At 45.6% G+C, this 114,659-nt stretch overlaps 1 protein-coding gene across 1 annotated transcript; it reads left to right on the top strand.

Annotated features, from left to right (window-relative positions):
• The first annotated feature begins 22,196 nt into the window (after positions 1-22,196).
• Positions 22,197-70,180, top strand: UBTF (upstream binding transcription factor). Its single transcript, XM_082271880.1, has 20 exons — positions 22,197-22,346; positions 34,266-34,362; positions 35,093-35,268; positions 38,156-38,239; positions 38,357-38,512; positions 38,684-38,748; positions 38,829-38,949; positions 39,143-39,253; positions 42,776-42,909; positions 44,767-44,908; positions 46,887-46,928; positions 47,036-47,149; positions 47,239-47,370; positions 55,197-55,307; positions 55,388-55,476; positions 61,609-61,798; positions 61,890-61,937; positions 62,027-62,095; positions 68,705-68,848; positions 68,930-70,180. The coding sequence occupies exons 2-20, from the start codon at positions 34,305-34,307 to the stop codon at positions 69,038-69,040; spliced, it is 2,097 nt and encodes a 698-aa protein (XP_082128006.1). The 5' UTR covers positions 22,197-22,346; positions 34,266-34,304; the 3' UTR covers positions 69,041-70,180.
• Positions 70,181-114,659: the final 44,479 nt, after the last annotated feature.

Raw genomic sequence — 114,659 nt, 5'->3', positions numbered from 1 at the left:
CATCCTAGCTGCAGTAAGGATATGAGTAACTATGGTGCGGTGGTGAGAGGGGAGTTTATAGATGCCTAGGTACCAAAAGAGCCAGAGCCGGGGACATAGGTATTTGCTCTCCGGTCACTGACCGGAGCAAGGCAAACACCGCTGCCCAGTAGCCCTTGAGGTTCCTACATTGCCACAGAAGATGAAACAGCGTTCCCTGGTCTCCGCAACCCCTCCAGCAGGTAGGGGCTGCATCTTTGAACATCCTCCTCAGACGCACCGGAGTCAGGTAGCTACGGTGGTGGATTTTAAGAGCCACCTCCCAATGATTAGTACAATGGGTCTGCGAATATCCGGATCGAACGGCTAACCGCCATTCACGCTCCGTATATTCTTCCTCTAGGTCCCTTTCCCATGCTAACTCGTTGGCTGACTTACTATACCTATAATGGTGTTGCAATGTCTGATAAAACCATGAAAGCCCTTTCGGTTTGCCATAGTGATTGAGCAGATAGTCCCACACATCAGAAGGTACCTCCACTGATGGATTAGGGTGTTTGATGTGGTAATGATACAGTTGGGCCCTGAAAAATGAGGGTTTAGCATTAGAGTGAGAGTGTAATTCCCGATATGTGGACGATCTATCCCAATCCCCAGACGGTATCCTCAATGAGGGTATGAGAAATTCATAAGATGCTAATTTCAGTTCCATCTTAGTTTTAAGGATCCCCGTTAAGTATTGCGCCACTCCCCAGGCACGCAAGGTTGCCTGCAGAGAGGATAGGTTGGGAGTATAAACCTCATTTTTAGTCAGGGAAGCCAGGAGCAAGGCCGGGAGTTCCTTTTGTGCCACTGCTGCCCTTTCCAGAAGCACCCACAGTTTGTCTGAAGCAGGATCAAACCACGCCTTTGCCTGGTCTAACAGGGCTGACCGAGTAGTAGGTTTTGAGGCGCGGGAAACCAGCGCCCCCTGCTGACCTAGATTTAATCAATGTAGAGTACGGGATTTTCGGCACTTTACCCCCCCATAAGAATTTCCGAAATACTTTGTCCATATTACGAAAGAAGGATTCTGGTATCACCACCGGGAGTGTCCTAAAATAATATAAGATCTTTGGGAGCACCAACATCTTGAGAGCAGCTATGCGTCCCAACCACGATAGTTCGTAGGAGGCAATGTGCGCCAAGTCCTCCTGAACGGTGGACTGTAACTTAGTAAAATTGGTATGATATGTCTGAGACGTCGGCGCCACCAAAGATATTCCTAGATATGGGACAGATTTGGTAGTCCACTGAAAGGGATACTTAGCCCTAAGGTGCTGCAGCTCTCTGGTGGACAGAAATATCGGCAGGCACAGGGATTTAGTCACATTAAGTTTATAATAGGAGATGGCTCCAAATGCATCTAGTTGGCGCTGCAAGTTTTGAAGGGACCTTGTTGGGGAAGTCAGGGTAAGGATCACATCATCCGCGAATAGCCCGATTTTGTGGTCTCTACCCCCCACCCTAATAAAATTGATTAAATTCATAATGTTCCTCAAAATTCCACAAACAATGCCCCATAATGACAACGTGAAAGAAGTTTGTTTGAAATCTTTTCAAATTTATTAAAAAGAAAAAAACTCAAAAAATCACATGTTCATAGGTATTCACAGCCTTTGCTCAATACTTTGTTGAAGCACCTTTGGCACCAATTACAGCCTCAAGTCTTTTTGAGTATGATGCTACAAGCTTGGCACACCTATTTTTAGGCAGTTTCTCCCATTCATTTTAGCAGGAACTCTCAAGCTCCATCAGGCTAGATGGGGAACGTCGGTGCACAGCCATTTTCACATCTCTCAGGAGATGTTCAATCGGGTTCAAGTCTGGGCTCTGGCTGGGCCACTCAAGGACACGCAGAGTTGTCCCACACCCACTGCTTTGTTTTCTTGGCTGTGTGCTTAGGGTCTTCGTCCTTTTGGAAGATGTCTCTGTACATTACTGCATTCATCTTTCCCTCAATCCTAAATAGTGTCTCAGTTCCTGCCACTGAAAAACATCTCCACAGTATTATGCTTCACTGTAGGGTTGGTATTGGCCAGGTGATGAGCGGTGCCTGGTTTCCTCCAGACATGACACTTGCCATTCAGGCTAAAGAGTTCAATCTTTGTTTCATCAGACCAGAGAATTTTGTTTTTCATGGTCTGAGAGTCCTTCAGGTGCCTTTTGGCATACATCAGGCAGGCTGTTATGTGCCTTTTACTGAGGAGTGGCTTTCGTCTGGCCTGATACAGGCCTGATTAGTGGAGTGCTGCAGAGATGGTTATTCTCATGGAAGGTTCTCTTCTGTCCACAGAGAAACATTGGAACTCTGTCAGAGTGACAATCGGGTTCTTGGTCACCTCCCTGACTAAGGCCCTGCTCAGTTTGGCCAGGCGGCCTGCTCTAGGAAGAGTCCTGGTGGTGCCAAACTTCTTCCATTTACGGATGATGAAGGCCACTGTACTCATTGAGACCTTCAATGCTGCAGAAATTTTTCTGTACTCTTATCCAGATCTGTGCCTTGATAAAATTGTGTCTCTGAGGTCTACAGATTCCTTGGACTTCATTGCTTGGTTTGTGCTCTGACATGCACTGTTACCTGTGGGACCTTATATAGACAGGTGTATGCCTTTCCAAATCATATCCAATCAACTGAATTTACCACATGTGGACTCCAATCAAGTTGTAGAAACATCTAAAGGATGATCAGTGGAAACAGGATACACCTGAGCTCAGTTTTGGGTGTCATTGCAAAGGCCACAGCCTTTATGTACAGTATCTCACAAAAGTGAGTACACCCCTCACATTTTTGTAAATATTTTATTGTATCTTTTCATGTGACAACACTGAAGAAATTACCCTTTGCTACAATGTAAAGTAGTGAGTGTACAGCTTGTATAACAATGTACATTGCTATCCCCTCAAAACAACTCAACACACAGTCATTAATGTCTAAACCGCTGGCAACAAAAGGGAGTACAACCCTAAGTGAAAATGTCCAAATTCGGTCCAAAGTGTCAATAGTTTGTGTGGCCACCATTATTTTCCAGCACTGCCTTAACCCTCTTGGGCATGGAGTTCACCAGAGCTTCACAGGTTGCCACTGGAGTCCTCTTCCACTCCTCCATGACGACATTATGGAGCTGGTGGATGTTAGAGAACTTGCATTCCTCCACCTTCCATTTGAGGTTGCTCAATAGAGTTTAGGTCTGGAGACATGCTTAGCCAGTCCATCACCTCTACCCTCAGCTTCTTTAGCAAGGCAGTAGTCGTCTTGGAGATGTGTTTGGGGTCGTTATCATGTTGGAATACTGCCCTGCGGCCCAGTTTACGCAGGGAGGGGGATCATGCTCTGCTTCAGTATGTCACAGTACATGTTGGCATTCATGGTTCCCTCAATGAAGTGTAGCTCCCCAGTGCTGGCAGCACTCATGCAGCCCCAGATCATGAAACTCCCACCACCGTGCTTGACTGAAGCAAGACACACTTGTCTTTGCACTCCTCACCTGGTTGCCGCCACACACTCTTGACACCATCTGAACCAAATAAGTTTATCTTGGTCTCATCAGACCACAGGACATGGTTCCAGTAATCCATGTCCTTAGTCTGCTTGTCTTCAGCAAACTGTTTGCGGCCTTTCTTGTGCATCATCTTTAGAAGAGGCTTCCTTCTGGGATGACAGCCATGCAGACCAATTTGATGCAACCTCTGGATATGACGGCGTATAGTCCAAGCACTGACAAGCTGACCCCCCCACCCCCACCTCTTCAACCTCTGCAGCAATGCTGGCAGCACTTATACGTCTATTTCCCAAATACAACCTCTGGATATGTCGGTGAGCACGTGCACTAAACTTCTTTGGTCGACCATGGCGAGGCCTGTTCTGGAGTGGAACCTGTCCTGTTAAATCGCTGTATAGTCTTGGCCACCATGCTGCAGCTCAGTTTCAGGGTCTTGGCAAACTTCTTATAGTCTAGGCCATCTTTATGTATAGCAACAATTATTTTTTTCAGATTCTCAGAGAATTCTTTGCCATGAGGTGCCATGTTGAACTTCCAGTAACCAGTATGAGAGAGTGAGAGTGATAACACCAAATTTAACATACCTGCTCCCCATTCACACCTGAGACCTTGTAACACTAACGAGTCACATGACATCGGGGAGGGAAAATGGCTAATTGGGCCCAATTTGGACATTTTCACTTAGGGGTGTACTCACTTTTGTTGCCAGCGGTTTTGACATTAATGGCTGTGTTGAGTTACTTTGAGGGGACAGCAAGTTTACACTGTTATACAAGCTGTACACTCGCTACTTTGATCTGTTGTTATTCCTGACCTCCCCTATGACTACAACACCTAAGGTGTTCAAGTTGCTGCAAGACTTTGGCAGGGTATCAGTGCTGGAAGTTAATATGGTTAAGTCGGTTGCGCTGAATGTTTTCATACCTGCAGATGTGGTCGATCGCCTTAGGGGCCACTTTCCTTTTATTTGGAACCCTACTCATAGCCCGTATTTTGTGATACAGTTGACAGCTTCTACAGGCTTGTTATACAAACACAATTATTTTCCCCTGGTCCATAAATTGGAAGCGGATCTCCAATGGTGGTCTCTTCAGAATTTTTCCTGGCTAGGTAGACCCCATACAGTTAAAATTACGCTTTTACCAAGAATTCTCTATTTTTTTAGGTCCAACCCCTTCACTCTTCACTCCATAGCTATCTGGGTCTGTCAGGACCTGGATCACCTGCTGATGGCCATGTGGTTCCCTGGGGTGAGATTTGTAATTCCAGTGTCCCCCAGTCGGCATCTCCCATCAGCCAGCAGACCCCAGTAATAAGTATCCACCTAATACTGGCTGCTGGGAGGGTATTTGGGTCCTGCCCTACTAAGTGCTTCTCAATCCAGTGTTTTGCTACTGCCAAATATCTCTAGCCATGATCCTGTCCCTGTACCCTCCTGCCGCATACCTGCTCTCCCTTGTTCCTGATCCCAGTGTTTGTTCCCCCTACCCATCTGCTCCCTGAACCTGTTTTCCCCTGCTTTTCTGTGTTTACCATTTTGTATATACGGTAGTTAGTTTGTTAGTGCTTAGTCAGGTGTTCTGTCACTGTTTTTTTGGTTCACCTATATTCTCATGTTTGCTGTGATGCTGTGGTGTTTGGAAGTATTTTGTTTCACTGTAAATAAATCTCACTTAAAGTGATTGTAAAGGCTCAAGGTTTTTTTTACCTTCATGAATTGTATACATGAAGGTAAAAAACCTTCTGTGTGCAGCAGCCCCCCTAATGCTTACCTGAGCTCCATCTCAATCCAGCAATGTGCACAAGTGCCTCGACTCTTCTGAGACTCTCACTCCTCATTGGCTGAGGCAGCAGCCAGTGAGCCAATGAGTGGAGAGAGGGGGCAGGGCTGAGTCATGGCTCTGTGTGTGTATGGACATGCAAAGCCATGAATCTGGACCGAGCCTGCTTTGCTTCCCCCATTGCAAGCTGCTTGCTCTGGGGGCATGTGGCAGTAGGAAGGGGCCAAGAGCGCCAGCGGGGAACCCGAGAAGAGGAGGATCTTGGTTGCTCTGTGTAAAACCAATGCATAGAGCAGATGAGTATGACATGTTGGTTATTTTTTTTCAAAAAAAAAAAGCTATAATATCACTTTGAGCCCTGGTTCACACTGATGCAATGTGGGAAATGCACCAAATTTGCTGCGTTTCCCCGCATTGCAAGGCAATTGCACAGCGTCCATGCAATCTGCTGCACGGGTGAATATTAGATTAATGACACTCCGAAACAGATTGCAAAATGCAGTGCAATTGCCAGAATCCGTATGGCTCAAATTGCACCACACAGACATCGTATGTGATGTGCATAGGAATGCAGTGCAATTCCTGTGCAAATCACATTGTAAGATTCTGGTACCTCTAGTACCCTTATCTACTACTTTCTTTTCAATGCGTCCCACCTTTCCCTTTAGGTGGTACGCATATACCTTTAAGAGCGATGAGGTCACTGCTGAGCGCCGCAGAGCGGCTATTTCAACCGCCGGCGGTCTCACTCACATCGTTCGTTCAACCGCATGGTTGGTTCGATCCTGCCATCAGTGAAGCAGCATACTAGATGTCACACGCTCCTGTATCTCGCTACCTGAACCTGTGTCATATATGATCTTGTATCTCGCTACCCGATCACTCTCGGCTTGCTGCTTCTACCCTTCACTCAACCTGCTTGGCTGTCCACATGCTTGCTAGTGTGTCTCGCTGTCGGAACCTCCAGTTGCTTTCCTTTGCCTTGAACAGACCGGAACCTCGCTCCTGATCCCTGTATCTCGCTACCGGATCACTCCTCATTACCGGACCCCGCTACTAACCTACTCTCTAGTGATAAGTACCCCGCAGGGGAAACCTCCGTAAAACCTACTTACACTATATCTATTGCTCACTAAAGACTGTCACTCTCTATGCAATACTAAACCTATCATCTGCACTGTTATTTAGATTGCTAGCTCTTGAGCCTACTAACATCTATCCTTGCACTGGGTTAGTCTCTCCTGTATGTCATCTGCTATCCTACCACCTACTACCATACATGATTGCTAACCTATCTGCATCCTACCTGTTACCATCTATACTCTCCTGAACATTTCTCTCAAGTGCTTGCCATCTACTGTCACTGTTCATACCTGTCCCTCCAGCACATCACCACTATATTGCTATATACATCTATCACTCCAGGAACATCTTATTGAGTGTGTATATTTGTATGCTGAATCAGGCAGGCCACAGTGATGAGTCTTGGGAGTTGGAATTGGTATTTCAACACATCTCTACATGACTGCTGAGTGGAGATTTCTGCAGCTGCAAATCCATCTTGTTACAAAAACGCAGGAGCATTACAGATTGAACGAACCATAAAAATGGATTCAGCAGAAATACCCACTCAAGTGACACAATTAAAACAACAAGTAAATGCATTAATACATGCTCTTACTGAATTAAAAGAAGACAATCAGGCTCTGAAGCAGCAGGTAACCCGTCTATCACAACTTGCCACTGCTCAGCCCCCTGAACCCAAAATAAATCCTCCCCTAGTGTTTACAGGTGATCGCAAAAAATTTTGTGAATTCAAAAACGCATGTCAGTTACTTTTTTTTGCTAAAACCGCGTACTTACCTTACTGATCATATTAAAGTCTGTACTATTATTTCATATCTGACGGGTGATCCACGGGCCTGGGCAGACTCTCTCTTTGAGAAAGATGACCAGCTTCTCAACTCCTATGCTTTATTCCTAGCGGAACTCGCTAGTTTATATGATGACCCCAATAGGCAGAGTACTGCTGATATTCAATTGAGGTCCTTGAAACAAGGTAGGAGACCTGTAGAAGACTTTGTAGCAGAGTTCAAAAGATGGACCCTTGATTCAGTGTGGAATGATACATCTCTGAGAACTCAATTCAGACTCGGCCTATCAGAAGCCGTTAAAGACGAGCTCGCCCGAGCGGATTTACCTGGCACTCTGGATGCCTTGATACAACTCAGTATCAACATAGACAGGCGGCTGCGAGAAAGAAAGGTTGAAAAAATGGGAATGCCATTGTCCAGTCCTTCTCGGATTGCCGCTGTTGACCCTACTCCTATGGAGGTAGGAACCATACGCCCACCTTTATCAACTACTGAACGAGCCAGGAGACGATCCAGTAATCTCTGCATGTACTGCGCATCCCCGGATCATATGATAAGCGTCTGTCCCCTTGCCCGCAAAAAAGAGGTGTTCACATGTCCTCCTGGGGGGATTAACAACTTCAATTACTAACCCTTATCTTTTTGTTCGTTTGACATTGCAGTGGGACCAGACTAGGATTACCACTAAAGCCATGATCGACACAGGATCTTGCGGAAATTATATTGATATATACGTTTTGCTACTTTAAATAAAGTACCTATTATTTCAAAACCTAAGCCTGTCTCTGTTAGTCTTATTAACGGTATCCCGTTAGCTTCTGGCCCAATCACTAATCAGACACAAGCACTTCTCGTCACTACTAACGAGTCCCATACGGAGACCACCACCTTCGATCTATTATCTTCACCCCACTTTCCCATTGTTTTGGGACTTCCCTGGTTACACACACATCAACCAACCATAGATTGGAAGAAACGGACCTTAAACTTCCTTTCTTATTATTGCGAGACTACGTGTAACCTCCCGTCTTATGGAAAGATCCTGTCTGTGGTGTCAGACGAGATTGCACCACTATGCTATCAGGATCTGTCCGAAGTTTTTCTTGAGAAAAACGCTCAAATATTGCCTCCCCATAGGGATTACGATTGCACTATCGATCTACTCCCAAATAGCAAATTGCCTTTTGGTCATGTTTATCCTCTTTCCCAGGATGAACTTTCTCATCTCAAAGAATACTTGGATGAGAATTTGGCAAAAGGGTTTATTAGACCCTCTACTTCTTCCACAGCTGCAGGACTTTTCTTTGTCCGCAATAAGGACTCAAGTCTTAGGCCTATTATCGACTATAGGCAATTGAATGCCATCACAGTAAAGGATCGCTATCCTTTACCGCTCATCCCTGAACTCATTATACAAGTGCGTGGAGCTACCTACTTCTCAAAATTGAACCTGAAAGGGGCATACAATCTAATCCGAATCCGTGATGGAGATGAGTGGAAGACAGCATTCAGAACCAGATACGGATTATTTGAATATCTTGTAATGCCATTCGGGCTATGTAACGCTCCCGCAGCCTTCCAACGATTCATAAACGACATCTTTAGAGACTTACTTGATGTCTGTGTGGTGGTATATCTGAACGATATACTTATCTATTCACGATCCTTGTCTGAACATATAAAACATGTAAGACTTGTGTTATCCAGACTACTCACACACAATCTATACGTGAAATTAAAAAAATGCCTATTCCATAAAGAAGAAGTATTATTCCTAGGATACATCATATCCAAAACCGGAATCAAGATGGATATGAGTAAGATATCCTGCATTCAGGATTGGCCTATACCAACCACCCGCAAGGTTCTACAGCGATTCCTTGGATTTTCAAACTTCTATAGGAAGTTCATCAAGAACTTCTCTGCCATTGTGAGACCTCTCACACAGCTCACAAGTATAAAAAAACAATTTAAATGGTCAGATGAAGCAAGTGGCGCTTTTTGCTTGTTAAAATCAAGCTTTATCTCTGCTCCCATACTACGCCATCCAGACCCATCCCTCCAATATATTCTGGAAGTAGATGCATCAAATATGGCAGTAGGAGCAGTTCTCTCCCAACGACCAACAAATACTTCACCACTCCATCCAGTAGCCTTCTTCTCCAAATCATTAAGCAGCCCAGAGGTAAATTACCCAGTGGGTGAAAAGGAGTTGCTTGCCATAAAACTGGCTCTGGAAAACTGGCGACATCTACTTGAAGGTACCCGATTACCAATAATCATATATACAGATCATAAAAATCTTCAATATCTTCAGACTAACAAAACTCTCTCCCACCGGCAGGTACGATGGTCACTATTCTTCCTAAGATTCAATTTCCTAGTGACCTACACGCCTGCAGACAAGAATAAAAAAGCGTATGCGCTATCACGATTAACTGAAAATAATTACGCCGAAATCCCTTCTGTTCCTATAATACCCTACAAGCGTATTATTGGGGTTGTCCGTTCCTTGAAGGAAGAGATTTTGCACAGTATAGGATTGGATTCACCTCCACCACACCTAAGTACTGATGCAGAAGGCTTCCTCTACTACAACGACAAACTCTACATACCCCCTACTATGCGTACCAAGATCCTGGAATTGTCACATGATGTGCCTATGGCAGGACATATGGGTATGACGAAAACTCTTAATTTGCTTACCAGACAGTTTTGGTGGCCTGAGATGAAGACATCTGTACAGAAATTTGTTTCTTCATGCAACATCTGTGCCAGGTCCAAAATTGACACTACAAAACCATCCGGTCTACTATGCAGTCTACCAATACCCCAGGCTCCATGGGAAGTTGTGTCCTTGGACTTTATAGTAGAACTACCACCTTCCAAAGGATTTAATACCATTCTAGTGTCAGTGGACCATCTAACAAAGATGGCACATTTCGTTGCTATTCGCAGATTTCCTTCATCCAAACAAACAGCGGAACTACTAGTGAAACATGTCTTTAAGTTACATGGAATTCCAAAGACTCTCTTATCTGACCGTGGTTCACAGTTCATCTCCAAGTTTTGGCAAGAACTATGTCACATACTACGGATTGAGCGAAAGCTCACTTCTCCCTACCATCCTCAGACCAACGGACAGACTGAAAGAGTCAACCAGTGCATTGAGCAATATCTACGTTGCTACACATCATACCTACAGGATGATTGGGTGGATCTCCTTCCCCTAGCAGAATTTTCTTACAACGCAACCCACAGTACTACCAAACAAAGTCCGTTCTACTTGAACTATGGGTTTCATCCCTCTCTTCTTCCACCACGCATCCTTCCCTCAAGTAACCCAGTAGCCTCAGACTATCTTACCCAAATAAAAGACTCTCTGGGTTTACTTAATACTACCATCTCACACGCTCATAGTCAACAAAAAAAGTACTACGACCTTCGTAGAAGACCTCAGTATGCTATTAGGGACCTCGTTTGGCTATCAACAAAAAATTTAAGATTAAAGATCCCTAGCAAAAAGCTTGGACCTTTATTCTTGGGACCCTTCCCAATCAGGAAACTTATTGGAAAAGCTGCAGTACAGCTCACCTTACCGGCGGATCTCAAGATCCATCCCATCTTCCATGTGTCGCTATTGAAGCCACACGTTCCTAACCAAGGAATAAGGCCTACCATCTTGCCTCCACCTCCTATACAAGTTGAAGGCGGAGAAGAATATGAGATCAAAGAGATTTTGGATTCTCGCATCCATAGAGGAAGACTCCAGCATCTCATAAGATGGAAGAACTATGGACCCCAAGACGACACCTGGTTAGATACCTCTGATGTACATGCGCCTAGGCTTATACGAAGATTTCAGTCGAAATACCCAGAGAAACCAGTACTATAGGCCTTCCGGAGCCGGCCTTAAGGGGGGGGTACTGTAAGATTCTGGTACCTCTAGTACCCTTATTTACTACTTTCTTTTCAATGCGTCCCACCTTTCCCTTTAGGTGGTACGCATATACCTTTAAGAGCGATGAGGTCACTGCTGAGCGCCGCAGAGCGGCTATTTCAACCGCCGGCGGTCTCACTCACATCGTTCGTTCAACCGCATGGTTGGTTCGATCCTGCCATCAGTGAAGCAGCATACTAGATGTCACACGCTCCTGTATCTCGCTACCTGAACCTGTGTCATATCTGATCTTGTATCTCGCTACCCGATCACTCTTGGCTTGCTGCTTCTACCCTTCACTCAACCTGCTTGGCTGTCCACATGCTTGCTAGTGTGTCTCGCTGTCGGAACCTCCAGTTGCTTTCCTTTGCCTTGAACAGACCGGAACCTCGCTCCTGATCCCTGTATCTCGCTACCGGATCACTCCTCATTACCGGACCACGCTACTAACCTACTCTCTAGTGATAAGTACCCCGCAGGGGAAACCTCCATAAAACCTACTTACACTATATCTATTGCTCACTAAAGACTGTCACTCTCTATGCAATACTAAACCTATCATCTGCCCTGTTATTTAGATTGCTAGCTCTTGAGCCTACTAACATCTATCCTTGCACTGGGTTAGTCTCTCCTGTATGTCATCTGCTATCCTACCACCTACTACCATACATGATTGCTAACCTATCTGCATCCTACCTGTTACCATCTATACTCTCCTGAACATTTCTCTCAAGTGCTTGCCATCTACTGTCACTGTTCATACCTGTCCCTTCAGCACATCACCACTATACTGCTATATACATCTATCACTCCAGGAACATCTTATTGAGTGTGTATATTTGTATGCTGAATCAGGCAGGCCACCGTGATGAGTCTTGGGAGTTGGAATTGGTATTTCAACACATCTCTACATGACTGCTGAGTGGAGATTTCTGCAGCTGCAAATCCATCTTGTTACAAAAACGCAGGAGCGTTACACACATGCAGTGTTTTGCATGCACCAGTGTGAACCTAGGCTAAAGCATGCACAGTCTGGTCCCAGTTATCTAAGTGAAGCCACGCAGATCTGGCCATCTCTGCTGCTGATTCCTAACAGGGACAGGTTAAAGCGGGCATCAGGATTTATATCTCCTTACAATCCTGATTTCTTTTCTTCCTAACCCGGTTTTTCTAACATTATGCATTTCATCATTGGACTCTTCTATGCATGAAGACATTGCATCACCTAGTTTCTTCTATAGGTTTTAAGCTGCTATCAGTTTTGCAGGAGCAGAATAAATCACTGAGCTCTAAGGTATTCTGATATCTCCAGGTTAGCCATTTTTTAAGCTACAAATATTGGTTCAAAAGCTGCCCTTGACGAGACAACAATGTTCAAACATTTACTGAAATGTCCTGCAGGCCCCCATGCAAAAGGCATGCTTTCCATACTACTGCATACCTACACTTAGTATATAACCTTGGAATCTCTCCACCTCCCTGTGGGGAGGGAGGGGACTACAGATTTGGCGCTTGGGTTGAAAGACTGGACAGAAATGTAGCAAACTACCCACAAGAAGTCCAGGAACATCTTGGCGCCTTCCTGGCTGTCCTACCTCCATTTTGGAGGACTTGTCCCCTGGTGCAGTCCATGTGGTCCGAAATCTTTCAAATCCTCTCCCATTTGTTTGATGCTCCTAGTCAACCAGACCCTTAGGTTGCCTTATTAAACATTTGCCTCCGGAGTTGAACAAAGCTCAATTTAAACTCCTAATTCAAGTCACCACAGCATACAAGCAAAAAATCCTTAGAGCTCACAAAACGCCTGCGCTTGGCCTCCTCACAACCAAACGTAGGGTTATGTGGCACCTGTGGGTGGATTCATTCTTCCCCCTTGACTTCATTCAATAACTTCTGGAGCCTTGACTCTTAGATGGCTCCCCACAGGGCACGTTCTTTGGTTAACACAGTGGTCTTCATGGTCCCTGGGACCCCCTCCCCCCCTTATTTCTTCTAATTCTTCTCTCCCCCTTTGTTCTTTCCCAGTCTTTACTTTGAGCCCCGATTAGGGTGTCTTTTTTGTTTCTTCTCTGATCAGCTCTTCTACAATTACTTTAGTGCAATGTCTCCAATATTCTCTGTTGTTCATAGCAGGGAGCGCCTTTTATGTCATGGATACTGTTGATTTTGCGGTTTTGCTCCTAGTCGAATTGCTCTCCTACCCATCTGCCTTCCCTGTGGGGTGACTACACATTTTCTTGCCTTGACATTGCTCATTTCCTAGTCATTGTATGCAAAACCTTCAATAAAACCTTTTGAGCAAAAAAGTTCCATCTGCCCGTAGAAGTCAGTGAAGGTAGTGCAATGCTTTTCCTAACATACAGCTGTCAATCAAGTTTGATCAATGCATGTCCTAGCAGTGATGTTTCGGAATGGTCCATTTCCATGCAGCTTATAATGAAGACTTTACCATGCATTTCCTAGCGGTCATGTACCTGAATGAACTTGTTGCTTGCAGCTGTCAGTCAAGACTCTTCAATGTATGTTCTAGCAGCCATTTATCGGAATGGTCCATCTGCATGGAGATGTCAATCAAAACTGATCATTGCATGTCCTTGCATGCAGCTGTCATTTAAGACCAATCAATGCATTTCCTAATAGTCATGTATCTGAATGGACCCTTTGCATGCAGCTGTCAATCAAGACTGATCAATGCATGTCCTAGCAGTCCTGTATATGAATAGTACAGTTCATATTCCTATCGCACATCTTCCTGGTTTGTAGGCACTTGTGTATTGGGTGCTGAAGCGATTACCAGCTGGCCACTGGATTAGTTACCAAGTAGATACATATTCGCCAGCACACCAAGGATCTTGCAAAAGCAGTCCAAAAACGTTATTCCAGAGACGATCACATCAACAATAAAAAGTGCAACGTTTCGGAGCCACGCAGGACCCCTTCGTCAGGCATGTGATACAGTGCAAAATGTGAGCAAAGAATATATAAGAACATACCACCAATCAAGAACAGTGCAGTTAGGTGACACCCCCCTCAAATGACATCATTTTCCAGCTTTATTAACACATAATAAAAGCTATTATCATAAAGTCAAACTCTTACATTAACCGCTTGCCGACTGCTCACAGTATATTTACTGCGGCAGTCAGCCCCTCTCAGGCAGAGCGACGTAGGTCTACGTCGCTAGCCTGTGAGGGCTCTAGGGTGCGAGCACGCGCCGCCGGATGCGCGCTCCCGCTCGGTCACGGACCCCCCGTTGACCCGATCGTCCTCCGGTCACTGGCGATAGTCGGTGGAGAGGGAGAAAGGCAGGCGGCTAGTGTAAACAAGCCGCCTGTCATTCTCCCCTGTGTAGGAATAGTGATCATACGGTTCTACTATGTAGGACCGTTGATCACTGTTCCTACACCTAAAGCCACAGCCAATCACAGTTAGAATCACGCCCCTAGGGACACACATAACCCCTCCCTCTCAAAAAAAGTTAACCCCTTCACTACCAGTGTAATTTTACAGTAACAGTGCATATGTATAGCACTGATTACTGTAGAAATGTCACTGGTAACCCCAAAAGTGTCAAAAATGTCAGTCAAGGGTCCGATCTGTCCGCCGCAATGTCGCAGTACCGCAAAAAAATCGCAGATCGCCGCCATTACGCGTTAAAAAAAAACAACAAACATGACAAAAATCTTTCCCTTTATTAGTAAACGCAATAACTTTTGCGCAAACCAATCAAAATACGCTTTTTGCGATTTTTTTTACCAAACATATGTAGCATAAAACAAATTGGCCGAAAGTGTTAAAAAAATTTTGATTTTTACATATTTTTTTGGGGGAATTTCATATAAAAAAATGTGAAAAATATTGTTATTTTTGCAAAATTGACGCTCTTTTTTTGCTTATAGCACATGATCAAAAAATCGCACAGGTGATCAAATACCACCAAAAGAAAGCTCTGTTTGTGGGAAAAAAAGGACGTCAAATTAGTTTAGGTACAGAGTCGCACGACCGCGCAATTGTCCGTTAAAATCACACAGTGCCGAAACGCAAAATAGGCCCTGGTCAGGAAGGGGGTAAAATCTTCCGGGGCTTAAGTGGTTAAATACTGGGATTAAAGTGATACTGGGGACTTACCAGTGGAGATGGAGGCTGATATGTTTACAATGATCGGGCACATCGATACGAGCTTGTTACGATACAAGCTTACGATACGATACAATTACGATACAATTACAGCTTACGTTACGATACGATACAAGCTTGTTCTTGCACTGTTCTTGATTGGTGGTATGTACTTATATATTCTTTGCTCACAATTTGCACTGGATCACATGCCTGACGAAGGGGTCCTGCGTGGCTTCCAAAACATTCAACTTTTTATTGTTGATGTGATCGTCTCTGGAATAACGTTTTTGGACTGCTTTTGCAAGATCCTTGGTGTGCTGGCGAATATGTATCTACCTGTATATGAATAGGCCATCTACATGCAGATGTCAATCAAGGCAGTACAATGCATTTCCTAGCATACAGCGGTCAATCAAGGCTTGTCCTAGTAATCATTTATCCGAATGGTCCAGCTGTGGGCAGATGTCAATCAAGTCTATACTATGCATTTCCTAACAGCTAATGAGCATGCAGTTGTCAGTCAAGGCTGATTCCTATAGCAGGTGTTCCGTGAAAAAACCCTACCCGTGAAAATTCCCTACCCTCATCACTTCCTGTGCACATACGTCATTGAACAGCTGAGCAGCTTACCACTGCGCATGCTCCCAGCTCCGGAGGGTAGGGGATTTTCACGGTCGGCTCTATAGTGTTTTTTAACGTTACACCGCATCAGCTGTTGCCGCGGGTACATTAAATCATCTCCGCTCCAACCCCTCTGACTTCCCTGATCTCGGCTCCAAAATATAAAAGTGGCGGCGGGTCTATGAAAATATAACTCACGGAGCAGAGATCGCCGCGATTTATATTTTCATACAACCGCCGTCGCTTTTACATCTTGGAGCCGAGATCAGGGAAGTCAGTGGGGTTGGAGCGGAGATGATTTAATGTACCCGCGGCAACAGCTGATGAAGTGTAACGTTAAAGCGGAGTTCCACCCAAAAGTGGAACTTCCGCTTTAGGTATTCTACCCCCCTGACATGCCACATTTGGCATGTCATTTGTTTGGGGGGGGGAGCGGGTACCTAGTTTTGACAGGTACCCGCTCCCACTTCCGCTCGGAGCGCCGCGGCGCCCTGAACGGAAGTTCTCCTCTCCCCCTCCCTCCCTGCAATCTTCTGGGACATGTCAAAGGTCCCAGAAGATTGCCGGCCAATCAAGACTCGCGCATGCGCAGTGGGTACCCGGCTGTGAAGCCGCAAACTGTCACAGCCGGGTGCCCACAGTAGTGATGCCGACGCCGAGGGAGAGGATCGAGGCTTCGGGCGGCCGCATCGCTGGACCGTTGGACAGGTGAGTGAAATGGCTGGAACTCCGCTTTAACAAACACTAACCCGTGAAAATTCCCTACCCTCCGGAGCTGTGAGCATGCGCAGTGGGAAGCTGCTCAGCCGTGCCATGACGTATGTGCACAGTAAGTGAAGAGGGTAGGGAATTTTCACGAGGTAGGGTTTTTTAACGTTACACGGGCATGTATATGAATAATCCATCTGCTATTTTAGACCATGTTGTATAATCCAATTATGTATCTGAGTTGTTGGTGTGCAGTTGTCATTCATCACGGCTCAATGCATGTCCTAGCAGTTATAGCTCTGAGGGGCCACTTGGCGTACGGCTATTGATTAAGGCTGATCAATGTCTGTCCTAGCACCCATGTACAGGGCTGCTGATAGAAACCACAGGACCCCACACAGACAATGCTTCAGCTATGAATATACACAGTAAGTTATTGGTACCGATCGCTCACTGTGTTCATTCAGGATAGGAAGGGGCTGGTAAATCTGACATATTTACTGGGCTCTTCCCCTACTTTCCATCTTAAAGGATCCTATTCTGGGCTTTCAGATGCCAGCATGGAGAGGAGGGAAGGAAGCAGCACTGCAGAGGTCAGGGGGACCTGGGAAACGGGGGGGGGGGGGAATTGGATGTGGGCAGGGAGGGTGATCAGTGTGGCAGGGGGCAATTACTGGAACCAATTCTCTGTATGGCACTCTCTACAGCAACTGAAATCCAATGGGAGGGAGAGGAGAATAAGCCAGCTTTCAGCTGCGCAGAGAGAGCCATACAGGGGATTGGTTGCAGTAATTGCCCCCCACCACACTGATCACCCTCCCTACCCACATCCAATTCACCCTGCTGCCTGGGCCCCGTACAGGAGGACCAGTAGTACCCCTTATCCAGGGCCCAGCTTATGTATATACAGTAAACAATCCATCTGCATGCAGCTGTCATTCAAGACTAATCCATTTCCTAACATTTATGTATCTGATTGTCTATCTGCGTACAGCATGTCCCAGCAGCTATAGATCTGAGTGTTCCATCTGCAGGAAACTATCAGTATACCAGTGCAATGTATTCCTTAGCACACAGCTGTTAATATACCAGTGCAATGTATATCCGAGCACACAGCTGTCAGTATATCAGTGCAATGTATTCCTTAGCACACAGCTGTCAGTATACCAGTGTAATGTATTTCCCAGCACACAGCTGTCAGTATACCAGTGCAATGTATTCCCTAGCACACAGCTGTTAGTATACCAGTGCTATGTATTTCCCAGCACACAGCTGTCAGTATACCAGTGCAATGTATTCCCTAGCACACAGCTGTCAGTATACCAGTGCAATGTATTCCCCCAGCACACAGCTGTCAGTATACCAGTGCTATGTATTCCCAGCACACAGCTGTCAGTATACCAGTGCAATGCATATCCCAGCACACTATACCAGTGCAATGTATTCCTAGCACACAGCTATCAGTATACCAGTGCTATGTATTCCCTAGCACACAGCTGTCAGTATACCAGTGCTATGTATTCCCAGCACACAGCTGTCAGTATACCAGTGCAATGTATTCCCTAGCACACAGCTGTCAGTATACCAGTGCTATGTATTCCTAGCACACAGCTGTAAATATACCAGTGCAATGTATTCCTAGCACACAGCTGTAAATATACCAGTGCAATGTATTCCCAGCACACAGCTGTCAGTATACCAGTGCAATGTATTCCCTAGCACACAGCTATCAGTATACCAGTGCAATGTATTCCCTAGCACACAGCTGTCAGTATACCAGTGCTATGTATTCCTAGCACGCAGCTGTAAATATACCAGTGCAATGTATTCCCTAGCACACAGCTGTCAGTATACCAGTGCTATGTATTCCTAGCACACAGCTGTAAAAATACCAGTGCAATGTATTCCCTAGCACACAGCTGTCAGTATACCAGTGCAATGTATTCCTAGCATACAGCTGTAAATATACCAGTGAAATGTATTCCTAGCATACAGCTGTAAATATACCAGTGCAATGTATTCCCTAGCACACAGCTATCAGTATACCAGTGCAATGTATATCCCAGCACACAGCTATCAGTATACCAGTGCTATGTATATCCCAGCACACAGCTGTCATTGCAGGTTGTGGCAGTGCAGGTTGAGCCAGTGCAGGTAGTAGCAGTACAGGTAGTAGGAGTGAAGGCTGATCAGTGCAGGTAGTAGCAATGCAGACTGATCAGTGCAGGTAGTAGCAGTGCAGACTGATCAGTGCAGGTAGTAGGAGAGAAGGTTGATCAGTGCAGGTAGTAGGAGTGAAGGCTGATCAGTGCAGGTAGTAGGAGTGAAGGCTGATCAGTGCAGGTAGTAGCAGTGCAGACTGATCAGTGCAGGTAGTAGGACTGAAGGCTGATCAGTGCAGGTAGTAGGAGTGAAGGCTGATCAGTGCAGGTAGTAGCAATGCAGACTGATCAGTGCAGGTAGTAGCAGTGCAGACTGATCAGTGCAGGTAGTAGGAGTGAAGGCTGATCAGTGCAGGTAGTAGGAGTGAAGGCTGATCAGTGCAGGTAGTAGCAATGCAGACTGATCAGTGCAGGTAGTAGCAGTGCAGACTGATCAGTGCAGGTAGTAGGAGAGAAGGTTGATCAGTGCAGGTAGTAGGAGTGAAGGCTGATCAGTGCAGGTAGTAGCAGTGCAGACTGATCAGTGCAGGTAGTAGGAGTGCAGGCTGATCAGTGCAGGTAGTAGGAGTGAAGGCTGATCAGTGCAGGTAGTAGGAGTGAAGACTGATCAGTGCAGGTAGTAGCAGTGAAGGTTGATCAGTGCAGGTAGTAGGAGTGAAGGCTGATCAGTGCAGGTAGTAGGAGTGCAGGCTGATCAGTGCAGGTAGTAGGAGTGAAGGCTGATCAGTGCAGGTAGTAGGAGTGAAGACTGATCAGTGCAGGTAGTAGCAGTGAAGGTTGATCAGTGCAGGTAGTAGGAGTGAAGGCTGATCAGTGCAGGTAGTAGGAGTGAAGGCTGATCAGTGCAGGTAGTAGCAGTGCAGACTGATCAGTGCAGGTAGTAGGAGTGCAGGCTGATCAGTGCAGGTAGTAGGAGTGAAGGCTGATCAGTGCAGGTAGTAGGAGTGAAGGCTGATCAGTGCAGGTAGTAGCAATGCAGACTGATCAGTGCAGGTAGTAGCAGTGCAGACTGATCAGTGCAGGTAGTAGGAGAGAAGGTTGATCAGTGCAGGTAGTAGGAGTGAAGGCTGATCAGTGCAGGTAGTAGCAGTGCAGACTGATCAGTGCAGGTAGTAGGAGTGCAGGCTGATCAGTGCAGGTAGTAGGAGTGAAGGCTGATCAGTGCAGGTAGTAGGAGTGAAGACTGATCAGTGCAGGTAGTAGGACTGAAGGCTGATCAGTGCAGGTAGTAGGAGTGCAGGCTGATCAGTGCAGGTAGGAGCAGTGCAGACTGATCAGTGCAGGTAGTAAGAGTGCAGGCTGATCAGTGCAGATAGTAGGAGTGAAGGCTGATCAGTGCAGGTAGTAGGACTGAAGGCTGATCAGTGCAGGTAGTAGGAGTGCAGGCTGATCAGTGCAGGTAGTAGGAGTGAAGGCTGATCAGTGCAGGTAGTAGGAGTGCAGGCTGATCAGTGCAGGTAGTAGGAGTGAAGGCTGATCAGTGCAGGTAGTAGGAGTGAAGGCTGATCAGTGCAGGTAGTAGGACTGAAGGCTGATCAGTGCAGGTAGTAGGAGTGCAGGCTGATCAGTGCAGGTAGGAGCAGTGCAGACTGATCAGTGCAGGTAGTAAGAGTGCAGGCTGATCAGTGCAGATAGTAGGAGTGAAGGCTGATCAGTGCAGGTAGTAGGACTGAAGGCTGATCAGTGCAGATTGTAGCAATGAAGGCTGATCAGTGCAGGTAGTAGGAGTGCAGGCTGATCAGTGCAGGTAGTAGGAGTGAAGGCTGATCAGTGCAGGTAGTAGGAGTGAAGGCTGATCAGTGCAGGTAGTAGGAGTGAAGGCTGATCAGTGCAGGTAGTAGGAGTGAAGGCTGATCAGTGCAGGTAGTAGGAGTGAAGGCTGATCAGTGCAGGTAGTAGGAGTGAAGGCTGATCAGTGCAGGTAGTAGGAGTGAAGGCTGATCAGTGCAGGTTGTAGCAGTGCAGGTTATAGCAGTGATGTATATGGAGGTGTTAGTGGCAGCCCTTTATGCACAGAGCTGTCATTATAGAGCCCGCCCCCTTCCCGCCCATCACAGTTTATTGTCAGCGTTCATCCCACACCGATCTCCTCCCGGATTGGCTGCCTGTCTTATGACGGTGTGAAGGGAGGCGGAGCCCGGAGGAGAAGAATGAGATGATATAGAGAGAGTAGAGAATATATATAGAGAGATCTCCGGTATTGGGGAGAGTGCTGGGGTTCCTCTGTGTGATCCCCCCAATCCTACAAGCTGACATCCTTTATTAAAGACTGATGATCTGTGTGTACCGGGGGTGGGTGGGGGATGGAAGTCCGGCTGGAAGGGCTGATGTGAGCCCGGCTGGAAGGGAGGGAGTGTTGGGTGGTTGGAAGGGAGGAGGGCCGCTGTGTCTGGCTGGAAGGAGAGCCCTGTGGTTGGACGGGGTGGATGGAAGGGTGGGCTGGGTTGGTTGGTTGGAAGGTTGGAGAGTGTTGCAGGGAGAGGAGGACGGAGGGGGTCCGGCTGATTGGAAGGCGGCTCAGGCACGGCGGAGGCGGGGAAGAGAAGATCTCTGCGGGGACGGGGAAAGTCCACACCCGGGACCATACCGAGCCGAACCGGGACCGAGCAGAGGTGGGCAGATCGGAGGACGGTGGATCGGGAGGCGGTAGATCGGTGTTTCCCCGGAGAAGGACAGACCGGGGGTGGGCACATCGGAGTGTCCCCCGTAGATCGGTTCTTCCCGGTGAAGAGTAGATCGGTGGGTAGATCGATGTTTACCCTCGAAAGAGGATCGCTCGGTTCTCCCGGTGTAGGGTCGCCCCTGCCGGCGGGAGGGGGAGATCGGTCCCCCCCCCCCGAAGGAGGACATATTGAGGTCCCCCGTCAGGCAGTAGCGGGAGAATATATCTGTACCCCCCCCCCCCCGGTGGTCGGTCGTTTGTTCGGCTCCCCCCTGTCGTGCGGTGCAGTGATATCGGGGGGGGGGAGTAGATCGCCCCCCCAGGATCAGTCCATTCCCCCGGTAGAGAACAGATCGGCCCCCCCCTCCCCGGTGGTGGAACGGTTCCCCCCTACCGGGCGGTATAGTTATATTAGGAGGGTAGATCGGTTTCCTCGGCGGACGGATCGGGGTACCCCCCCCCCTCGTGGAGGATTGCTCGGTCAGTCGAGCCCCCTGCCAGGCGGTGGTAGCAGTAGATCTGCCCCCCCCCCCCCGGAGGATCGGTCGGTTCCCCGGTAGAAAACAGATCGGGGTCCCCCCGGGAGGATCGGTCATTTGGGGTCCCACCGGGGGGTGGAGGTTCGGTCAGTCGGGGTCCCCCCTGCCAGGCGGTGGTAGCGGGGGAAGAGTAGATCGGTCTGTTCTCCCGGTAAGAGAGAGATCGGGGTCCCCCCTGGGGGAGAATTGGTCGGTGTCCCCCCCGGCGGGCGGTGGCCGGCGCGGTGCGGAGTGTAGCGGGAGGAGGAGGGAGGCGGCTCCCGCGGCTCCGTCTGGCCGGCTGCTGGTGCAGAGTCGCTGGGCGGGGAGAAGGAGCAGGCAGCGCCCCCCCTCCCCCGGAGCTCGCCATTACCCAGGGGCTGCCGCAGCGGCTTTGTCTCGGAGATCGGAGCCTTTTGTCTTTGGGAAGGCGGATCGGGGTGAGTCAGTCCGGCTAGCCGGGTATGTGGGGGGGAATCCCGGGAACACTACCGATCTCATCCCCGTCTGCTCCAGTCCGGGGTCACCTCCAGGGAAGCGGGGAGAGTCCCAGCACCGATCCCCGGCCACCTTGGAGGATTTCTCGAAGGGGTGATCGGAGACGGATCGGGGTGACCGGGGACAGATCGGGGGGGTTCCCGGCTCTCCCCTCCTCCCTACCCCGGCGGCCGCTCTTGTTTTTCTCGGGCAGCCTGCTAGTTCCGCGCTGGGTCTGGTGAGGTCGCTCTCCCCCGACTCTCCGGCTCCTCCTCCTCCCTACGGCCGGAAGGTGAGGCCGGGTAGCCGCCTGTGTGCCCATCGGAGAGGAGAACAAGGAGATCGGGCTGGAGGACGGAGGAGTGCGGCCACCAAATACGGGTAATCATCGGGGCCGGGGATGGCCGGGATTGGGTACAGGGGAGCCGGGGAGGATTGGAGATGGAGCCCGGACACGTGGAGGAGGGAGGGGGGTGATCGGCCATGAGCGGGGTGCCTGGATCGGATCGGTGATCATACACAGCCGGGCTCCGATCACTCCCTGCCAGGCACTAGGAGCCCGGTGTTAGGCATCGGGCGGGAGGATCGGGTGTGTGAAGTGCCCGCCGATCTCTCTCCCGGGATCGGGTGTGATGGCCGCCGCCGCTGCCATTTGTCGGCCCAGCGATCGGTGCCCGGTGAGGCTGCAGATCCTCCCCGCACTGCTGCCTTCCGGATCCCGTCCCCCTCCCGGTACTGGGCGGCTCCTGTGCTGGGAGGCGGCGGCGGCGGGGGCCCCCTGCAGGCTAATCCACGGAGATCACCGACCTCCGCCTGCCCTTCCATGGGGGAGGGGGGGTGATGTCACCGCCCGGAGCCACCCCTCCCCATTCCAATGCCACCCGCACCGGGCGCTGCCAATCACTGCCCGCTGCCAGCGATTCCACCCATCGCCATAGAGATTACCCCAAATCCCCCACCGACCAATCCCGGCATTGCACACCCCCCTCCTCCCCCGTCATCTCTAACATGGCTTCCCCTGCCAATCATAAACTGAACGATCGATGGCACCGATCCTAAAATCACATCATCGGCATCAGAATGATCGATGGGAATCGCTAAGATCCTCATTGTGCTGCTGGAGGGCGCAGGCCGCCCTTTACCATCGATCACATGTGCACACACGTGTTCACAGAATTATCCGATTATCCAGAACCTTCCTTCAATGTCATTTCTGAAAAAAAGCTGTGACTGAAAGCTGAACTGTTTGTGTTGCACGGAATGATTGTGCTTGCTGTAGATCAGTGCGGGGTGCCAATGATTATTATTTCTATCTTATATTAGTGATCTGATATATTAATAGTCATTAAACATGATAAAAGACAATAAGGGCTTTATATACCTGTATACGATTTATATATACCTGTATAAGATTTATATATACCTGTATAAGATTTATGTCTGATAAAGATATATGACTGTACTGCGTCTGAACGCACACAAATGTAAACGCATTTCTGTCTGGAGTGTACTGCTGGTGAATATATATTGTTGGGGTTTATATCTCTCCCCTGAATGCGGGCGCAGGATGACCCCTGACCTTCATGTGATGTAGTATGACCCAAACCTTCAGTTATTCTGAATGAGTAAAACCAGGGGCCATTGTATGCCGTGCCACTAAATGACTTCATGTGTGCCCCGTGCCACTAAACGACTTCATGTGTGCCCGTGCCACTAATGACAATCTGAACCTGCATCCTCATTCAGTGGGAGATATAAATAGTAAACAAAGTGTAACCAGGTGCAGAATGACCCCCGGCCTTCAGCCTATTGTGTGGTGGTGGTGCTGACATACGACTCAGCCTTCAGCCATTCGTGTGGTGGCGGTGCAGGCATTTAATGACCCCGGCCTTCAGCCATTTGTGTGGCGGTGGTGCTGACATACAATGACTCGGTCTTCAGCCATTTCTGTGGTGATGGTGCAGGCATACAATGGCTCAGCCCTCAGCCATTTGTGTGGTGATGGTGCAGGCATACAATGGCTCGGCCCTCAGCCATTTGTGTGGGGATGGTGCAGGCATACAATGACTCGGCCCTCAGCCATTTGTGTGGTAGTGGTTCAGGCATACAATGAATCCTTCTTCAGGCCATTTGTGTGGTGGTGGGGGTGCAGACATATAATGACTTGGCCTTCAGCCATTTGTGTGGAGGTGGTGCAGGCATACAAAGACCTGGTCTGAAGCCATTTGTGTGGTGGTGGTGCAGGCATATAATGATCCCTGCCTTTAGCTATTTGTGTGGTGGTTGTGCAGGCGTACAATGACCCCTGCCTTCAGTCATTATGCGCCTGCACCTAATTTAGAGAGAAAGTGGTGCAGAATGACCTCGGCTTTCAGCCATTTGTGTGGAGGTGGTGCAGGCATACAAAGACCTGGTCTTCAGCCAAGGTGGTGCAGACATATAATGAGTCGGCCTTCAGCCATTTGTGTGGAGGCGGCGCAGGCATTCAATGACCCCAGCCTTCAGCCATTTGTGTGGTGGTGGTGCAGACATACAATGACTCGGCCTTCAGCCATTTGTGTGGTGATTGTGCAGACATACAATGACTCGGCCTTCAGCCATTTGTGTGGTGATGGTGCAGACATACAATGACTCGGCCTTCAGCCATTTGTGTGGTGATTGTGCAGACATACAATGACTCGGCCTTCAGCCATTTGTATGGTGGTGGTGCAGGCATATAATGACCCTTGCCTTTAGCTATTTTTGTGGTGGTTGTGCAGGCATACAATGACCCTTGCCTTCAGTCATATATACAATTATACCTAATTTAGAGAGAAAGTGGTGCAGAATGACCTCGGCCTTTAGCCATTTGTGTGGGGGTGGTGCAGGCATACAATGACCCCGGCCTTCAGCCATTTGTGTTGTGGTGGCGCAGGCGTACAATGACCCCGGCCTTCAGCCATTCTGCGCCTAAACCTCATTTAGAGAGAGAATGGTGCAGAATGACCCCGGCCTTCAGTCATTCGTGTGGTGGTCGCTCAGTCATTCTGCGTCTGCACCTCATTTAGGGAGAGATAAAGAACATTGATAATGTATAATCCGCTGAGGTGGCACATAATAGCCACGGCCTTCAGTCATTTGTGTGGTGGAGATGTGCAGGCATGGAATGACCCTGGCCTTCAGTCAATCTATGCCTGCACCTCATTTGGTAGGGGGGGGGGGTTGTACAATGTATAATTTAGATGAGACCACAGTGATGGAGAACGGCCCCGGCCTTCAGTTATTCCTGTGGTGGAGTTGCAGGCATAGAATAACCTTGACCTTCAGTCATTCCGTGCCTGCACCTCATTCCAGGTGATACATATACTGTAGAATCAGCTGAGGTGGCAGTGATGCAGAATGGCCCCAGGCCATCAGTTATTTGTGTGGTGGTGGCTTAGCAAAGAATGGCTCAGGCTTTCAGTCAACCGTGTGGTGGTGGCATAGTAAAGAATGTCCCCAGGCTTTCAGTCATCCGTGTGGTGGTGGCATAGCAAAGAATGGCCCCAGGCTTTAAGTCATCTGTGTGGTGGTGGCATAGCAAAGAATGGCCCCAGGCTTTCAGTCATCCGTGTGGTGGTGGCAGCATAGCAAAGAATGGCTCCAGGCTTTCAGTCATCTGTGTGGTGGTGGCATAGCAAAGAATGGCCCCAGGCTTTCAGTCATCTGTGTGGTGGTGGCATAGCAAAGAATGGTCCCAGGCTTTCAGTCATCCGTGTGGTGGTGGCATAGCAAAGAATGGCTCCAGGCTTTCAGTCATCCGTGTGGTGGTGGCATAGCAAAGAATGGCCCCAGGCTTTAAGTCATTTGTGTGGTGGTGGCATAGCAAAGAATGGCTCCAGGCTTTCAGTCATCCATGTGGTGGTGGCTTAGCAAAGAATGGCCCCAGGCTTTTAGTCATCCGTGTGGTGGTGGCATAGCAAAGAATGGCCCCAGGCTTTAAGTCATTTGTGTGGTGGTGGCATAGCAAAGAATGGCCCCAGGCTTTCAGTCATCCGTGTGGTGGTGGCATAGCAAAGAATGGCCCCAGGCTTTCAGTCATCTGTGTGGTGGTGGCATAGCAAAGAATGGTCCCAGGCTTTCAGTCATTCGTGTGGTGGTGGCATAGCAAAGAATGGCTCCAGGCTTTCAGTCATTCGTGTGGTGGTGGCATAGCAAAGAATGGCCCCAGGCTTTAAGTCATTTGTGTGGTGGTGGCATAGCAAAGAATGGCCCCAGGCTTTCAGTCATCCGTGTGGTGGTGGCAGCATAGCAAAGAATGGCCCCAGGCTTTCAGTCATCTGTGTGGTGGTGGCATAGCAAAGAATGGCCCCAGGCTTTAAGTCATTTGTGTGGTGGTGGCATAGCGAAGAATGGCCCCAGGCTTTCAGTCATTCGTGTGGTGGTGGCATAGCAAAGAATGGCTCCAGGCTTTTAGTCATTCGTGTGGCGGCAGCACAAACATGGAATAACCTCGGCCTTCAGTCATTCTGTGCCTGCACCCCATTCAGGGGGAGATGTATAAAGTATATTCAGCTGAGTCCCTGGTCTTCAGTCATTCAGAATAAGTCTTTTATGTGGCAGCGCATGCACAGTGTGACCTCGGCTTTCAACTATTCAGAATAACTAAATGCCGGGGGGCATTCTGCACCTTCGCCACTGTCAAATGAAAGACTCATTCTGAAGGCAGAAGTCATTCTGTGCATTCCCCTTATTTAAAGAGAGATGTAAACATCAACAATGTGTGGTCAGCTGAGGCAGCGGTGGCACACAATGGCCCTGGCCTTGAGTTATCCGTGTGGTGGAGGCGTAGGCATGAAATGACCATGGCCTTCAGTCATTCTGCACCTCATTCCGGGTGATACGTATACTGTAGAATCAGCTGAGGTGGCGCAGAATGGCCCCAGGCCTTCAGTTATTCATGTGGTGGTGACCCAGACATATAATTATTTCAGCCTTCAGTCATTCAGGGGGAGATGTACAGTGTACAGGCCTTCGGTCATTTGTGTGGCGGCGGCACAGGCATTGAATACCCTCGTCCTTAAGTCATTCTGCGCTTGCACCTCATTCATGGGGAGATGTATAATCAGCTGAGGTGGCGGTGGTGCAGCATAGTCTCAGGTCTTTATTAGTCATTCAGAATTAGTCCTTTACAGTGGGTATAGAAAATAATCACCCCCCCTTAAAATCATATTTTGTTCCCTTGCAGCCTGAAATGAAGACACAATGGGGTTGATTTACTAAAAGTGGAGAAATCTGGTCCAGCTGTGCATGGTAGCCAGTCAGCTTTCTCTATTTAGCTATGACAACAAAACCTGGAAGCTGATTGGTTTCTGTGCAGATCTGCATCAGATTTTGCACTCCCCAGTTTTAATAAATCAACCCCACAGTTTTTGTTTTATCCAGCTGTATTTCCCAGTGCAACATTTAACATCCAAGTGAAAGATATAAAACCAACATGTCAGAAAAAAATTCAAAAACACAATCACTGAGTTGGAAAAAGGATCACCCCCCTTATGTCAGTATTTCGTTGAACCACTTCTTGCTTTAATTACAGCCTTTAGTCTGTTGGGATGTCTCTACTAACTTTGCACATCTAGACTTTGCAATATTTGCCCACTCTTCTTTGCAGAACCGTTCAGTTAAATTTGATGGTGACCATTTGTAGACTGCAGTCTTCAAGTCATTCCACAGATTTTCCATGTGGTTTAAGTCTGGGCTCTGACTAGGCCATGCAAGGAAATTCACCTTTTTCTCCTTCAACCACTGTGTGGTAATTTTTGCTGTGTGCTTAGGATCATTGTTGAAATGTAAACCTTCTTTCCATTGACATCTTTCTGGCAGAGGGCAGCAGATCTTCCTCAAGAATGTGATGGAATTTTTCCCCATCCATTTTTCCATTCTATCCTGACAAATGCTCCAGTCCCTGCTGTAGAGAACCCCCCTTCCTCATAACAGGATATTACCACCTCCATGCTCTATTGTAGGAATGATGGTGAGCTGTATTGGATTTCCGCCAGACATTTTGTTTGTTGAGGCCAGATAATTACATTTTAGTCTCATCTGGCCACCTTAAGAGTCGGTTCACATTAGCGCGACTTGTCAGCCTGACAAGTCGCGCTCCCTCGCTCCGAAGTCATGGTGCAGGGGACTGACAAGTCGCCTCCCGAAGTAGTAAGGAGTCGTGTCGCCCCAGTGTGAACCGACTCTAAGTGCACCTTGAAAATTCTGAGGACACATGGAAAAAAGGTGTTATGGTCAGATGAGACTAAAATTCAAAATACGGATAGATTCTTGAGGAAAATCTGCTGCCCCCTGCCAGAAAATTGGCATTGGGAAGAAGGTTTACCTTCCAAAATGACAATGACCCAAAGCACACAGTATAATGACCACACAGAAAAAGGTAAATGAAAGAGAAAACACATAATGCGCTAGTATGCATCGCATACTAGCTCATTATGAAATACTTACCTTAGAACGAGCCCCCGCCGCGCCGCCCGCTTACCTGTATGACGGGCAACATGTTCAGTCGCCCGTCTTCCTGGATCGCAGCATCCGGCTATCTGATTGGCCGGAGCCGCGTATGACGTCAATCCCGCGCTGGAGCTGACGGTCACGGCACGGGGCTCTGAAGGAACGGCACCAGCGGCCGTTCCTTCAGAGCGCATGCACCAGTGATGTCACTGGCTGCATGTAAGGTAAATATCTCCTAAACGGTACATGTTTAGGAGATATTTACAGTACCTATAGGTAAGCCTTAATATAGGCTTACCTATAGGTAAAAGTGTCAGAGGAGGGTTTACTTCCTCTTTAAAGCGGTTGTATACTGAAAAACAAAAAAAAACCCTGCAAGACAAAGGCATAATGAGCTAGTATGCCAATCCTGTTTAATTTATTCATAAATGATCTAGAGGAGGGGATATCGAGTAAAATCTCAGTATTTGCGCATGATACTAAACTAAGCATGCCAATGTCTTCTGGGCAGGATGTGGAAACCTTACAAGCGGACCTGAACAAAATAATGGGGTGGGCAACTACATGGCACATGAGGTTTAATGTTGAAAAATGTAAAGTAATGCACTTGGGTACCAGAAAGCAAGCTACTCACTAGGGGGGAACCTCTGGGGGAGTCTAGGATGGAAAAAGGACTTGGGGGTACTGGTAGACAACAGGCTTGGCAGTGGCATGCAATGCCAAGCCGCTGCAAGCAAAGCCAACAGAATACTGGGATGTATAAAAAAGGGGATTCACTCCAGAAATAAAGATTATTCTTCCACTCTACAAGACTCTGGTCCGGCCACATCTGGAGTATGCTGTCCAGTTCTGGGCACCGGTCCTCAGGAAGGATGTGCTGGAACTGGAGAAAGTCCGGAGAAGGGCAACAAAAATAATTAGGGGAATGGAGGACATCAGCTATGAGGAAAGACTACAAGCACTGAACCTATTCTCTCTCGAGAAGAGACGACTGAGGGGGGATATGATATCAATGTACAAATACTGTACTGGTGACCCTAGCATATGGAAAAACTTATTCAGAGAAAGGGAATACAATAAGACACGTGGCCACTCGCTAAAACTAGAGGAAAGGCGGTTTAACCTTAAAATACGCAGGGGGTTCTTCACTGTAAGAGCGGTAAGGATGTGGAATTCTCTTCCGCAAGCAGTCGTATCAGCAGGGAGCATTGATAGTTTCAAAAAACGATTAGATGGGCACCTTTAAAGACCACAACATACAGGGGTATACAATGTACGGTTAACAGCAAACACACACACACACACACACATCATAGGTTGAACTGGATGGACTGATGTCTTTTTTCAACCTCACTAACTATGTAGTCATGTCTGGGAATGTCAGATTTACAATGCCTCATGGGGTGTGTAGTTCCACAACAGTTGGAGGGCCGTAGTTTGGAGATCCCAGATATATAGGTATAGGCAGGGGTGGACTGGGCCGGGGGGCGAGGTGGCAATTTTCCCCCAGGCCAGTCTGATTTCCCTATAAAAAGGTCGCATTACTCTGCATCAGCGTGGTCTGATCCATGGTTCTCCCTGTCCTGCACAAGCCGGGTATAATGTCCGCACTGCAGGCAGCATCCCAACCTAATGTAGACCCAGGACCTGTTGATTAGATTGGCATCAGGTAAGGATATTATACCACTAGGTGAGAAGATAAAAACTCCAGCATAATTCCCTCAGCTACCCGCAATCCACTCAAGCAAGCGTATTCTAATTGTCGCGTCCCTAGAGGTCTTGAGCAACTGTTGTAGGGCTATCAAGCCAGATCTGCCACACTTTCTCAAATTTATTGGGATAACCCCTGCTCAGGTACGTAGCTCTATGGCTCCATTCACACCTGACCGTATCATTTTCAGGCGCTTGGGAGTTTTGCAGGCGTAGACAGGGGCCATTGAAATGAATGGGATTTTGCTTGTTGGGCATTTTGAGACCTCAGAGATGAGCGTTTTACAAGCTGAAAAAACGCTCAGGTGTGAACAGGGCCTATAGAGTGGTAACATTTTAATAAACCAAGCCTTTCCAGTAGGAGATAGGTGTGTTCGGCTTTATCCAAAATAAGATTAATGCCTTACAGGCATAATATAGCAACAAATTCAGCAATGTAGGTTGAGCCCTAGTTTACACCAAACCCTCCACCAATCCAAGCAGGCAGACTGCCACCATCATGTGAACAGGCAAAGAGGTTATACAAAGAGGTTATATACAAAACAGGTTTCAGCCTTTACAATCCGGTACATGCTATAATTACTGGACATTGTTAGTCCGCCTGCTAGTTGTCGCCGCCTTGGAGGCAGCCATGTTGTTGGTTACTAGCGGGTGGACTAAACATTTCCACCTTTTATAGCGTGTACTGGAGTGTAAAGGCTGCCGCCTGTTCTGTGAAAACACCAAGTGGTCGACATCTCCAAGTATTTCTGGTGTAGAGTCACCGGAAGTGACGTGGTTGGCGTTCTCGGCAAGTTGGAGTTTTCAGCAGAACACCTGCCGTGACCGTCCTGGAAATACAGACTCGCTATGCAAAGTGTTATGTGTGAGCCGATGTTCTGCTGAATTCCATTTGCGGAGAACTCCAACCACTTCACTTCCGTTGACTCTACACCAGGAATAATTGGAGATTTCGACCACTTGGTGTTTTCACAGAACACTGGTAGTCTTTACACTCCGGTACTCGCTATAATTAGTGGACATTGTTAGTCCGACCGCTAGTTGTCGCCACCTTGAAGGCGGCCATGTTGTTGGTTACTAGTGGGTGGACTAAAAATGTCCACCTTTTATAGCGTGTACGGGAGTGTAAAGGCTGCCGCCTGTTCTGTGAAAACACCAAGTGGGCAAAATCTCCAATTATTTCTGCTGTACAGTCATCTGAAGTGACGTGGTTGGAAGTCTCGGCAAGTTGGAGTTTTTGGCAGAACACCGGCTGTTGTCCCAGAAATACAAGCTCACTTCACTAAGTGTTATGTGTGAGCCGATGTTCTCCAATTTGCCGAGAACTCCAACTACTTCACTTCCGGTGACTCTACACCGGGAATAATTGGAAATTTCAACCACTTGGTGTTTTCACAGCCTATACACTCTACACGATACTAAAGCGGGCGGACTAAAAATGTCCATTTATTATAGCGTGTACCGGAGTGTAAAGGCTGCGGGTGTTCTGTAAAAACACCAAGTGGTCAAAATCTCCAATTATTTCTGGTGTAGAGTCACCGGAAGTGACATGGTGGGAGTTTTCGTCAGAACACCGATCCCATCCGCGCACACAGCCGCTCAACCTGACAGTCTATTGATACAGGCTTGCAGTACTTCTCTCTATTAGTAGCCACTGTTCAGGAGGGGGAGTGGGCGGGACGTTTCTCCTAAGCAGGCATTGGCTTCTGAATAGAAGCATTGCATGTACACGTGGGCGGCAGAAGAACTCCAGGTTTTCCTTTAGCATGTGCTCCTGCCAGAATAGGAGAATGGGGAAGAAGATGGTGGGAAGGTAACTGCACAAACAATGAGGATGAGGTGTTTGGCCACAGAGTTGGGGTGAGGGAGGTGGGGCACATTTCATGCAGTGTTTTGCTGGGGGGGCATTCAAGGCAGAGCTGTGCCCATCCTATCCTATCAATCTTGGCAACTATGGTGGAGGCATTCCAGATGTAGAATGACCTTCAGTCATTCATGTGGTGGCATTGCAGGCGTAGAGTAGCCTCGGCCTTCAGTCATTCATGTGGTGGCATTGAAGGCATAGAATGGCCTCGGCCTTCAGTCATTCATGTGGTGGCATTGCAGGCGTAGAGTAGCCTCGGCGTTCAGTCATTCATGTGGAGGAATTGCAGGCGTAGAGTAGCCTCGGCCTTCAGTCATTCATGTGGTGGCATTGAAGGCGTAGAATGGCCTCGGCCTTCAGTCATTCATGTGGTGGCATTGCAGGCGTAGAGTAGCCTCGGCGTTCAGTCATTCATGTGGAGGCATTGCAGGCGTAGATTAGCCTCGGCATTCAGTCATTCATGTGGAGGCATTGCAGGCGTAGATTAGCCTCGGCGTTCAGTCATTCATGTGGTGGCATTGCAGGCGTAGATTAGCCTCGGCCTTCAGTCATTCATGTGGTGGCATTGCAGGCGTAGAGTAGCCTCGGCGTTCAGTCATTCATGTGGTGTCATTGCAGGCGTAGAGTAGCCTCGGCCTTCAGTCATTCATGTGGTGGCATTGAAGGCGTAGAATGGCCTCGGTCTTCAGTCATCCATGTGGTGGCATGGCAGGTGTAGAATGAACTCACGCTTTAGTCATTCATGTGGCAGCATGGCAGTTTTAGAATGACCTCGGCCTTTAGTCATTCATGTGGCGACATTGCAGGTGTAGAATGACCTCGACCTTTAGTTATTCTGAATAATTAATTCTGATTCGGAGGACTGTAAACATTAACAATAAAAATCAGCTAAGGTGGTGGCAGTGCAGAATGACCCCCGACTTTCTTTCAGAATGAGCCATTTACATGGTAGCACAGGCAAAGAATGACCTCAGCCATAATTTATTCAGAATACCTGAAGGCTGGGGTCATTCTACGCCAGTGTGACTGCACCTGAACCACCTATTCAGAATAACTGAAGAACATGGACCTTCTGCACCACCACTACAACATAAATTACGGATTTCGAAAACAAGAAGGCCATGATCATTCTCCACCATCGCTGCATGAATGACTTCAGTAGGAGATGTAAACATTAACAACGGGTAATCAGTGGTACAGAATGACCTCGGCTTTCAGACATTCCGAATGACTAAAGACTGGGGTCATTCTGCTTCTGCAGGCACTGCTGCCATGTTTATATCTCGCCCCTGAATTCACTAGGCAGCAGTGATATGGACCAACAGGATGACCCAGGGGCCACCGTCTGCTTCTTAAAGCAGGATGATCAACCCCCCCCCACCCAGGATGGCATATCAGCCATTAAATCCTTTGCTGCATAGTCCAGATGACTTGTATAGGGCTTGTGTTTCTTGGAAATGGTGTCAGGGACTACAAATTGTTAGTGGTTAAACAGAACTGGACTTGAGTACATAGTAAGTCATTCAGTGCCACTTGTTGGCCATCATACTGCAAAATTCTTTGATTTTAACTGACTTGAAGCAAACTGTCCTACCCCATCCTTGTAAGGTGCAACCAAAAGAGCAGAGCACCTCTTCTTCAATATTGATGACCAGAAAGTAGTTCTGGGGTGCTGCATAAGAATTTTAAAGTAGCATCCCAGCTCACCCAGTTCAAACAAACCTAACAGGCAGTCACATTTCTGCATTTGCTGCGGATTGGTCTATATTGTGTGAGTTTGTTCCTTGGATTCGTATTAGCGACCAGTCATATTGACTTTTCTTATCTTATTTTACAGACTAGCCTAAATTGGTGCTAAGGTTCCGCCCGGTAAAGGATGAACGGAGCAGCTGGTGGGCAAACCAACACCACCATGACCGCCCCAAACGATCAGGGTAAGGAGACCAGGGGTTTCTTGGTACTGCTTGATGTTGGCAGCCAGTTCTGGAAATTGTACACTTCTGTAGGGCAGTCAGTGGATTACAAGGAATCTGGCTCACTCTAGTGGTAGGATTCTGAAGTTCCGAGTACTAATTAAAGCAAAACAATTTTAGTTGAGAAAGAATAAACTATCATCTCCAGGATAAGTATACCAAGATATTTCAAACTGCCTTGAGGATTCCCATCCTTTTCTATCCTGTAGATCAGGGGTCTTCAAACTATGGCCCTCCAGTTGTTCAGGAAATACAATTCCCATCATGGCTTGTCATATCTATGAATGTCAGAGTTTTACAATGCCTCATGGGATGTGTAGTTCTGCAACAGCTGGAGGGCCGTAGTTTGAGGATCCCTGCTGTAGATAATACCATACCAGTGAACTGTCTGAAAGGGAGTGTTAAGCTGTAAGGCTGACCTGCTATAAGCCAGAAGTGGCAGTGTTTTAAAAAAAATTTCAATGCCTACGTACCTTAGTCCATAGGGACACATTGTTCCATCTGTTTAGCAATCAACCGCAACTCCTAGGGGTAAAACCCTTTTTGCCCAACTTGCCTATTCTGCAACCATTTTGCATGGGCTTACTTGTAAAATCAAAATACATCACAGATCTACACACATCTGTGAGTACAATATTACCTCTATAGATGTTGATTCACATGTTCCTTTTTTATTCCTTCTTTCTTACAGACCACTGGTCCCAAGAGGACATGCTCACTCTCCTGGAGACAATGAAGTCTCTCCTACCAGGCCAGGACAACTCGAAGTTCAAGACCACTGAGTCCCATCTGGATTGGAACAAGCTATCCTTCAAGCATTACAACGGGTCCATGTGTCGCCAGAAGTGGACTGAGATTTCAAATGAGGTAGGGTGGGGGACTGAGAGTGTTCCTGCCAGTGCCACATAAGTGTCAAGATTAATGTTTAGGATGATCTAGAACAGCCTTTCTCAGCCTGGGTTCCTTCAGAGGTTAAAAGTGGTTCCTTGAACAATAAGCGGTTTCTTACTCTCTATATAATCACTGCCACCAATGATCTTTGTAGCTATCTGTAAGTGGGGGTTTCTTCCCACTGATCACCAATATAAGGAGTATTCTTATTGCCAATGTAAGGAGCATTCTTCCCAATGACCACCAATGTAAGGAGCATTCTGACTGCCAATGTAAGAAGCATTCTTCCCAATGACCACCGATGTAAGGAGTATTCTTCCCAATGACCACCAATGTAAAGGGGCATTCTTCCCAACGACCACCAATATAAGGAGCATTCTGACTGCCAATGTAAGAAGCATTCTTCCCAATGACCACCGATGTAAGGAGTATTCTTCCCAATGACCACCAATGTAAGGAGCATTCTTTCCAATGACTGCTAATGTAAGGAACATTCTTCCCAATGACCACCAATATAAGGAGCATTCTGACTGCCAATGTAAGGAGCATTCTTCCTATCAACCACTAATGGGAGGAGCATTCTTCCCCATTGACCACCAGTGTAAGGAGCATTCTTCCCATTGCCAGTCTGGATGCTCCTTACATTAGTGGTCAATGTAAAGAGTATTCTTTTTATTGACCAGTAGTGTAAGGAGAATTCTTCCCACTAACCTTAAATGTAAGGGATATTCTTTCCATTGACTACCAATGTTACATAGTTAGTCTATTTGAAAAAAGACACAAGTCTAGTTCAACCAATATAAGGGAAAGAAAATGCAATCCTATAGCCACAGTTGATCCAGAGGAAAACAAAAACCCCAATAAAGCATGATCCAATTTTTTCCAGCAGGCGAAAAAATTCCTTCCTGATCCTCCCAAGAGGCAATAGAATGTTCCCTGGATCAGCTTTACTGATAAATATTAGTATCTAGTTATATTTTGTGTATCTATATAATAATCCAGGCCTTTCCTAAAACAATCTACTAAGCTGGATAGAACCAGCTCTTGAGGGAGTCTATTCCACATTTTCACAGCTCTTACTGTGAAGAAACTTTTTCATATTTGGAGAATAAATCTGTTTTCTTCCAGACATAAAACGTGCCCCCTTGTCCTCTGTGATGACCTTAAAGCGAATACTTTAACACCCAAATTCACTATATGGACCCCTTATGTATTTATACATATTGATCATACCCCCCCCCCTTAATCTCCCCTTCTCAAGCTCCTCCATGCCTCTTATTAGTTTGGTTGCCCTTCTCTGGCAATGTAAGGAGCCTTCTTTCCACTTCCCACTGACCACCATGCTATCGTACTGTGAGCTATAGATAGTGTACATATTGGCTGGGGTTGCCTGACCATACATGTAAGGGTCATTCTTCCCACTGACCACCCATGTAAGGGTCATTCTTCCCACTGACCGCCCATGTAAGGGTCATTCTTCCCACTGACCGCCCATGTAAGGGTCATTCTTCCCACTGACCGCCCATGTAAGGGTCATTCTTCCCACTGACAACCAATGTAAGGAGCAATCTTCCAACTGACCATTACACTAATGTACTGTGAGCTATAAATAGGGTAAATATTGGCTAGGGTTGTCTGACCACCCATGTAAGGGCAATTCTTCCCACTGACCACCAGTGTAATGCCCAGTACACACGATCCGAAAATGGGACGACTCTCCGTCCGTTTTTGTTTGGTTGCTAGGAACTCTCAATTATATTCGCAAATGGGAGAGGTTACTTACGATACGAATTTTCTCGGACGATGATTCAAAAGCTTCCGGTATGCGTAACCACGCTGCAGCGTGTGAGGGGAAAATGATGTCTACTGCTCACCATTTTTTTCGGACGAACAACATACTGATAATACGATTATCGTACGATGTGTTATAATACGATCAAAATGTTTATGCTTGCACGACCGGATAATATCCGGCGAACTGTCGTGATCTCGTAAGCTGTGTGCTAACGATCAGATTATCGTCCGATCTTTTCACAAGCGTTATTTTTCGTACGATTTTTGGATCATGTGTACGATCATGTGCCATAAGAAGCATTCTTCCAACTGACCACTGCACTAATGTACTGTTAGCTATAGATAGGGCAAATATTAACAGGGGTTGCTTGAGACCTGAAACTTATTTCAAGGGTTCCTCCAGGTTTAAAAAATTTAAGAAAGGCTGATGTAGAATAACAAGTGTCCAATCTAGCTAAGGTTGTTCCCCAGAACCTGGATTAGTGTTGCGTGACAGATATGGAGGGCTCCAGGCACTTTGCTGTAAAGCAGATTTTGGATGCCTGCATCCTCTGGTGCCTACATTGTTGTAGCTGAACTTGAAATCCACTAAGTACATTTCCGATGCAGGAAAACAAAAGGTATGTAAAGTCCTACAGTTCAGTGTTTTTTTAGGAAAGCAGCCACAGCCTAAGTAGAAAAGCCTGTCCCCTGTCAATCAATCTTAATCAAAGTCAGAGGGAAGAGTACTTGCAAGACAGATCAGTCCAAAGTTTGACAGGGTCTGCTATTCTGTCTCTTTGGATAACCTATAGTGCTCTGGGATTCCATTTAATTTGTATTTATAAAACAATGGTTGTGTGTGTTTTTATGTAAGAGTTTGTTTATTTCAGGTATTTATACAATACAGTTTACCCAAACCTCCTATAGTTTTACTTATAAGATGCCTATAGGTACCGTGCCTCACACCAATCATACAGAAGGGTGGGACCTACCATCAAGTGCCTGCCCCATCGCAGCATTTTATTTGATCTAAGACTACAGGGGCTCCTAAATATAATGATATGGACTTATGCAATATCACTTGCAGGTCAGGAAGTTTCGGACACTGTCAGAATTGATTCTGGATGCAGAAGAACATGTGAAGAACCCATACAAGGGAAAGAAGCTGAAGGTGAGCAAATAGTTGACAATAAGCTCCATCGTTGACCTTTGGGACTTTCTTTTAAATATTGCTTCAGCTAAGAATGCACTAAGCAGCTCAATCTTTGTCTTCCATGTCGTCTTCTAGAAACATCCCGAGTTTCCCAAGAAGCCCCTGACCCCCTACTTCCGCTTCTTTATGGAGAAGAGAGCAAAATACGCCAAGCTGCATCCAGAGATGAGCAACTTGGACCTCACCAAGATCCTATCTAAAAAATATAAAGAGTTACCAGATAAGAAAAAGGTAATGTAGCACAGCATCCAGTAAAGTCCCGCTTTAAGCATCTGACAGATGGAGATTTTTGTCTTTCAAGGAGTCATTTAAGCTGTGTGTCAACTAGTATTCCAACCTTTAGCTTTGGATGAAGCTGGTTTTTAAATTTGCATGACCCTGGATCTCGTTTTATCTTTGCAGATGAAATACATCCAAGATTTCCAGAGAGAGAAGCAAGACTTTGAAAGGAACCTGGCAAGATTCAGGTTACTAGGCTTAATTTATGATTTAGCAGCTAGGACTACGGCGTTGGTTTGTTTTGCCTAATTTTCATTTTTGTGTACAGGGAGGAGCATCCAGACCTCATGCAGAACACGAAAAAATCGGACGTCCCTGAAAAGCCGAAGACCCCTCAGCAGCTGTGGTACAACCACGAGAGGAAGGTCTATCTTAAGCTGAAACCTGATGTAAGTGTGAAATATTGTCCATAGTCTGTAGACTCGAGCTGAATCCCTTTCTAAGCCAAGCCAAGACCTTCTTAGATTCACAACATTAGACCCCAGACCCCCCCACCATCATATTTCTCATTTTCCCCAGTCATATTGCCCAAATCTTTGTTGAATCGTGTGTTGAAGAGTAAAGCTTTGTCTTTGATTTCAGGCCAGCACTAAAGATGTGAAGGATGCTTTAGGAAAACAGTGGTCACAACTTTCAGATAAGAAGCGTCTAAAGTGGATTCACAAAGCACTTGAACAGCGCAAGCTATATGAGGTAATGGTGCTGACTCCAGCTAAAACCTGCCGTATAGTGTGAGAAAGAGTTAGGACCTTTGCAGATTTCATTGCTGGCTTTATCCTCATTGGGGAGATTGAACCTAAATTTCAGTGATGGGCTACCACCAGGACAGGGGGAGAAGGCATCTCTCTGATGGGGATAGACATCAGTCTTAGTAGAGTAGGGCAGAGTTAGAAAACTCAGTTTTGTATTCCTATCTCTGTCTTCCTGTCCGAGTAACATCTGCAATCTGATTTGTTGTCCTAGTGCAGGGGTGTCAAACTCCAATTTCATTGCAGGCCACATCAGCATCCTAATTGCCCTTAAAGGGCCGGTTGTATTTGTAAGACTAGATGTCCAGAGCACCCCCCCTTACATCAGATATCAAGAGCATCACCACCTTCAGAAGTCAAGAGTCGTGCACCCCTCTTATCTTGTGTTGCTATGGGGAAGAAGCTAGTGGTGGAGCTGGGAAGCAGAAAGTGCAGGGTCTGAAGGAGGACCAGGGGAGGAATGTAGTCAGCTGCCAGAGTCTGCTGAATGCTGAGACCAGGGAAGATGGAGCCGAGGGGGTGCTGCGGCTGCACAGAGAGGTGGAGGATCTGTAGGAGGAGTTCTATCCTCCTCTCTGCTGCTGAGATGGGGAGGAGGGGGCAGAGACAAGCCTCTTCACACCTGCATGGAGAAGCACAGGACCTGAAGAGGAGGAATTTTGTCCTTCTTTTCTGCTGCTGACTGCTGAGACAAGGTGAGGGCAGGAACAAGGTGAATGCCGCAAGAGAGGGCCAAGTTCGGGCCCGCGGGCCTGGTGTTTGACACGTGTCCTAGTGTCACTGGGACAGGAAGTTAGGTGACACCTTTCCAATGAGGACACGGACAGCAGACAACTTGGGTGCGGCTCTCTAATTTTTACTCTATGAAAATAAATAAAGTGGATCTCTGGGGTTACCCCACCCTACAAGGGTTAAATGTTGTTTTTTTTTTATCATAAAAAGATATGTTTTTTTGTGTAAACCAATAAATACATATAGATAATTGTACAAACATCAAGTAAGGTATGATATATTGGTACAAGGCAAAGGCATGCAAAGAAATCACTCAACAAGCAGCGACCTTCAACATAGTGATATATACTAAGAGGCAAACATACCCAAAGTGTCTTAACAAACCTAAAACAAAACCCTGAACTCTGGGAACTAAGAAAAAAGAAAAATGACATATCTGACCTTCAATACAGAAATACTTATGGAACTCCAACAAAAGAATGATTCAAGCATAAAAGCCACACAATCCTTAATAGGGGCCTATCCCTGAAGAAGTCTGTCCGTCACCAGCTTCTGTGATGCTAGTCCTGGGATTTGTCTAGCCACGGTTGGCACATAGAATAAAGTTTGCGAGGGGCATTTCTCTGTTGATACGTCAATTTTTCTTTAATGCGCATGTATTTTCCTTATTCCACCCACTGCTCCCTGGTAGGCACATAAGGAACAATCCAATAACCGGCAATCAATGTATGAGCGGAATACAGTAAATGTAAAACTGCAACATGTGCATGTGGGGTAAGGGATTCTTCAAGAGCGCCCAACAGACAAGCAATCGGATTCCTCAAGAGCTTTAACATAAACACTTGTGATATTGTATCTAAGACCTCATTGCAGTAATGAAAAAGCTTGGGGCATCTCTAAAGCATGTGAATGAGATCCCCGGGATCTCGTTTACATTTCAGGCACATGGGGTACTCCTACTCTCCTATCTATGTAATCTGTACTGGTGTTCTAAATGCCCTGTGTAATATAATTGAGAGCATTTTTAAGAAGCTGACACCGAAACAAGGGCAGAGGACAAAGTTCCCAGGTCTCACAATCCATAGCATCCCACCCCTTTCTACTTGGCAGCACAGTAGCATCCTGAAGGGCATTAAGGGAGTGGAGTAACTTCTTGAAATCGTTCCTTTTTTATCTCTCACCAGGAAAATAGTGCAGTCTAGAAAAACGAGATTGCAAATGGAGAGCATGCCTCAATTGCAAATATCTGTAAAACTGACTTCAGGGAACAGCAAGCTCCTCCTGTAGGTCTGAGAAGGATTTAAGAATCGTGCTATGCTATAGCTGAGACATGTACTGAATCCCCGCTCCCTCCCAGTCCTGAAAGCCCTCTAGTTTAAGCACTTCTTTATAATTCTAATTTCGTGTTCAGGACTCTGTGCAGACCAGTCAAGTTCCTCCACCCCAAACTCGCTCATCCATGTCTTTATGGACCTTGCTTTGTGCATTGGTCCAAATCATTTGGGGGAGGGGGGATTATGGTGTGGGGTTGTTTTTCAGGGGTTGGACTTGGGCCCTTAGTTCCAGTGAAGGGAACTCTTAAGGTGTCAGCATACTATGACATTTTGGACAATTTCATGCTCCCATCTTTTTGTGAACAGTTTGGGGATGGCCCCTTTCTGTTCCAACATGACTGCACACCAATGCACAAAGCAAAATCCATAAAGACATGGATGAGCGAGTTTGGGGTGAAGGAACTTGTCTGGCCTGCACAGAGTCCTGACCCCAACCCAATAGAAAACTGCGAGCCAGGCTTCCTCGTCCAACATCAGTGCCTGACCTCGCAAATGCGCTTCTGAAAGAATGGTCAAATATTCCCCATAGACACACTCCTAAACCTTGTGGACAGCCTTCCCAGAAGAGCTGAAGCTGTCGGGCTCTGTTCACACATGTCCAGCTGCGGGTTTGTGCCTGGGGTCCGTCCAGTGTGTCCCTGTCCACCAGTTCAGGTGCGAATCTGGTCATAATTTTTAGCCTGAATTGGCACCTCAATCGGCCAGAAGACGCACAGGACCCTTTTTCAACCCGGACCGCCACCACTCCGGTCATGTGTGAACCGGCTCCATCGAGAGCCAGTCACACTTGCCTGTCATGTGAATTGGATGCAGGGAAACCCACATCCAATTCACATATGTGTGAACCCAACCTGATAGCTACAAAGGGTGGGCCAACTACATATTAAACCCTATGGACTAAGACTGGAATGCCATTAAAGTTCATGTGCGTGTAACGGCAGGCGTCCCAATACTTTTGGTAATATAGTGTAGGATCAAAGGGATCTAGCCACAACCTCCCATCTGCTGTAATTGGGAGGCGAGATAATAAGCCCTAGAATGAGGAACAGTTAGGCCTCCCTGTTGTTTACCAAATTTTAGGGTCAAAAAGCTGGTGCAGGCATAAATTGGCAATCTATGCAAATAAACCACTGCGGGGCATCCAAACTGGGGAATTATTAAAAACATACCGCAGCCGAGGAAGGGTTAAATATTTGTCTAGGGGGCCGCAAATTTTTTTTACTTGCATCCACACACCCGTTATGGGCAGCACTCTCTATTGTTCCCCTACGGTCCGGCAGTGGACTGTCCCTCGGCGGGGCAAGGCAGATAGTTCAAATTTCAGAGCGATATGGTTGTGATTCTAGAAGTATTTTCTCAACTGATTGCTTTGTATTTCATTTGTTATCCTTCTGTTACAGAACACGATGAGAGAGTACATTCAGAAGCACCCAGAGATGAATATTTCTGAAGAGGGCATCACCCGCTCTACGCTGACCAAGGCAGAGCGCCAGCTTAAAGACAAGTTTGACGGACGGCCAACTAAACCCCCTCCGTAAGTCATGAGCATTGAGTTGGGGTTTTCCTGCAGAGAAGATTGATGATTTAAAACCGAATTCAAGCCTAACACTATTTTTAAAAATTTTCCATCCCCCCCTGCTCCTACCTATCCTGCCTACGCTGTGTAAAATCTATATTCTTACCCCCCCCCCCCTTTTTTTTTTTTTAATTTGTTTCGGGCAAGTCATGTGATCCTGCAGCTCCCCTGTGTTAGTGAGCGGCTGCTGCAGGGGAGAGGAGGGAGCACAGATGTCACAGCTCCCGGAATTCCCAGCTGTTGGTTGCTTCATGACACATGGGAGCCAGAGCTGCAGGATCATGTGACCGAATTAAAATAAAAAAAGTGAGTTCGCAGATTTTTTTTAACACAGTGTAGGCAGGATAGGTAGAAGGAAGGGGGAGGGAACATTTGTAAAAATAGTGTTCGGCTTGAAATCCACTTTTAAAGTGGTTTAAAGGTCTAACCTTCTTGCAAAGGGTCCCCCCAGCCCTCCTTTATACTTACCTGAGCCCGATCTCGATCCAGTGATGTGCAAGATAGCAGCGGCCCTCCCAGCTTTGTCACTCCACACTGGGCAGATTGATAGCTGTGAGAGCCATTGGCTCCCACTCCTGTCATTTAAATCTTATGACGAAGGGGTGGGGGGCATGCCCTGGTATCTGTGTCAATAGATGCAGACAGGACAGCTCAGGAAAGATCCCCCACAGGTACTCCTGTAGAAAGTGGCTTTCTATGGGGACACTCAGGGAGCCAGAAGAGCTGACGGGAAACACAAGAACAGGAGCATCGGGGGTGCTCTGTGCAAAACCATTACACAGAGCAATTAGGTATAACATTTGTTAATTTTAAGAAAATATTGGAGGGGAGTTTATGTCTCAGTTGGACCCTGTAGTAGGTTTTTGCCACCGTCCCAGAAGATTCTAAAATTGTGGTGGATGTGGGTGCCTCAAACCCAGGTAAGGGGACTTTAAGGGCAAGAGTAGGTTAGAAAATAATGTTGAAAAAGAAGAAAATGTATTGATAATAATAATAACAGATTACATATTAAAGATGGGATGACCCATAGACAATTGGTGTATGGGTAAAGCCCATAGTGTGCAGTCAGATAAAGTATGGAAAAATTGTGACTTGAAAACGGTGATAGAGATCCACCTATATTGCTGTTTCTATTTTCCAGGTTGGAGATAAACAGAATCCAAAGCAAAATAAGGGAAAAGGATCTTGGGTATGATCCTAGTAAGTCCTACGCGTTTCGGCCCGATGAGGGCCTTTCTCAAGGATAAATCACCAATTTTTCCATACTTTATCTGACTGCACACTATGGGCTTTACCCATACACCAATTGTCTATGGGTCATCCCATCTTTAATATGTAATCTGTTATTATTATTATCAATAAATTTTCTTCTTTTTCAACATTATTTTCTAACCTACTCTTGCCCTTAAAGTTCCCTTACCTGGGTTTGAGGCACCCACATCCACCACAATTTTAGAATTTTAAGAAAATGACCTCCACTCTTAAATCACTTTAGGATATAAAAATATGGTATGTGAATTCTGCCAGGAATCTGGTATTTTCAGAAAAGGTAGTTATTTTTAGAGCTGAAATAAATACTGAAAGGTTCATTCACTGGGATGAATCGGATACTTTTCAGATGATTGGTGGTGTTCCTGGGCATACTTCTACCGAATGACGCAATTTATGATTTGCTCCATTTGAGACTGGTGAATTGCACAGTTCCCAGTGGTGTCGCTGTTTGTAGTGAGTGTCAAGCGTCCGGAAGCGACGGGCTCTTAATACATGAGTTGTGACCGGTTATGTTTAATGCTATGGCCTTTTTTCCCCTTACAGAAATAGCTATTCCATGTACTGTGCAGAGCTGATGGCCAACATGAAGGATGTGCCCAGTACAGAGCGTATGGTGCTGTGCAGTCAGCAGTGGAAGCTACTCAACCAGAGGGAAAAAGATGCTTATCACAAGAAGTGTGAGCAGGTAATCTCATCATGATTTACCAGCATTTGTGGTCTGGCCTCATTGTGATTGGAGGCCCCAGCTAATGCAGTGTGAGAAGTCTGCTGAATCTATCAGGGCATTTATATATAATGTGTAGTAACAGTAAATGAAGTGGACTTTATTGATATTAACGCTAAGTTTCATACAGGCCATTAAATACACAAATTAAATACATAAATGGAGCGGTTTTTACCTGCCACGAACTGCCATGTACTCAATTAAAGTCCAAGGGATTTTGCAAACATGTTTGACATGCATTTCAAACACACATAAATAACACCCACTGACATGAGCCCTAGCACTTTACGGGTCTTGTCCCTCCCCCAACCTGTTGAAGGAGAAGCAGAAGACCAATGAGCTCATCTCTCTGTTACTCTGCTTTCTTGTGCTATCAGCATGCTCCTAGCACTGCAGTACTGGCTTTGTGCTGCTTCTCTCTCCTCCAGTCTGAGCTTTGCTGTACAGGGGACTGAAATGACCTGACGTCGCCAAATTTAGGTACTTAACTGCTTCCTGCCCTAGTTTTTTAAAATGACGATCGGGTGGGATCGCTCTCATTCTGGGTAGGACGTCATATGACGTCCTCCCATTCTTGCCCAGCGGGCCTGCATGCAGCACGACGATCAGTGGTGCACTGGGTCCCTCAAACACAGCACATCACTGATCGCAGTAAAGAGCCAATGACGTAGGCTGGTTGCCATGTGATCAGCTGTATCCAATCACAGCTATTCACATGTAAAACAAATGCCGGGTATTTGCATTTCCTTTCCTCAGTGCAGTTAGTGTCTGAGGAAAGGAAAGTCGATAACTGGCATTTGTCACTGTCACAGCCATCAGTGCTGCATATCAGTGCCCATCAATGTCGTCCCATCAGTGCAGCCTCATCCGTGCCCATCAATCCAGCCCATCAGCGCAGCCTCATCAGTGCACATTATTCCAGCTCATCAGTGCAGCCTCATCAGTGCCCATTAATCCAGCCCATCAGTGCAGGTTCATCAGTGCACATTATTCCAGCTCATCAGTGCAGCCTCATCAGTGCCCATTAATCCAGCCCATCAGTGCAGGTTCATCAGTGCACATTATTCCAGCTCATCAGTGCCCATCAATCCAGCCCATCATTGCAGGTTCATCAGTGCCCATTATTCCAGCTCATCAGTGCAGCCTCATCAGTGCCCATTATTCCAGCTCATCAGTGCAGCCTCATCAGTGCACATTATTCCAGCTCATCAGTGCAGCCTCATCAGTGCCCATCAATCCAGCCCATCAGGGCACCCTCATCAGTACACATTATTCCAGCTCATCAGTGCAGCCTCATCAGTGCCCATCCATCCAGCCCATCAGTGCACATTATTCCAGGTCATCGGTGCAGCCTCATCAGCGCACATCAGTAAAGAAGAAAAATTGCTTATATGCAAGATTTTAAAACAGAAATGAAGAAAAAGTTTCCGTTGTTTGTTTTTGTTCAAATTTTTCAGTCTTTTTTCGTTTGTTTTAAAAAAATAAATAAATAAAAAGCCCATCAGTGCCACCTAATAGTGGTGCCCATCAGTGCTGCATATTAGTGCCTCCTCATCAGTGCAGACTCATCAATGCACATCAGTGAAGGAGAAAAACGACTTATTTACAAAATTTTCAGACAGAAACTAAGAAGAACTTGTATAACATATATTTAAAGATTTAATGCTAAATACAGACTATATTAGTCTGAGTTTAGAATCAGGGGATGACTTGCACCTGTTATTAGAATATCTGCACTAGAAGCAAATTGACCAGAAATGTGATTCCCACGTGATCATGTGTTGCTGGGTAGGAGGGGCTAGACCAACATGTAGTCAGAGTAAAGCACTGCTGTACATATTATGAGAATTTTCCTAAAGGGGAGCAGAAGGATCTGTGTGGATTGTACCATTACATCAAAGCAAATTTGTTAATCTATTGACGTTTCTCCTCTGTGCAGAAAAAGAAAGAATATGAAGGGGAATTAATGCGTTTTCTTGAGGTGAGTCTTGTTTTGGTCTAAAATGTACTCTTATTCTACAATCCATCCTTTATACAGAGCAGTGCTGCGACTGTTTTGGTTTACCAATACGCCTTTTTCTAATCTAGACTCTTCCAGAGGAGGAACAACAGAGGATCCTGGCAGAGGAAAAGATGGTCAGCATGAACAAGAAGGTAATGACAAATCCCGCCGCAAAGGCGGCTGCCCAGGAAGCGGCAAAGGTGAGAGGCCAATGTAAAGGCTAACTCCTTTACGGCATTTTTATTTCAAGTTCTTGGCGTAGACAAAATTGTATTCTCCCCCGGTTCAGGCAAAGAACAAATCTGGACAGCCAGAGAAAAAGAAAGCCGGAGATGAGAGGGGGAAACTTCCAGAACCACCAAAGACGGCTGAAGAAATTTGGCAACAGAGTGTGATTGGGGACTACCTTGCCCGGTTTAAGGTAAATTGGAAATGTTTCTAAATCAGTGTTGTATTCAGCAAGACACACGTTATATGTCCTAAAATCTGCTTTCTGTATTTTTCTTTTCTCAATAACTGTTACAACATAGTAGGGTGATCATTGTCTTTCTCTGGACCAAAATCGTCTTCCTCCTCCGGAAGGAGTAGGAGCGACTTCCCCCTACTGTTGGAAACAAAAGAACATCACCCACTGCCGTCTCCCCACCATTCAGGAACCACCTTGTATTTTTGTAAAGTGTCAAAGTGCAGGATGTTCCTCTTCAAAGTGGGGCTGTGTTCTAGAAGTGTTCTCAAATAAAAAAAAAAGTGACATAAACTGTCCATAATGAATAAGTCCACCAAATAATAGTTCTGACAAAAAGACGGTGATTCAATCTTCCACCCCTGAAACTCATTTGTCCACACACCACCTCGCATGCACAGGTGACCCCTCTCCCCAATAGAAAGACACTCGCCAGATTCTCATGCATGAATGACCATTAACATGTGAGATAAGAAAAAATGCTTCCAATAGTACAGTAACCAAACTAATAAAATGTATTTAAAAATGGAAAGCCACTCACACATTAAATATGCGCATAGCAAAGACGTGGCGTCGGGTATCATCCAACATTGTGATAGACTGAAAGAGTCTCACCACCTCCAGATACCACGGACGGGATTCCGCTTCACTTCCGGTTCAAGTCCTGACGTCACCGCATAACCAGGCACGAAAGCTTTTTGTCACTTCCGACTATTTCATAGGGGATGGTTACACGATGTGGCAAACTGGTACTACAACCACGATACTCAGTGTAGGCTGAGTAGCAGAATGGCAGTTTAAGTGTTAACCTTGAAATGGGGGAGGATATTGAAGCCAGGTTGCCACGCTGTGTAACTACCACCTGTTTCATTTGGAAGTGATGAATCGCGTCGGACGTGGTTACGCAGTGATTGGAGGTGATGTCAAGACCGAAACCTGAGGTGACGCAGAGTCCTGTCCAAGTGACCTGGAGGTGGTGAGACTCTTCAGTCTATCATATTGTTGGATGATACCTGACGCCATGTCCTTGCTATGCGCATGCTTGAATTTAAATGTGAGTGGCTTTCTATTCCTAAATAAATTTTATTAGTTTGTTTACTGTACCATTGGAGGCATTTTTTCTTTCTCACATGGTAATGGCCATTTATGAACTACATGAGCTTATATGGTAATGCTCATATGATTTGACAGCTGATATATTTCATGTTCAAAAAAATACTTTATTGAACAAATTTGGTTATTTGCAATGTACAGAGGTAATAAACAAGTCCATATCATATTGTCACTGAGCCAAATACAACATGTATACGAGCCGAAAAAGACTTCCATAAGGAAATCTTTTACAGGTCAAAATTACATAAGGCCATTGTCTTTTGGTGGTATAACAATCGAGTATCCCTTTAAGTCTTGCGGAATCTACACTTACACCCCTAAGCAGACAACAATAGGTCATTTAGGTACACATGTCTGGTAAATATAGCCATCTGTCCCATATTTTGTTATATTTAGTGGGACACCCTCTATGTTTGTATATGAGCTTCTTGTATGGAAGAGTGAGAGATTCACCTCTCATGTCCAAGTGTAAGGGGGATTATCTGCATCTAATGTTTCGCAATCGGCTTACGAGCTATGAACAATGTTTCATGTAGGAAGAAAGTTTCAAATTTCTCAGTGTCTCGGTCTTGGAGGAGCCCCAGTAGACACACATTAGGGTTCAGTGAAAGGGAAGATCCCATGTGATCATGCAGAAATTAAAAAATGTGTTCCCAGTTATTTTGTACAGGACAAGACCTAATTAGGTGGTAAAATGTACCTGCAGGTGCATCGCGTCAGGGACATGATGGGTTATGTGTAGCTTTAAATCTAGATAACAGAATCGGGGTTAGATATGCCTTGTGCATTATGTATAGTTGAGTCAATCAGTCTAACAATTTGGGGGACACCTGCTTGTAATTATTCAGTATTTCCTCCCATTCCTGGTCCTCAATGTTTCCCAAGTCATGTTCGCACTTAGTTTTGACATGATATGCCAGTTTAGTGGCATTTGGGGTCAGTAGTGTGTTGTAAAGTGTCAAAATACATTTTTGGTTTGGTCCGAACCACAAATATCTATTGGTGATAGTGACGGTATAAAAAAGGGATATACACCAGAGATAAAACTATAAACCTGCCACTTCACAAAACTCTGGTCCAGCCACATATAGATTATTCTGTCCAGTTCTGGTCACCAATCCTCAGAAGAGATGTGCTGGAGAGAGTCCAAAGAAGGGCAACAAAACTAATTAGGGGATTGGAGGACCTCAATTACGAGGAGCGACTACAAGCTGGAGAAGAGACACTTGAGAGGGGACATGATAGCGATTTACAAATACCTCAATGATGATCCCAGAGTAGGAAAAAAGCGATTCAGTCTCAGGAAGTGTAAGAGGAGACGGGCCACACAATGAGATTGGAGGTGAAGCGGTTTAATCTTAGGCTGCGTAGGGTTTTTTCTGAGAAGTGGGGGGGTAAGGATGTGGAATTCTCTTACACAATTGGTGCTATCAGCGGGGAGTATTGATACTTTTAAAAGACTCTTGGACGATCATCTCAAAGAACACAATATACGGGGATATGGGACATGATTATCATCACTGACACGCACACCTACACAGTTTGAACTGGATGGACTATTGTCTTTATTCAACATTAACTACTATGATACGGTAGGGGTGGACAGGACTGAGTTTTTGTGGCGTGTCTAAGCTGTAGATACCGGAACAATTATAGTAAGGAAGAGCGAACTCAGACTGCAATTCAGAAAAGGTCTTAACCGCTTGCCGACTGCTCACAGTATATTTACTGCGGCAGTCAGCCCCTCACAGGCAGAGTGACGTAGGTCTACGTCGCTCGCCTGTGAGGCTCTGGGGGAGCGCGCGCGCGCCCGCGCGGTCACGGACCCCCCCCCCCCCCCCCCCCCGCGCGTGTGACCAGCGGACCCGATGTCCGCCGATCACTCGGCGATCGGCGGGGGAGAGGGAGAATGTCAGGCAGCTTGTGTAAACAAGCCACCTGTCATTCTCCTCGCTGTAAAAACACTGATCACATGGATCTACTATGTAGATCCGTTGATCAGTGTCCTTACAGCTCAAGCCACAGCCAATCACAGTAGAAAGCACGCCCCTAGGGACACACACAGCCCCTCCCTCCCAAATAAAGTTAACCCCTTCACTACCAGTGTATTTTTACAGTAACAGTGCATATATATATAGCACTGATTACTGTAGAAATGTCACTGGTAACCCCAAAAGTGTCAAAAATGTCAGTCAAGGGTCCGATCTGTCCGCCCCAATGTCGCAGTACCGCAGAAAAAATCGCAGATCGCCGCCATTACACGTTAAAAAAAAAAACACCAAAAATGACAAATCTTTCCCTTTGTTAGTAAACGCGATAACTTTTGCGCAAACCAATCAAAATACGCTTTTTGCTATTTTTTTTTTACCAAACATAGGTAGCATAAAACAAATTGGCCGAAATTTTAAAAAATTTTGATTTTTACATTTTTTTTTTTGGGGAATTTCATATAAAAAAATGTGAAAAATATTGTTATTTTTGCAAAATGTACGCTCTTTTTTTGTTTATAGCGCAAAAAGTAAAAATTGCACGGGTGATCAAATACCACCAAAAGAAAGCTCTGTTTGTGGGAAAAAAAGGACGCCAAATTCGTTTAGATACAGCGTCGCACGACCGCGCAATTGTCTGTTAAAGTCACGCAGTGCCGAATCGCAAAATACCCCCTGGTCGTTTAGCAGGAAAATCCTCCGGGGCTTAAGTGGTTAAGCCTGTTGCCAGAGAGCAACCGGTGTAGGTAAATGACTACATATGTTGGCCATATAACAGGGTCAGGGATCTGGAGTAGCTCAGGTAGGGAGTGATTAAACCACAGGGGGGGTGTGGGTATTAAATGGAGGTTTGCCAAGCCTCCCAATTGCTAATTCCCAAATGCGTTGATGGTAGAAAAGGATGCTAGATCAGATCAGCTGTATGCCAAGAGCACAAGCTCCTCAGAATATTGATTGCAGAGGTGTATGTGCAAGGTGTAGATATTGGCCGCATACCAATGTTTGGTATCTTGCCTGGTATATTTTGTCAAGGTAATAGAAGTGGGATAATTGAGCTTAAATATAAAATAAATTGTAGTCTGGTAGAGCTTTTCCCCTGAGGGTGACAGGATTTTTGAGGATAATGCCATGGGAGTTTTAGGTCTGATGGATCCCCAAACAAAGGTGTTCAATATTGAAGCAATGGTCCAAAAAATTTTAAGGGGCAAATATACAGGGGAGTGCCAGCAGATCTCTAACACTTTTAGGTAGCATGACCATTTTGGTCAAGTTGATTCTACCCATAAGACCCAGTGGCAGTTTTGCCCAAACTTGGGTTTTTTGTTTAATTAGAACAAACAGAGGTTCAATGTTCAAGGGAATGTAGTCCTGTATAGAGCAGGTACCCTGTACCCTAGATACCCAATAGAAGCCACTGTAGCTAGAGGTAGATCAGCCTTGGCAAGAGTAGGTGGGAAGTGATCCAAAAGGGAGGATTTGGGACTTATTCCAGTTAATACGTAAGCCTGAATCGGCTCCTACTTGATCAATAGTGTGTAGAGCAGAAACAAGGGAAGTCCCTGAGTTGTTCAGATAAAGTACTGTGACGTCTGCAGACATACCCACAGTTTCCACCAAATGGTCAGTGTGGATACTAGTGCGGGACCTTAAGAAAATAGTCAGAGGCTCCGCTGCTAGGGCATATAGTAATGGAGAAAAGGGACACCCTTGCTTGATACCTCTATTTAAAGGGAAAGGATCAGACACCCAACCATTAAACCAGACCCTGTCCCTTGGGGATTGGTATAAAAGTTGCATCCATTTAATAAATTTGGAACCAAACCTTTAAGATCCCCCCCCCCCCCCAAAAGGTAACCCCATTTGACAGCGTCAAAAGCTTTGGCAGCATCTAAAGCCACCACCACCCTTGTGCCCACTAGAGCATGTGAGGCCTGGATATTCATCAACAGTCTTCTAATGTTAATGGCCATATTTGTTCAGGCATAAAGCCAGTCTGATCGGGGTGTATTAAAGATAAGATGACTTGGTTCACCTGGGATGCCAAAATCTTCACCAGAATCTTAACATCCACTTTTAGTAAAGAGATACGACGGTAGGATTCTTGGAGAGTTGGGTCTTTGCCAGGTTTCGGAAGAACCTTCGCGTATAGTAGAAGGCAGGTTAAGGCATGTAAGGAATGGCAACTCACCAGACCAAAAAACAATAGCAATTGCTATGTGAAGAGATAAAATTTGTTGCTGACATATTGCACTAGTGGAGGCTCTATTTTGTCCTTGCATGCTCTGGAGTTCCAGGGAAGTTTTTATGATGAACTAGGAGGCGATTCCTTTCAATTGGTCCATATACCTTATATGACTCCTGCTGGTCCACTTATGTGAATGCGATTCCTGCTCATTTATGAGAATAGATGAGCATGGTGGTCTGGTGAGTTGCCATTCCTTACATTATCCCCGGCACTTGGTGGTGGAAACAGAGGTGATCCTTGTAGATTTCATGATCAATCTGATGTCTATTGGATTATACATTATTATCTTTTACCTGTGGCTGGAAGGACTATGGGACATTTATAGTGTTTTTATATGCTTTGCATGATTCACTGGTGCTCTCTACCTTTTTTATGCCTGGTGTCTGACCATTTTAGATTGTCATTTGCGCTACTATTATTTGTTATCATTTCTTTTACATCAAATATTACCGTATATTTGTCTGTTAAGTAGCAGCACCCAATTTTACTATATCCAGCAGTCGGCTGGTTCCTCCTTAACCACTTTACCACTAGAGGATTTTGCTGTCTTACGTCTGGGCCACTTTTTGCTATTCGGCGCTGTGCGACTTTAACTGACAATTGCGCGGTCGTGCGACGCCATACCCAAACGAAATTTACGTCCTTTTTTTTCCCCACAAACAGAGCTTTCTTTTGGTGGTATTTGATCACCTGTGCGATTTTTACTTTTTGCGCTATAAACAAAAAAAGAGCGTAAATTTTGAAAAAACAACAATATTTTTCACATTTTTTTATATGAAATTCCCCCCAAAAAAATGTAAAAATCAAAATTTTTTTTTAATTTTTGGCCAATTTGTTTTCTGCTACCTATGTTTGGTAAAAAAATTCACAATAAGCGTATTTTGATTGGTTTGCGCAAAAGTTATTGCGTTTACTAACAAAGGGAAAGATTTCTGTCATTTTTGGTGTTTTTTTTTTTTTTAACGCGTAATGGCGGCGATCTGCGATTTTTTTTTTTTTTTTTTTTTTTTTTTTTTTTTTTTGCGGGACTGCGACATTGTGGCGGACAGATCGGACCCTTGACTGACATTTTTTACACTTTTGGGGGTACCAGTGACATTACTGCAGTAATCCGTGCTATATATATGCACTGTTACTGTAAAAATGACACTGGCAGGGAAGGGGTTAATTTTATTGGAGAGGGAGGGGTAAATGTATGCCTGGTGCTTACTGACGTGTGGGGGGGAGGTGACTGAGTGACACAGGGACAGATCCAGGGTTCAGCTATGCTTAACACAAGCAGGCGGATCTCCACACTAGATCCCCGACGATCGGGGAAGAGCAGATCGCCGCTGCTCCTCCCCTGGCCCGACTCCCGCTGTGACTGAATACAGCGGGAGCGAGCCTCCGGCGGCGCGCGCGCGCGCGCCGCCCACAAGGGGAGTGTCTGACGACGTAGTACTACGTCGTCAGACGATAACGAGCCACTTTGCCGCAGTAGTACTACGGTACTCAGCGGTAAAGTGGTTAAGCGCAGAGATTTCTCTATAGGCAGTGTGTGTATTTGGAGATTTATTATTTTATTTGATTCATGCTGATAGCAGAGGAACAAAGCAGCAGAAAGAAATGACACTTAGTGCTCTGGATAGAGACAAGCACACACTATAGAGGGATATGCTTTGTTAAAATTTCATATCCGAGGTTTACAACCACTTTGATCAACATGCATCCAACTCAGTATGTTCGGTAATGTTTTCTAAAGTTTAAATTTGCTTCAGTTTATTTTTATTGAACCAAAATGTAGAAAATCGTTTCTGGCAATCAGAAATGTTCTTACTTTAAGCTGTTTAAATTGTATCTCTTGCTACATCTCACTGCACATCAACGATTCTGCACTCTGTTCTTAAATACACTGGAGTGAAAAAAATCTATATTAAAGTCTTACTAAACCGCATGCTTGTTATACTCGCTGTGATACCTAAGGGGTTAATCCTCTGCATTGTGTAAAAAGGCTGTCTGATCCTGTCTTCTGTGATCCTCCCCTTCTTTTACTGTCCCCAATCCATCTGCTGATAAAACAGAGCCCTAGGGGGCACTCTGCACATGCACAGTTTGGTGTGTATTGCTATAGAGTTTTTTTTGTTTGGGAGGCTCTATGTGATTAGCACAGGGCCAATCAGCACTGTCCAGACAGAGGGTCAGGAGTCATATAGCCTCATAGGACAGTCAGAGGAGAATGAAAACTCCTTCTACAAGCACTGATAAAAGTCACAAGACTGCTATATACGGCTAATGAGAAAAGGTATTTAGCACTTTATATTTCCTAAAATAATAGCATTTCCATGTTCTTTGTACTGTGGGAGATCAGATATAGTAAATGCAGGCTCCTGGTTATAGTAATGGCTAGAACTAGAGTGAAAATCCTTCTAAAGAAATTCTTCCTTATTATTTAATTCTAGAATGACCGAGCCAAAGCCCTGAAGAGTATGGAGGGCACCTGGATAAACATGGAGAAGAAAGAAAAGATCATGTGGATTAAAAAGGCAGCTGAAGACCAGAAACGATATGAGGTATTAAGAGATGACATGGCATGCTGTATAAAAATCTATGAGTTGAAAAGGGCTCCATCATTGGCTCTTCTTCCTTTCAGAGAGAATTAAGCGACATGAGGTCACCTCCAGCAACAACAGCTGCTGGCAAGAAGATGAAATTCCAGGGAGAACCTAAGAAAGCCCCAATGTAAGTTTGTGCAGTACTCCTAACCCGTTTTATTATTCTTCTTGTTGGCTGAACCAAAGATCCTAGGCATGAGCCAATGGGAGATATACCATGTGTACTGCTGCACAGGGGCCCTGAGGTCAATAGGCTAAAAGGGTGGTGCAATGGGCAGGTAGATTGTCAGGATGGAAAGGGGCCTTGACTAAAAGTGGATCATGTGGGCTTGTCTATAGAAGGGCCATATCCCTATAAATGGCCTTCACTCTTTAGAGTTGAGGTCGGGTATATTGATGCCAGTTATTATTGGAAATGATTAAAGTTCTAGAACAGCTGGATAGAATAAGCACCCCATCACAGAGATCCTGTCCTCTGTCATGCATTGGCAGAGCCATCATGTTGGCAGATAAAACACTTACCGTCATCACTAATCCCCAGCTATTATTTCTCTTGACTTCACAATAATGCCACAGCTTTACCCCAGAGGCGTAACTAGAACCTTCAGGGCCCCCGGTGCAAGAAACCATGAAGGGCCCCCCCGGATCCCTGGCCGGGGCCCTTCCCTTCAAGCCTGGGGCCCTTTACTCTCGGTGTGGGGCCCTTTATTACGGTCCCGCAATGGGACCCTTTCCCAAGTTCTGCAGTGGGCCCCCTTCCTGCCATCTTGGGGCCTCCCCACGGTGGTGGACTGCCAGGGCCCAGTCACAAGTGTGACCTTTGCGATCCTGGAAGTTCACCCACTGCTGTCAGTAGTTTTTATTTTTTGGTATTTTAATTGTATTTTTTATCATTTTATTTTATTTTTTTTACAATGTCACTGACTATGACTCTGTCCATTCAGAAAAGGAAGGAGCTGGTAAATTACATATTTACCGACCCCTTCCTGGTTCTCTATTGTGACACATCCCCTGCAGCAGCCGGCAGGAGAGGGGAGGGAGCACAGTGTGGGGGGGGGGGGGGACCAGGGGAGCACACAGGGGCCCAGAGACAGCACAACACAAGTGAGCTGGATAGGAGGAGTGGCGGGGGCAGCATACAGAGGAACCAATCTCCTCCATTTTCCTCCAGCAGCTACAGGAGGAAAAAGGAGGACAGTGATTTCTCTACATGCTGCCCCCGCCACCCCTCCTATCCAGGTGTACAGAGGAGCCGCACAGGCCCCCTGGAGCATGGGGCCCGGTTGAAATTGCAACCCCTGTAGTTACGCCCCTGCTTTACCCTAATCTGTACTTCTATTAACCTTTACTTTGTGACATGATGGTAGACCACTGGGGCTAATTCCTTACCAACCTCCCTCTCCTATGAGGCCTTCTCCTCACCTGTACTTCCATTACAACTGATCACAGGATCCCAATACTATATGAATACAGCTCCAAGTAACACGTCACCGTGATGACTGAACCCAGGACCCAAGTACTGTAAAGATATACACTAATTAGCCATACCATTATGACCACCCGCCTAATCGCCTAATATTGAGTAGGTCCCCCTTTACTACCAAAACAGCCCTAACCAGTCGAGGCATGGACTCCACTAGACATCTGGAGATATGCTTTTATATCTGCATCTGCCAGCTTGCCTTGTTCTCCCATAGTGCATCCTGCCAGGGCTGCTGTTAGAGATAATGGGGCACAATACAGCTTACCTGACAGGGCCCCCTTCCCCTGTCCGAAAGTGACTCCTATAGATTTATCGGTCCCTTTCTCTGTTGTCTCAGCTGCACAGGTGAATGAATAGGAAGTGCTCCAAGGCTTCCTGCTCATTCCTAAACTGAAGCATAGTGAACCCAGTTTACTATGCTTCTGTGATGAGTTGATACAGGGGTGATTGATACAGATCGCTCACTGTGATCATTTAGGAAAGGAAGGGGCTAGTAAATGACTGGTAAATTTACCAGCCCCTTCCCCCACTCTCCATCTTGAAACATCCCCCTGCGTGCCCGCAGAAACTTCCGGCGGGTGAGGAGAGCAGGCAAGCTGGCAGCGCTGTGGGGGAAAGGGACACACAGGCTGTCCAGACAGCAGATGGAAGGGGGCGCATGCGCTAAACCAATCCCCTGCAGTGTAGCCGGAGGGGGAAAGAAGAGAAGTTGGCAGCGCTGCAGGGGGGAGAATCGGGGCCTGGGCCCAGTACAAGAGGGCTGGCTGTACTGCCTTGCCCTGCATCCTGCCATTGATTCCCCAGATAAGTGACAAACATACACCCTGCCATCTACATGATGTAAGAAGAAAAAGGGATTCACCAGGCCAGGTCACCTTCTTCCATTGCAACCCTGGTCCAGTTCTAATGCTCAGGTGCCCATTGTAGGCGTTTTTGGCTGTGGACACGGGTCACTATGGGCACCCTGATCCATCCATGCCAGTGCAGCCCCATACACAACCAACTGTGATGCACTGTGTTTTCTAACCTTTCTATCTAAACCAGCATTAACTTTTTCAGCAGTTTGAGCTACAGTAGCTCTTCTATTGGATCGGACTGTACAAGCATTAGTGAGCCTTGGCCACCCATGACACTGTAAGTGGGTCACCAGTTTTCCTTCTTTGGTCCTCTTTTGTTAGATCCTGACCACTGCAGACTGGGAAAATCCCACAAGAGCTGCAGTTTTTTTTTTTTTTCTGAGTTTTTTGCTCTGTTTTAGAGTTGCTCTGACCCAGTCATTTAGCCATTACAATTTTGCCCTTGTCAAAATTACTCAAATCTTTAAGCTTGCCCATTTTTTTCTGCTTTCAACTTTAGGAACACTTGCTGCCTAATATTTCCCACCTACTTTCAGGTGCCATTGTAATGAGCGCTGTAGTTCACTTTCTGTCAGTGGTCATAATGTTATGGTGGATTTGTATATTATCCAATCGAATTTTAGGAAAGTTTTACCTAAACTAGTGTTTACTAGACTTATGATGGCTCGCCGTCATGACCTTTATCGGAATACAAGTTTCAGATCACTGCTCTGTCCAAATTGGCAACTGGAAGCCTTGGAAACACTTCTGATCCACCTTTTAGTACTTTTAATCTTTAACCACTTTACCACCGGAGGATTTTGCTGTCTTACGTCCAGGCCACTTTTTGCGATTCGGCACTGTGCGACTTTAACTGACAATTGCGCGGTCATGCGACGCTGTACCCAAACAAAATTTACGTCCTTTTTTTCCCACAAACAGAGCTTTCTTGGTGGTATTTGTTTTTTTTTTAAATTTTATTTATTTATTATAATAAATGGAACAAAGGAGAAACTTCACAACATTATTCATATTTTCCGGTTATACAGTACAAACGTATACTTTCCATAAATACATAAACAAACTAAGAAAAACGTTTTTCATATTTAACTTGAACTTATTTATACTCTCCATCAGTATTCTCCGATGTCTCAAATAAGAAAATTTTTCTTTTTTTATATTCCTAATAAGTTCTAAAGAAGAGAAAGAGAAAAAAAAGAAAGAAAAGAAAGAAAGAAAAAAAAAAAAAAAAAAAAAAAAAAAAAAAAAAAAAAAAGCAGGGGGGACAAGATAATTTTCCACAACTGTTTACACATTTATATTTTCGTTCATCACTCATTTATCCTTCCAAGATGAGAACACCACCACCCAGAAAATCTCTGACTCCATCTCACCTAACACAGACATCACCCCGTTCTTCCGAGCCTCTCTCTCTTCCCTCCTTTATCCAATGCCCGCCCACTCGACCCCTCTTCAAGATGCTCAGACATCAAGCAGGAGCAAGAAGTAGGACCCCCATCCCTCCTCCGTCCACTCCCATGTACCTTGATACTAAAGGGCCTCTAAAGCATTCCATCAGCGGTATTCTCCTTCTCCCCTCCCTTCCCCCAAAAGGAAAAAAAAAAAAAAAAAAAAAAAAAGGGGGGAAAGGGGGGGCGAAGGGGGATTTCTCCCCCTCCCCCTCTCCCCACCCCTATATCCATGTGTATGTATGTGTTCCCTTTTTCCCCTTCCTAACATCTCTCCCCTATAATCTCAGTGCCCTTAAGTGTCGTGCCTTCTAGTGATTAACTTAGTTGTGTTTAAATGATACCATCCCTTTCAGTGTCGTGATCTGAAAAGAGAAAAAAAAAATAAAAAAAGAGGGGGGGGGGGGTGGTTTCCCTTCCTTCCCTCCCTTTCCCTTGTGTGTTCTCTTCGTGCTTTTGTCGTGATAGTCCTATTCCCCTTTCTTTCTTTCTCCTCCCTCTTTTATATATATTATTCTGTGTATCCTAAGTCTATTTATGTGTGCCCTTTTACTTTACTGACGTCTTCCCCCTATTGTCTTAGTGCTCTACTAGTGACTTTCTCGGATTGTTTTATTACTACAATCCCTTTCAGTGTCATGTTCGTCCCCACGAAATCTTATTTGTGAACCTGTGCGTAAAATCCATCAATACCTCCTTCCCTTCTCTCCTAGGTAAAGGAGAGAAAAAAAAAAAAAAAAAAAAAAAAAAAAAAAAAAAAAAAAAAAAAAAAAAACGACCCCATCTTGGTGGTATTTGATCACCTGTGCGATTTTTACTTTTTGCGCTATAAACAAAAAAAAAACGTAAATTTTGAAAAAAAAAAATAACAATATTTTTCACATTTTTTATATGAAATTCCCCCCCCCCCCCCAAAAAAAATGTAAAAATCTAAATTTTTTTACATTTTTGGCCAATTTGTTTTCTGCTACCTATGTTTGGTAAAAAAAAAAAAAATCACAATAAGCGTATTTTGATTGGTTTGCGCAAAAGTTATTGTGTTTACTAACTAAGGGAAAGATTTCTGTCATTTTTGGTGTTTTTTTTTTTTTTTTTTTTTTTTTTTTTATCAATAATTTTTATTAAAGGTTTTCATGAGAAATTGACAAACAGAAATTTCAAAGGTACAGAAAAGAGTACCGTCAACATAAGCATAACAGCTTCAAGTATCCTACTACAATTACAATGCATAAATGTTGAAGAAGAAAGTTCTGGTAGCACAGGCAGTCTTTGCAGAACATATGCCATACATCGTGAAAAATTGACATATGGATACATAGTGTAACCGGGTACCTGACAACACCCAAGCAGGACCGGCATCGGGATCACGATCCCCCCCCAATGCGGCAGTTAAAATTTTTTTATAAAAAACACACAAAAAACAATACAGGTCATTCAGCCCTCTGCCACAATCTGACCCCAGTGCCGCCCATATAACTGCCCATAGGGTGAAAACATCGGAAGGTGTAACTGAGCTAACGGTACATGCCCGTAAGGCTAAAGAGATAGGAATAAGAAAGAAGGAATAGCAAGAGAGAAGAAAGAAGGCAATAGAAAGAAAATTTAGCAGGACCCCGCCCAGCACCACCCCCCCCGTCCCCGGACCCCCGATGCCCCAGACCCCATTAACTGCTTCCGGTAAGAGGTGTTTTTTTTTTTTTTAACGAGTAATGGCGGCGATCTGCGATTTTTTTTTTTTTTTTTTTTTTTTTTTTTTTTTTTTTTTTTTGCGGGACTGCGACATTGCGGCGGACAGATCGGACCCTTGACTGACATTTTTGACACTTTTGGGGGTACCAGTGACATTACTGCAGTAATCAGTGCTATAAATATGCACTGTTACTGTAAAAATGACACTGGCAGGGAAAGGGTTAATTTTATTGGAGAGGGAGGGGTTAATGTATGCCTGGTGCTTACTAACGTGTGTGGGGGGAGGTGACTGAGTGACACAGGGACAGATCGCAGGTTCAGCTATGCTGAACCCTGCAATCTGTCACTGTTTGTCACTTAGGAGATCCGCCCGCTTTGTTTACACAAGCGGGCGGATCTCCAAACTCGATTCCCCGACGATCAGGGAAGAGCAGCGGTGATCACTGCCTCTCCTCCCCTGGCCCAACTCCAGCTGTGACTGAATACAGCGGGAGCGAGCCTCCGGCGGCGCGCGTGCGCCGCCCACAAGGGGAGGAGTCCAGCGACGTAGGTCTACGTTGCTGGACGGGAACGAGCCACTTTGCCACAGTAGAGCTCCAGTGAGCGGTCGGCAAGTGGTTAACTAGAGTCCGCATATTCTTTTTAGCCCTCAAAACATGGACAAAGGACTACCCAGGGCCTAAAAAGGTCTTCTTGTTATCCATATCCCTTTTGTGTGGACATTTTCCATGACCTCTATTTTCCTCCATATCACATTATCTTTTTTTTTTTTTTTCTACTAGGAATGGCTACCAGAAGTTCTCCCAGGAGCTGTTGTCAAATGGAGAGCTAAATCACCTTCCCTTGAAGGAGAGGATGGTGGAAATTGGAAGTCGCTGGCAACGGATCTCCCCCAGCCAGAAAGATTATTACAAAAAGCAGGCAGAAGATCAACAGAGAATCTACCGCATGCAGCTCGAAAACTGGATGAAGGTGAGCCTCCTTCCTTGACTTTCTCTAGGCCAGCTATGCTTTTTCTTACTTTTCCTCCAACCTTAAGATAACTTTTCCACTTTTCTTGCAGAGTCTGTCATCTCAAGATCGTGCCGCCTACAAAGAGTCGATTTCTAGTGTGAGTATGCCAACTTGGCAAGAAACAGACTTTGGTCTGTTAGGGAAGATAATTTAGGCTTATCTCCCATGTTTATTTTGTCTTTGCAGAAACGTAAAAGTACTACGAAGTTGAAGGGACCTGTCCCCAAATCCCAGCCAACCGCTCAGATCAAATCAGTAAGTGAGGCATAACTAGAACCTTCAGGGCCCCGGTACAAAAAAACATAAAGGACCCCTGGACGACTCCCCCACGCGGTGGCGCGGTTGCAAGTGCGACATTTGCAACCCTGGTAGTTCCGCCACTGGTGTCAGCAGTTTTTTCATTTTCTTTTCTCTTTTTTACCATTTTTTATTTATTTTACAATTTTATTTTTTACTATTTGCTTTTTACAAATTCTTAGGAGCCCCCTTGGGGGACTTTGGGGAAATATCAGGGGTCTAAACAAACGGCAGATGTTTCACCTTTGAGACAGAGAAAGGAGATTAAGGACGCAGCCCTCAATCTCCTTATCTGCAGCCTCAGTAGCACAGAATGAATGGACAGGAATAGCTCTGTACAGTTTACTATGCTTCAGTTATGAATAGACAAAGTCCGATTGGTAATGATCTCCATTCTGACACATCCCCTGCGGCAGAGTGTAGGGGTAATGAGTGGGGCCAGAGGATCACACAGCAGCCCAATCACAGCAGGGGGTGGATAAGAGGGAGCTGCGGGGCAGCATGTAGAGGATTCGATCCCCTCCATTTTCCTCCTGGAGCTGCTGAAAGACTGCAGGAGAAAAATGAAGGGGATCGGTTTCTCCACATACCTCCCCACCGCCCCTCCTATCCAGGTGTACGGGGGGGGGGGCCTTGGAGCAAAAAAACGGATCACAATTGCAACACTGTACTTATTTATTTATTTTTTTGTAAAAGGACCAGTGGCGGCCGGCAGATAGGGGGCGCAGGGGCGCGCCGCGCCCCCCCCCCCCCCCCCCAAAAAGAAAAAAAAAGATTAAAAAAAAAAAAAAATTTCTACCCACCTGGGGCGCCAGACTCATTGGTGTCTATGGGGGGGGGGGGGGTTTTACACCCGGCAGAGGCTCCGATTGACGGCCTTCTGGGGTGTAACCGGGTCGCAGAGCACTGCGATACAACACCCCCCTTTTGTGATGTTCTGGATCATGATTGGTCCAGACTCCAGCCTGGACCAATCATGATTCAGGACATCATTGCTGGGGGCGGTGCGGTCACCTTCCCGCCGTCAGACGGTCAGAGCGGGCTCCGGGATGGCACGGAGGAAGAAGAGAAGAGGACATCTCGTCTCCACTCTCCAGAGAGTCCCGACTGGCCGACTCCCGAGAGGAGCAGCAGCATGCCAGGCAGCAGTGACAGGTAAGTGCCTCAGTCAGGCTCAGTGTGGTGCCTCTCTGTCCTGTCAGTGTGTGTGTCCATCTTAGTGAGTGAGCAGAGTGAGAGGAAACACACAGGCAGCGACAGTGCAGAGAAGTGCAGTGTCCGGGGGAGGTCTCACTCTGTGGGCTTTGCAAGTTTGGATAGCACATACCTGCTCTGTGTCAGTCCTGCCTGATGGCCACTTCCTCCTTCGGCTCCCTGCTGACAAAGATCATCACCCCAGAGTCTGGCAGGACTGACAGAGCAGGTCTGTGCTATTGCAAAACACACAGAGTGACAGAAGGATAACGGGGGTGGGGGGGACATCGGCACGATCTGCAAGACTTCCACACACCAATCCCCTCCCCCCACTCTATCAGCTGTCATAGAGAGATCCATGTGCGAGATGTCTTGGTTCCCGCACATCAGGAAAAAACTTTGCATTGAGTATAGCATTCTGTCAGAACACCGGATCTGTCTCTGAAGTCAGTGTGTTACTGAGCACACAGAAGCTGCCTCTCCTCCTCCTCCTACTGCCGTGATGTTTTCTTGTACATGGAGGGGGGGGGGGGGGGGGTACATCACTGCCTAAGCGGGGATCATCTGCTAGAAGATAGGAGAAAGTACATTGCAGGTAACCCTTACACTGCTGGCACATATGTACTGTCTGTCCTGTCTCCAATCTCTCACATACTACTGAAGCATGTCCATTGTCTCCAACAACCCCTGTCCGCAGTCTGACAGTCTCTTGTATCCATGCCCGCAGTCTGACAGTCTCTTGTATCCATGCCCGCAGTCTGACAGTCTCTTGTATCCATGCCCGCAGTCTGACAGTCTCTTGTATCCATGCCCGCAGTCTGACAGTCTCTTGTATTCATGCCCGCAGTCTGACAGTCTCTTGTATCCATGCCCGCAGTCTGACAGTCTCTTGTATCCATGCCCGCAGTCTGACAGTCTCTTGTATCAATGCCCGCAGTCTGACGGTCTCCTGTATCATGCCTGCAGTCTGACAGTCTCCTGTATCATGCCTACAGTCTCTTGTATCATGCCTGCAGTCTGACAGTCTCCTGTATCATGCCTGCAGTCTGACAGTCTCCTGTATCATGCCCGCAGTCTGACAGTCTCCTGTATCATGCCCGCAGTCTGACAGTCTCCTGTATCATGCCCGCAGTCTGACAGTCTCCTGTATCATGCCCGCAGTCTGACAGTCTCCTGTATCATGCCCGCAGTCTGACAGTCTCCTGTATCATGCCTGCAGTCTGACAGTCTCCTGTATCATGCCTACAGTCTCTTGTATCATGCCTGCAGTCTGACAGTCTCTTTTTTTTTTTTTTTTTTTTTACTTTATTATAGAGTTGAGCCACTCCTTACATGTTAGGGATGTCTCACAGCTGCTGGTGGCTTTTGATAGTTTGGGAAGGGTCTGCCTGGGAAGATCTGTCACTTGGCACTGGACATGAGGCAGGCAGTGGTGTGACTTGTCTACTTTGGATGTGCAGGGGCTACCAGTCCCTTTAACACACTATTGTACAGTATAGAGTTTGTAACGATTGTACAGTATAGAGTTTGTGACGATTGTACAGTATAGAGTTTGTGACGATTGTACAGTATAGAGTTTATGTGATGTCCCCTGAGCATAGTGAGATATGTCACTCACACCAGGTTTCCTATTTCTCTCTCTGTCTCTCTCTGTGTCTGTCTCTCTCTGTCTGCATGAGCATTGCTCTGTCCCACCTAACATATATGTTCTGCAGCCTATACCATAACTGACCCATTTTTTTAAATCTGCAGAACATTGCTCAGACCAATCTATATCTCTGTTCTGCTGATTACCCATCAAATTACTCCTCTAGAGATCTTCAGAATATAATCTTCCATTTATATTTTTGGCAGAATATCCCCTCTACAGATCTGCAGAACATTGCTCTGTCCCATCTAGATTTATGGTCTGCAGATTATCTAATCACACAGACCCTTCTACAGATAGGCACAATATAGTTCTCTTCTATCTGTAGAAGGGTCTGTGTGATTAGATAAGTGATGGGGATAATTTGCCGAACATATAAATAGATAGGCACAATATAGTTCTCTTCTATCTATTTATATGTTTGGCAAATTATACCCATCACTTACCCCTCTAATCACTGACCTCCTCTAGAGATCTGCATTGTCATTTTCCTTCCACTTCACAATGTTGTGCCGGTCTATCACATAAAATAAATTTAAGTTTTTGGTTGTAAATAACATGACAAAATGTGGATTATTTCAAGGGGTGACTGAATTCTTATTCCAGGCTCTGTTCCTTTATTACTGAAGGCCCCTTTCACACTTGTGTGACCTCAGTCACGCATTTTTTACCGCGTTTTTTGCCGCGAAGCAATACCTATTACATTTTTCTTTTTGCGCCCCCCCAAAAATTTTGAGCACCAGCCGCCACTGAAAAGGACTTCTTTTCACTTCTTGTCCCTAAGACATAACAGGAAGTAGGAGGAAATCTCCTTTGACACAATTATTGCCAGAACAGGTGTCCCTATTGGAAGATGTCCCCTTTCACCATTTTTTGTGACGGCAACCTCCCATCACTTTCTGTCCCAGTGACAATGGTCAGCAGAACAAAAATGGTCAGAAGGACAACAGGGGACCCAAATAGTAATAAAAACCTAACCGGGTTCTAATTCTTCCCCATCCATTCCAAAATTCTGCATGAATGTTTTGGCCAGAGATCCTTTTTAAAGGTCAACTCTGCACAAGATAGAATAAGGACATAGGGAGTTTCTTACACAAGCATTCTTGTAACCTCGTAACATACAGTGCCTTGAAAAAGTATTCATACTCCTTGAAACATTCCACATATTGTCATGTTACAACTAAAAAATATAAATGGATTTTATTGGGATTTTATGTGATAGACCAACACATAGTGGCACATAATTGTGAAGTGGAAGGAAAATGATCAATACTTTGTAGAAGCACCTTTCCTTGCAATTACAGCTGCAGGTCTTTTGGGGATGTCTCTACCAGCTTTGCACATCTAGAGTGAAATTTTTGCCCATTCTTCTTTGCAAAAAAGCTCAAGCTTTGTCAGATTGGAAGGCGAGCGTCTGTGAACAGCAATTTTCAGGTCTTGGCACGGGTTTTCAATTGGATTTAGGTCTTGACTTTGACTGGACCATTCTAACACATGAATATGCGCTTTTATCTAACCCAATGTTTGATCAATGTAGCTCTGGCTGTATGTTTAGGGCCGTTGTCCTGCTAGAAGGGGAACCTTTGCCCCAGTCTCAAATCTTTTGCAGACTCTACCAGGTTTTCTTCTAAGATTGCCCTGTATTTGGCTCCATCCATCTTCCCATCGACTCTGACCAGCTTCCCTGTCCCTGCTGAAGAAAAGCATCCCCACAACATGATGCTGCCACCACCATGTTTCATGTTGGGGATGGTGTGTTCAGGGTGATATGCAGTGTTAGTTTTCCGCCACACATAGCGTTTTGCTTTTAGGCCAAAAAGTTAAATTTTGGTCTCATCTGACCAGAGCACCTTCTTCCACATGTTTGCTGTGTCCTCCACATGGCTTCTCGCAAACTGGACTTCTTATGACTTTCTTTCAACAATGGCTTTCTTCTTGCCACTCTTCCATAGAGGCCAGATTTGTGGAGTGCATGACTAATAGTTGTCCTGTGGACAAATTCTCCCACCTGAGCTGTGAATCTCTGCAGCTCCTCCAGAGTTACCATGGGCCTCATGGCTGCTTCTCTGATTAATGCTCTCCTTGCCCAGCCCGTCAGTTTAGGACAGCCATGTCTTGGTAGGTTTGCAGTTGTGCCATTTTCGGATGATGGATTGAACATTGCTCTGTGAGTTGTTCAAAGCTTGGGATATTTTTTTATTACCTAACCCTACTTTAAACTTCTCCACAACTTTATCCCTGACCTGTCTGGTGTTCCATCTTCCTTGGCCTTCATGATTCTGTTTGTTCACTAAGGTTCCCTAACAAACCTCTGAGGGTTTCACAGAACAGCTGTATTTATAACGAGATTAAATTACACACAGGTGGACTCTATTTACTAATTAGGTGACTTCTGAAGGCAATTGGTTTCACTAGATTTTAGTTAGGGGTATCAGAGTAAAGGGGGATGAATACAAATGCACGCCACACTTTTCAGATATTTATTTGTAAAACATTTTGAAAACTATTTTATCATTTTCCTTCCACTTCACAATTATGTGCCACTTTTTGTTGGTCTATCACATAAAATCCCAATTAAATACATTTACATTTTTGGTTGTAACATGACAAAATGTGGAAAATGTCAAGGGGTATGAATACTTTTTCAAGCCACTGTAAGAGGATCACTGCATGTCTGAGAGGACCAGGTTCTTACCTTTAACTTCCTCACTAGGTAATCTGCTTAGTGAGTTTTTTTAACTCTAGTAAAAGGAAACCCTGTACTAAAAGGTTCTCATGTGAGCTAGCCCTTGAAGCCCTAAACTCCGTGAGACATTTTGGCTCTCTCCTTCCGCACCTAATAGGGCTTGAATTCTACCCAAGGCTGACTCCCTTCCCTTCAGCACAATTTCTGGTTGCCCCCAGTAAAGTGAACGAGCATGGCAAATCGGCACATTTACCTATGCCCAGCAGCACATTCTCAACTTCTATTTCCTTCCTTGCTGCCATGTTCAGCTGCTGGAAAGAGGAGAAGCCACCTTGTGTAAGCTATGAGCCATTCAAGTCATAGTTTACACAAAACTCTAGACCAGGGGTCTTCAAACTATGGCCCTCCAGTTGTTCAGGAACTAAAATTCCCATCATGCCTAGTCATGTCTGTGAATGTCAGAGTTTTACAATGCCTCATGGGACGTGTAGTTCTGCAACAGCTAGAGGGCCGTCGTTTGAGGATCCCTGCTCTATGCTCTAGACTCTCCCCCTGTGACAGCACTGGTGATTGGCCTAGCCCAGTGATGACCTTGGCACCCCAGATGTTTTGGAACTACATTTCCCATGATGCTCAACATCACTGCAGAGTGCATTAGCATCATGGGAAATTTAGTTCGAAAACATCTGGGGTGCCAAGGTTTGCCATCACTGGCCTAGCCCAATCACATGGCAAGTCACATGCTCCTTCATACTCCAAAGTACCAGTTGTATTCTTCACTCCCACCAGCTGAACAGATCTTTATGGGGGTGAAGGAAAGGTTGTGCCCTTCTCTGCACAATAGTGAGTCACCCCACTTGGTTGTCCCAGTTTTATTACATAGGTTCATAGATTGTTACATAGTAAGGCAAAGTCTCATGAGCACCTGGGGGGTTGTCGCAACTGGTTGAGCACCTTTACCTTGGCAGGCCATGGATTTGATTTAAGAGTCTTTCCCTGGAGACTGTTTGGTATGACTGACATACCACCTTCATTTCAGGAGGACGACGACGATGATGACGACGATGATGATGACGACGATGACGATGATGATGACGACGACGATGATGATGAGGAGGATAAGGACTCCTCAGGAGACTCTTCTGAGTCTAGCAGTACAGAAGACAGTGAGGATGGAGAGGAGGTGAGCTGATGGGGTCAAACTTAATTTTCCAAAGGTATCTGAAAAGTATGTCATACTAACCATTGTGTTTCTTCACAACAGAATGAAGATGAAGAGGAGGATGATGATGAAGAGGAGGATGATGACAATGAATCTGGTTCCAGTTCCTCGTCTTCGTCCTCAGGAGATTCTTCAGACTCCGACTCCAACTGAGGGGAAACTGACATTTTTTTTTAAGAAGCGATTGAGCGGGACTGATGTGTTTAAAGTGTACCTGTCTCCGCTACACTGGAAGCAGCCATTTTTTTTTCTACTAACCCAATTTTGATCAGAGCGCAGCCTGTTTGCCATCTAGGAGAGAGGAATATCACCTAATCAACAATTTGGATGCAACCAGTGATGTCATCAGTACTCAGTGATCCAATAAGCTGCTTTATACTGAGTCTTACACAAAACGGCCTCCTCAAGTGTGTCAGCGACTGGTACACTTTAGATCGTTTCAGGGCTGTTGCGGTCTGAAAGGGTATCTTGGAGCATGATTGGCCTCCATGTAAAAAAAAAAAAAATCTGTATCACAGTTGTGGCACCGTGAACCTTGAGCCTCTCCTACTTTTCTACCTTGGAAGGAAGTTGATGCCCTTTTCAGTTTTTCCTTCCCTGACTGACTTTAATTTTGTGCAACCCTCCTTAAAATCCCTGTAAATTATGTGTCTGAAAGAAGAACAAGTTTCCATAGCAACTAAGCAGTTGCTCTTTTATTTTCTAACTTGTGATGTTAAGAGAGATGCTGATTGGTGGTCATGGGCAACAGCTTTTCTTTCATGAGGTTTCTTCTCTTTCTTTTCATTTTTTCCTACCACCCCATGCATTTTATTTTTCTCCAGCTCTGCTTAAAGCCCAGATGAAGTCGTGTAATCAGACATTGTGCTAGCAACATCAATTTTAGTGGTCTTTCTTCCATTTTCTTATTACAGCAGTTGTGCAGGGTGCTTGTAGTCCGGAAGGCACCAGAGATGCACTCATAAGCAGAACTAGTTAGACACACCCCCTCCTCTCTCTGCAAAACAAGTCGGAGGGGGTGTGGCTGTTACTCAGCTCTGCCAGGATAAAGCACTGCAGTGTGAAGTATTTTAAGGCATTTCCTAGCAAGTCACGAATCGTAACCTAGAGAACTATGAGACTTTTGTTTGGGCTTTAAGTCGACCTTCAATTTTACTACTTCCCCATATGCCCCCTCTTGCATGAACCAGTTTTGCACTTTGCCTGTGTAGTACTGTGTCCTTCTCCATCTAGGAACGTTTTGCTTAAGACCAGAACTGCCATATGAACTTGTAAGTGTACCAAACCTACTCATTCGTCATTTTTCTCAATTTCTTTTTCTGCTATGTATAAAACTAATTTAGGGCAAATTGCACCTCGATTTGAGAAGGGCCCCTGTCGTACCCAAACTGCTTCGCCATACTATTTTTCCCTTCTGTTTTTTGTATTTGCTGTCCATTCAGACTTGCTGTACTGGGCCCTCCTTTCCAATCCTGTCCTTTCTGCTACTATTGGCACCTTTTGGTTCAGAACCGAGGGTGCAGCAAGGATTTTGAATCATTTGGGCTGAAATTGTCTAAAAGGGGTGTCCTTATCACTGGTTATCAATATAAAAAGGATGGACACATTGGCTGATTGGGGCAACACAAGGTTCTGTCCAGAACTTTAAATCATGAGACTTAAGACCGGATCTGCTCCGCTTGTCTGCAATCACGGATGTCATAGAGTTTTGAGTTATGTCAACCTGTTGCATAAGAGAGAAGAATGTTTGAGGCAGCCATCGATTGAAGCTGACCTGCCTAAGGTAACAACAGTGGTAAAAAGTGAGTTCCTGCATTAATCTTCATAGCAATGCTTGGGTTCCTGTGGAGCCCCTTGGTGCCCAGGCTGCACATAGGGTCTCAACTTCTCTCCACATTAGGGCCAGCCATAGACAGTTCAAATCTCAGCCAGTTCAGCAGGAATGGGCCGAGATTTGAACCGCATGTCAGCAGGCTGAATGTACCAAGTTGATCGATCGATCAATGAGTTTGGGTATAGCCAGCCTGCCAGATTCACTTGTGATTATCGCTAGCGGTTACTATAGCCGCTAGCAATAATCACTCTCTTCTCCCAGAGGGAGCAGACAATTGCTCGGCAGGAGGGATTCCCCTGTTAGCCATGTCTGTTGATGAATGGATCATGCAAACTTCTTTGCAACCGCGGGTAGCAGGAAAGAATTTTGCACCATCCATGGGCTGCCCAAAATTAACCCCCACCGCCATTACTAAATTCAAATACCAGAGCTTCAGTGGGCAGTAGAGGCCCTGACATTTAACTGAACGTTGGGTTTATTCTCAACCTGGAGAGAAGTTGAGGTGGCCATGTGCTCAGTTTAAGCCAAGGGAGGAGCACCACAGGGGACCAGGGATTGATTTGAAGATTAAAACTGGTCATGCACATGGCAATTCGATTGAGCGATAGAACTTTGGATTACATTTTTTTGGTCAAAATTGCAAAAGCATTGGAAAAACCTAATAGTTGGTTTCCATCTCTGCTTAGTTTTGACTTGACAATGGACCAATTTCTGGCGGTCAGTCAAAGAAGATTTCTTATTTTCTGTCGTTTTTTTACTTTTGATCGCTTAAAGCAGATCCCAGTGATCAAAAGTGGTTAAAATTAAATGCTAATTGTCATGTGTTTGGCCAGTTTGCTGGAAAGGTGTCTACACTTGAGTAATGTACAGGGTGTTCTGGATGTGCCTGAGCACACCCTAATCACCCCATGCACAACGGCATTGTCGCTCTGTGTGGCAGCAGGAAGATGGGAATGATCTCCATCTTACCGGCTCTATCATAAGAGACTTGTTTATGCACTTCTCTTTCATTGTGCCAGCAGGGAGATTGATCTCCCTGCCGGCACCATATATATGTAGACACGCCCGTACTTGAGCTTTAGGATGCACATCCTGATGCAATAGGCTGCACACACCTATGGTAATGTTGTTAGCCTAGGCACATTGTGGGCCCTCTCAGCTTCATTTTAAAGGCTAAGTTCAACTTTTTCAGAAAATAACTTATGCAGTGAAAGATCCTCAGTCTGTGCAGCTTCATATAATGTTTCTTAAATTAATTGTCGTACCAGTAGGCTAGTTGGACCCCCTGGTGCCTGGCTGAAAAACTCAGAGTTAGCAATCCCTATGTCCTACCTTGTTGGTTTTTGCTCCTGTAATGCCGGGAGTGAGCGCCCAACGTTCTTGACATCCTAGCAACCAAACAGGACGTAGTGATCGCTAGCTGGGACTTTTTCAGCCAGGCTTTCCAGGTGGCTCAAAATGGTCTACAGGCATGGCTGCAGTTTAATGTCTACTCGGGCCCATTGACTGCTTAGGCTTTTTTTTTTTTCTGGAAAGGTGAACTTTTTGATTTTGGACCAGGTCACAGAATGGCTTCTAGTTCGTCTATTGTACAGGTGACAAAAGCACTTTGGGTCTTAAAGCCTAATTGAAATTTCTAAAAAAGACCTTCAGCCAGCTAGACCTCGTACTAGCAACCTCGATTTATATATAGTCTTTGCTCCACTACCCTGCTAAATCAGTTATGCATTTTGTAAATATATCACTATAAAGTTCAGGTGGTGCAAGGGTTTGACAACCCTGCCCAGTGCCATCTCTAATCTAACAGACCTGATCAGACACGCCCCCTCTCTTCCTCAGAGGATATTTGTCCTGAGGGGTGTGGCTGTTACTCAGCTCTGCCTGCATAAAGCACTGCAACATGAAAGTAAGAAGCAGTATTTTTACTGCATAGTGCTCCTCTATTTCAGCATAACTGGACCAGGAGGGCAGAAAGCAGCAAAAATAATTTAAAGTGTAGTTCCACTTTTGCAGTCAAATTTTGTAAAAACCCCCTATATGTTTACCATTTACACAGCATACCTAAAAATATTATTTAAAAAAAAATAATTCTTCCCGTTTCTAGTTGTTCAAAGCCTTTTGGGAAGATCGCAAGTGGATTGACAACATTGAGGCAGACTGAGTTTCCCCTTAACATCCAATGCAGAATTCAGGCCTTTAACCCTTTTAGTAGAACAGTGGTCAAATGTAGTTTACAACTGACAATGAGATCTGCCAGCACAGTACACAATGGGTTCATTATGGTAAACATTAACACCCCAGCCCCCTCTTTATTATTCTATAGCTGAGGAAAAATTGTTTGAGTTTTTCAGAAAAAAGCAAAGGGAAACAGCAAATTTGTAGTTTTGTTTTGGAAAGTAGACATTTTTCTAATTTGTCTGCAAAATCGGAAATACACTTTAAGGCATTCCAAGTGAACGAAGGCTCTAAATTATAACAGCTGGCAGTGCAGAATGAAGAAGAAAACAAGAGCGCAGGACTTCAGTTGCGCTTTAAGCGTAAAATCGGTGAGTTGCCATAGCAACTCGGCAGCATTTTTATTTTATTTTGTGTACTGTTCGCAAATTAGAAACGAGAATCTTGTTGCTATGGGCAACACAGCCCCCTCCCTTCTGCTTCCATGAAGGAGGTCTTACAATGGGACTGGGGGTAACGAACAACAGATTCACATCAGATCGCAGATAACGGGAAAAAAAAAAGTTTGTCATCTCTTAAAAACATTGGCGAGAAAACCAGCTGTTGCCCAAAGCAACTTACCTTCATGTTTCTAAACTGTGGTTGCTCGGGGAAGCAGTCCGCTTTTGTATTTGCTCCGGTTATTCTCAGTTGGCCCAGTGGTTGAGAAGGAGAGGTTTTTTTTGTGTTTTGTTTTTTTTTTTGTTACATGTATCAAAGTTGTATTTTAGCCACTCGTTTTAGTATGTACATCAATTTTTTTTTTTTTTTTTTCTTGCGTCCGTTTTAAGAAACCGAAAAAAAAGCCCCGAGTTACTTTTGTATTTTTTTTCCTTTAAAATAGTTTTTCTCTTTTTGAGGGAAATGTAGATTCTTTCTGTGTCCGATGTAGGCACGGTGAGATGCGACACTTTTAGTGCATTTTTAGCACTATGGAAAAAAAAATAAATAGGATGTGAGCTACGTTACAATAAAAAAAAAAAATAAACCTTTTTTTTTTTTTTTTTCCTATATTGACGATATTTAAAAACACGGAAAAAAAATGTTTTTTGTAGGTTAAATTGAAAACGAAAAAAAAAAATGTGTTTTGTAACAGATTCATTGGTTTAGTGTAGACAGTTTAAAGATAATGAAGTGCGTTCTCATTATTTTTGTTTTGTACAAAAAGGGGGATGGGGAGGGGAAGAGTTTTCTGTTAATTACCCTGGAAAAAAAAATAAAACTTTAGGGATAATTGATTTGTCTGTGTTTTTTATTTTTTTATTTTTTTTAACGAGTTCCTGTCCAGCTATTGCACATGAAGGGTCGGGCAGAAGCTTTCTTGATGCAGCAGAGCCTATAGCACCCGCTGTCCATGCATGCCCTCTAGGGTACACAGTGGCCCGTGCTGTGATCCATGTGTCCTTCAGACACACTGGATCACTGATTGGGGTACAGGGCTAATGAAATCGGCCCTGTACCATGTGATCATTGTGATCGATCACAGCGATCACACTCCTAAACAAAGGTTGCATGATGCATTCTTTGAGCCATTTCCTTTCACAGCGAGCGAGAGGAAACTGGGTGCTTACTACAGTGAACTGGGCTCTAGTAAATACTCAGGGTGCTTTTAAAAATAAAAAAGGTCACCCCTCTTCGATCAGTACAGTGTCACTATGGTGACATTGTACTGCTCTGTCTGCTGATTAGAAACCCTGGCCGCTGCACCGATGACACAGTATGCCAGTGCATCCAGCCTGTGTCTCTATTCACAGCAGAACAATGTTATCATAGTGATACTGCACTGCTCGTGATCCCTTTTACACACTGTCACCATAGCTGTGCATTGTCACTATGTTGATATTGCACTGCTGTGGCTTAGTGATCAGATGCAATGATTGGCTGCTCCCAGGGTCGGTGCTAGACTATTTGCCCCCCCAAATATAAAACTTCACCTGTAGTTATACTTCACCCCTCCTAGCACATCTTCTATCCCCCAAAATTTTCCACCCTAGCACAAATCCTCTACCCCAAATCCCCCCTCTTAGCATAAATCTCCCAATCCCAAATCCTAGCACAAGCCCTCCTAAATCCGTCATCCTAGCACAATCCCCTACTCATTACCCTTCCCAGCACAGAACTATTCCTGGCTTCCCCCTGCCCAAATTCCATCCCCCATCCTAGCACAAATGGCCCCCCAATACCCTCTCCTAGCATAAATTCTCCCCAATCTCCCCTCCTAACACAAATCCTCACTCCTAGCCAGTGGCGTATTTAGGTTTTGTGCTGCCCTAGGCCTGACTAAACTTGTGCACCCCCTAATTTAAATATGACCCACCCCTTCCTATAAAGGCCACACCCCTTCCTGTTTATGACCCGCCCTGTCATCTGTAAACCACAGACCACGAACATAATCTATCAGTACAGCCTCATCAGTTCCCATAAGTTCAGCCTCATCATTGCCCATCAGTGCGGCATATCAGTGCAGCATATCAGTGCTGCCTTATCAGTGCAGCCTCATTAGTGCCCATCAGTGCAGTTTATCAGTACCCACCATTGCCGCCTCATCAGTGGCCATTAGAGCAGCATATTAGTGCTCATAAGGACAGCCTATTAGCACCCATCAGTGCAGCATATGAGTGCCCATCAGTGCCTGGGGGCAGAGGAGAGTAGGCGGAGCATTTGGCTGCAGTGCCACACTTCTTAGCATTGGCGGCCCGTCGGGCCAGTTGTATTAAGTGTGGTCGGCGGCCTGTGGTCTGTCAAAATGTCCTGACTGGCAGGTATTATCATACTGGTAGGTAGCAGTGTGACCGCTTTATGGGGGCACCAGACTGATTTGTCTCCCGGCCCAATTCACCACATAAGACTGGCACTATACAAAAAGTGTAGCGCAAGCCGGCGGTGACCCTTTTCGTGCCGGGAGGAGGCTGTTTTTTTTTCCGTGCAGGCTGCAGCTTTTTGCTGCCCCCTCTGCAAAGTGCCGCCCTAGGCCTGGGCCTTGTTGGCCTAGGCCAAGATACAGCACTGCTCCTAGCACCCCCCCCCCCAATCTCTCTCCTAGCACAAATCCCCTTCCCCAAATCCCCTCCTAACACAAATTCTCCCCTTATCCCCTCTCCTAACACAAATTCTCCCCCCTCCTAACACAAATCTCCCCTTATCCCCTCCCCTATCACAGATTCCCCACCAATGCTCTTCCTTTCTTCTTCAATTCCTCCACCTAGGGCTAATTCCCCCAAATCCCTCCTCTAGCTAAAATCCCTCCAAATTACCCTTTCCCTGCATAAGGTCCTCCCACCTTAGCCAAATCCCCCCCCCCTTTTTTTTTAGCACAACCTCCCCCCCCCCCCAAAAAAAATCTCTCTCCTACTTTTATAGCATATATGCGCATTCCTTTCCCTAGCACAAATACAAAACCCCTCCATCATCCCCGTTACCCTTCCCAGCAAAAATAGCCGCCATCCCCCCTCCTGCACAATCCTCTCATCTCGGCACAGATGATTGTTACCCCTCGCCCCCTTCTTTCATTGTGTACAGCTCCCCTGGCCTGTAAGCACCTCCTCCCCCTGAACTTACAGGTGAAAAACCAGGTAAATTTGTAGGTTTGGTGTGCTCTCACTCCTGTCGGTGGAAAGATCCTCCATACAGCAGATTACCGGGATCACTCGTGGATCAGGCTGTACAAAGTTTGGTTACCCCATCCCCTATTTCCTCCAATGATCCATCCCCACAGAGAGCCAATAAATGGATCAAACCATGAACATGCCATTGTAAGAGCGATCCTGTGTCATGTTCTTATGGAGGATCACTCCGCTGACAGGAGAGGAGAGCACAGCCTGCACCTCCCGGCTCTGTCCTGTGTTTTCTCATTTGCAGACTTCACTGCTCCAGGCTGCTCTCCCCTTGTCCTAGCTGTGAGTGCGGAGATGAGGGGAAGGGACTCAGTGACCAGGCACAGCAGCAATGGAAACTCTGGCCTGGAGGGGGGTATAGCCCACCCCAGCACCCCGTGGCTTGGCCCTAGATGGCAGTGCACCCTAGGCAGCTGCCTAGTGGTAGCACTGGCCTTGACTGCTCTCAGATCACTGTATGTCAGCACAGCCAGCTATTGTCTCGGATCCCCGCCACAGCAGTACACTGTCACCAGAACAATGTAGTCAGTCACAGTGTCACCACCATACCAGTCCCAGCGTCACAATTTTAGTGCGAGCAGTCAGTGTCCCCAATTACCACCACACCAGTGTTGCCAGACCTGTGTGGCAAGAAACAGTGTTCGTTATCACTGCCACAGCAGACCAGTGCAGCCAGCAACCGTTTTCCTGATCAATGCAACCCATATCTCAGTATCGCCAGACCATTGTAAGCCCTCAACAGTGTTCCTGATTTCCGCCACACCAGTTCCAGTGTATGACATCAACCGTGTTCCTGATCGCTGCCAGACCAGTGTAAGCCAGCAACAGTGTTTCAGATCACTACTACACCATTTGCAGTGCCACCAGACCATACAATTCAGTTGTGGTCATTGCCACACCAGTCCCAGTGTGATCAGACCAGTGTAAACCAGCAACAGTATTTCAGATAACTACAACATCAGTCACAGTCACCAGACAAGTGCAAGCCAGTAACAGTGTTTCTGATCACTACTACACCAGTTTCAGTGCCACCAGACCATACAAGCCAGTTTGGTGGTGGTGTCCCTGAATGGCAGTTTGAAAATGTGGCCCTCCTTATTCGAAACGGGAACTGCTCTAGGTGACACTTGACTATACTATGTTCCCTGTCCCATTGTACAGAGACGACTATAAGCCCCCGTTCACATGCACGCGATCCGACTTCGGGTGGCGACCTCCGAGGTCGCGGTGCGAGCAGCGCGCCGCGACCTCGGAGCGGCCGCCACGGACTTCGTAACATTGAAGTCTATGGCGGTCGTCCCAAAGAAGCTCCGGACCCTTTTTCTAGGTCGGAGCGACTTGTGTCGCTCCTATTAGAACGGGTCCGCAGCTTCCCTATGGGAGGCGACCTGTGAGGCAACCAGGTAGCCTCACAGGTCGCCCTAGTGTGAACCGAGGCTTGGAGAACGTGTTTTTTTTTATACAACTGATACACAAGATACAATGTTCGATACATAATTAGTCCAAACATTGAAAAAGTCTTACACGTAGTAACACCCAGGTGTTTTACTGTGTGTCCCATTCATCTGTAATGCAGCCTGGAGCCGCGATAAAATGCGGACATACTGCATGTTATTGCAACACGCTGTACAGAATTGCACATCATACTGCTGTACAGTGACATGATTGAAGTGTACTTTTGTGCAATATGCTGAATTGCGCACTGCACTGCCCCTCACCGCAGTTGGGAACAGACATTTATTCTCTTTCCGTATTTTTCAAAAGCTTGAAAAATGAATTTTCAAAAGTCATCAATACATCTTTTAAAACATATCTTGGGGTGTTTAGTCTCCAAAATGTGATCATCTAGTGGATGTTTTTATTGTCCTCACACTCCAGGGCTTCCAAACACATGATAGGCAGTCAGGAAATTGGATGCATAATTTATGTCCTTTGAAAGCTTGAAAGAGCTCTTTGGATTTTGGGCACTATTATGCACCTAGGCTGCAAAAGAATCTTACATATGTGGTATTCACATACTCAGGAAGAATAGCAGAATGTGTTTTGGGGTGTTTTTTTTAAGTATGCCCATGCTGTGTGTTAGAATTATCCTATTAATTTACAGCCTTGTTTATAATTTACAGTTTAATTTTCTTATTTTGTTTTCCAAAAACGTGTCGAAAATGTGATCTTCAAAAGACTTACCATGCCTCTAATTAAATACATTGGAAGATATAGTGGGCAAAATGGGATCATTTTGAGGGTGATTCTTCTGTCCTGGCACTTCAGGGCTTCAAGAAATGTCATAGGACGTCGGGAAATCAGATGCATTACATATGCCACTTGAAAGCCTGAAAGTGCTCCTTGGATTTTGGTCCTCTATGCATCTCAGCAGTGACAAAAGTCAGAAGAATATGTTTGGGGGTGTAAGTCTAAATATGCCCATTTTGTGTGTGAAAAACAAATTTAAAATTACATCTTTATGAAAAAAAATCTAATTTTATTAACTTTCTTAATTTTCCAAAAAAATTATGGCAAAAAATTACAACGTCAAAAAACTTGCCATGCCCCTTACTAAATACATTGGACTGTCTAATTTCCAAAAATGTTTTTTTTTTTTTTTGCGGGTGTCCTTTATTTTAGGACCTCAAGAAATGAGATAGGCATTCAGTAGTTTAGAATGGATCAATTTTCTAATACAGTATCTACAGTGGGGATCGAAAGTTTGGGCACCCCAGGTAAAAATTTGTATTAATGTGCATAAAGAAGCCAAGGAAAGATGGAAAAAAATTCCAAAAGGCATCAAATTACAGATTAGACATTCTTATAATACGTCAACAAAAGTTAGATTTTATTTCCATCATTGACACTTTCAAAATTACAGAAAACAAAAAAATGGCGTCTGCAAAAGTTTGGGCACCCTGCAGAATTTATAGCATGCACTGCCCCCTTTGCAAGGCTGAGACCTGCCAGTGTCATGGATTGTTCTCAATCATCGTCTGGGAAGACCAGGTGATGTCAATCTCAAAGGTTTTAAATGCCCAGACTCATCTGACCTTGCCCCAACAATCAGCACCATGGGATCTTCTAAGCAGTTGTGTAGAAAACTGAAACTGAAAATAGTTGACGCTCACAAAGCTGGAGAAGGCTATAAGAAGATAGCAAAGTGTTTTCTAATGTCAATATCCTCTGTTTGGAATGTAATTAAGAAATGGCAGTCGTCAGGAACAGTGGAAGTTAAAGCAAGATCTGGAAGACCAAGAAAGATATCAGACAGAACAGCTCGCAGGATTGTGAGAAAAACAATTCAAAACCCACGTTTGACTGCACAATCCCTCCAGAAAGATCTGGCAGACACTGGAGTTGTGGTACTCTATTCCACTATAAAGAGATACTTGTACAAATATGGTCTTCATGGAAGAGTCATCAGAAGAAAACCTCTTCTACGTCCTGACCACAAAAATCAGCGTTTGAACTTTGCAAATGAACATATAGACAAGCCTGATGCATTTTGGAAACAAGTTCTGTGGACCGATGAGGTTAAAATCAAACTTTTTGGCTGGAATGAGCACGTTGGAGAAAAAGGGGCACAGAATTTAATGAAAAGAACCTCTGTCCAACTGTTAAGCATGGGGGTGGATCAATCATGATTTGGGGTTGTATTGCAGCCAGTGGCACAGGGAACATCTCACGAGTAGAAGGAAAAATGGATTCAATAAAATTTCAGCAAATTTTGGATGGTAATGATGCCATCTGTGAAAGGGCGGAAGTTAAAGAGAGGATGGCTTCTACAAATGCATAATGATCCTAAACACACCTCGAAATCCACGGGGGATTACATCAAGAGGCGTAAACTGAAGGTTTTGCCATGGCCTTCACAATCTCCTGACCTCAACATAATTGAAAATCTATGGATAGACCTTAAAAGAGCAGTGCGTGACAGACAGCCCAGAAATCTCAAAGAACTGGAAGACTTTTGTAAGGAAGAATGGGCAAAGATACCTCAAACAAGAATTGAAAGACTCTTGGCTGGCTACAAAAAGCATTTACAAGCTGTGATACTTGCCAAAGGGGGCAGTACAAGATATTAACTCTGCAGGGTGCCCAAACTTTTGCAGACGCCATTTTGTTGTTTTCTGTTGTTTTGAAAGTGTAAATGATGGAAATAAAATCTAACTTTTGTTGACATATTATAAGAATGTCTAATCTGTAATTTGATGCCTTTTGGAGATTTTTCTATCTTTCCTTGGCTTCTTTATGCACATTAATACAAATTTTTACCTGAGGTGCCCAAACTTCCGATCCCCACTGTATACCATCATTTGAAGAATCTATGACTTTCATACAGACTAAATAATATACATTGATTTGTTGGGGGGGACTGAAAACTAAAAAATGGCCTGGACTGGAAGGAAGTTTAACATGTTGTTCTTTGATTGGCTAAAAAAATAATATTGTAAGTTACTTTTCCTTCTTAAAATTCTGGTTGCCTGGCTGCCATGATGATCCAAATGGCTTAAAGCGGAACTCTAGGCAAATTTAAAAAAAAAACAGTGCTATCTAATAAAAAATCACATTTTTTTTTCAACCCATTTGCGACAGCAATACATACAGGTAGATACACTATACTGTTAAAAGTAATGGGATGCCTGCCTTTACACGCACATAAACTTGAATGGCATCATAGGGTTCAATATTGAGTTGGCCCACCCTTTGCAGCTTTGACCATCTTTCCAGAAGCGCATATGTGAGGTCAGGCACTGATGTTGGACAAGAAGGCCTGGCTCGCAGTCTCCACTCTAATTCATCCCAAAGGTATTCTACTAGGTTGAGGTCAGGACTCCGTGCAGGCCAATCAAGTTTCTCCACCCCCAAAGTCGCTCATCCATGTCTTTATGGATCTTGCTGGTCCAAATCATTTGGTGGAGGGGGGATTATCTAACTATATAAACCACTGTAAAAAGTAAAAATCGTAAAAAGATAGGTAAAATATTTAACCTGATCCAAATTGTTTTAGAATTGTCAAGTATTTAATCCAAATGTAATCCATGTTGGACAGGGGTAGCCCTGTTTTGGGGGTTATGAGAAATGGCCGCCCTTAAACAGGATATTGCACCAAACCTGTAGGTAAATAAGAGAACCAGGACCTTCGCTAAGTATAAGAGTGGGTTTGACAATAAAGCTGGCAATGCCTCCACCCAGGACAGGGCCTCTTTGAGCAGAAGTGATTCCTTTCCTGGGAAATTAACCATTAATTTAACCAAAGTAATTGGGTACACAGGAACTGCTGCAACTGGCATATAACATTAATCATAAGTATATAGATGCACACCAGTATGGAAATATTACAAGCTTTACATAAGAAAATAATAATTGTACATACAGAACATCCAATGTATAACGAGTTATTATCAGCAAAGGGCCCCATAGGGGTCCTGGTGGAATTGTGCACATATTCTGTAGTTATTATTAAAGATACCTCCAGATGAATGTTGCAGCAAAGTCCAGTTACAGGGCTCCTCAGGGTGGTGCGGCGTCTGTCTTTGTGTCAGAGAACTGAACACAAGATCAGTGGTAACAGGGAGATCTTCCAACTGTTTTCCAACCAGTCTGGAAAGGAGCTTCCCATACGCACAGAGGTTTATTTTTTCTTCATATTACATTTTATTGAATATTTTGCACGGGTTACAATCAGAAAGCACATAGTCTGGGACAATATGATCCCATATATCACACGCATAGAGTTAATAGGCTGACTCTGATTCCCATTGCTGTGATGTAGTATCAGAGCTCAGAGTCAGCCTATTTACTCCACGCTTTAGTCCCTCCCTAGTAGTTTCTAATCTGACATGCAAACGGACCTCTAACTACCAGAAGTGGCCATTAGTTGCCTAACATGGCTCTAGTCTATGCTGGTTATCGAGCACTAAGCTAAAACTAGCTATAGAATCCCAGACCAGAAAGGACAGGGTTAAAATAACAGAAGCTGCATATAAACTCTATATTGCAATAAACAGGTTCACCTACTAATTTACTGGAAGGTGACCACTAAATGCATACACACAGTAGCAAAGACATAACTACAATAATAACAATAGAAGAGAGACTTATCTGTCAATAGGATTCAGATCAAGAAGTTATTAGCAGCTACAATTAAACAGCTAGAACACATGAGCAATTACCTGATAGTCTCTGCTTCTGGTCTAGATAAAATATAGTATAGCAGTAATGCCATACTTCCCAACTTTGAACTTGACAATGAAGGACACTCAAGGGAGGAAGTGACCTGCGGCACGCGTAGTGTGCCATTGCAAAAAACTGGGCGTGACCAAACTGTTAATAATGGGAAGGCCTCACACCCTATAAAATATGCTTTGAGTGCTGTGCCACAAGCAAAATTTTCACAGACACAAATAAACCTCAGAACAATTGTTTAAAGGAAAAAAAAAGCTTCCATTAGCCTAACAACCAGTAACATTTGAGACAAAAACACTTTTGGGAGGAGTATTTATTTACAGTGTAGCGCAGTGATGGCTAACCTTGGCACCCCAGATGTTTTGGAACTACATTTCCCATGATGCTCAACTACACTGCAGAGTGCATGAGCATCATGGGAAATGTAGTTCCAAAACATCCGGGGTGCCAAGGTTCACCAGCGTATACATAGTTGTTCTGGGGTTAAAGAGGTGTAATGGGGGGAAACAGGCGTGTGATGGCGGAATACGGAGGTATGCTGGGAAGCATGCAGAGGTGTTGTCAGGAAAGGCTTAGCCAAAGCACTAGTGTTGTTTCCAAACGCGCACTCGCGGCCGCACATCTGGCGCAAAACGGCCTATTTAAACAGGACTTCAGCACTGGCTAATTGCTGTTTAGTCTACAGCGTTCCGTGTAGTTCCTGGATTCCTGATTCCAGCATTTAACCTCTGATCTTGACCCGGCTTGCTTCCAACCATTCTGTCTGTTACTTGTCCTGACCCCTGGCTTCACCTTGGATTCTGCCTCTGCCTGCTGCACCTGTTGATCCTGCATCAATTGCCGATTCTGCCTGTGACCTGACTACACTGCTGTCTGCCGTACTTGCCTGATCCGTCTGTCTGTTACTGACCCGGCTCCTCTGACCTTGCTTCCAGCCCTTCCAGCCTGCTACAGCTCCTTTGGTCCAGCTCAGCATCTTCTGGCACCTGATTCCTGCTGTACATCCACAGTTTGTCTTCAGCCAAGTTAAGCCAGTCTGCCTGCTTCCAGCCATCCTGCTGGCATGTCTGTCACAGACTTCTGGACTGATTATAGGCACTCTTACCCCGCTGTGCTCCAGCGGCTACTGTCTCACCACCAGTGGCCCTTGAGCCGGAGCTGTACAAGAGGCCTTCCTCTGCACATCAGGCTCACCAACCAGGTATGTGACAGGTGTGCTGAGGGGATACAGACGTGTGTTGGGAGGAATACAGAGGTGTGCTGGGGGGTACGGAGATGTGCTGAGGAGGGTATGGAAGTATGTTGGGGGGTAGAGAGGTGTGCTGATGGGGTTTAGAGGGTAAAGAGATGTGCTGGGGGATACTAAAGCTTGTTTGGAGGTACAGAGATGTGCTGAGGGTTATGGAAGTGTGCTGGGTACAGAGGCGTGCTGGAGGGTATGGAGGTGTGCTGGGGAATGTGGAGATGTCCTGATTGCTATGGGGGGGGGGGGTACAGAGGTGGATAGAGAGATCTGCTGAGGGTTATGGAAGTGTGCTGGGTACAGAGGTGTGCTGAAGGGTACTTACAGTGCATTGCGAAAGTATTCGGCCCCCTTGAACGTTTCGACCTTTTGCCACATTTCAGGCTTCAAACATAAAGTATAAAACTGTAATTTTTTGTGAAGAATCAACAACAAGTGGGACACAATCATGAAGTGGAACTAAATTTATTGGATATTTCAAACTTTTTTAACAAATGAAAAACTGAAAAATTGGGCGAGCAAAATTATTCAGCCCCCTTAAGTTAATACTTTGTAGCGCCACTTTTTGCTGCGATTACAGCTGTAAGTTGCTTGGGGTATGTCTCTATCAGTTTTGCACATCGAGAGACTGAAATTTTTGCCCATTCCTCCTTGCAAAACAGCTCGAGCTCAGTGAGGTTGGATGGAGAGCGTTTGTGAACAGCAGTTTTCAGTTCTTTCCACAGATTCTCAATTGGATTCAGGTCTGGACTTTGGCTTGGCCATTCTAACACCTGGATATGTTTATTTGTGAACCATTCCATTGTAGATTTTGCTTTATGTTTTGGATCATTGTTTTGTTGGAATACAAATCTCCGTCCCAGTCTCAGATCTTCTGCAGACTCCATCAGGTTTTCTTCCAGAATGATCCTGTATTTGGCTCCATCCATCTTCCCATCAATTTTAACTATCTTCCCTGTCCCTGCTGAAGAAAAGCAGGCCCAAATCATGATGCTGCCACCACCATGTTTGACAGTGGGGGTGGTGTGTTCAGGGTGATGAGCTGTGTTGCTTTTATGCCAAACACAACGTTTTGCATTGTTGCCAAAAAGTTCGATTTTGGTTTCATCTGACCAGAGCACCTTCTTCCACATGTTTGGTGTGTCTCCCAGGTGGATTTTGGCAAACTTTAAACGGCACTTTTTATGGATATCTTTAAGAAATGGCTTTCTTCTTTCCACTCTTCCATAAAGGCCAGATTTGTACAGTATACGACTGATTGTTGTCCTATGGACAGAGTCTCCCACCTCAGCTGTAGATCTCTGCTGTTCATCCAGAGTGATCATGGGCCTCTTGGCTGCATCTCTGATCAGTCTTCTCCTTGTATGAGCTGAAAGTTTAGAGGGACGGCCAGGTCTTCGTAGATTTGCAGTGGTCTGATACTCCTTCCATTTCAATATTATCGCTTGCACAGTGCTCCTTGGGATGTTTAAAGCTTGGGAAATCTTTTTGTATCTAAATCCAGCTTTAAACTTCTCCACAACAGTATCTCGGACCTGCCTGGTGTGTTCCTTGTTCTTCATGATGCTCTCTGTGCTTTAAACGGACCTCTGAGACTATCACAGTGCAGGTGCATTTATACGGAGACTTGATTACACACAGGTGGATTCTATTTATCATCATTAGTCATTTAGGTCAACATTGTATCATTCTGAGATCCTCACTTAACTTCTGGAGAGAGTTTGCAGCACTGAAAGTAAAGGAGCTGAATAATTTTGCACGCCCAATTTTTCAGTTTTTTATTTGTTAACAAAGTTTGAAATATATCCAATAAATTTCGTTCCACTTCATGATTGTGTCCCACTTGTTGTTGATTCTTCACAAAAAATTACAGTTTTATATCTTTATGTTTGAAGCCTGAAATGTGGCAAAAGGTCGAAAAGTTCAAGGGGGCCGAATACTTTCGCAATGCACTGTAGGTGTGCTATGGAATATGGAGATGTGCTGATTGTTATGGGGGTAAGCTAGGGGGTACAGAGATGTGCAGGCACGTAAAAAATAGACATGCGGGCAGGAAAAAAAAATGTGGGGACTTCCTGATGACGCCAATTGGTGAAATGCATTGAGGTCGGGTTCCTGCTATTACTTCTGGGTTGTCGGTGAATAGGTTGAACGCACGCCAGATCCCTTTGGAGAACGGTGGGGCAGAACACTGATATCACAGGCTGTTTGTACTGGTGCTGCTTTTGGCACAGAATAATCACTCAAAAAAAATCACAAAAAAGTTTTTTTAAAGTATAATAGTAGCGCCTAACTTATTTTGTGGTTTTACACACTTAAAGGGGTGGCTCTTAAAAAATACTTTGAAGGTTGGGGTCTTTATATATTAATTTAGGCTGCCCACACACCGCTCAGACCAGATGCGGGTGTAATAGCAAATGGAGCACGCAGGACAAGTGTCAGTGCTTGATTCAACAAAGCCTTACTACCAGGGTTTTGTTTTTCTGTACTTTTTTTTTTTTTTTTTTTTAGCCCCATAGCTACATCTTTCTTATATACTGTTTGTTTAAAGCAGTTGTAAAGGCGTAAAGGCTGAAGGTTTTTTTTTACCTTGGTTTAGCCCTAGCCAGATTATAATTTACCTGAAGTAGCACACTAGAGGGCGCTACATGAAAAAAATGATCCAGTTCATCTATGATTTTTGTTCATAATTTCCTATTTACTAAATTAATTCATACTACTGTATAAACATAAGTTGCGAATTGGGTTGCACAAAAAAAAAAAAAGAAAAAGAAAAAATACTTTTTTTTTTTTTTTTTTTTTTACAGTTCTTATTATAAGAGTGTGTGTCTGTGTACACACACACATTTGAATATTTCCTTTTAAGGTAGCTAAGCTAAGTAAAAATGAACTTCCTCTATAGCTCTACATATATACAAGGCAGCTTCCACAATAAAGAGAGAATAGAACAAAAAACTCTGACATGCGTGTGTGTCTGTTCTCTATGGTAGCTCGGCGGGTTCTACTTATACAATAGATGAGATCTTCTTGCATACTGCAATTATCTTAGCTTTTTTTCACCGCACTTAGGATATCGGAACTAATACCTGGTGATAAAAAAGGTGGGTTTGTAATTCTTATGGAGGATGTTATTTTACATGATTCTTCGTTTTTCCATTCATATTAACCACTTCAGGTCCACCCCATAGCAGTTTTACTGCTCCAGGGCAGCACCTGTATGCTGGATCACGTACAGTTAGGTCCATATATATATTTGGACGCAGCCACAATTTTCATACTTTTGTAGGCCATCAGAATAAAATTTAAAACGAAACAATCCAAATGAATTTGAAGTGCAGACTTTCAGCTTTAATTTAAGGGGTTGAACATAAATATCAAGTACAAATTTCAGGAACTGCAACCATTTTTATGCATTTTCAGGGGCTCAAATACAATTAAACAAATCAATATAATCAGGGCTTTTTTTTTCCTCAGAAAATAGGTGCAGGAACTCAGTCACGGCCCTTCAACCCCCCCCCCCCCTCTCCAAACTGCATTACATGGTGTAGTCAAAGAGTTCTGAGTTGGGGGGGGGGTGTAGTGCAGAGTTCGGGGTGTGCTACGTACATTTTGCAGAGTCCTGGGGTGCTCTACATACAGAGTGCAGGGTTCAGGGGTGCACTTCACCTTCTTCCATGGCAGTTTACCTCTGCATCCCCTATCCACATCTCACGTTCACCCCTCTAGAGCTCTGACTTTTGCATGCAACCCCCCTTCCACTGCCCCCATCTTCTCCCTCCCTCCTCCCTTCCACATGTTTTACTTGTGTTGCTGTATTAAGCTGAAGCACCCAGCCGGTTTTATTACCTCCCCACACACACTGTAGGTGGCTTTGCCTCTCTCACTTGCAGGGAGATCATCCAGTTGGGGTTTTGGAATCTGCACTGCACCCCAGGCCCCTTCATATTCCTAGACTGCACTCTGTAGGAGCCACTCAGGAAATCAGATCTGTGGGAGCCGTTGGAAGACAAGCTGTCACTGATAAACACAGAAGCTGGACGTCTATGTTTACAAGTGATGGTGGTGAGCAGGGAACAGAGGGCCTGAGCCAGAGGTGGTGGAACTGAGTCCCACCAAGTTCAAGCTGAAAAAAAGTCCTGAATATAATCATAAATAAAATGTTAATTTTTAATATTTTGTTGAGAATCCTTTACTGGCAATGACTGCCTGAAGTCTGGAACCCATGGACATTAGCAAAGACTTGGTTTCCTCCTTCCTGATGCTTTGCCAGGCTCTAACTGCAGCTGTCTTCAGTTGTTCTTTGTTTGTGGGTCTTTCTGCCTTTAGTTTTGCCTTCAGCAAGTGAAATGCATGCTCAATTGGGTTTAGATCAGGTGATTGACTAGGCCATTGCAGAATATCCACTTCTTGTCCCTCAAAATCTCCTGGGTTGCTTTTGCAGTGTGTTTTGGATAATTTTCCATCTGTACTGTGAAGCACCATCCAATCAACTTTGCTGCATTTGGCTGAATGAGGGCTGACAGTATACCTGCAGAATTCATCTGGCTGCTTCTGTCTTTTGTCACATCATCAATAAACACCAATGACCCAGTGCCACTGGAAGCCATGAATGCCCATGCTATATCACACTGCCTCCATCGTGTTTTATAGATGACGTTGTGTGCTTTGGATCATGAGCTGTTCCAAGCCTTCTCCACACTTTTTTCTTCCCATCACCAGAGTGTGCACTTCCAGCCAATAAATAACTATAGGTTGAATATGTTTTGGTAAATACCTGAAAAAAAAAGTGTGCCTGTGTCCAAATATATACAGTATCCCACAAAAGTGAGTACACCCCTCACATTTTTGCAAATATAATAACTCAAAATAACTCAACACATAGCCATTAATGTCTAAACTGCTTGTAACAAAAGTGAGTTCACCCCTAAGTAAAAATGTCCAAATTGGGCCCAATTAGCCATTTTCCCTCCACTGTGTCATGTGACTCGTGTTACAAGGTCTCAGGTGTGAATGGGGAGCAGGTGTGGTAAATTTGGTGTTATCGCTCTCACTCTCTCATACTGGTCACTGGAAGTTCAACATTGCACCTCATGGCAAATAACTCTCCGGGATCTGAAAAAAAAGAAAATTGTTGCTCTACATAAAAATGGCCTAGACTATAAGAAGATTGCCAAGACCCTGAAACTGAGCTGCAGCACGGTGGCTAAGACCATTCAGCGGTTTAACAGGACAGGTTCCACTCAGAACAGAACTCGCCATGGTTGACCAAAGGAGTTGAGTGCACATGCTCAGCGTCATATCCAGAGGTTTTCTTTGGGAAATAGACGTATGAGGGGTGAAGGGTCAGCCTGTCAGCGCTCAGACCAAAGGCCGCACACTGCATCAAAATGGTCTGCATGGCTGTCATCTCAGAAGGAAGCCTCTTCTAAAGATGATGCACAAGCAAGCCCGCAAACAGTTTGCTGAAGACAAGCAGACTAAGTACATGGATTACTGGAACCATGAACTGTGGTCTGATGAGACCCAGATAAACGTATTTGATTCAGATGGTGTCAAGCGTGTGTGGGGGCAACCAGGTGAGGAGTACACAAGTGTGTCTTGCCTACAGTCAAGCATGGTGGTGGGAGTGTCATGGTCTGGGGCTGCATGAGTGCTGCCGACACTGGGAAACTACAGTTCATTGAGGGAACCATAAATGCCAACATGTACTGTGACATACTGAAGCAGGGCATGATCCCCTCCCTTTGGAGACTGGGCCGCAAGGCAGTATTCCAACATAACAACCCCAAACACACCTCAAAGACGACCACTGCCTTGCTAAAGAGGCTGAGGATAAAGGTGATAGACTGACCAAGCATGTCTCCAGACCTAAACCCTATTGAGCATCTGTGGGGCATCCTCAAATGGAAGGTGGAGGAGTGCAAGGTCTCTAATATCCACCACTTCTGTGATGTCCTCATGGAGGCGTAGAAGAGGACTCCAGTGGCAACCTGTGAAGCCCTGGTGAACTCCATGCCCAAGAGGGTTAAGGCAGTGCTGGAAAATAATGGTGGCCACACAAAATATTGACACTTTCCGCCCAATTTGGACATTTTAAATTAAAAAATGTAATTTTGTTGCCAGCGGTTTGGACATTAATGGCTGTGTGTTGAGTTATTTTGAGAGGACAGCAAATTTACACTGTTATACAAGCTGTACACTCACTACTTTACATTGTAGCAAATTGTCATTTCTTCAGTGTTGTCACATGAAAAGATATAATAAAATATTTATAAAAATGTGAGGGGTGTACTCACTTTTGTTAGATACTGTTTATGGGTTATTTTTTTTTTTTTTTTATTCAATGTGCTTATGTAGACTTTTCCAGAGGAGGATCAACAGAGGGCCCTGGCACAAGAAAAGGGGATCAGCCTGAACAAGAAGGTATTGACTAGTCCCACATCATAGTTGGTAGCCCAGAAAGCAGTAAAGGTGAGCATCCAATGAAGGGTGACACTTTTTTCAGCATTTTTACTTCACGTTCTTGGCATTCTGATCAGGCAGCAGGTCTGACTTGGAGTCCCCCGGGTCGCTGGTACACACCAGGGCAAGTGCTTTCCAACCCCAGGGCAACGGGCCAGTGACCAACGGGAGTTGCAGATTGGAGAAATAAAGAGAGAGGAAGGAGAATGAAACAAAGCAGGAAAAGAAAGGAGGACTGTCCGGACTCTCATCTCCACATCCCACACTACTCAGTCAGCTGAAAGTTGGAGATACCTAATCAAAGTATCCCAGACACGGTCAAACTTAGTAGTCTTATCCTGCACGATACTGACCAGCTTTTCGTTAAGTATAATCCATGTCAGTTTATTCTTCATAATATTTAAATATTCCACTGGTTTCTTCCAAGCGATCGCTATAGCAATTTTTTCCGCAAGAAACATAAACTAGATTAGGGTTTGGACATGTTCGGGAGCATCAATAACAGGTTAGTAAGGAAGAGCCACCCTAGGGTTTTTGACTATATTCACCGTTGTCACAGGGAGTGAGCTCTAATCCAAAACCAGCGGACCTTGGAACAGGTCCACCATGTGTGGAACATCGTACCAGTTTGGCCACATCCCCGGAAACACAGAAAGGAAGCTCCTTGGTACATTTACAAGAGGCGGTCTGGCACCAGATACCATCTAGAAAGCACCTTATATCCTCCCTCTGCCAGAGCTGTATTCGTGATACCCTTATAAATATGAGTAGACCACTTCCACCAATTGTTTAAATCAATCTCTTCTCCTAGGTCCTGCTCCCACGTCAGCATATAAGGTAACTTCGCAGATGGGTGGACAAACAATTTGTACGGCATTGAGCTGTCCATCCCCTGGGCCTCCCCCCGGAAACATCTGGATTCAAAAGCAGTGCACGTAGAAATATAAGTAGTAGATCTCTGCAGCGAGCGCAAAAAGTGTAGAATCTGCTGCAAACGGAAATGCTCAGATGGAGGCCTCTTCAACTGCTGCACAAAATAGGAGACCGGACAAATACTTATGATCAAGGAAATGACCTATTCTATACAGGCCTTTATCAGTGGACCACTGAAATTCCTGTTGACCTAAGCCAGTTGGAAGCGCCGGGTTGTGGAATAGAAGGGCCACCGGAGTGTGTGGAGACCGAAGAGGCTAAGCCCTACAGGACAGATACCAGAGCTACATAGAATGAGAGAGAGAGAGGGACACAGGATTGGCGGTCGCTGACTAAGTGGGATCCACATTAAAAGGTCAATGGGAAGAGGCCTACAAGCCTGCTCCTCCAGGGCTACCACTCCGGTCTGTACAAGAAAGAGTAAATCTGAGCCAACTGGGCCACCTATGCCGCTCTATAGTATTGTTGAAGGTCTGGGACCCCCAACCCTCCAAGCTCACGTAAAGTATACAGCATGCCCCGGGCCAATCTAAGTACCCTAGGGCCCCAAATAAACCTCAGAGTCAGTAACTGAGTTTGAAATTAACTGTAACTCCCGGAATGGGACTGCTATAGGCCAGACATGAAAATAATAAAGAATCCTGGGAAGCACCATCATTTGGATTGAGGGTATTCTACCCATCCAGGAGAGACCACCAGCAGACTACTGTTCCAATTCCTGCAGCAATTGAGTAAAAAGTCGTGAATAGTTAGATCGATAGAGTGCTGCCAAAGAAGGGGTCAAACTGATGGCAAGATAGGGAATGTAATTTGATTGAATGTAAAATTATAATTCCCCCTGAGACTCTGTAATACATCCCTATCTAGGTTCACATTCAGGGCTTCTGACTCCTCCCAATTGACGACTAAGCCGGAAATATTTCCAAAGAGCCAGAGGAGGTCCAAGACTGACGGCAAGGAAGTATGCGGGGAGGACAAAAAGAGGAGCAGATCGTCTGCAAACAGTGCACATTTATTTTGTATACCCCTGCTGTTAACACCTAGTATATCTGGATGGGCTTGAATTACGACAGCCAGAGTCTCAATAGCAATTAAAAAAAAGAATAGGGGAAAGAGGACACCTTTGCCTAGTGCCTGGCTATGTAGAGATTGGATCAGAAAGATAACTGTAACGGAATAAACACTGAGAATATGGTTTGGATTACTTAAAATGGGACAGTAATATTTGTCAACAATATATCTCAAGGATCCATGTTAAAGGCCTAGCTGCCTATTGCCAATAAAATACTGCTCCACACAGTCAGACTCATAGCAGATGCTAATATCATCAGCTCAACCACCTGTCTTCCACACATTGTTGATTACACTGATTTACTCATCTATTATCTACTGTGGGTATGTGTTTACACTTATAATAAAGTGTATTGTACTTCAGGAGCTTGAGGACGGCAAGCCTGCTAGTTAATTGGCTCAGGTTAATTGAATCACTGTTATCTATTAGTTGCTGGTGGGAAAGTAGAATATGGTTTGTGTTGGTTGTGTCTGTGAAATGTTTACTTGTCCCCTCTCAGGTCCAGCGGGGAAGGCCCCTGGAAAATTATTTAAAAACCCCTTGCATGGGGAATCCTATAAAACTCAGTTGTGGTTAAATAAACGTTGTTGACTCCCAAAACTGTGTGTCGTCAAGTTACTGGGGGGGATTTTGCCTTGGATATGTTATTACTTCCTCAGCTTCAAGGATTATACAATGGAGATACTTAGGCTGGGTATTGGAGCTCCACTACAATAACCCTGTAGACATATCTGGGCAGAGGGGTTACTATAAAGTGCCTGCAAAAATTACAGGAACTGAGGGCCAAAGTTCCAATTCTGCAGTATTCTAAAGAGATAGTCCCATGAAATACTTTCTGAATATCAAGGAAAGCAGCTTGCCTTTTTTCACGCCTCTCCCATTCCAGGAAGTTTGAAGTGCTGAGATAAAGTCTATGGCTCACCATATTTGATCCGAAGACTGATGGCTTGGTATAAAGCCAACCTAGTCTACATGGACATAGTTAGCTATAAACTGATTCAATCGTGTCAAATACATTTTTGCCAGTAATAGTTGGCCACCTCCCTTAAATCTTTATGAGGCTTTGGAATTAAACAAATGAAAGCTCTATTAGAATCTGTATCAGTAGAACCACCCTCTCGCAAGGCATTATAGTATGCAACTAAATGGGGGGGGGGGGGGGCTAAAATATGAGCACATTCTTTAAAGTAGAGGGCAGAAAACCTGTCTGGGCCCAGAGATTTAGCCGGTTTGATTGCCTGTAGTACCTCTGAAAGAGTTATCTCTCCATCTAACAATTCCCGGTGAGCATCTGAAAGGGACGCAGAGCCGTCTTTAATATTGATGGACCCTGGGCAAACTTTTTCTTGGGCCCTCCCGAATCCACTTATCAACTATTTGCAAGCAGTGCGGGCTCAAAGGGAAGCTGACTTGGGCCCCATAACAATGACTGGGCCCGGGGTAGCTGCCCCTTTTGCCCTGTGTTAAAGATGGCCCTGAAGGGACAGGATGGGTAAGTTAGACATAAAGTTATCTAAATCCTGTAAGCCGTGAGGCTGGGGTCCCTGATAGAATTTTTGATAAAACTTCTGGAATTCGCCTAGGACTGTCATTGGATTCTGGGTAAATGCCATCAGGTCGCCTAATTTTTGGCGTCGATGACACCAAATTCCTAGGGGTCAGCCTTCTAGCTAACAGTTTGCCCGGACGATCTGCCTGATGATAAAATTTTGCCTTAGACCAGCACAAATGTTTCTCTGCTTTTGTACTCAAGCATAGGTTAAGTTCTAGTCTTGCTTCGTCAATTTCACCTCGGAGACCTAGGGAGGGGTTCTGTTTATGGTTTTTAAGGAGAGCCATCAATTTAGACTCCTGGAGAACAAGGGCTTCTGAGGGTTTCTTGTCCCAAAGACATAAGGAAGTAGGAGGAAATCCCCTTTGACACAGTTTTTCGCCAGAACAGGTGTCTCCATTGGAAGATGTCCCCTCACCTTTTTTGTGATGGCAACCTCCCATCACTTTTTGTCCCAATGACAGTGGTCAGTGGAATAACAAGAGTCAGGGGGACAACAGTAGACCCAAACAGCAATAAAAAAGTAGCAGGGTTCTTATTCTTCCTCTTCCATTCTAAAATGATGCATTAAGATTTTGGCTGGAGATTCATTTTAAAGATCAATTTCATACTGTGACGGACCCCGGTACTCAAGAGGAGTATGTCTGCTGTATAAGCTTCCCTTGCCCTGTAACAGAACGATACTAGATCCCGCAGCCCACCCAGTCATTAGTTGGGACACAGCGTAGAATGGTGAAAAACATAAGACTGTTTAAGCACAAGCACAAAGAGATATACACTCTGGGACAATCCCCCCTTCTTTGCATAATGACACAGGGCAGGGTAAACTGTACATCTAGTAACATGAGACATAGGTACATTAAAACTTTTCAACAAATAATTCAGGGCTCGAGTCCTGCAGAAATGCATGGGGATGACGTTCCTGTACTTCTTCTGCAACAGGAACGCCAGGAACACGATCCCAGCGCCACCTCCTGCTCTGTGATGGTGGGTCGGTAAGCCCAGATTGTGGGTTCCTGACCCGCCATCTCCAAGCATCACTGTAAACTGAGCCGGCAATAAAGGGCCGATGCTTCCTGTATAGCGCCGCCTCCTGTCACAGGCGGAGTGATATCAAATGTACTCCGCCTCCGCCTGTGACAGGACACAGGAGCCATACAGGAAACATCGGCTCTGCAGATGAGAGGGAGGTAAGAGAGAGAGGAGGGAAGGAGATACATGAGAAAGAGAGAGAGAGGAGGGAAGGAGAGTTAGAGAGAGAGACCGAGAGAGAGATGAGGGAAGGAGAGAGATGAGAAAGAGAGAGAGAGAGATGTAGGAAGAGAGAAACAGAGATGAGAAAGAAACAGAGAGATGGAAATAGAGCGATATAAAGAGACAGATGGAAAGAGAGAGAGGGATGGGGGAGAAAAAAAAAACAAGTGAAAGAGAGAAGAAAGAATGAAAGAAAAAAAGAATAGAGAGGGGCGAGAGATAGAGAGAGGAGAAATAGAGAGGGAGAAAGAGGGACGAAATAAAAAGAGAGACCGAGAAGAAAGAGAGAGAAAGAAACAGGTACCTGCCAGCAGTGCCAGCCAGCAGTACCAGTTAGCAGTAGCCACCCCCAGTACCCACCGCCAGTACCCACCACCAGTACCAGGCAGCAGTACCCACTAGCAATACCCGCCAGTAGTACCCACCAGCAGTACAAGCCAGCAGAACCCACCAGCAGTACGAGCCAGCAGTAGAGAAGGAGAAATACCCCCCTCCCCCACCCTGCCCCCGGTCTACGTGTTTAGAAAACACATAATGCAAACAGTAAAGATGTGGTAGAAATGATGGCTGATAATATTTCCATAAGCCCGGCTGGGAGAAGTGTGACTGCCCAGTAACGTAGGAAAATTGCACGGCAGTAACACTTTAAATCTGGGTAACTAAGTGCTGTATGGTCGGTGAAAACAGTATTATTTCCAATGTCAGTGTCACAGGGAATGACCAGGGCACATCAGGCAAATATGCCCAGAAATAGTCCCAAGAGTCCGGTTACACAATGTGCACATCCTCGCTGGCACAAGAATTGAGTCTCCGTAGGCGCACCGCGGACTCCTGGCTGCACTATAATGCCTTTCCTTATAAGCACATAACATAGATAACTTGGTTGGTTCAGGGAACAGGTAATCCAATTAAACAAGGGGGTTGGGACAGAGACTAGAAGGGACTGGTACTGTCCCAATGCTCCCCATGTCTCACGGTAGGCAGTCATTGTTGGTAATGGGGCATCTAGGCCCTAAACATGGATCCTGGGCCTAGATTCCCAGAGTCTGTGTGTTTTGAGGAGGCATGAACTTGAATCAGAAACAAGACCACTCCAATGGTCCACCAGGCATACACCTCCCAAAGAGTAGTGTTTCCTTAAAAGCCAGGGCCCATAGTCCGTAAGCAAGAGGCCACCCTGCAGTCCCCTCTAAAAGCTGTAATACAAAAACAAAAAAAGGGCGCACCAGCCTAGCGCATTATCCTCAGCGAGTTTATTAGATAAAAGTTAAAATCAGCTACTCACAAACATTCGTGAAATTCAGACACATCAATTCTATAAAGCCGCCTCATAGCAGAGGTCCAACGTCTTCACTGGAAGCAGAGGGCTGACGCGTTTCGAGGCCGTGCCTCTTCCTCAGGCTCGACAGTGTTTGGTCGACCGCCCTGGTCGTAAGGGGCAGCAAAGCCTAGCCATAATGGATGCCAAGTATTAGCACGAGTTCCCGGGATTGAGGCAGCCTGAGGACCAGGTTCTGAGCGCAGGAGGGGGGTGCTGTATAGCACATATCTTTTTTGGAGTCCCCTCTAAAAGCCCCTGTCCTGGCTGGGTCTGTCACACATACAAAATTGAAAAAGGACATAGGGAGCTGCTTACACAAGCTTCCTTGTGGCCTCGTAGCATAAGAGGATCACTGTATGTCTGATAGTACCAAAGTTCCTACCTAAGTCATTTACCTCTAGTTAAGGACTCCCTGTAATAAAAGGTGCTCATGTAAGCTAACCCTAGAACTAACCCTAGAAGCCCTAAACACATTTAGAAATGTTGGCTGTTTGGCTCTCCCGTTCCGCACCTAATAAGACTTGAACTCTACCCAAGGCTAACTTCATTTCTGAAAACACAATTTCTGGTTGCTGCCAGTTAAGGTAACGGACATGGCAAATCAGCGCCATTCCCCTATGCCCACCAGCACTTTCTCGACTTCTCTTTCCTCCCTTGCTGCCATGTTTACTGGAAAGAGGAAAAGCCACTTTGTGTAAGCTATGAGCCATTCAAGTCATAGTTTATACAAAACTCTGGACTCTGTGACAGTGCTGGTCATTGGCCTAGCCCAATAACATTGCAAGTCATATGCTCCTTCATTCTCCAAAGTACCAGTTATATTCTTCACTCCCACCAGCTAAACAGATCTTTATGTGGGCGAAGAAAAGGATGTCTGTCCTGCTCTGCACAACATGTGATTCACCCAACTTAGGATTCACAGAGTTTTATTACATAGGTTCATACATTTTTACATAGTAAGGCAAAGTCTCATGAGCACCTGGGGGGTTGTCACAACTGGCTGAGCACCTTTACCTTGGCAGGTCATGGATTAGATTTAGCCTTTGTCTAGAGATTGTTTGGTATGACTCTACTTACCACCTTCCTTTCAGGACGATGATGATGACGACATCGATGATGAGGAAAAAGACTCCTCTGAAGGAGACTCCTCTGAGTCTAGTAGTGAAGAAGACAATGAAGATGGGTGGAGGTGAGCTGATGGGGTCATCATAGAGTCATGGGGTGATAGGGACTTGCTTTTCTAAAGGTACCTGAAAAATATGTAGTACTGATCATTGTGTTTCCTACCGACAGAACGAAGATGAAGAGGAGGATGATGATGACAATGAATCTGGTTCCAGTTCCTCATCTTTGTCCTCAGGAGACTCCTCACGGAGGGGAAACTGACATTTTTTTTTAACCACTTAAGCCCCGGAAGATTTTACCCCCTTCCTGACCAGGGGGTTTTTTGCGATTTTTTACTGCATGACTTTAACGGACTATTGCGCGGTCGTGCGATGCTGTACCTAAACGAATTTGACGTCCTTTTTTTCCCACAAACAGAGCTTTCTTTTGGTGGTATTTGATCACCTGTGCGATTTTTTGATCATGCGCTATAAACAAAAAAAGAGCGTCAATTTTGCAAAAATAACAATATTTTTCACATTTTTTTATATGAAATTCCCCCCAAAAAAATGTAAAAATCAAAATTTTTTAACATTTTCGGCAAATTTGTTTTATGCTACATATGTTTGGTAAAAAAAATCGCAAAAAGCGTATTTTGATTGGTTTGTGCAAAAGTTATCGCGTTTACTAACAAAGGGAAAGATTTTTGTCATTTTTGGTGGGTTTTTTTTAACGAGTAATGGCGGCGATCTGCGATTTTTTTTGCGGGACTGCGACATTGCGGCGGACAGATCGGACCCTTGACTGACATTTTTTACACTTATGGGGTTACCAGTGACATTACTGCAGTAATCAGTGCTATACATATGCACTGTTACTGCAAAAATGACACTGGCAGGGAAGGGGTTCACTGTATTGGAGAGGGAGGGGTTAAGTGTGTTCTAGGGGCGTGTTTCTAACTGTGATTGGACATGGCTACTAGTGTAAAAACAGAGATCAACGGTCCTACATAGTAGAACCGTCTGATCTCCATTTTTACACAGGGGAGAATGACAGGCGGCTTGTTTACATTAGCCGCCTGCCTTTCTCCATTCCCGACATCGGGTCCGCCGGTCACACGCACTGACTTGTTAGGGAACGAGCCGGGGCGGGCGCGCGCCTCAGTGGGTGCGCGCCCGCCCGCTATTGGCTCACAAGCCAGTGACAGGCTAGTGACGTACCGGTACGTCACTTTGCCTGGCCGGGGCTGACCGCCGCAGTATATGTACTTGCGGCGGTCGGCAAGTGGTTAAGAGAAGATTGAGCGGAACTGATGCAAGCAGTAATGTCATCAGTACTAAGTGATCAAACAGGCTGCTTTTTACTGAGTCTTACACAAAACGGCCTCCTCAAGTGTGTCAGTGACTGGTACACTTTATATCATTTCAGGGCTGTTGCGATCTGATAGGGTATCTTGGAGCATGATTGGCCTCCATGTAATAAAAAAAAAAATCTTGAGCCTCTCCTACTTTTCTACCTTGGAAGGAAGTTGATGTGCTTTTCAGTTTTTCTTTCCCTGACTGACTTTATTTTTATGCAACCCTCTTTAAAATCCCTGTAAAGGATGGGCCTTAAAGTGTATGAAACAAGTTTCCATAGCAACTAGGCAGCCTGCTCTTTTATTTTTTAACCTGTGATGCTAAGAGAGATTTTTCTTTCATGAGGTTTCTTAATTTTTTTTTTTTTTTACCTACAACCCCATGCGTTTTTATTTTTATTTTTTTGGCGAGAAAAACAGCTGTTGCCCATAGCAACTAACCTCCATTATTCTAAACTGTGGTTGCTCGGGGAAGCAGTCTGCTTTTGTATTTGCTCTGGTTGTTCTCAGTTGGCCCAGTGGTTGAGAAGGAGAGGTTTTTTTTTTTCTTGCGTCTATTTCAAGAAACCTAAATAGTTACTTTATATTTTTATTTCCTTTAAAATCGTTTTTCTCTTTTTGAGGGAAATGTAGATTCTTTCTGTGCCCGATGTAGGCATGGTGATATATGCAACACTTTTAGTGCATTTTTAGCACTATGAATAAAAAAAAAAATAGGATGTTTGCTACGTTACAATAAAAAAATACATAAACCTTTTTTTTCCCCTATATTGACGATATTGAAAAACACGGAAAAAATGTTTTTCGTAGGTAAATTGAGCGGTAAAACCCTGCAGTTGAGCTTTGGTTTTACCATTCGCTCTTTAATGGCAGAGGCAGCAACCGGTTGTGTAATCACATGCAGTGGCAAGAATTATGCCCCCAATAGCTTTAGACCAGGTTTTCTCTGGCACTTTTTGTTTACATGTAAAAATCAGTTTTTGCTAGAAAATTACTTTGAACCTCAAAACATTATATATTTTTAAAGCAGAAGCCCTAGAGAATAAATTGGTGGGTTTTTCTGTCACTCGCTATTTGTGCAGTGGTTTTTCAAGTGCAATTGTTTTGGAAAAAATACACTTTTTTGAATTTTAATGCACAAAAGCACATTATAACAATTGTTTGGTAAAATTTAAAAGATGATACCAACCATGTCACGTTTTAAAATTACGCACGCCTGTGCAATGGCAACAAATGATGTAAGTTTTACTATCCATAGGTGACACTTTAAAAGCCTTTACAGGTTACTTCTTTAGATTTACACAGGATGTCTGGTGCTAGAATTACTGCCCATGATCTGACATTTGCAGTGATAACTCACATGTGTGGAACGATTGCTGTTTGCATGCATGCGTTCACCTTTACGTGCGAGCATAGGGGGAAGGGGGCGCTTTAACCACTTGCCGACCGCCGCACGACTATTTACTGCAGTGGTCAGCCCCTCACAGGCAAAGCGATGTAGGACTATGTCGCTAGCCTGTGAGGCTCTAGGGAGCGAGCGCTCACGGACCCCCCCACGCGTGTGCCCGGCGGACCCAATGTCCGCCGGGCACTCACGATTGTCCGTTACACCGGGAGAAAGGCAGGCGGCTAATGTAAACAAAGCCGCCTGTCATTCTTCCCTGTGTAAGAATGGAGATCATACGGTTCTGCTATGTAGGACCGTTGATCTCTGTTCTTACACTAGTAGCCACAGCCAATCACAGTTAGAATCACGCCCCTAGGGACACACTTAACCCCTCCCTCTCAAAAAGTTAACCCCTTCACTGCCAGTATAATTTTTACAGTAACAGTGCATATGTATAGCACTGATTACTGCAGTAATGTCACTAGTAACCCCAAAATTGTCAAAAATGTCAGTCAAGGGTCCGATCTGTCCGCCGCAATCTCGCAGTCCCGCAAAAAAAATTGCAGCTCGCCGCCATTACTCGTTAAAAAAAAAAAACAACAAAAATGACAAAAATCTTTCCCTTAGTTAGTAAACGCAATAACTTTTGCGCAAACCAATCAAAATATGCTTTTTGCGATTCTTTTTACCAAACATATGTAGCATAAAACAAATTGGCCTAAAATGTTAAAAAATTTAGATTTTTACATTTTTTTGGGGGAATTTCATTTAAAAAAAATGTGAAAAATATTGTTATTTTTGCAAAATTGACGCTCTTTTTTTGTTTATAGCACAATTGTCCGTTAAAGTCATGCAGTGCCGAATCACAAAATAGGCCCTGGTCAGGAAGGGGGTAAAATCTTCCGGGGCTTAAGTAGTTAACCTTTGTTTTTTTTTAATTATTTATTTTTACGCTGTCTCTTTACTACCTTTTTAATATCACTTTTATTGTTATCACAGGGAATATAAATATCCCCTGTGATAGCAAGAGGCAGTGGCAGGTACTCTTTATGTATAGATCTGGTGTCAATATCCCTCCTCTGCCCTTAAAAGCATTTGATTATACCAAGATCGGTGTAATCGGATGCTTTTCATTTTTACAAATGACGCTGGAAATGATGTAAGCTCATCGCATCCGGTTTCCTTTATCACAGAGGCAAACATAGCTGTTCCGGTCTCTGTTTCCCCCCCCCCCATGATGAGCCTATGGAAGCGCTGGCTGGTCAATAAAGTCTCCCGATAGGGGAGCCCATTTGTTAGCCACTGGGATTGCACGCATCATCCCGGTAAAAACCACTTGAAGTCAAGCAAAGTACCGTTACGTCGCTGGCTGTCAAGTGGTTAAGTGAATGAGGTTGCTCTGCAAGCGCCCCACAACCATGTGAAATGCATTCGGTTGAGGCACGATAAAGCAGGGTCCAAGGGGTTACAGCAGGTGGTGGGGAGGTGATTCAACGCCTCCTCACTGCCTGTCATAGACCTCAGCAAATCCAATACGGCAACAAAGCCGGCTAGACACTAGTACACTATGCGTACATGAAGGAGCATCCAAAGAAGTTCTTCATAAAAAGGAAAATAATGTATCAAAAGCATTACCTTGTGTAGAGAAAAAATATTTTTAAATAAAGAAGAAATTGTGTTTGTGAAGAAATAAAATTATACAAAAACAGGCATGGAGCCAGTGAAATAAGACAAAAAATCTTTGCAAGCTGTTTCATCACAACTCAATCATCGATGGCCTGCAAGACAACAAAGAATGTCACTACAATTGCAGGACTATGTCTTGGTGGTCACTCCTGGAGAACAGATGGCTATTTAGATGGATCGAAAACCATGGAAAATTGAGAGGCCCTTCTGTGTCTTAAAGCAGCCTGTTCCAAATCATTATATTGACACGGGCACATGTGCAATGCAAGCATTCATGCTAATTTAATAGTGAATTAGAAATATCAGATACATTTGGCTTCCATCAATTATCTATGATAAGGTTTCACTCAAATGCAAAATTTAAGGACCGGTGTGCTGCATTAGTGCACATGCATGACATGCTATCATTATTATTATACAGGACTTATAGCACAACCTACCCCCCGCCCGGCCATAGGAGCCACTAAATATGATGTGTTCTCTGTTCTTCCATAACTCTTTAAACTGTCGGGTCCCCACTGACCTGTGTAACTTAGTATGCTAATATTGCACAGAAAAAAGGCCACAAGCAACTGAATGGTAGGACGAATAGATGTATTATGGCAAGGCAGTTGAACAATGCATGAATCAATAAACAGGCAATTGAACAGGTTTCGAGAGGCTGCACTAGATAATCATGGACCCGTAAGATAGCAATCAACTGAACTACAGCTAAACCAAATCTTAACTGATGCAAACAGGATTTAAACAGCATTAACTAACCCCAAAAAAATAAAGTTCCTTGTGTGCACATTAAAAATACAGCCCCAAAAGTGATACATCTATAAGTGACTATGAAATACCTGCCACCTGATTGTCAGTATTAGACAGCTTTCATTAGGGCCCTTCTGTAAGGCGGTGCATGTGAAGCTGTCCCTAATAGGCATCTTTTGATAGACCCTAAGAGTTCTTTTGACTGTTGCATGAAGACACCACACAAATCAGAAGGGAGAGCATGAGACCTTAGATATCTTAGGTTTAAATAAGACATTAGAGTGTAAATAATGTCTGATGGCCTGCTAAGTAAAGAGCCGTCTCTATTGCATTGATTGTGTGAAACAAGGGATTACTCTTTGTAGTTCTGTTCAACACTTCTGGCAGGCAAGAGGTCGGGCCCTATGCGCTTAGCTGACAATTGTCCCAGATTTCTCAGTCCTCACGATCTGGTCCTCACAATCCGGTCCTCACTGGCTCTTCCTGACTGTAGACACACATGGCAACAACTCCCTCCAGCTTTGGGCCCCAGCACAGCAGGAGTACTCTCAGTGTCTCAGTCCTTTGATCTCTGTTGTGAGCATAGACACCCCGGTGATAGGTCTGCTCTTTCTTGGTCCCCCTTGGCAATAACTCGTATGGCCCCTGGTCTCTGCACAGTCCCAGCAAAGGCCACAGGTCTGTACAGCTTGGCTTCCTCCTGCAAAAGACCCAGAAATGCCCTGGAAAAATTATATCTCTCCTCCCTTTGTCAGGTAGATACCATCAGGCCTAGCACCTGTATGCAAGTCCTGAGGGATGACCATCTGCTGGACAGCAGGAGATCAATCGCAGCATGCAGCTTCAGGAGTTTGTCTAGAGGAAGGAACACTCTGGCTAGAGCTGAGTCCAGAGTCAGACCCAGATAATCCAATTTCCTGGAAGGACTCAAAGCAGACTTCTGGTAATTCAGAAGTCAAGCAAACTCCCTCAGGGTCTGTATAGTGATCTCCATGTCGTCCATCAAAACCACAGAGGACTCCGCTCGCAAGAGGAGGTCATCCAGGTAACCCAGTATTGCAATTCCCTGCTGACGTAGCAATGCCCGAACCGGAGCCTAAACTTTTGTAAAGACCTGAGGGGCGGAGGCAAGACCAAAGGGTAGCTCCACAAACTGCTAATGCTCCTCACCTACAGCAAATCAGAGGAAGTGCTGGTGACGGGCACAGATTGGAACGTACAAGTAAGCATCCTTGATATCTTTAGAGGAAAGGAAATCCCCCTGATGTAGGGATGCCACTATGTGCGAATGGACTCCATCCTGAACTTCTGTACCCGTACAAAACAGTTCAGGGCCTTGAGATCCAGAATCGGACACACCTTGCCCTCTTTCTTTGGGACCGTAAACAGGTTTTAATAAAAACCCTGAAAACGTTCCGAGACCGGAACCAGTAAAATCACACCCTGAAGCAGCAGATCTTATACCGGCCCAAAGAGAGCTTGCAATCGGTCTAGGGACAGACGCGCATTGGAAAGAAAGAACCTTCCTGGAGGCAAAGAACGAAACTTAATCTTGTAGTCGGACCATATCACTTTGTGGACCCATTTGTCTTGAACCAAGGCGGTCCATGGGCCCGGAAACCAGCGAAGATGTCCCCCCACCATGGGCAAGGGTAAGGGCACACATTAATGCTGAAGGGGCTTTATGCGCATGTCTAAAGATTCCCGCTCTCGGCTTGCCAGACCAAGGCTGATTGGAATCTCCCGAGGAGGACTTGAGAGGTTTTAAACCCTTGTCAGTGGACCCTGAGGGCAGGGCTGCTGATAGAAATCACCGGCCCTGTACAGATTACCTGACAGCCCCCCCCTCCCCCCCAAGAAAACATTAAAGCTATATTTCGATAAAAATACAATAAACTCATTACTAGCAGACACAAATACAACATAACAGAATTCCTGCTAAATCTAAAAGGTGAAACTGAGTTGATAATTAAATCTCTCAGTGTGAATTAGGTGTTGGGGCTCATGCACATGGGTGCTGTGGTCTGTGAATCAGTGGATAATTTATGTGGCTTGAGCCACCTGGAGCTGTACGAACACAGCTGCAGGTCCTAATTAGAAAGGAGTGGGGATGCAGGTGTACAGCCCGAACACAGACAGTGTGCATTTAGGGACCACTCACCTGTACACCTGTCCGATTAAGGCCTGCGGCTGTGTTCATACAGGCGCTGCATCCCCATAGAATGACAGGCGGCTCCAGCCCAAACCTCTCCTTCACACAGCCAGAGTACCTGTGTGAATGAGCCTCTAAATATATTTGTTCTAACCTAAAAAACAGATCTCTCCGGCGATGTGCTGTCACTACTAAGAGGGATTTCATCTTCATCTGGTCTTCTCTCTGGTTTCTTGGGCTACAATCGTTTGGCCAAACTGCAATGATGTTACTCACATGCATGTGCACACAGATGTCATGGTCACAGCACAGCTCTCTCAATGGATGGTATGTCACCATGGTATGGTGCTATCACCAGCTGCTACGTTTAGGAGATATTCACTGTACCTACAGGTAAGCCCTATTATAAGCTTACCTGTAGATACAAGATAAAAAATTTAGTTTACTGCTGCCAGATCAGTTAGTAAATGGTTAAATAGAAGGAGTTGATACATGGATGCAGAGGAAACTGTTGCATAGATCAGGAAGCAGTCAGGGGGAGAGAAGTGGGAAGCCCAGCTACATAAAGCACACTAAACTGCACTGGGACAAGATAACAGGCAGCTATGGAACCGGTGTAACAGAAAATTCTTCACCCCATGGGAATGCAGCTGATCAGCTGTGATTGTGTCAAGAAGGCAGAGTAATGGGAGGGAAAGATGAAAAAAATATATACAGGCTGGGATAAGGAGTATATAGGAGAAGAACCGCAGAGAGAGAAACAAAGAGATAACAAACTCAGGAGCTAACATTAAAACCAGGGCTGGGAGGAGAGAGGGCACACAGGGAGGGGTATTAGTGAGGGACAACTGTCTCTTTCCCAGCAGATAAAAGCTGGCAGCAGGGAGAGGGGTAGAGATCAGCTTTCAGCTGCTGGAGGAAGATTTCTGTAAATGTCGTTCATCACTAATCCTCCTCCCTGCGTGGGCCCCCCTGTGTGCTCGGGCCCCCTACAAGAGGACCGGTGGTCGCCTCCTATCAGCGGCCCTGCCTGAGGGATGAAAAAACACCTTGTGAGCCACAATATGCGCCTAAGCACCTCTGCCGAAACAGACAGCCTAGAAATCAGGGGAGCCGCATCCAAAGAGGCATCACAGATAAACTGTAGACCCTGGACCAACTGATCCGCCAGTTCAGCAAAGGCAGGGGGGAGCTGCTCACCCACCAGGTCACAGCGCAAAATTTTAGCCCACTCGGTCAGAGTTTGCAACACCAGGGCTATGGTTAAGACCGGCTGAAGCGCCAAACCCGCAACAGTGAACTTATTGTGGACCACAGCCTCTGCTTTTCTTTCAGCCGGATCCTCAAAGGCCAGTAATTCCTCAACTGGAATCATGGTCGCCTTATTCAAACTGCAAACCAGGGGGTCCACCACTGGTGGAACAGTCCACTTTTTAAGGAGGGACTCCTCAAAGAGGTACCGCATCGCAAATAGTTCAGGAACCACAAAGGGACATTTTGGACGCTCCCACTCTTTCGTGACAAATCTGTCAAAATAGGAGGGAAAAGGAGACACCTTCACCGCCCTAGACGACCTGTAAGTGCCAAAGGGGACCTTCAGCTGCATCCTCCATTTTTAAAGTGTCAGGCACAGACACAGTCAGTACGTCCACCAGCGCCTTTTCGTGCACAGCTACAGGTGTGGAGGAATCATCCTCACTATCAGAAAAGTCAGGGCGCCTGGCTGCAGACTCCCCTAGGGTGGGCCACATCTACGGCGGCAGAATCAGATTCAGGAACTGAGGAGGCAGATGTGGCAAGGGAAGGCAGAGGGTGCTTTTTTCTAGCCCGCCGCCCAAAAGCCACCTCCAGCCGGGACACAAAAGACTCCAGGACCGCCATCAGTGCATCAGTGGATGACTTGGGACCCTGAGGGCCCTGCAGCTTCTGAGAGGGGGTCAGGTGGGGAAACGTGCTCCAAAAACTCCATCAGTAAATAGGGGGACCCCCACAAAATGTGTCAAACACTGCTAAGGGACACCCCCACTGCGCTGGTAGCACCCCACCTCACCAGACTCACTGGCTGCATCAGGATAACACTTGCCCCAGGGGAAATGGAGGGGCTCCCAAAGCTGAAATCACCACCCAGAGGCTCCTCTGTGATGGCTGCGCCCAAGGAAAAATGGCCGCTGGACTACGCAAACATGGCCCTCAGCCATAGACTAATACAGGCTACAACAAAATGGCCACCCCGAGTGGCTCCACGAGGCTGCCTGGGATCCAGGAATAACACCTGAGGTAAGGGGGGAACCGGGCACAGAGCCCCCACACAGGTACAGTCCCACCCCCAGCAACCCCCCCACCCCACTACCATTACAGCACCATGCCCCAGAAACAGGCAAGACCACACAACACCAAAAGGGGGGGGGTGGAGTCTACATTATCCACAGAGACCACCAGAATACAGGGGGGCTCAATGGGAAGGAGGGGAACCTGGCGGTCTGACCGTCCCAGGGAGGGGCCCGCGTTCACCCCAAAACCCTCCAGGGGGAGAGGGGGGACAACTACTCACCATACCGGGAACTAGGCAGGCACCAATCCAGACAGAACCTCCTCGCCATCGAAATGGGGGGGCTGTCTGCCAGGAGGAACGCTGTGACGCAGTCTGGGACTCGGTCGTATGCGACCTTGCGAGACGTTTAACTTGCAGGCCAGCCCCTTTCCAGTGGGGCTATGTCACGGCCAACCTATCGCGGAGCTGTGGTTTGCGTGCCCTCGCTGGCCAGACTGGGGTGACCACTGGATCTAGATTGTCCCATCACCTATTCCGGCAGTTGATTGTAGATCTTTCAGGAAAAACAACAGGAGAAAAAAAAAAAAACATTAAAAAAAAAAAAATTTGCCAGGGTCAAATATCCCAGCAAGGAACTAGGTCCCTTCTCCTGACTAGGCAGAAAAAAGCTATAGCAGAGAGGGGGAGTATACCCCCTGGGACTGCCCATAGGCATAGTCAAGTTCTTTTTTCTGCCTACTCCTGTAGGGGACAGTATAACCTAATGGTCTAGAATCCTAAGGAGCTGTGTCCGTCAATGAACGAAAGAGAAATACTCATTGTAACTTGTAAACAACAAAATGTCAGTCATGAAGGGGTTAATACATCCAAATAAATTTATGTGAGTCCATTTAAATGTAAAAAACAGTGAATGATTTCTCTTCAGCCGTGAAAACAGCTCCGGTGCTTCACTATAACCCGAGTTGTCAGCAATGGTGAAAATCATTTTATTTTTGGGTTGCTTGAACTGCAGATGTAAACTCATCCCTTTGATCTGCAGATGAATGAAACAAAGTAAATACAAAAGTAACATTAATTGAATTTGAAAGTAAAAATGTTACTTTGTATTTCGCTTTCTCCCCCTGAACAGTGTTTATACCCAATGTATCAGAAGGTCCATTTGTGTCAGCAGCATCTATTACAATTGCTATATTTACACAGCAACTCTTTTTTGATTTTGACAGCTGCTAATTGTCAGCAAGTGCAGGGGTGGGGTGGGAGCAGCAGCAGGACAGAAGGACACTTGAACTATTTATTATGGGGGAGATTTACTAAAACTGGTGCACACCGAATCTGGTGCAGCTGTGCATCGGAACCAATCAGTTTCTAACCTCAGCTTGTTCAATTAAGCTTTGGAAATAAAACCTGGAAGCTGATTGTTTCTGTGCAGAAGTGAGTCTGATTTTGCACTCTGCAGCTTTAGTAAGTAAACCCCATTGCTGCGTGCTAACTGCCTACTCCCAGCACACTGACCGAGCTCTCACTGGCAGCTCCCAGTCGCCATTTACGATTAGGAACCAGCAGGTCAGGCCCCCAATCATGTGACTGCTGTAAAAGTCATCCACAGCGATCACATTATCCATCTTCAAGGTTTAGGATCCACTTAAAGGGCTGCCTATAGATATCAGCAAGATGTTGAGGTGGAAATCTGAGGCTACATCTACTCTTACCCCCAGCTTTAGGCCTGCCGCCCCCCCCCCCCCCAGACCTGACCATCAACATTCCCCAGGGCCCTTCACTGGCTGTCCCGCCAAGCCCCATCCCATGTGCTCCTCCATCCCATGTCCTCTTCCATCCCATCTCCCAAATCCCATGTCCTCCTACTGCAGTCTCATCTCCTCCATCCCATGTCCTCTTCCATCCCATGCCCTCCACCTTCTCCATCCCATCTCCCTGATCCCATGTCCTCCTCCTGCAGTCTCATCTCCTCCATCCCATGTCCTCTTCCATCCCATGCTTTCCTCCTTCTCCATCCCATCTCCCCAATCCCATGTCCTCCTCCTTCTCCATCCCATCTCCCCGATCCCATGTCCTCCTACTTCAGTCTCATCTCCTCCATCCCATGTCCTCTTCCATCCCATGCTTTCCTCCTTCTCCATCCCATCTCCCCAATCCCATGTCCTCCTCCTTCTCCATCCCATCTCCCCGATCCCATGTCCTCCTACTGCAGTCTCATCTCCTCCATCCCATGTCCTCTTCCATCCCATGCCCTCCTCCCTTTCCATCCCATCTCCCCAATCCCATGTCCTCCTCCTTCTCCATCCCATCTCCCCGATCCCATGTCCTCCTCCTGCAGTCTCATCTCCTCCATCCCATGTCCTCTTCCATCCCATGCTTTCCTCCTTCTCCATCCCATCTCCCCAATCCCATGTCCTCCTCCTTCTCCATCCCATCTCCCCGATCCCATGTCCTCCTACTGCAGTCTCATCTCCTCCATCCCATGTCCTCTTCCATCCCATGCCCTCCTCCCTTTCCATCCCATCTCCCCAATCCCATGTCCTCCTACTGCAGTCTCATCTCCTCCAACCCATGTCCTCTTCCATCCCATGCCCTCCTCCTTCTCCATCCCATCTCCCCGATCCCATGTCCTCCTCCTGCAGTCTCATCTCCTCCATCCCATGTCCTCTTCCATCCCATGCTTTCCTCTTTCTCCATCCCATCTCCCCAATCCAATGTCCTCCTCCTGCAGTCTCATCTCCTCCATCCCATGTCCTCTTCCATCCCATGCCCTCCTCCCTTTCCATCCCATCTCCCCAATCCAATGTCCTCCTCCTGCAGTCTCATCTCCTCCACCCCATGTCCTCTTCCATCCCATGCCCTCCTCCTTCTCCATCCCATCTCCCCGATCCCATGTCCTCCTTCTGCAGTCTCATCTCCTCCATCCTATGTCCTCTTCCATCCCATGCTTTCCTCCTTCTCCATCCCATCTCCCCAATCCCATGTCCTCCTCCTGCAGTCTCATCTCCTCCATCCCATGTCCTCTTCCATCCCATGCTTTCCTCCTTCTCCATCCCATCTCCCCAATCCAATGTCCTCCTCCTGCAGTCTCATCTCCTCCATCCCATGTCCTCTTCCATCCCATGCCCTCTTCCCTGCCTATCCCATCTCCTCAATCCCATGTCCTCCTACTGCAGTCTCATCTCCTCCATCCCATGTCGTCCTCCTCCTCCTCCTCTAATCCTATCTCCTCCATCCCATGTCCTCCTCTAATCCTATCTCCTCCATCCCATGTCCTCCTCCTCTAATCCTATCTCCTCCATCCCATGTCCTCCTCCTCCTCCTCCAATCCTATCTCCTCCATCCCATGTCTTCCTCCTCCTCCTCTAATCCTATCTCCTCCATCCCATGTCTTCCTCCTCCTCCTCTAATCCTATCTCCTCCATCCCATGTCTTCCTCCTCCTCCTCTAATCCTATCTCCTCCATCCCATGTCTTCCTCCTCCTCCTCTAATCCTATCTCCTCCATCCCATGTCTTCCTCCTCCTCCTCTAATCCTATCTCCTCCATCCCATGTCTTCCTCCTCCTCCTCTAATCCTATCTCCTCCATCCCATGTCCTCCTCCTCCTCCTCCAATCCTATCTCCTCCATCCCATGTCCTCCTCCTCCTCCTCCAATCCTATCTCCTCCATCCCATGTCCTCCTCCTCCTCCTCCAATCCTATCTCCTCCATCCCATGTCCTCCTCCTCCTCCTCTAATCCTATCTCCTCCATCCCATGTCCTCCTCCTCCTCCTCTAATCCTATCTCCTCCATCCCATGTCCTCCTCCTCTAATCCTATCTCCTCCATCCCATGTCCTCCTCCTCTAATCCTATCTCCTCCATCCCATGTACTCCTCCTCCTCCTCTAATCCTATCTCCTCCATCCCATGTACTCCTCCTCCTCCTCTAATCCTATCTCCTCCATCCCATGTACTCCTCCTCCTCCTCTAATCCTATCTCCTCCATCCCATGTACTCCTCCTCCTCCTCTAATCCTATCTCCTCCATCCCATGTACTCCTCCTCCTCCTCTAATCCTATCTCCTCCATCCCATGTACTCCTCCTCCTCCTCTAATCCTATCTCCTCCATCCCATGTACTCCTCCTCCTCCTCTAATCCTATCTCCTCCATCCCATGTACTCCTCCTCCTCCTCTAATCCTATCTCCTCCATCCCATGTACTCCTCCTCCTCCTCCTCTAATCCTATCTCCTCCATCCCATGTACTCCTCCTCCTCCTCCTCTAATCCTATCTCCTCCATCCCATGTACTCCTCCTCCTCCTCCTCTAATCCTATCTCCTCCATCCCATGTACTCCTCCTCCTCCTCTAATCCTATCTCCTCCATCCCATGTACTCCTCCTCCTCCTCTAATCCTATCTCCTCCATCCCATGTACTCCTCCTCCTCCTCTAATCCTATCTCCTCCATCCCATGTCCTCCTCCTCCTCCTCTAATCCTATCTCCTCCATCCCATGTCCTCCTCCTCCTCCTCTAATCCTATCTCCTCCATCCCATGTCCTCCTCCTCCTCCTCTAATCCTATCTCCTCCATCCCATGTCCTCCTCCTCCTCCTCTAATCCTATCTCCTCCATCCCATGTCCTCCTCCTCCTCCTCTAATCCTATCTCCTCCATCCCATGTCCTCCTCCTCCTCTAATCCTATCTCCTCCATCCCATGTCCTCCTCCTCTTCTAATCCTATCTCCTCCATCCCATGTCCTCCTCCTCTTCTAATCCTATCTCCTCCATCCCATGTCCTCCTCCTCTTCTAATCCTATCTCCTCCATCCCATGTCCTCCTCCTCTTCTAATCCTATCTCCTCCATCCCATGTCCTCCTCCTCTTCTAATCCTATCTCCTCCATCCCATGTCCTCCTCCTCTTCTAATCCTATCTCCTCCATCCCATGTCCTCCTCCTCTTCTAATCCTATCTCCTCCATCCCATGTCCTCCTCCTCTTCTAATCCTATCTCCTCCATCCCATGTCCTCCTCCTCCTCTAATCCTATCTCCTCCATCCCATGTCCTCCTCCTCCTCTAATCCTATCTCCTCCATCCCATGTCCTCCTCCTCCTCTAATCCTATCTCCTCCATCCCATGTCCTCCTCCTCCTCTAATCCTATCTCCTCCATCCCATGTCCTTCTCCTCCTCTAATCCTATCTCCTCCATCCCATGTCCTTCTCCTCCTCTAATCCTATCTCCTCCATCCCATGTCCTCCTCCTCCTCGAATCATATCTCCTCCATCCCATCTCCTCTCTCTTGCACTTTGCACACTTCCTTGTTGCCGTGGCCAGGGCCCCTCCTGACGCTCAGGCCCCGTACAGATGTATCACCTGTACCCCCCTGATGGCAGCCCTGCTCACCTCTATTCTAAGACTATTCTATCTACCCTGAAAAGCGAAGATGCTTGTACTTACCTATTCTGAAACTGCTCCGGTGCGGTCACATGATCAGGTCCCAGCGCCAGCTTCAGCGTAGAGAAGGGGCTACTGACAACAGCCTATATGGGTGATGCCACCGCACAGGTATTTGCAGACATTGTCGTGATCTCTCCTCTACATTGAAGCAGCTGCTGGACTAGGGTTGCCACCTCATCCCTTTAAACCAGGACACATTAATTACACAGGTTCTGAGGCTAATATAATGCACATAAGGCACTAAGTGAGTTTAATTACCACCTTAATCAGCCTCAGAACCTGTGTAATTAATGTGTCTTGGTTTAAAGGGATGAGGTAGCAACCCTATGCTGGAGAGATCATGTGACCGGACCAAAACGTCTTCAGAATAGGTAAGTATATGCATCTTTTCTTTGCTAGGTAGACATAATAGTCTTATGGCCCGTACACACGATCCGAAAATCGGCTGAAAAATAACGCTTGTGAAAGGATCGGACGATAATCTGATCGTTAGTACACAGCTTACGAGAGGCGATCACGACAGTTCGCCCGATATTATCCGGTCGTGCAAGCATAAAAATTTTGATCGTATTATAACACATCGTACGATAATCGTATTATTGGTATGTTGTTCGTCCGAAAAAAATGTTGAGCAGTAGACAGCGCATGAGCAGTAGACATAATTTCCCCTCACACGCTACAGCGTGGTTACACATACCAGAAGCTTTTGAATCATCGTCCGAGAAAATTAGTATCGTAAGTAACCTCTCCCATTTGCGAATATAATTGAGAGTTCCAAGCAACCAAACAAAAACGGACGGAGAGTCGTCCGATTTTCGGATCGTGTGTACTGGGCATTAGAATGGGGTTGGGGCTAGGTGTAGCCTTAAGCCTGGTACACACTACTAGTTTTTTTTTTGTTCAACCCAGCGGGATTGAACCTTTAATTTTAGGATGAGGATAAGCATTATGTTTAGCATTTGAGTTAAAGTTTACCTTCACTCCAAAGAGAGGTTGTACATCAATCTAATCCCCCCTCCATTAAAAATAACTAAACTGTTTAGGGTTACCAATGGGGTCAGGGTTACCATTGTAGTATTGTGGTTAAGGTTACCATTGGTGCTAGGTGAAAAGTATGCTACTAGCACACCAAGGATCTCCAGAACAGGTCCAAAGCTTTTTTTTTAGCAATCACATCATAGATACAGAAGCAACATTTCTGAGCCTCGCAGGACTCAGCTATGTGACACATGCCTGAATAAAGCTTTGGATCCATTCTTGAGATTATTGGTGTGCTGGTGACATACATTTAGCGTTGGATGTCTTCACTTTCCAGATGATGGCAGCACTCACTTAGGTCCGGTTCACACTTATGCGAGTGCGGGAAGGCTGCGAATCCGCAGCCTGTTCCCGCATCGCACACGCACCCCCGGCAGTTCACACTGCCATATGCGATACGCTGGGGGTGTCAATGTAATCTTAACGACACCCCCAGTTTGATCGCATATCGCAGTGCGATCGTGCAGTTCGTACAGGATCGGATCGCACAAGTGTGAACCGCTGTGCGATCTGATCCTGATGCGGCTGCCAAAAAGGGTCATGTGCGTGTTTGGTGCGGCTGCGGTGCGAATTTAGCCATACAAACTGTATGGCTAAACTCGCACCGCACAGCCGATCGCATGTAATGTCGGAGCAGTGCGCTCCGACATTACATGCGAACCCTGCACACTCACAGCCATCTTTCAGGAATGTGTGCGTTGGGAAAAGTGTGTTTGGACCAGTGTTGCTAGGGTTACCATTGGCATTAGGGTTAAAGTTTGGGTTAGGTTTACTATTGGGATTTTTGTTATTATTTGGATTAGGGATAATATTATGGTGGGGTTAACATTGGTATTAGGATTAGAATTTGGGTTAGGGTTATCATTGGAGTTAGGGTTGCCATTGGTATTAGAGTACAATTGGGGTCAGGTTTACCATTG

Source organism: Pelophylax lessonae (genome assembly GCF_965119305.1).
Source record: "Pelophylax lessonae genome assembly, chromosome: 11".
Classification (NCBI taxonomy): domain Eukaryota; kingdom Metazoa; phylum Chordata; class Amphibia; order Anura; family Ranidae; genus Pelophylax; species Pelophylax lessonae.
Note: the sequence above shows the minus strand (reverse complement) of the source record. Positions and strands in the feature narration are given on the sequence as shown.

Bases quoted from the DNA above. Each gene is read 5' to 3' on its own strand.
- UBTF (XM_082271880.1), top strand. From the start codon at position 34,305: ATGAACGGAGCAGCTGGTGGGCAAACCAACACCACCATGACCGCCCCA. The intron at 42,910-44,766 runs GTAAGTCATGAG...TTCCCCTTACAG, and splicing joins CGGCCAACTAAACCCCCTCC to AAATAGCTATTCCATGTACT. The intron at 44,909-46,886 runs GTAATCTCATCA...TCCTCTGTGCAG, and splicing joins ATCACAAGAAGTGTGAGCAG to AAAAAGAAAGAATATGAAGG.